This window comes from Larus michahellis, chromosome 12 (genome assembly GCF_964199755.1).
Source record: "Larus michahellis chromosome 12, bLarMic1.1, whole genome shotgun sequence".
Classification (NCBI taxonomy): domain Eukaryota; kingdom Metazoa; phylum Chordata; class Aves; order Charadriiformes; family Laridae; genus Larus; species Larus michahellis.
Window position 1 is genome coordinate 4,518,493 of NC_133907.1, and position 138,824 is coordinate 4,657,316.

At 54.8% G+C, this 138,824-nt stretch overlaps 4 protein-coding genes across 14 annotated transcripts in view; 3 read left to right on the forward strand and 1 right to left on the reverse strand.

Annotated features, from left to right (window-relative positions):
* Nucleotides 1–7,322: 7,322 nt before the first annotated feature.
* On the forward strand, nt 7,323–21,016 carry SAMD10 (sterile alpha motif domain containing 10). Of its 7 annotated transcripts, none has more exons than XM_074604963.1 (5): nt 7,323–7,439; nt 12,766–12,950; nt 16,526–16,694; nt 17,853–17,993; nt 19,654–21,016. In XM_074604963.1, exons 1-5 carry the CDS (start codon nt 7,409–7,411, stop codon nt 19,674–19,676), a joined length of 549 nt encoding a protein of 182 aa, XP_074461064.1. In that variant the 5' UTR covers nt 7,323–7,408; the 3' UTR covers nt 19,677–21,016. The 7 variants fall into 7 exon arrangements, with proteins under 7 accessions (XP_074461064.1, XP_074461061.1, XP_074461066.1 ...); XM_074604960.1 differs by having other exon boundaries at nt 19,697–21,016; XM_074604965.1 differs by having other exon boundaries at nt 17,853–17,953.
* A 9,212-nt stretch (nt 21,017–30,228) lies between these two features.
* Nucleotides 30,229–61,254, forward strand: ZNF512B (zinc finger protein 512B). Of its 2 annotated transcripts, XM_074604819.1 has the most exons (17): nt 30,229–30,349; nt 34,339–34,461; nt 38,085–38,164; nt 38,941–39,069; nt 39,400–39,572; nt 39,741–39,994; nt 40,775–40,846; nt 43,066–43,200; nt 44,595–44,719; nt 47,228–47,320; nt 48,159–48,257; nt 48,982–49,269; nt 49,930–50,121; nt 56,926–57,027; nt 58,055–58,117; nt 60,421–60,519; nt 60,861–61,254. In XM_074604819.1, the coding sequence occupies exons 2-17, from the start codon at nt 34,341–34,343 to the stop codon at nt 61,152–61,154; spliced, it is 2,319 nt and encodes a 772-aa protein (XP_074460920.1). In that variant the 5' UTR covers nt 30,229–30,349; nt 34,339–34,340; the 3' UTR covers nt 61,155–61,254. The 2 variants fall into 2 exon arrangements, with proteins under 2 accessions (XP_074460920.1, XP_074460921.1); XM_074604820.1 differs by lacking the exons at nt 30,229–30,349; nt 34,339–34,461 and having other exon boundaries at nt 38,084–38,164; nt 39,784–39,994.
* A 6,045-nt stretch (nt 61,255–67,299) lies between these two features.
* UCKL1 (uridine-cytidine kinase 1 like 1) lies at nt 67,300–90,259 on the forward strand. Of its 3 annotated transcripts, none has more exons than XM_074604999.1 (15): nt 67,300–67,380; nt 75,867–76,060; nt 76,696–76,802; nt 77,019–77,189; nt 77,434–77,505; nt 78,733–78,922; nt 79,402–79,463; nt 84,416–84,435; nt 86,825–86,923; nt 87,298–87,391; nt 87,699–87,761; nt 88,127–88,249; nt 88,610–88,717; nt 89,141–89,297; nt 89,884–90,259. In XM_074604999.1, the coding sequence occupies exons 1-15, from the start codon at nt 67,331–67,333 to the stop codon at nt 89,958–89,960; spliced, it is 1,587 nt and encodes a 528-aa protein (XP_074461100.1). In that variant the 5' UTR covers nt 67,300–67,330; the 3' UTR covers nt 89,961–90,259. The 3 variants fall into 3 exon arrangements, with proteins under 3 accessions (XP_074461100.1, XP_074461097.1, XP_074461099.1); XM_074604996.1 differs by lacking the exon at nt 67,300–67,380 and adding an exon at nt 71,665–72,092; XM_074604998.1 differs by lacking the exons at nt 67,300–67,380; nt 84,416–84,435 and adding exons at nt 71,882–72,092; nt 80,888–80,904.
* A 25,778-nt stretch (nt 90,260–116,037) lies between these two features.
* DNAJC5 (DnaJ heat shock protein family (Hsp40) member C5) overlaps nt 116,038–138,824 on the reverse strand; it is a 28,159-nt gene continuing 5,372 nt past the window's right edge. Inside the window, exons 1-6 of one of the 2 annotated variants that reach the window (XM_074604817.1) lie at nt 133,534–133,704; nt 126,574–126,641; nt 121,371–121,507; nt 118,799–119,012; nt 116,971–117,142; nt 116,038–116,231 (exon numbers count right to left, since the gene is read on the reverse strand). In XM_074604817.1, coding sequence (XP_074460918.1) covers nt 116,128–116,231; nt 116,971–117,142; nt 118,799–119,012; nt 121,371–121,477 — 597 coding nt within the window. In that variant the 5' untranslated portion in view covers nt 121,478–121,507; nt 126,574–126,641; nt 133,534–133,704 and the 3' untranslated portion in view covers nt 116,038–116,127. Of the gene's footprint in view, nt 116,232–116,970; nt 117,143–118,798; nt 119,013–121,370; nt 121,508–126,573; nt 126,642–133,533; nt 133,705–138,824 lie in introns of those variants that run through there. The other variant, XM_074604816.1, reaches the window with a different exon arrangement.

Here is a 138,824-nt window from a genome sequence, read left to right on the forward strand (position 1 = left end):
GGGGTTATTAATCAGCGGTTATTCTGATGAATGCAGCTGGGGGGTGGCGGGGTGGGAATCCAGGGAGAGGAGAAAGCCCTGAGCTCCTCCTCGGGTCGCAGCAAAGTGGCCGTGGGCATCAAGCGAGAGGTGGCCGGTCCCCGCGGTGCCATGGTGGGAAGGAGCCGGGTGTCTGCGGTGCGTGTGCTGCCAACGTCGCTCTGCCCCGCAAAACCACCTTGAAACGGGGCGAGAAGCCGGGAGGAGACACTTTCTCCCCGGTGTGACAAAATCTGAAGGGTCAAAGGGGTAAACGTGCAAATATGACACACCACAGGCATGGACGTGCTGCGGGTCTGTGTGTTGGCACAGCACATTGTATCTCCTCGATGGCATTTCTGTGGATGGGGAATGAAAGCCCAGAGGAACAGAGACATCATCGGCAGCCGCCATCGGCCACTCTTCTCTCCTGGATGCGCAGTGTCACCCAGCTTCTGATTTGGGACTTTCCGAGCTCAGTTTCTGCACGCTTCGCTAAGAAAAGCGAGGGTGGGCAGGGGATGCTGGGCACGTCGGCCCAGACACGCGCGTAATCGCTCACAAAGGCTTGAAAGTGAGAAATAATCACTCAGACGGGAGCGCGAGGCTGAGCTCATTTACTGCGGATCCCGCTGGGGGCCGGCCAGTTCGGGATCTGGCCCGAAGCCGAGCGAGGAGCTGCCCAGCCCGCGGCCGGGGCTGCTGCAGAGGGGTCACTCGCACAAAGCCACCTCTGTGTCCCCGGGGAGAGCGGGGGCGGCGGCGGCTTCTCCCGGGACAACGGGAAAACAAACCCCAGGGCTCTCCCCAGGCTGGAAATTCATGTTTTTAAATATCACGTAGCGCAGCAAAACGCGGCGGCGGGACCGGGTCCGTGGGTGCTCGTTCCCAAGCACCGGTTTCCCGGCGCCTGCCTGGAAAAATCCCTGCCTGCAAAAAACTCCAGCCTGCAAATCTCCTGCCTGCAAGCCCGGAGCAGAAACCCAGCCCCATGCCAGCATCGCCTCCCCGTCTGCCGGTGCCATGAGTGGGGACGGGGCATCCCGGGATAGCCGGTGGTATCGGGGGTACCTGGAGCTGTGCAAGCTCCTTGGCTGAGCCCTGGAAGGCAAAAGAGACCAAATTCAGCCACCACAGCCCCGGGCACATTTGCGCCTGCAGTCGGTGCGGTGCTTGCTGGGCGGAGATGCCTCTGCTTTGTGCTCACGAATGGGATGATTACTTGGATTTCAGATGTGGAAGTGTGAGAAAAGACTAAAACAGGGGCTTGTTTTTAATCCCTGTCGGCTCAGCTACTAAATTAACACTTTTGGAGCCTGTTCTCACTTGATTATCACCCCGTGCCGTGAAATCCTCTGAAGGCAGGATGTCCTACTTAGCGAAATCAACCCTGCATTAGGTAAATATACTTCCTGAAATTTTAATTAGTCCCATGCAATGATGCGCAGGGGCCCCAAGGATGCGTCTGCAGCATCTGCTCCTCTCCGCGTGCCGAGCCGAGCACCGATGCACGATGGGGAGCTTCGCCGGAGCCGGCAGCAGGCAGGTGCCGAGCTCCCACTGCAGATGGGAGGGAGCCAGGTGCCTTTCAATGTCTGCCCCGAAGCCGTCTTAGATCTCAGAGACAATTAGCGGAGGCCACTAAAGGGTCTTCAACACGGAGCTCGCACCCTTGGCAATCGAGAGAGCGGAGCTGGCGTCAGCCGGAGGTTTGCCGGGAATAATCCCCACGTGGGAGAAAGCTCAAGGGCGCGGGTTGCTTGCCAGCAGCATGCTAATGATGCTACCCCAACGGCATTCGTTAAAATCGCCTTTTAATGCAGGGATATCTAAAGTCAAGAGCTCTTGGAGATGGACCAACATTTTTCCAAAGTGCCTGGTGATTTGGGTGGGTGGATGAGGCGGGTGCAGAGGGTCCCCGTGCCGAGAGCAGCCCGTGCTTACTGGTTCACCGTGCTGGAGGCCGGTCCTGGCCCATCTCCAAGGGCTCAGCCATCGGTAAGCCCACCCAAGCCACTGCTGCCTCTGGGCTCCACCACCCCGGAGCAACGGGCTCAGGTTTGTGGGGTTTTCACTCGTTCCTGCCACCCAAGGTATTGCATGCTCTGAGCATGGGCAGGGTAAGGAGTGAAGGTGAAGGTGGAGGCAAAGATGAAGGTGAAGATGATGGTGAAGGGGAAGGTGATGGGGAAGGGGAAGGTGATGGGGAAGGGGTAGGGGAAGGTGAAGATGATGGTGAAGGTGATGGGGAAGGAGAAGATGAATGTGAAGGTGAAGGTGATGGTGAAAGTGAAGGTGAAGGTGATGGGGAAGGGGTAGGTGAAGGTGAAGATGATGGTGAAGGTGATGGGGAAGGAGAAGATGAATGTGAAGGTGATGGTGAAGGTGAAGGTGATGGTGAAAGTGAAGGTGATGGGGAAGGTGAAGGGCTGCTAAGCATCCCCTGAAACACCAGGGCTCCCAGTGTTTTCCCAGTTCTGTTATTTCCCATCCCTTCTTCTCTCCCCGGCTGCTCTGCACTCCCATCCACGTCTCCTTTAAAAAAAAAAACAATGTCACTTTGCCCCCTCCCATTCCCCAGACCTGGGCTGCTTAAACAAGGAGTGACACATTGCGACCGCTTGATCTCCCCCACAGCAATGGGGTGACGGCCGTTGGGGGGACACCAGCTAATCCATCCCTCTGCCCCGCCAGGGTCAGCTCTCCCTGCACCCCAAGGGATGTGACCGAAGGTGGAGCACCGGGATGCAGGGGCATTTTTAAGCCTGGAGTTCCCTAACTGTTGAATCCCTGATTTTGCAGCTTGACTGCCTGAGCAGCCAGTTTCCAGATCCCACACCAGCAGGCAGCAGCAATCAGAGCACGGCAAATCAATTCAAGCCCGGCTTTACCTTGCAACGTAAATAATAAATCGGATTCTGTAAGCAATTGAATACGGGTAGCGAGCCCTGAAATTGGGCTCGAAGACAACTCAGAACTTCAGGCTGTTAAGATGTAAGGAGGCCGTGGTACGGTCGTTAACTTGTTCACGCTGGTTAGCAGCTAGATGCTGGAAAACCTTTCCCAGGTGATGGTTTTCATTTGTGCCTGTTCTGGGCACGGAAATAACAACTGCAGCGTTGGGGTGATGGCGATGCCCAGCCTGGGGCGGGGGGGTATCACCGGTGAGGTCAGTGGGATGCGACCTGCTCAGGTTTCAGTTACCTAGTGGAGAGCAGATGGAGCTGGATGAAATTATTTTGGCCAAACAAAAAATTGCAACACGTTAAAAAAAAAAACAAACAAACAACAAACAAACAACCCAAAAACTAATGGTAATTTCATCAAGTTGGGAGAGAAAAAACCTGAGAACAGCATCCGACCGCTCTCCTCTGGCACGGCCCTGGGTTTGCTGGGAGATTCGTCCGTGCCAAGACGATGCCCAGGCTGCCCCGATGCCGGGTGCATCTCCCGGTGCTCAGCATCAATGCCCAGGGCAGGCGGAGACACGACAGGACCAGCAAAACCTCCCCAGATCATAAAATATCCATGAGCAGCTTCTTAGAATATACGTACTTTTTTTTTTTCCCCCGTACTGGAAAGAATTAAAATATTGCTTTGCCTTATTTATTCTAGCTGTGAATTGATTACGAGGCGGGGAAACATGAATCAGGCTGCCTCGCTGTGCCCTTGCGGATGATGGCATCGCGTGTGGCCTCTCATTGGATTAAGTTGCAAATTCACAATTTCATTTTGGGAAACAATATTTAAAAAAAAAAAAAAAACACAACCAAAAAGACCTCTGTGCAGAGAGAAAGGAAGCGATCTGGGCTACGCTCTCAAATAATTACAGGCTGCTTTGAAAATAGCCGTGGCATGCCAAAATCCAATCAGAAATATGTCTATATAAACCTCCAAATGAAAAATCTTCCATAGTCTCAAGCTCCCACTCGTGTCCCAGGGAGCAGAAAACAGGGAGCGATGCTTCGTCCATCCTCTGCCAGGAAATCACCATCCTCGGGAAGGTGCGGATCTCGCGCTGCGGGCAGCGAGGGGGTGTCCTGCACGGCCAGGGATGGACGGAGACCGTGGGCACCACTCGGAGCTCCGATGCCACCTGCAGCACCCCCCACCCTGCAGCAATGACGCTGGGTGCTTTATTATCAGCGCGAAAATAAATTATCTTCAGGGAGAGTTTTTCATAACACTAAATATTCCCACGCCCGGCCGAGCCGAGCGCCATCCATCACCCTGCGCCAGGCAGGAGGCTTCAGGCACGAAGCTGTTTTCTATTCTGTCTCCCTGCAAGCGCCTTCACAAACTCCTTTTAAACTCTTTGCGCAAAAATTCACCGGGGGAATTGGGAAAAACCCCTCTGTGGCGTTTGGCTTGCGAGCGCTGGTCCGCAGCCCGTGGGGCTGCGGTGAGGGGGGGGGCGCTCCCCGACACCCACCTGCATCCGCAGCCCCCAGCTCAGCGTCCGCGGGGGGCTCTGCGAAGGCGGAGGTGACATCCCAATGGGGAAGGGACATCCTGAGGCCACCGACGGCCACCTGCCCACCCACCGGAGGAACCGATGGATGGTGCGGTTCCTCCCCCCTCGCTGGGTGCTCCCTTTTCCTGCTGACGAGCGGTTTTCATTAACGAGCAGACAAGCGAAGCAACAGAGAAATTAGCCACTTTTCTCCTTAGACAAATAACTTCCGTCTGAAGGCTTTTTATCTCCTCCCTCTCATCCTCGCAGGGCTGCGGCGGGAGGAAAGCTGCTGTTTAATTACTTCCTTTATTCTCAGATAAACGAACGTGCTGAATCATCCCACCCTTGCATCCTCTCCGGAGGCTGGCGGAGGAGAGGGACGGGGCCCGTGGTGACATTGGTGCTCTCCCTACCCAAACCCATATGCAAGTGGAGGAGAAACCTGTAGGTCCAGGGCTCTTCGGACCCAGTGTCCCTGGCTTGTCCCCTTCCCATCCCACCAACGTGCTGCGGAAAGAGGCCCCTGACCAGTGCTTTGAGTTTCCAGAGCTATATTCTGGGTTTGAGTTCAACACACAGGCTTTCGCTTACTGTTATTTAACTTCTGTTTGACTGCAGAAGCCCCTCAATCGGACATTAAAAGACCCAAAGGCAGACCAAAACCCAAGACAGAGCAGCTGGCACTGGTTAAGAGATGCTCCAGCTTGGGAGGGATTGTGTTGATAACCCAAGAATGATGCTGGATGCTGTAACAGCCGAGGACAGATGGAGTGTGGAGAAGGTGCAGGGACGCGTGGGACTGTGTCACCTCCCCAGTCCTCCCCAGACGGCCCCAAGGCTTGAGGTTTTTCCAAAAATCCCTTGGAATTCCAGATGGTTGAGCAGTCTGGTCTTCCTTGTGCACCCAGAACCCACCGCAGCATCACTGGGCATCGTCAGGATGTTACGTTGGCACTGGACCTCTTTGCAGAGGATGATGAGGAAACAAATTCCTTCCCCGGACACATTAAACATTTCCTGGAGAAGTGCAATTACTACCAGAAAAATCAGGGAAAACAGAGGCTGGGAACAGTGCAGCACTTATTTTTAATAACAGCTTGGCATAATCTGCACACATTTTTCTAGCGACGTTAGCCTTTTCCTGCCAAGGCCCGTCTTTAACCATATTTCTCTTGGAAGATTTCTGCCATGGCTTGAAAGCTGCGTGTGTAGACAGAGACTGGGGGAGAACTGGGAATTCCAGAGTAATGGAAAATAGGTTCTTTCTTTATTTGACGGAGTTGGATGCCTGCAATGAGCAATATTGCCCTGACCACTACCTTGCTGCAGTAGGGGGAGGAATGCTAACCCCAGGGCTGGGTGTATTTTAGTAGTAGCCTGTTTGAGGGCTCCACGCACGGGTCATGTCCCCATGTCCCCGCATGGCAGCATGGTTGGCTCACCCAGCGTGACAGCCCCAGGCATGGCATGGAGCTGAGTCTGGTCAGGGGATTCCGCCCCATCCAAAGCAGCTCCTGAATGAGCACCCTAAATTTTGGAAAGCTCGTATTGATTTGGGGAGCGGAATTTAATTTTTACGTGTGCTGCACACACACAGAGAAGGCTGCGTAGCCCAGATGCGAGTGGGTTTTATGCTATAGCTATAGTAGCATGGTGAACAGCCACACAACGCCTGGCACAAGGCCACGTGCGAGGTCACTACCACCCAGTGCACCTTCACAGCTCCAGCCCAGATCAGCTCCAGGGCGGCTGAACACCATGGGAGCCACCCGCTAAGAAGGGAGTGTGGTTTTGGAAGCAGCATCACGCAAGCCTGAGTTTTCCTCATCTTAAAACAAGGGTGCGGGTGCTGCTCGGTGCTGCAGTAGGTCTGTGATGGAAAGCACCTTGCAAAGGTGAAGCATCATGGTGCAGGCATCCCCTTGTCCTCATCCTGGGCGCCCAGCAGTGTCCCTGTCCCATCCCAGCACGGGATAACCACAGCCAGACCCCCAGCCCCTCTGCGGCTCCCCAGGCTGACAGTGACAGTCGCTGGCTGCGAGTCAGGTGCGATAGCTGAAGGCAGGCACCTCCAAAAATATTCATGGGGTTGCCATCCCTGGGGAGTGATGGGTGCTGGTGATGCTGTTCTGCTCCATACCAGCACGCCGTGCTCCAGCAAGGTTCGCCACGTGCCCACTGTGCTGCAGCCACCCACCAGAGCCCATGTTGCCGACAGGGGGATGAGCACCCTCCTTCACCCGCCCTTCTGGCACCCATCCGGGGAGCGGCAGCTCTGGGGGAGAAGGGATATTTGGGGAGGAGGGACCAACCAGGTGTTGTTCTCTGCTCTGTGCCCACCACAAAGATGAGCAAAAACCTGTGCACGGTGCTCACTGCACCCTGGCGTCCCCAGAACCTGTTCCTCTAGCTGGGGAAGGATCTGGGGCTTATGCCTGGTGGCATGGGCAGGGATCCAGGGGGATGCTGTTTGGTGCCTCTGAGGGAATGATTTCCAGCAGCTCCGAAAGGAATGATGCCCAATGGCCTTGGCAGGGATCCAGGGGGATGATACTCAGTGGCCCCCAGGCAGCAATGCAGGGGAGATGATGCCCAGCTTCCTCTGGGCAGGGATCCTGGGGAATGATGCCCGGTGGCCCCCAGGCAGGGATGCAGGGGAGACGATGTTCGGTGGCCCCCGGGGGAATGATGCCCGGTGATCCCCGGGCAGGGACCCGGGGGGATGATGCCCAGGGCATCCTCGGGGAAGGGAGAAGGCGGCAGCACGGGGCGGGCTGGCGGCGCGGCGGGCGGAGCGCCCGGGGATGGCGGAGCGCGGCACCGCCCCCGGCGCGGGTACCGGGGCGGGGCGGGCCGGGAGCGCCCGGTGCCGGCGGCGGCGCTGGGGGGCGCGGGGCTCCGTCCCCGCCTAAGCGCGGCCCCGCTGCGCGGAGGATGAGCTGCGGCCAGCCCAAGGACATGGAAGGTACCGGGCGCGGGCGGGGGTGGGCTCAGGTGCACGGCGGGACGCGCCTCCCCCAGCCCCAAACGCGGCGGTCACGTCTCTGGGGGGCTGCCCCTCCATCCCGGGGGTCTGCCCCCCATCCCCTCCCCGGTGCTGTCCCCTCCATCCCGGGGGTCTGCCCCCCATCCCCTCCCCGGTGCTGTCCCCTCCATCCCGGGGGTCTGCCCTTCATTCCCCCCGCGGTCCTGCTCCCTCCATCCCGGGGATGTGCCCCTCCACATCCCCCTTTGCTACCCTCAACATCCCGTGAAGGGTCTGTCCCCATTCCCGACCCCCAGTATCATGGGGCACCAGTGAAACGGACTGGGAAATGTGGCTGGAGCGAGGGGGTGCAGGTGTGAGGGCAGGGCAAGGGGTGCTGGAGCAGGACAGGACCCCGGGAAGAGCATGTCGACGTGGAAGGGGGCTCGCTGCAGGCAGGGATGTCCCCTCCTGCCAGGAGACCCTGCCCTGCCCAGAGACGTCCTGCCTGCTGCCCTCACCCCATGCTCTCTTGGGTGCCCAACCCTGCAGAGATCCCCTGTCCTGGGATGCACAGGGACCTCCTGGCAGCACCCACAGGGGCCTCAGGAGAACAGACACCCCCAAAAACATACATAGTCCCCCCCAGGGCCCTCTGTTGCAGGGCTGCCTGTGTGCAGGCAGGCAGGCAGCACCCATGCCTGCTCCCCCAGTGGGCACCCCGGGCACCGTGCTGCACCGGGAGGATGGAAAGGGCATCTGCCTTTTGTTCCCTTCCTCCTCCTTCCTTGGGAGGCACCAGTGATGAGCAGCTGCCAGCCTGAGCTCCATCCCTGCACAGGGCTCCCATCTCACCTCTGCGAGCGGAGAATTCAGAGGGGAACGTTGTGGCGATGCTCATCACGGCCAAGTATGTGCCAGGGGAACCTGGAGGCACTTAAGGGGGTGTCGGTCCTCTCTGAATGTGGTCTCATCCTCCTCGGGACCAGCAGGTCTGAGGGAATGGGTCAGGGATGTCCATAAGGACATCCTATGGGTACGGCTTCAAAGATTACATCCTTCAAAGATTACATGGGGGGTCCCAGAGAGCATCACTGTCTCCGCAGGTGCTCCACCAGTGCCAGCAGCAGCTCTGCCCTGCACCGGGGTGAAGCTGCGTGAAAGGGACAGAGGGGACCCGGGCAATGGCAGTGCCAGCTGGGCTCATGGCTCATGCAGATGCTGCTGAAAGCGAAATGAGTCTCTCGCAAAGCTGCTCCGTGAGCAGAGTGGATTCCCCATCCTAGGAGTCCCTGGAGAGCTCTGGTCTCATCCACCCTTCACCTGCCTGGAGGAACACAAGAGGGACGACCGGCTTCCCGCAGATCCCTCTCCGCCTGTCGGCAAATCCCTCACCCCTTTTGGTGCTAAACCTTGCGTTCCCTCCCAGACACCGGGAGCCAGGCAAACCGACAAAGGGATTTTGTTCCTTGCGGAGCTTGTTCCAAGCTTCTCCCAGGGCCCGCTGTTAATCCCGGAAAGCCTGACTGACCCCGGGGAAGCCTGGCTGCCCTCCACGGCAGCTGCCTGCAGACATGTCCCCAGCGGGAGGGCAGGTCTGTGGGACACCCACGTGTGCAATGGCATCAAAGACACAGGGAGGTGTCCAAGGCCATGCTGGGAAGCGGTGGCAGAGGAGGGAGACGGATGCAGTCAGTGTCCAGGCGCTGGGTTCGCCTCTCCGTACCCCTGGCAGCTCCTCCTGCAGCTCGGCTGCCTGCCGCCGCCTCTCCCGGGGCAGGTCCCGGACACCTGTGAGCCTGTGGAAAGTCAGCTGGAAGCTGGTTTGCTGGTAGCAGTCGGCCAGTGCCCACCTCAGGATGGACCTGGGGATGCTTTCGCTGGTGCCTGCTGCCACGTTCTGCCCCAAGGTCTCCGTCCCCGGGGAGGTTTCCCGTCCCTCTCCCCAGCAGTGACTGCTGCTGCTCTGAGCCTCCCCCGTGCTCACGTTTCACCAGCCATAAAAGTGTCTGGAGAAGGAAAGGAGTGGCGGCGTGCCGGGTGAGGGGAGGGAGTGGTGTCTGTCCCTGCTGCCGCCGCAGACCCTGTCCCACCACCCGGGCCAGGCGGCTGCTGGTCCCCCTGCGGTGACCTGGCCCCTGGCCACCCCCTTCGCCTGTCCTGTGTGGCTGGAGAGGTGCCCAAAATGGACAAAAGAGCCACCGAGAGAAAATGAGCCAGCAGCAATTCCCCAGCCAGGGAGCGGGCGGTGGGGTGTCCATCACACGGGGCTGCCAGGCAAGGCACAGGGACCGTGGACCAGCTCATGGGGGACATGGAAAGTTGGGGTCACAGCAGTCATTTGGGGACCAGAGCCGAGCTCTCCCCTCTCTGCTCCAGCTCAGGCTCAGACAGCCTGAAGGCTCCTGCAGCCCCATTTCAAGGTTCAGCGCAGCGTTTGCTCACCAACCCACGCCGCAGGCACCCACCTTCTGCCCGGACCCCAGACATGGCCATAACTGTGACAGCTTTGGCCGGGTGCAGGATCAGACCACACTCAGCCCTGCAGCCCCTGCCTGGGAAGGATGCTCGTCACTGTGCTCCCTCTTTTCTTTTCCTCCTGCATCCCAAATACCTCGAGCCACCAGTGACCCCGGTGCTGCCATACATGAGCTCGCCACAGGCTTTGGCGCCCGGCGGGTCTGGTGTCCCCCGCGGCAGTCCCCCAGGGCTTCCCGTCCATCCTGGTGCCAGCTGGCCCTGCCGCGGGATTAGGTGGGAGCACGCAGGGCAAGCACCAAGCATCTCTCCGGATCAAACGCCCACAGGGCAGCAGGGAGGGGGTGTAATTCACCCCCCCTCACCGTGTGAGGCCAGCTGGGCGCTGCCCGGCACCGGAGCCGGGGTGAGCGTGCGGCCACCATTTATTGGCAGCGGGAGGAAGGCAATCGGGGGAGTCAGTCAGGTGTGGACGAGGTATGAGGGGAGGCAGGGATGGAGCTGCACTCGTGACAGCCGGTGCTGCCGAGCGCTCGCACGCATCCCTCCTCCCGCCGAGATGCAGCAGGGCCGGCCATCCCTCTGCTGCGTCTCCACCATCCGCAGCTCGCAGGGTGCACCCGAGCCAGGTGAGGGGGGCTGCAGGGCATGGCCAGGGGGCTGCAGGGCACAGCTCGGGGGTGGGGGGAGGGGGGCTATGGGGCCAGCAGGGTCGGGGGGAGATGCTGCATGTGCATCCCCAGCTGGAGGGCACAGCCTCCGGCTCGGCAGAAAGAGGAGCAGAGGGGATGAAGGGCGGCTGGGTGCTTGCGGCGTTGCTCCGGTGCAGGGCTCGGGAAGGAGAGGAGAACCCGCGTCCCTGCTTGGACCCAGCTCAGGGGCTGATACTGTCCTTCCCTTGCTCCAAAACGTGTGCCCTGGCTCAGCACCCCTTACCCTCACGCACGCCAAGTGCTGCCGGGCGATGGGAAAGTTGAGACCCAGGGGCTGGGGGAGCAGGCGGCTGCCGGGGAGCTGCCGGGGGAGCTGCCAGGGGCTCCGGGCTCTGGGGAGGCAGCTGTCTGTCCCCAGCAGGAGCGGTGCCGCCAGTGTTCCCAGCCCTGCCTTTCTTCTTGGATTGTTTTTCCCTTCGTCTTTCCCCCCTCTTTCCCATCTGCTCTCTGTCCTCTTGCCGCCAGCCATGTTTGCTGAGGGACTGTGGATCCCCACGTCCTGCTGCTGGTGGCAGATGCTCTATAGTCCCCTATGGATATAGGTCCTGATGTTGGCCAGACCCCTGCTCCCTTCCTCTCCTTCACTGAGCCTTTCTGCAGCAAGTCCTGGGGAAGCCCCGGCACAGCCGAAGGACGCAACTCCGTCACCTCCAGACCTGCCAGGTCCATATCTACCCCCAACATCTGGCGGGACGGGCGTTTTTCCGCTCGGAGGTAGCCCAGCATGGCCACGGCAGGGCTGTGCTCGGGGTGCTGGGAGCAGGATAGCTGGGAGCATCTCAGGCATCCTTGGCTGGAGGGAGCCCAGCCCTCACCTGCCGGGTCCGGGGTGTCGGAGGCTGTAGAAAGCCATCAGAGATATCTCCATCACCCAAGACAGGCGCAGAGAACACCCTGCCCCTGCTCAAAGCCTCTCCATGGATCTCCCTTCAGCTTGTTTTCCGTAAATCCCCTCGCATCCCCAGCCGTCGGTCAGGTGCCCTGCCTCAGTTTCCCCGTGGCAATGCTTGTCACTGGGTGTGTTTAAGGAGCAAGGTGGTGTGACATGGTCTGGGTAACCTGGGACATGCGGACACATCAACAAATGTTTCCTGCTCCATTTTAACATCTTTTGGCTGGTTTGTCTCCTCTTGCACAAAGGCGTGCTTGAGAGATCTCTTTGAAACCTCTTCCCCTCTTAAAACCCACTAATTATGGAAATGAGCTGCAGCGGGTTTTCTCCAGCCCTTCTGCTCTCCCAGAGTGGGTTATCCCCGGAGGTGGATCTTCTTCGGTTGCTGCTCTGATTTCGGTGGTTCCTTGATTTTCCCAGCTTGCTGTGGTGGGAGCAGGTAAGCTGGGGGGGATGCTCCGGTCTTTGCTTCTGCGGATCAGCGCTGCTTATGTCAAGCCAGCTGGCTTTTATCCAGAGCAGATGAGCACATGAGCCCCTAATACCCATGTCTCCTCCTCCCACCACAGCTGGGTCCCTTCAGCCCCCTCCAAAGGAGAGCTTTGCGTCCTCATTGCATCCCGAATACCCCCAGCTTATTAAAACACAAGGGGTGAGGGACAACAACCACTTGTCGTGGGTAAATGGCTCTTCGTGGGCCATCGTAGATGGCTGGCACATGTTTGGCCATCACTTGGGTGTTTGTGTGCCTGTGGGGCATCAGCCATTCCCAAGCAACCATGGTCTGTGTTGGGGGTGGACCAACCTACATCCCCTTCTCCATCGGGTGGGGTTTATCTGCTCCCCATCCCTCGGTGGTGGCAGTTTAGTGTCAGCCTGGTCCATGGGAAAAGGCTCTTCCCCTTTGCCCCCTCCCGGCGTCTCACCCAGCAGACGGTGATAACCGAGCGATGCAGAGCAGTGGCGGGTCCCCACGTCTGCTTGGCAGGCGGGTGTCAAAACAAGCATCGCTCGCGAGGGGTTTGTGTGGGCAAACATCTCCCCGGCGCCTGCCGGCTCCCGGCGCCAGCCGGCGTGTTCGTGGGCTGCTGGGTTTTCTCCCTGGCAATGGGAAGGGAAGGCAGGAGGGGGGAGATTTCAGCTGAGCTTGGTGGGTCCCTTGGGGTAGAAGAGGCATTTTTGGGTGCCCAAGCGTAGGGTGGAGGGGCACCATGGCCGTCTCTCACCCCGCTTCCCTCCGCAGCCACCGCCGCTCACTTCAGCTTCTGCCGCAGCCTCCTGGAGCACACGGTCTCGGCCGAGAACCTCAGCTACCGCCTGCAGAGGAACCCGGGCAGCAGCCTCACCTGGCACGACGGCCGGAGCCAGCGGACCGACGGCAGCCGGACAGTCAAGCTCCTGCGGCAGCCGGGCACCGAGGGCTCTCAGGTACCCGTCGGGCTCCTCCGCACCCCCCCGGGGCTGCCCAGGGGAATGCAGCTCCTCGTGTGTCCCCCCCAGCCCATCCATTCCTCGCGGGACCACCCCTCCTTTCTCTGCAGCACCAGGCCTTCAGATCCCCTTTTGCGGAAAGCCCTCGTCATTATGGGGCGTTTAATGATAGTGATATACATAAATATAATAATGCAATTATTACCATCAGGTTGGGGGCTGTGCTGAGGTGAGCTCCGTGCGTCACCTCCTCTCCACACCTGGAGCACAGACTTAACACAATTTTGCAGTAAATGTGCCAGAACCAAATTCCTTGTAATGCCTTAAAATCCCTGAGCGCTTGGATATGTCTCTTAGCCAGGTCTGAGCCATTGACCTCCTAAAATTCTGAACTTTATTGCATTAACGAGGCTGTGAGTTGAAGGTTTCCAGCCATTTGCCTGCTGCCCTGCCTCTGCACGGCCATGGGAAGGAGCATCTTCCCAAGTGAGCGGCTCCTGGTGCTTCCTAACCCCTTCGTACTGCCCTGGGAGCTGCGATCGGAGGCAGCACATCCAACCTGCTGGAAAGAAAACAGGGAAAATTGAACTGCCCAGCTTCCAGACTCCAATGTGGAGATGCTTTTGCATCCCGAGGGCCTGGCTGGTCCCCGCAGCAGTGGGTACAGTCCCACCATCACGCTGTGATGCGCACAGGAGCGGCAGCCCCTCGGGTCCCCCTGTCCTGGCAGCGCTGTGCCTTTTCTCCCCATCACCCCTCCAGGCACCCCCGATGGCTCCTTCCCTCTCACACCTCTGCAAAAAGCACGGGGACATGGGGACAGTGCTGCCTGCACAGCGCTGCTCGGGGACACGCCAGTCATTCTCCGTGTGCCAGTGGCGTTCATCATGGCTCTCCCTCATCTGCCTCTACGTGCCTCCCAGAGGGATTTGGGGAAGGGAGAAAGGCTTTAATTTTGCTGTAAGCAAGGGAAAACACACGAGAGAAGGGAAGGGACATGAGCTGCTCCTTGCAGCTCCCAGGCGGCGGCTCCCACCACCTGGGTCCCCCCGGCCACCTCCTGCCTCCCCGCCGGAGCAGCCTCCGAGCCCTCCCACCTGCTCTCCTCCACACCGGCCCTCGATATTCACTGCTGAGAGTTTATCAGAGAGACAGCGCAGCTCAACCGGCTGGAAAACGAGCTCGCGATTCATTACACCTCCCCTTCCCACCCAGCGAGCGCAGGAGCTCGCTCGGGGACCCATCTGGGGGGGGCTTCACCAGCCATGGGGGGTGATGCACCCTGAGCCGGCAGCGCAGGGTTTCGGGATGCTGAGATGGGCTGCGTGCGACGGGCGAAGCGCTCGCAGACGTGAGCGTGCCCAGGGAAACTGCCGGTTGTTTGTCGCCTCTTCCCCTGTGCCTCGGAAGGTTAGTCGGATAATAGCTGCGGGAAGCTCGCGGGAAGCTCACCATGATTTCCCCCAGCCCCTCCGCTTCTCATCATCGCTCGTTAGTGAATCCAGAGCGAATCGCCGCCTCCTCCCCACAGCACGCTCTCCGGCGCGCTCAGCCGAGTGTGAAGGAGGCAAGCGGCCGGCGCTGGGGATGCTCCCGCTGGCAGGCGGCTCCCGGGATGGGACTGGGCGGGGGGGGCCAGGCTGCTGCTGGGGGATCCCCCAAAGGTGGGGGATGGATTGAGAAACCAAATCGTGCGCATTATCAATCACGTTTTCCATCTGCTTTGGAGATGGACTCCTTGGTTATTAATTTACAGCCTCCCAACTTTGCTGCCTTCTCTCTCACTGGAATGTCCCCAGTCGGGGGGAATGTCCTTCCAGGAGAGGAATGTCCCCTCCTTGAGGCAAGGTCCCTTTCCAAGCCCAAATGCTCCCCTGGGCGCAGCAGCAGCCCCTTCCAGGCTCTCCAGGCTCCAGGGGGTAAGCGATGCCCGGCACGGGGCCAGGGAACACGTCCTGGACCCCACCGCCCTCCACTGCCTCCTCTCTGGCATCTCTCAGGGACGTGTCATTAGTTTCAGTAACTGCAGGATGTCTGGAGTCCCTGTTACACTAATTATCACTGCTCCTCTATTAGGCATGCTTAATTATGCAATGTTCTTACATGGAGGTCGACATTGGCGTACCACGGTCCAAGCGCTGCCGACCTTTCCCATGCCAGCATGTTCCCATATCGGATGCTGCCTCTGCCATGTCCCTGCCGTGTCCCGTACATGGGTGAGGACCATGCCGGCAGGGACCCTGGCAATCCGATCCCCACATGTTACAGGCAGCAGGGACCCCTTTTCCATCCCCACCTGCCCAAGGTCCATCCCAGGACAGCCCCAGCAGCTCTGGCGCAAGGGAGATGCTTTGGAGTGCTGGTGCTGCTCGAGGATGAAGAATTGGCATCACCAGCAGCGGAGACCTCACTAGTCTCCCCTGAGTGCTAAAAACCAGGAAACGGTGGATTTCTGCATCCCCCAGCCCCATTTCCCAGCCAGCCTTGAGGATTTCCCCCGGGGAGAAGCAGGCTCATCCCCCTGCGCTGTTACGGCTCAAAGCATTTGATTTGCTCCGTACTGAGATAAATCCAGGCTGCAACGACCTCGCAAGGCCGGAGTCGCTGTGACGTGGATGAGGAAATGGAGCTACCGGGTGGCTTGGGGCGAGACCAGCTACACCAGCAGGCAGCTGGAGGGAGGGATGGAGGAAGGGAGGGATGCTGTCGGACAAGCCCCATCTCCCCATGGGCACTGTTCCTCCCTGGGGCCAGGGCAGTCCAGGCAAGGGGGCGAGGGTGGGTGGCAGGGGTCTCCAGGAGGTGGAGGGGGGCCAGGGCATGCCAGGGCACTGAGGACTGTGACCTCAGTTCATCCCAGGTGTCTCCGGGCATGGCAGCACCCTAAGAAAGAGCTGTGGGGTTCGGAGGTGGCTTTAGATGCCTGCGAGGCTGCAGGACCCCGTCGTGGCTGCTCAGCTCAGGGTTGATGGAGGCTGAGGTGGAGAGAAAGGGAGAGTCCCTCCTGCTCCAGGGCACCAGCTGGCTGCTGGCTGCTTCCCTGGGGACTTCTGGTGGGGATGGCTTTGTACCAGTACCGACTTATGGTGGGGATGGCTTTGCACCAGTTTCCGCTGCCCCCCAGGGCTCCACTAACTCCATCCCCACTGATTGCTGCCAGTAAGCACCCTTGTCTGCCTGGTGAGGGGGGACCCTGGGGACCCCAGGACATCTCCCAAGCCCGTGCGATGCTCTGCTGGGCTGGGAGATGTGTAGGGGAAGGGGGCTGGGGCTCCTGGCAGCAGCAGGAGGGCTGGGGAGCTCCCAAATGTGGGGTCTATGTAGGGCAGGACCCCCACCTTGGCCTCCCAGCCCCATTGTCCCAGCCTCCATCACCGCTTCCTCTGATGCTTCTATTTCGTGGTGACCCCAGAGATGCCAGAAGGTGCAAAGCCAAAGTCTGCCACTATCACCGCAGTCCCGTGCCACCAGCCAGCATCTCTCCCGTCCCCGTGGGCTGGCTTTCCAGCCAAGGCATTTTCCTCCTCCCAGGGCCGAATCCTGCTAACCCCTTCCCCTCCCGCTCCCTGCAGGGCCGTGCCTGCGACCACTATGGCATCTACCACACCAGCCCCACGCTGGGCAGCCTGGCCAAGCCGGTGGTGCTCTGGACCCAGCAGGATGTGTGCAAATGGCTGAAGAAGCACTGCCCGCACAACTATCTCATCTACGTCGAGGCGTTCTCCCACCACGCCATCACAGGTACGGTAGACACCCCCCACTTAATCACCATTACTAATTGCCACTGGCATGTGCTCCTGAGAAATAGCTGTTTGGAAGTTCGTGGTTCGGAAGACAGACGTACCCCGCATTTCTGCCCCCTCTCCCCACCGAGATGCATCTGGGGTGAGAGTCACCCCACGGCACTGGGCATGGGGACACCCAACTGGGCTGGGCAGGAGTCATCCGCCACCGGGGTGAGCTGCAGGACAGGCTGGAGGTTGTATAAAATGAGCATAAATTGCCCAGGGGAGGCTGTGGTTTATAAGTCAGGGAACAGTCCTCTCCACGCCTAGATTAGTATAATAAGAATATTTTCATCGTTTTTTAAATCCTGAAAATTTTTGCAGAAGAGGAAAGATCTCTGCCCAGCTGGAGTCCGAGTTGCAAATGTCTTCCTCCAGGTCCTCCAGCCAAGTCCTCAGAGGAGAATAACCTCTAGGACCTGCTCCCTTCCCCCTTGGGGACTCTGGCTTTGACCCCTACGTAGGAGCATCATCCCGGTCCAACCGTGACGTGCGTGTGACCGGGCAGAGCTCTGCCAGGGCCAGAAGAAAGCAGCGGGGAAGGGAGCGCTGGAGCTGCCCGGGAGGGATGCAAACCCTAATGCAGGAGCTCAGCCGGCCCTTGCACAGGAAACAAAGGCAGCATTAGCAAATGTACGCTGGGAAACAAGGACAAAAGCTGGTTGCAAATCCCTCGTTTAATAGCCCCCGGACTGGAGGAGAGTGGCTGGCCGGGGACGGTGGCGGCAATGCTAATGCGTTTTGATGGGTACCCCCATTCCCCCGGGACGGCCGGCCCACGCAGAGACCACGCGCTCGGAAAAACATCTCCTGATGCGAGAGGTGGAGCGGAGAAGTGGAATGCTCCTGCCTGCGGGGATGGGTTACGTGACAGCCAGTACCTGTCCCGAGGCTGGGGACATCGAGCTGCCACCCCGGCGCCCTCCAAAAGCGGGGCCACCTGCGGGGCTCCTTCATCCCTGTGGGTCAAGGTGGTGAAAGAGCGTTTTAGGATTTCTCCCCGTTCCCCCTCCTTGTTCCCACGTGAAGACGGGCTGCCATTTGAGTTGCACTTTCAGGATGTCCCCGCCACACGGTGACCCCCGCCGGGCGCTGAGCGATACCGTGTTTGCAGGTCGGGCGTTGCTGCGGCTGAACGGGGAGAAGCTGCAGCGCATGGGCATCGCTCACGAGGCGCAGCGGCAGGAGGTCCTGCAGCAGGTCCTGCAGCTCCAGGTGCGCGAGGAGGTCCGAAACCTGCAGCTGCTCAGCCAAGGTAGGGCCAGCGGGAGGCCGAGCAGGGAGAAGAGGCCACGAAGCCCAACCCCGGGGAGGTTGTGCCCCTCCTGCAGCCGTCCGGACAAGGAGAGCAGTGGCTGGGTGGCTGCCAAAGTTGGAGGCACCCACCTGCATGTCACTGGTGAAAACACAGCCCCCGCTGCGGCTGGGCTGGGGTGCAAGGAGAGGGGTTGTGGTGCACGGGTTGGGGTGGATGAGGACAGGCTGTGGTGCACGGGTTGGGGTGCACTGGGATGGGTTGGGGTGCACTGGGATGGGTTGGAGTGCACTGGGATGGGTTGTGGTGCACTGGGATGGGCTGTGATGCACTGGTGGTGGTGCATGGGTTGAGGTGGTTGAGGACAGGCTGTGGTGCACAGGGATGGGTTGTGGTGTGCAGGTTGTGGTGCACAGGGCTGGGGTGGATGAGGACAGGCTGTGGTGCACGGGTTGGAGTGCACTGGGATGGGTTGGGGTGCACTGGTGTGGGCTGTGATGTGCTGGTTGTGGTACATGGGGATGAGTTGGGGTGCACTCATGGTGCATGGGTTGGGGTGGATGAGGACAGGCTGTGGTCCACAGGTTGGGGTGCACTGGGATGGGTTGGGGTGCACTGGGATGGGCTGTGATGCACTGGTGGTGTTGCACAGGTTGAGGTGGATGAGGACAGGCTGTGGTGCACAGGGACGGGTTGTGGTGCACAGGTTATGGTGCACAGGGCTGTGGTGCATGAAGACAGGCTGTGGTGCACTGGGATGGGTTGGGGTGCACTGGTTGTGGTGCATGGGTTGGGGTGGATGAGGACAGGCTGTGGTGCATGGGTTGGGGTGCACTGGGGTGGGCTGTGATGCACTGGTTGTGGTGCACGGGGGTGAGTTGTGATGCACCGGTTGTGGTACACTGGGCTGGGATGGATGAGGACAGGCTGTGGCGCACAGGTTATAGTGCACTGGGATGGGCTGTGGTGCACAGGGATGAGCTGTGGTGCACGGGCCTGGGCCGTGGTGCACAGGTTTTGGTGCACAGGGCTGTGGTGCACGAGGACAGGCTGTGGTGCACAGGTTGTGGTGCCCTGGGATGGGCCATGGTGCACAAGGAAGAGTTGTGATGCACTGGTTGTGGCACACAGGGACAGGCTGTGGTGCAGTGGTTATAGTGCACGGGGATGGGTTACGGTGCACAGGGATGGGTTATGGTGCACAGGGATGGGTTACGGTGCACGGGGATGGGTTATGGTGCACAGGGATGGGTTATAGTGCACAGGGATGGGTTATGGTGCACAGGGGTGGGTTATGGTGCACAGGGGTGGGTTATGGTGCACAGGGATGGGTTATAGTGCACAGGGGTGGGTTATGGTGCACAGGGGTGGGTTACGGTGCACGGGGATGGGTTATGGTGCACAGGGATGGGTTATGGTGCACGGGGATGGGTTATGGTGCACAGGGGTGGGTTATGGTGCACAGGGGTGGGTTATAGTGCACGGGGATGGGTTATGGTACTCAGGTTATAGTGCACGAAGCCAGGCTGCAATGCACAACCCAAAATCCATTAGTGGCATTTTGCATGGACAGGATGGGATTCTCCGGGGCTGGCAGTGGGTGAGCTGGAAGGTGCCACCCTGCAGGCTGTTTATTCCTTCCTCTCCCACCTTGTTCCAGCTTCTTTTGGAAATGTCTCCTAGCTGATCCATCTGTTTGGCAGATTGTACCAACACTGTGAACCGAGCACCTCTGGGATGGGCTGTGCACCGCCGGTACGAGACCTGAACCGCACGCTCGGAATACGAAGAGACAGCTTCCCAGCCACTCCGGGGCTTCTCTCCTTCTTCTTCTTTCTCTTTCTTTTTGATGAACGCGTTTCTGTGCAGAGATGGGAGGTTTCCTCCAGCAGATGTGGCTCTTGGCTGGAGGAAAATTAGCAAAACAGCCGCTGGGACAGATGAACTTTTGCCCGCCTGAGCCTGAGGGTTCAGAGGGAAAGAGATGGGAAAAAGGAGATGGCGACAGGCAGCGCCCAGCATCACGGACAAACGGAGCGCCGTTATTCCCGGGACAGCTCAGAGCCACACGCAGGACGGTGAAGCCTTATGCACATGGGCGACATCCCAGCACTCAGCGGCTCATGTCCGTACCTCGGGGCGTATTTAGGGAGTTTTAGTTTTCTCTTCAGACTGGGCTGTATTCCAGCATCCTAGGACGTAATGTTATTGGTAGCAAATAACATGACCTGACCAGCCAAAAAAAAAAAAAACAAACTTAAAAGCAGGGCCAAGTCAGCAGCACCCAGCTCCACTTGGGGAGTTAAAAAGGGAGCTGAGTCATCGGAGCTGGAAAATCTGGGAGCAAAGGGAGGGTGGATGTGCCGCCAGGGTGCTGTGGCCTGGAGGAAGCCGTGCCAGGAGCTCGTCCTTCATTGGTCCTCGTTTGCAGGCAGACGGGGGAGCTGGCGCAGGGGCTGGGTGGGAGAAGCCAGGGATGCCGCCGGGCAGTGCCGGGGGATGCCTGGGGTGAGGATGGAGATTCCTGGGTGCCAGGTCCCCACCAGCCCCGGTGCTCTGTCATACACCCGCCCGCACCATCTGCATCCTACCAGCTCTTTGCAGAGCTCTGCTCCTCCGGGAATTTGCAAATGCTCATCCCGACCTCCTGCCCAGGGGCTGGTGACGGTGCCACCAAACCCAGGCACCATCCCGATGACCCAGCTCGTCGTTAAGATGAAGCAACTGTTACACCCCCCACTCAACGCCCCCTGTCCAGAGCCACAGACCGCTCATGTGGGCAGGTAAGGAACAACCGAGGGTTTAAGGGCAGGGTGGATGCTGTCACCTCCCCACATTCCCCCTCCGGTGACAAGGGCAGGGCTGCAGGGCAGGGGGGCTCCCGAAACAGCAGCACCCCAAAGCCCCCGAGGCATCGGAGCTGGCAGGGATGCGGATGCAGGTCGTGGTGGCCCCCCCAGCCGGGTGCCCACCCACCACCCACCTGCTCCTCTGCTGGTAATAAAATAAGAGACTGTTATTTTAACTTGCTGCTCTTCTGACTCTTCCCACTCCTGAACCTGCACCGTGGCTTTAGTCCCTCCAGCCCTTCCCGGGGACGCTCAGGAGATGCCTACAGCCCTAAATCCCCCCGGGACAAGCACCTCCACGGGGGACAGGGATCCCAATGGACGTCTCTGTGGGAAGAAGCCTCAGCCTGGGGGTTTTGCCAGTATTTAAATCCCTCCCCAGCTCCACGGAACCACTAAAAATTAAGAAGCTGCTAATCTTTGCCAGCGGGTGGCTGGACGGGGGTAGCGGGGCGGGCGGGGATTTAGGGGGATTTGGGGGCCTGGTTACCACTCTGGCACAGATAATGGCTTGTGGCAAAGCAAAGGTCTCCAAAGCTCGTCTGTGAGCGGTGTTACCCTGGCTAACGAGCCATGCTAAGCGGGATGGAGAGTGTGGGATGGAGGGTGCAGGGATGTGGGCAGGGTTAAGGGATCCATCAGTGGAGCCTGGGGCTGGTGCAGGGCAGCGCCAGCCCGGTGCCATCCCTGTTGTATCGCGGTGACACTGCTCCTCAAGGGGTGGGATCAAAGACGAGCTGAAAACGAGCTGTTTGCCCACAGCTAGCAAAAATTGTGATTGCGCCCAAAGATTTTTAGTCTCCCCCCTGAAATCGCCAAGGAAAGCTGTCCCCAGAGCCCTCCAGGTGGTTTTGAGGTGTCAGCGGGGCGGGAGGAGATGTAACGCCCAGGGATTTGCCTCCAGGATTTGGAGGGCAGGAATAGCCCAGCGCTCAGACCCCCTGAGCACCAACTGAGGCTGGATGGGGGGTGTCAATTGGCTCGGGGCTTGGAGAAGGATGCAGTGGGGCCCAGGCGGGATGCGGGATGCACGGAGCATCCTCGGGCTCCAGCTGCGGTGGCCATGCTGGGTCGCCGGGGGAGTTTGTATGAGGCCAGGGTGATGGAAAGGTCTCAAAAACAAAATCTGGTTCTCAAGACATTTTGGTTTGGATAACAGATTCACCAAACGGTACTCGGGTCCAAGCGGGTGAATTCTCTCTCCAGCACCAGGGTCATTTCCACAACACCAGCATTGCCAAAGGAGTTTGTAACTCCTGTCTGTCACCCTCAGAGCAGAGGTTTGGTGCTGGGCAGAAGGCAAAGCCTCCACATTTCCCAAATCCAAGTTTTCTCCACATTTCCCAAATTCAAATTTCTTCCGTATTTCCAAAAATCCAAATTTCCTCCAACTCAGAGAAAGACATCGCCTGGTTGCTCGAAGCCTGCAACGGAGTGACCCAGACCACAGCGGCTGGTCCCTCTCCTCTCCTCCTGTGGGTCGGCTCGGCCGGACTTCACCAGCAGGTAATTCCCATTGGAGCTTTGCTGTGGCAGGGGCAGAGGGTGGGGAACCGGCTCTGGGGCTTTGCCGTGTGCAGCCCCCGCCGCCCCCCAGGACAGAGAAATCGGAATTTCCTCCTCTGCCCACACTGACCTTTTCAAAAATGCAGCAAAATTGGCTCTTCTCACCTCGCTAGAACCTCACAAGCAACAAAGCTGGGGGAATTTATTGAATTTAAAAAAAAAGGAAAGAAAACAATCAGGAAAAAAAAAAAAATCTCTTCTGCAGCACCAGCGTCCTCAGTCATGGGCTCTGCACCGACGGCCGCGATGGAGCCACGCACCTGTCCCGGCCGGAGCAGGATCCGGGTTTGCTCCTTGTTACCCCTTTATGGGGCGAGCAGAGCCCCATGCAGGATGCGGCCCCGTCCCCTCCTGATGCAGCCGTGTAGGACACTATCAAACCTTCAGCCCTGGCTGGATCACAGCTGAATAAAGCCCAAGCGAGACAACACGTGGCCAAGAGCCAGCCTGACACCACCACCCTGGGTTTAGTTTCTGCCCAGCGGTGGGTGCTGGCAAAGGGGTGGTGTGGATGATGCTGGGGGCGGCAGGAGCAGTGGTGGGGGCACAGGGGGCTGCGGGGTGCCCGGGGAGCAGGGAGCATCCCCGAGAGCAGGCGGCGGGTGCTGGGTGTCTGGCTGCGGGTGAGGAGCATCGTTAGAGGGAGATGCTGAGCTTCTCTCCAGAGCTTCGGAGCTGTGCCGGGGGAGAAATGGCTTCTCTAGGCTCCGGGCTGTGCTTACGCAGTAAGTTGGTGGTGGCTTTGCTTAAAATGCAGCTGAGATGCAGGGAGCAAAGGCAGGGTCCCCCCCCAGGTCCTGCCCCAAAGCCTGGCTGCCCCTTGCTGTGCTCCCAAGGGTGTGGGTGGCCATGGGACAACCCCCATCGTGTGCTGTGTCCACCCGTGCCAGGCTCTGCTCCAGCTGTCTCCAGCTCCTCATCCTCACAGAAGCAAGGAGAGACAGAAGAAAGCAGAGACCCCACCAGTACGCTCGGCCGGAGCCCGAAGCACAGCCCTGTGGGGGTGTCCCTCTGAGACCCACCTGGGCTTGTCGAGACCTGGCAGGACAGGGCTGGAGGAGCCAGGTGTAACTGTGCTCATGGGGCAGGCAGGAGGATGCCATCCTCTCCCCCCGGCCCCCTGCCCCAGTGTGGTCTGCACCAGCTGCGCCTTCATCCCAGCGAGGATGGTGATGGTGAGAGCGGAGCATCCTTCCAGGCTGGCTCTGGAGCAGTGTCTGGTGTCATCATCCGAGGGGCACCCGGGCCAGACTCTGCCCAGGGCAGCAGGAACGCCTCTGGAGCAGCCCTGAGGATGGCTTTGCCTTCCATGGCTCTGGGCACGCAGCAAAATCCACCTGCACGTTGTCCCTGAGGAAGCACCATCCCCCCCACGGGCTCCTGAGTGAGTGCCTGGGCTGGTGGGTGCTGCACCAGGACCCCTGGGTGCTGCAGAGAGATGGGTGCTCAAGCTCCTCTCCGGACTGAGGGACAGCTCGGTCACTCCTCAGCTTCTGCCGAGCAAGAAAAATACCTTATATTTAAATACCATTTATCTGCCAGTGGTATTTCAGGTATTGCCCTGGAACAAACAGCACCGGGCAATGAAACACAGCTGAATCGGGTGCAAACCCATGCAATATTGAAACCAGACAACAATGAAAGCAAACAGAAAACACCAGCGGACATAAATCAGTCCCATGCAGCAGGCAGGAGGATGCAGGCAGCGGCACCAGGGCGAAGGGGCAGGCAACGGCAGCTACCGGAGAGCACACGACTTTGCCTCCTCTGATTATCTTTTTCTGCTTATGGTGATTTCTCGCAATGAGCAGGACGATGTGCTTCTGGCATCAGAAATAATGGCCAGCGTCCTCTTGTCTTATAAAGGAAAAATCCAGCAATCCCTTCCCAGTGGTAGAGGCAGTTTGCAGACTCCAGCAAGGTTTTCAAGCAGGGGAAAAAAAAAAAGCCAACACGGCTGCACATAGAAAATGCATGCCTAATTTGTCCGAGTAATTACTGAGCCCAGCTTGATGATGGAGATACCTCCAGCTCTGAAACACCGCTGATTGCGTCTCTCATTCAGGAAACCGTCCCTGTTCCCCGAGCATTGAAATTCGTGCTCGGCTGCGAGCACAGCCTGTGATTTCCCCGGCTGCGTGGGGTTCGAGGACACGATTTGCTGAGCAGAGAGGGATGGCAGCACCTGCCCCGGGCTCTGCTGAACTGAGACCGGTTTGAATCTGAACACCAGTCCGCAGTAGATTACATGCCTGGTCTAATTAGGAGCTGTCCTCCCATCAGGTGTCCGGGGGGGATCACAAACCACCTGGAATCATTGCTTTTTTGGTGCTGTCAGGCAGCTCCCTATGAAGTTTCTTGCACTGGAGACCTGCGGGCACCTGAATGCTTCACAGCAGGCAAGAAAAAAGGAGGAATCCCGGTCGCTGGTGGCACGTGCCGTGTGTCGAGGTGTCCCAGGGAAGGAGAAGAGGGTGCGGGTGGAGGCGGGCACAGCAGCCTGGCAGGGCTGCAGGGCGCTGGCATAAATCGGAGCATCCCAGGGAGGCGTGAGCTGGGGGAGACACCGACACGTGGCGGGGGCACAGCGGAACGGCTCCTCCTGGGATGCTCCGGCAGCCACAGCCCGTCACTGGCAAACCTCCATCTGCTTTATCCCGGAGCCCTGGTCCCCATCCCAGCTGCCTGGTCAAGACAGGGCTTGGGGACACACAGGGTCTCGTGGTGACCCAGCAGAAACCTTCTGCCCCAGAGCGTCCTCACTGCACATCCAGGACTAATCAATCTTGACTCATTGCTAATGAACTTGAGAAGAGTGTTGGGATGGATCAGGTGCCGCTCAGGGTGAGATGGATAATATAATTAAGATTTCCTCAAAGGTCCCGTCTTTCTTACCTTGTTAATTAAGCTGATGTGGGGCCCTCCACGCAGAATGCATAATGAGAGGCTGCCAGAGACAGAGCTGGCTATTAGCGGGAGGTGATGCTGGGAGAAACATTGACCTTAACCACAGGGCTGGGGACATTTTGGCAACTCTTCAGGAGTTTGGTTGCCCCAGAGCAGCCAAGAGCTGATCTCTGCTGAGAAATCACCACATCCTCTGCACCACAAATGTGTTTGGACCGCACAGGGCAGAGAGCGCAGGCACAGGGATGCAGGTGGAGATGGAGGGGCTCATCCCTGCCTGGGACAGGCTGAGCTCCGTGGAAGAGCTTATGGCTTCCTAAAGCACCTAAAGGCACGGCGTGGGGAGAAGGCGGCTGAGAGCAGCCCCATGGCCTCGAGAAGCAGCTCTCGTTCAGTGGGGAGGAGGGGATGCTGCTCTGCTCCGATGGACCAGGCACATTTTTGGTACTTGCACCCTGGTGGTGCCTTCTGATAATGAATTAATGGCCTCTTAATAAGGGTGACAGTTCCCTTAATTAGAAAGTATCGGAATAGGGATAATTACTTCGTTTCATTTTTTTCCCTTATATTACATCCTTCACTTTTGGGTCCTCATCCTCAGCTCCTGGATGCCCGCCGGGAGCCCTGCCCCCTCCCCGAGCCAGAAACGCTCCCAGGGCCAGCAAGTGGGATGCAGAGCCAGGAAGGATGGAGAGAGATGGATGCAGGTATGGTTGCAGAGCTGCCGCTTTCACCGGGGCAGCGCCACGCTTGCGGCAACGCTGGGCATCCAGGCAGGGTTGGCACAGGTCCCCCGCCACTCATGCCAGGCTCAATGGCACGCAGAGCAGCCCGGCGCGGGGCCAGGGGTCTGGCAGGGCTGGAGGAAGGGGGAGATGGCATTCGCAGGCTGGGAATTCCCAAGGGATGACCCAAGGGAGCGCAGTCAGCTCAGCGCCGGCGCAGCGAGTGGCAGGAGCCAGGCAGCCCCGCAGGGCAGCAGCGGCTGCGTGAAGCTCAGCCCAGGGCAGGCAGAGGGGCTGGGATAAATAATTTGTCCTGAAATTAGTATTATTTGGGTTGTTCCCCAGCCTGGACGCAGGAGTGGCTTTGCTGCGAAAACAAGCCCTGCAGAAACATGTTGAAATACTCCCAGCGTTTCACTTGGGCCTTTTTTTTGGAAGGGAAAGTTTCAGACTTGGTTTTGACACAACGTTTCTAGGCCATGTGTCTGCACGGGGGGCTCCAGTAAAAACCTTCAAACCCCCAAACCGAGACGAGCCACTTCGCTTCCCATCGGAGGATGCTTTTTTTAAAACCAGGGAGGATTTGGGGGTTTGTGGGGTTGTTTTGCAGCTTCGTCACCAAGCCCGCGGTCCCTCTGTCCCGCCCCACGTCTCTGCGTCTCCCACTGCCCTCCATGGGGCTGCGGGTGCCCCGGTGACCCGGCCCCCCCAGCTCGGGGCTGGCTCCCTGTGGGAGATGCCGCCCACGCCGATACGGCTCTGTAAATAATAAATAGCAGCCTCAGGGCTGCTGGGAGCTTCGTTTCTCTCCGCAGGCAGGAGCATTTCCTCCGTTAACCTTCCCTCTTTGCACTGCAGCCATTTTGCTTTCTCGCCATATCTAAAATTAAATCTGTTAGGATTTTCTCCCGCTCTTTTTTTTTTTTTTTCCCCGTTTGCTTATATTTGCTGAGTGCATTCAAGCACGGGGAAGGGAAAAAAAAAATAATAAAAAAAAGCCATCAGCATAATTCATGGCTCGCACAGTCATCGCGGGCTCCGGTTTCCAATCAGAGGCCCGGGCTGCGGAGCCAGCGTGCCGGGGAGGAGGGCTGGGGCTGGCCCGGATTCTGCTTCACAAACCAGCAGCGATTCTCTCTTTGTTCTGGGATCGCTCTGCTTCAACCAAAACAGCCACCACACCACCCGGCCGGCGGATGCGTGAGCCGGTCTGAGCGGCTTTGTCCCTCCCAGCTCTCCAAGGATAATAGGGGATGCAGCAGGCACTGAGCTGGATCTGGACCCAGCTGCAATCCAGGGATAAAGACCTGGGAGAGGTGGAAGTGCTGGGTCGCCCAGCCTGGATCTGGGTATCACGGTCGTGTCCTTTCCCTCGCCTGTCCCTGCCCCCGGTGCGTAAGGCTCAGCAGATATGGGCTGAAATTTGGGTTCCCAGTCCCTCCCAGTCCCTTCCAGTCCTACGCACTGAGTGTCCCACCACCCCCCCGGTGGGGATGCTGGTGCTGGCCCCGCACAGCCCCACATGCACAGCAGTTAGCAGGAGTTTTTGAGATGCCTGCAGAGCCAGCGGTGTGTGGAAGAGGCTCTGCAAACCCAGCATCCCTTTCATTTTAACAGAGTTAAGGGTCTGGAAGGTGCTGCTGCCGCCAGTCGGGTTAATGTGTGTTTTAAAGTTGCTCGCCATGTAAGTGCCCCATCAACCGACAGCTTCTCAGGCATTTACAGCTGTAGCATGTGCCGGGCTGCCTCTCCTCTGCCTCCTCCTGCCCTGCGAGGTGGGAATGGTGGGAACAGTGGGAACGCTGACCTGGGAACACCAGGCATGCTCAGTCCCCAATTTCCCGCAGCATCCTGCCAGTCTGCAGGGACAAGCTCTCGTCCACGACCCGCCTCTGCGATGAAGCCGCGATGTGAGAGGAAGTGCAATGGTTTCTTGCAAGCATGTGGAGAAAGGCAGCACCACTGCCCCCACCGCTCTTCCTCTTCTTCCTCCTCCTCCTCCTCCTCCTGCCCTTCCCAGCACAGCTCTTCCACACCGGTATAGCTCTGCACGTGAAACAAAGCACTCCTCAGCATCTGTTCTACATTTGCTGTTCTTTTCAAGTCCATTCCTTGGCCCCCTCCCCTCCACTCAGACGGGCCTGAAAATAGCAATTGTGGCTGACTTTATATTGCGTTATTTCAGAGTTTTGGTACCTCAACCAGCCCACTGCCAGCCACTCTCCAAGTCTCTTTATAACCCCACGGGTGGCTAAGCTCCCCGGCATGTCCCTCTCACCCTCACCCCGCTCCTTGAGATGCAAAACTGCGCTTTGCAGATGCAGAAAATGAAAGCGGTGGCACTTTTGCACACACGTGTGCATGCACGCACGCGTGGCCAGGGTGGCTGTCGGGATGTTGCAGGGATGAGCGAAGGTGTCTGGGCAGCTTTATAACGAGGAGGAGACTTTGAAGATGCTGCCTGGTCCCAGCGGGCACATGAAGCTGCCCGACAGCCCGAACAGGCAGTGCCTCCCTGCCCGCTGCAGGTTAGCGGCTCTCCCGGCAGGCAGCGCGTTGGCTGGGAAGCAAAGCCGCCTCGGATATGCCTCATTTTATACAAAGAAGGTGGGCTGTGCCTGTCCCTCCCACCCTGCTGATCACCCTCTGCTCCACCGATAATAATACCTAGCAATTACACAAAGCTTTCCAAGCTCTCTGCAGACGTTAATTAAGCTCTCTCCCCACAATGGAGACAAAGAGGGGAGCTGCTGGGAAATTCCCAACTTGGGTTGGGTTTTTTTTTTTTGCTTTGATTTTGCGCGGCCGCACCACGGGGCCTCCCAGTTCCCGGTGGCACCGCGTGAGCCACGTGCTGGTGATGGTGGTGTAGGGCAGTCCCGACAGCAACGGTCGACCTGGGTTTTGCTCTCACGTGGCAAATTTCATCTGTTTTTCCCTAATTTCTGGGCAGCCACCGCCACTCGGATGGTGGTGCTGGATTCCAGCGCAGCTCTGCCAGTAACCGAAGCTGGCTCTGCCCTGTGGCACATTCCTGGGTACCACCGGCTCTGTGGGGTTGACACCTCGAGGTCGGGAGCTGGAAAAACTGAATTGTCCCACGGGCACCGCACTGGCCTCGCACCCAGCCTTGTCCCTGGGAGCCAGGGTGGCTTTGCAAAGGAATATGGACCATCCTTCTGTCTGCCTGCAGCCCAGGGGCTACACAAGGGATGGATGGGCAGGGCATCCTGCAGGGAAGGATGACAGGCAGGACTCCCTGGAAGGGAGGATGACAGGTAGGACACTCTGCCTGCACCCTGGAAGGCAGGACGATGGTCATGGCACCCTGGAGGGCAGGACAACAGTCAGGACACCCTGGAGGGGAGGATGGCAGGCAGGGTCCCCTGCCTGCACCCTCCAGAGCAGGACAACAGGTGGGGTATCCTTCCTGTACCCTGGAGGACACGATAATGGCTAGGGCACCTTGCAGGGCAGGATGACAGGCAGGTCACCTGCCTATACCCTGGAGCGTAGGATAATGGGCAGGACACCCTGGAGGGCAGGATGACAGACAGGGCACCCTGCCTGCACCCTGGAGGGCAGGATGATGGGCATGGCACCCTGGAGGAGAGGGCAACAGGCAGGGCATCTTGGAGGGGAGGATGGCAGGCAGGACACCCTGCCTGCACTCTGGAGGGGGGGATGACAGGTAGGACTCCCTGGAGGGTGGGACGATGGCCACGGCATCCTGGAGGGGAGGATGACAGGCAGGACACCCCGGAGGGGCGGCTGACAGGTAGGACACCCTGCCCGCAGCCCGGACAGGCTGGGCAGCGCTGCCTGCCCGCCGGCGGGATGGGGGGGAGCGGACGGGAGGGCTGACCCGCCCTGCTCTGCCCTGCCCGTCCCTGCCCGCACCGGGGCCGTGCCGGGTCAGGCCGTGCCGTGCCGGGGGGCACTGCCCGGTCCCGCCCTCCCGGGGCGCCGCCCCCGCCCGGCGCTGCCGCCCGGCCCCGGCCCCGGCCCCGGCCCCGTTCGGCGGAGCCACGCGAGATCGGCGCGGGGCCGGCGCGGGCCGGCGGCGGCGGCGGCGGCGGCGGGGCGCGGGGCGGGCCGGGCCGGGCGGGGCGGGCCGGGCCGGGGAGCGCGCATGAGCCGCGGCGGCGGGCGGGAGCGCGGCAGCGGAGCGCGGCGCCGCCGCGGGTGTGGGCGCGCCGGGGAGCCCCGCACGGCGGCCCGCAGCCGGGGGCGGCGGGCGGCACCGCCTCGCCGGCCGGGGGGGGCGCCCGGCCCTGCGCGCCCCGCACCGCGGCCCGCCGCCGCCGAGGTAAGCACCGAGCTGCGGCCCGGCCCGGCACCTCTCCCCCCCGCTCCCACCGCCCGGCCCCGCCGCGGCGGGGAACCCCCCGCGCCCCGCTCCGCTCCGCCCGCCGCCGCGTCGCCATTTTGCCGCTCGCTTTTCCCCTCCCGGCGGCGCGGCCCGACCGGGCCCTCCCCGCCGGCCCTGGCTGGGCCCCGGCCGCCTCCCGGGGAAGGGGCTGCCGGGCCCGGGGAGGCGACAGGCCGCGGGGCGGCCCGGCCGTGCTGACAGGCGGCGGTGCGGCCCCCGCTGAGGCCCGGGGAGGTGACAGGCCCGGGGCGGCCCTGCCTGCACGGTGACGGGCGGGTGGCAGCAGGGGTGACAGCGAGGTGGGGCAGAGGAGGGGACGGTGCCATGCCCGGGGAGGTGACAGCGGGACCAGGCAGGGCAGAGGTGTCCATGGCCAGGGATGGCTGGGACAGGGGGACAGCCCAGTCCCCACCTCGGCACAGTGAGGTCTCCTTGTTGTGTGCTTCCTCGTCTGTATTCCCGGGAAGTTTCTCCCAGCGCATGGCCGCAGCTCCAGTTCGGCCTGGAGTTCCCGGGAGGGAGCGTGGCTCCTCCAGCAGCAGGGGGACGGCAGTGCCCTTTGGCGTCCATCATCCGCACCGGCCTCGTCCCATCTCTTCCCAGCACCCCCAGATCGAGGGGTGACCGGGCCGGTCAGCGCACGGTGCATCCATAGCAATGGGACCGGGGTGGGAGTCCCGGCAGGAGAATTTGTGTCCAGGACCCGCAGGTGACATTTCCTGCTTCTAGCCGTAATGACGTCGTGGGGCCGAGAGGGTTGCAGGCATCCCTGGCTGTGTGCGTGCTCCTGCGGACCCGCCAAGGTCACGGACGGGCATATAAAGATAGAATTCTTTCCCCTTCTCCAGTTTGTGCCCAGTTTCCAGGCTGTGCCCGGCCCGCAGAGCCTGACAGCTCTGCAGGAAGGGTCTGTCACGGAGGGAAAGAGCCTGTTGGGGCTGTGAGTGGCTGGGACGTTGCCGTCCCTTGTCAAACCTGGCAGAGGAACGAGTGGACAGGACGTTGCTGTCCCTCGTCAAACCTGGCAGAGGAGTGTGTGGCCGTGCCGGCCAGGCAGGGCTGCCGGTGGCTCAGGAGCACGTGGTGGGTTCCCAGGCTTTGCTCCCCCGTTCCCGCAGCCATAGGCTTCCTCCTGACACCGCTGGCTCGGCCTCCGCTCATCCTGCGATAGACGGGCATCACAGGATCCTGGCTCCTGTGTCGATACAGGTTTTTTTTTTCCTGGAGCTGGAGTGGGATGCTTTGAAAATGCTGCCATGAACTTCTAAAACGGTACCTAGAGCTGAGCTGGAGGCTTCATCAGCGACGATGCTGCCAGCCCTGACCTTCCTGCGCCACGTCCTAACCCTGCTCACAGGCAGGACCTGCCGATATCTTCTCCTCCTGTGGCCGGTTGCAAAACGGTTTTTCACCAAAACATAACGAAAGTGTGGAAGGGCGCAGCCTGTTGCCCAGTTGCAGCATGTGTTACTCAAAAACGAGTGACAAGTTTGGACATTACAAAAAAATATACAATGGGCTGATTTCTGCTCTCTGGCTCCGGGGCAATTCCTCTGGGATCCCTGGGGTTGTATCAGTGGCCAGGGAGCAGAGTTTGGCTCTCGCTAAGTGGTTTATGGGATTTTTAAGTTTTTATTTAGCTGAAAAATAAGAAGAGGAAAAAAATTCAAAGAAGTATTTGGTGTGGGAAAACAAAAGACATTCAAAACGTCCTAAGCTGGCCGGAAAGGATCCCTTTGAGGGGACAGATGTGTTAAGGGGAACAAGAAGCGTCCGGCTGCGGGAGCGGGGCTGAACCAGGCACCTGGAACACGGCGGTGGTTTCGGGAAGGGAGCACTGGGGGTGTTGCTGGGCACCACCCCAGCTCCCATGGTTTGGTGTGCGCTGCCGCGGCGTGTTCAGGAGGCAGGAGATGAGTACCTGGGCCATCGATGGGGTCTGCCCTGCGTGTTACCCTTTGTGAATCGTCCTCGAGCTGCCCAGCGAGGAGGACACAGAGGTTTTGTGGCCTGTCACCCATGTGGCCCTGCCTGCCTGCACCGGGGTGTCTTGCCATGCGGGGTGCGAGCATGCCGGTGGGCGCCGGTCGGTGTGGTGGGCCCCGGCACTGGCTCTCCCTCCCCTCTCCCACTGGGATGTGTGTGCGGCCCAAGGGGTGAAGCCACGGCACGGTTGCATTTCAGCACTAGCCCAGGTTGGGTAGACGCGTCGGCTGCCTGGGCTTCACCTTGGTTTTCGCCCTCTTGTAAGGCAGAGAGATCTCGTCGTCTTCAGCTTTCAGTTCTCTGGTCATTCGTCAGTCTTTTTGGTTTTCCCTTTTTTCTTTGAGCAACTTGAGTGAGGATCGCTCGGAGGAGCAGAGGTGCCAGGAGGCAGTACAAGAAGGAAGGGGAAAATCACATTTTTGTACCCAGAGGATCAGAGACTGTAGCAGTGCCCAGGCGGGTGAGAGTGGAGCCATGATTTGGGAAGGGGCCACAGGGACCCCTCTCTCTGCCTGCTCCGGAGACCAGCCATCCCTGGGAAGGAGCCACCAGCACTCAGGCTGCAGGTCCTGCCCAGGTTTCCCACCAAAAGAGCCCAAATTAGATGAATAAATGATCGCTGTGTTCAGCACCAAGTGCCAGAGAACCTGTTGCCAAGGCTGGAATTTCTCACTTGATCCGATTAACCTTTGTGTCTGTGCAAACAACCACATATGTGTCACCAGCCGAACGCATGCCGGAAGCTTTTGCCACTTCTTCTTGGAGCATCTGGGCTGCACACGACGTGCAGTGCCTGATCCCACGCAGAAAGTCCCTGGGGGCATCTCAGAAAGGACTGTTGGACCCTCGTGTCTCACATGTTGATGGCATGGCTGACGATCACAGGAGATGCTCTCCCGACCTCTGCCATCCCTCTGGGCACAAGGACAGGCGGGATGAGTCTGGATGCATCAACTCTGTTGAGTTAAGCGATGCAAACATGATCTCCTGTGAGGAACTGGGGTTGACGAGTCAAATCCGTGTTTTACAAAACCCGTGTGTGGGGGAGAGAAGTGTCGAGCAAAGGTGAAGAAGGAAGGCACCAACAGGCGCTTCCCTTATCACGCTGCCGGTGCCTGGCTGAGCATCAGCATGGCATCCCGACCAAGGTCTTAAGGCCGTGGTGGTTCAGGGAATCACCTCCCAAGGGCCTAATGCTCTCGTTACGGAAGCTTGGAGGACTCCTTTCCCCCCGGGCCATCTCCCGACGCAGCCCCCGTCCTCAGACGTGTCTTTGCTTGTGCTGTCGGGAGGGGAGGAAGGTACTTGAAACCATCCGGGAGCAGAGCCAGCCACACTGTGGGCTTCATCCTGGCACCTCCGAGGTGGAGGGGTGTCCTGCTGCCCGCTTCCGTCAGGAGCGAGATTGGGCCTTCTGCGATAATTCCTGATGTTCATTATTTATAGAGAAGCCAAATTGAATTATTAATACGGAAAATTCAGATAACATTAGCAATTCTCAGTTTATAACAGTTTCCCATTAATAAGGAAAATTGGAAATTTATCACTACATCTGTTCATTAAAACTCACTATTTTTTTCTTTCTTTTGGTGTCTTAAATGAAAGCAGAGAAATAAACGAAGAGGAAAAGCCATTTATTCGCTAGTTCTCTGGGCAAAGTCAGCCCATAATTTTTAATAAAGTCTTTGCTGTTATATACGTGGAGGGGAAAGCAGCCTATAATGAAAGCAGCTTTTCAGCCATGTCTGTGGCGTTGCTCGATCGTAGAACAAATACTCGGAAACACATCCCATTTCTTCGCTTTGTGGGGAACCTTTAAGCTGCATGATAGTTTTCTCATTTCCCTCCCTCCCTCCCTCCCCAGCAGCTCTCCTTGCTTTCAGCATGTGTTGCTCCCAGCTCCGAGGAGTGAATTTTAACGCCTCCCCTGCTTCTTTCAGAGATGGCGGATTCCTATGCCTGTAAAGGTGGAAGGAAAACTGCAGGCTCTAACAAACCCGCTGCCAGCAAAGAAAGCAGGACGGAGACGAGGATAAACCCGCCGGCAGAGCTGCCCAAGCTTGGTAAGGAACTGGTTTTTGATTTCCGCAGAGGCGGATGGGGCAGAAGGGACGAGCCCAGCGGCAGGCGTTTTGGGGGGCGGCTGCCGAAAGGAGGGGCTGTGAGTGCATCGGGTTTCAGCGAGCCTCCACTCCTCACTTCGACCCACCGGCGAGGGCTGTGCTGGGCCAAAAAAGCCCCAGGACCCGGAGCTGCAGAGAGCCGGTCCCTGGGAACGGGAGGGGAGGGATGGAGACAGCCTCTCCCTTTCGCGGGGCGCGTGTCTGGCTTAACGAGATGGGTGTCTCGCCACCTATTTATCGTGTTGGTAGCTAAGTGTTACATCAAAGGACGGGAAGGCTTAAATGAGTTCAGACCATCTGCTGTCTCCTGTGTCGTGGCCCCCGGGATGGAGGCTTGCGAGCGTACGAGCCCCGGGGGACCCGCTTGCTTAGGGCTGTCACTCTGATGGATAGCTGATTTCTCTATCCAGGAACCTCCAGGCCCAAGGAGATTTTTTTTTTTTTTTTCTCCTGTCTGCTTATGCTGGGCAGATCCCCTCTGCGGGCACGGAGAGGCTCTCCCTGCCTTTACCTTGCTAATGGCAGCTCTGGTCACTGAGGGTGCCTGCGCCCAGGGTGAGGGTCGGAACCCAGAGAGGTAACTCAGACCAGGCACCCAAAATCAGTGGCCTCGCAGGGAAACGCGTGTGCCCTAAATGTTTCCCAAATGCCACTCTTTCCTTGAGGCGGTTGAAGCCGTAATTGCTAGCAGAGGCGTGTAACTTATTGCTAAGGGGAATGAACTCCAACTGTCAGCAGCGTGAACATACCTGTATTTGGGAGAGTGTTTTTCCCTGTGCCACATTTTATCAGCACCTTCAAAAGCAGAAAAGCTTTTTTATTATTTTTTTTTTTTTAGCCATTCCTTCTGGTTTAGGTGGACAGAAAGTGATGAAGTGGAGTGAAGGACACTCCGTGATGAGGATGTTTCATTGCTCTCCCTGGGAAAGTGCTGGAGGTGGAAATGTCTGCCAGGGTTCACTTCATCGGGGTGAACTGGGCTTGATGTGGACTGGGGAGACCGGGGCCTCTCCTGTGGTTGCTTTGCTGGCCCCCCTTCAGATGGAGCTGACTGGTTGGGGCAGGGAGCATCCTTTCCAAGCCAGGTCTTGGTCCGGAGAAGCCTCAAGGCCATCCTGGTGCCTGTTTCTAAAGAGCGTGATGTTTCCACCTGTCTGACTCAGCCCAAAACTGCAGTGGCACGCAGCCATGGTGCCAGCCACAACACTGAGCACCACTGGGTTCTTGTCCCCTGCGAGCGCCTGTAAGGGTCGGCGTTTAGCACAGACAGTGGTTGGTAGCCAGGAGTGGGATGTTGGAAGAGGAGACGTGTTTTCTGCTCCTCCCATCCCTGTCCTTGCTGTCCCCAGCTGGCAGCTGAGCAGTGAGGGCGTTGAGGGCTGGCTAGACTGGGGAGCTCTTGTGTTTGGCACGAAACGCCCCCAAAAGTTTTGAAAGTTGGTGTAAGTTGTGAAAACAAGAGGAGAGCTTTCACGCAAGCCGGGACCCCAGACGTGCCAGCTGCTCTGGAGGGGCAGGGATAAGCTGTTGTGGGACATACCGAATTTGGAATATTTGGAAGTGTTTAGGAGAGAAAGGGAAAACAGAGAGAACAATAAGTAGGTAACTGCAGTGTTGTGAGCTTTTGCTGCAAATCCTGTATAATTCGGTGTTTTTTCATAAAATCCCAGCTCGTGGAGTCCTTTGATGTGCAAGAAACGTAGCTCCGTTTCATGTGTAGGGTGAGGCCCTCGCTTACACGAGTGTGGGGGAAAAGCCTGGTCTAAGTGTGCATTTAGGAGCGGTGGAGAAAATACAAAATGCAGGGGGCAGCTGCGGTGCACAGACATCCTTCTCGGGCACTCACTCAGAATTTTGAAATGAAGCCTGCACTGTTGCTCCAGAGCTAGCACGGTTTCGGGCCGTGCTTGGAAAACCCTCCCCTCTCCTTAGGGCCACGTGCTGCTTTGGAGCAGGAGCCAGGCAGGTAGGAGTCCAAACCCAGCGGGGTGTTTTCAGGACACCTTAGAGGCTGCCTTGCAGGGGGGAGCGGGTAAGTGACGGTTTAAGGACTTTTTTTTATCATCCATAGAGATCACCACGTCCTGTAGACGGGGCCTTCTGGGCTCGAGGGATTCCCAAAGGATGCTACATCACCGAGGGATGCTTTCACAGGTGTCAAAGTGGAGCAAACCAGCTGGCGTGACTTCAGGGGACTCAAAATAAATGAGCTGACTGTCTTGTTTGCTATTTTACCCCTGGCTGCTGGGGCAGAAGGCATGAAAAGGTGGTTTTGGCAGTGCCTTGTAGGTAACTGGTTGGCTTTCTGTTTGATCTCTCTCCCTTGTTCCAAAAAAAATTCTGGATTGGCTTTTGAGTACAGCTAGTGCCAGGCTTGGAGCTGAGCTCCGGTTTCTCAGGAGCTGGAGGGATTGCCGGCTCAGCGTCCAATCTCTTCTTCTTACCTGATTTTCTCCAGAGAAGAGTGTTTTACAGGTTGAGTTTAGTTTTTTCAGTCTCGTTTATCTTTTCCTAGCTGTTCGGGGGTTTCCTTCTCAGGGATCCTTTTTGGCTTGTTTCTATTCTTGTAGCAAATGGCTTTTATTCCCAGTTTATTGATTGAGGACTCCCAGATCTCAGCCTGAGTTTTCTGTACATGGTATTTCCCACTGGCCACTCGCGTCCGTCCAGCTCGTCTTTGGGTTACACTGACTCCCAGCATCACTTAATATTACAGGTTAGTCCTCAAAATTCAGCTTAAGGCCTGCCAGGAGCTCAGAGCCGAGGGGAGATGGTGTGGGCGAAGGAAGTGGGGTCTCGCAAGGTCCCCAGACCTGTGGGGTGATCAGGGTGCTCGGTTTCTTCTTGGAGAGATTGAAGGTTGGATGTGAAAGTGGATTGAATTGGTTGATTTGGATCCTCAGCCCATGCACGCAAACCCATGTGAAAGTTGTGATTTTTGTACTGCTTTGCTCAATCCGCTTTGGGTATGAAATCAAGGAGTTGGGGGCCGTTGTGAGCCGAAGTGTCTGGTCTGGGGCCATCTCCATCCCTGCTGCTCTCCATGTGCTTGTCACATCCCCTGGGCCAGTGTCCTCCTGCAGCCCCGGGGCTGCTCAACCGCAGTGGCCGAGCAAAGGGAATGGGGCATTTCTGTCCTCGACACCCTGCCCGGGGTCCAGCTTGCTGACCTAGGACGCAGATTTCTTTTGCTTAGTAGCATAGTTGTTGAAGGATCTCTTCCAACCCAAATGAAAGGATGGTTCTCCAAAGCAAGGCCCAGCTGTGCTGAAACCACTCTGTGTAAATGAAAGGAGAGGGGTCATCAGCAAACACCAGAGAAGCAGCCATCTCCCGTGCAGGTACCTGCAGGTGTAGGGGCTGTGCACTGACTTGCAGGGGAGCTGGCATTGCCTTCCAAAGGAGAATCTCAGACTTTGTCAGGGCTGGGGCACAGTAGCCCAGGGCGGAGGTGGACCCCATCCAGAGCAAGGGAGCCGGCTGGACAGCAGGATTGCCGGGACAGTGGCTCCTCTGGCACGGCTGGCCGGACAGCGGGAGACATGTGCTGCATCTCTTTGCAGGAAATGCAACCAGTGACAAAACCGAAGGCAGGAAGAAAGGACGACCCAAGGCTGAGAACCAGGCGCTGAAAGACATCCCTGTAAGACCGTGCGCGCTCTGATCCCCGATACCCTCCTTGCCTTGCTCCCTTTGACTTGCCCTTTGCATCTTGCTGCACCACACGCTCCAGCCAGCCCCACTGTGGGGTTAAACCTGCCTTCCTGGTGGCTTAACCTTCAGAGCAGCCTTGTCTTGGGATCGGCAAGATCTTGGCCCCTGAATCCCCTCCATGCCAGCACCCAGCATCTTCCAAAACCCTGGTGGGCAACAGTACCCCCCTTCAGCCTCTCCTTTCCGGGCCCGTTCCCAGATGAGCTGTATTCTCTCGCAGCCATGTCAGGTTTCGCTATTGATCCGGCAGCACTGGCGAGGGAGTGATTTATTCCCTGCAGAGTTGTGCAGTTTAATTCCTGCGTGGACAACACACAGAGCAGTTTGTCATGAGAGCATGGGCATGGGGTGATTTACTGACTAGATGAAATGTGGGGTGGTTAAATCACCTGGGTGAATTCTGGCCTGATTTATTACCCAGGCTGGCTGGGAGCGTGCGTGTGCTCTGGGAGGCACGGCAAGGTAAATTCTCAGGAGGAATCATTAGCCTGTAGAGCCTACAGCATCTGTCCCAGCACCTCTTACAGAGCACCGCTGCACTGAAACACAGCCCTGGGGTCCACTTTGCTGCTGCGCGGTGGGAAGGGGTGGACAGGAATGATCGGAGGTCCCATGTGTCCCCCCGGCCCCCTCGGGATGCACCAGCACGCACCCAGACACGCGATGCTTTCGCTCAGCTGTGCCTCTTGTCTCTCCTGCTCCCAGCTCCCGTTGATGAACCAGTGGAAGGATGAATTCAAAGCCCACTCCAGGGTGAAATGTCCCAATTCAGGCTGCTGGCTGGAGTTCCCCAGCATCTATGGCTTGAAGTACCACTATCAGCGTTGCCAAGGGGTAAGGAGACTGGAAGGCTGTCTGCCCTTTCCGGTGGCCAGCTCTACCATCTACAGGGTAAAACCCCTCTTGAGCCTTAAACCCCACAAGAAATGTGAGATGAAAATGGAGAGGGCACAGATGGGCCAGGGGCAGTTTGTGAGGTGTGTACGAGAGGGACTGGGATCTCGCCAGCTCAGTGTGAGGTCTGGCCTGGGGGATTATGGACCATTGGTAACTGTTTGGAGGGGTGGAAGGGTGTTACACATGATTTGTGTTTGTGCCTGCATCAAAAAAAAACTCTCCCTTTTATGATCTAATGTCCGTCTTCACCTGTCTCTCCCCACACAGGGTGCAATCTCCGAGAAGCTGACGTATTCATGCTCGTACTGCGAAGCTGCCTTCACCTCCAAAACCCAGCTAGAAAAGCATCGGCTCTGGAATCACTTGGACCGTCCAGTGCCAACCAGCAAAGCAGAAAACAAAGTGCCGAAGGCCATTGGGAAGAGCAGTGGCAAGAAAAGGTATCAGGCTGTGGCTGGTCTGCGTGGTTGTGGCGGCGTAGGGATGGCTGGGAGAAGGGGAACGTGCCTGCCTCCATTCCCATGATCTGGGCTGGCGAGGGGGGGAGAGGTGTCAGGACATTTGTCTAACAAGCCCTCTTTAAACAAGCCCTCTGTGCTTTGCCCTAGAGCTGCTGAGAGTTCAGCTTGCCCCACCATCCATCCCAAACAGGCAAAGACGGAAAAAGCCGTGGCCCAGGACCATGCCGAGAATGGCGAGTGCCTGGCAGAGAGCCGGGAGAGCAAGGAGTTTCAGATCGCAGCAGCCGAGGCAATGGCAGCCGCCACCCCCACGGCAAAGTCCTCGAGCGGCAAGGATGCCGTGCAGCAGGGGGGCAGCCAGGCCTCGCTGCAGGAGGAAGACCCCGAGAGGATGAAGCACAGTAAGATTAGAGCCCGGGGCTACACTGGTTCAGGAGCCCAGAGAGGGGTATCCCGCAGGAAGGGGCTCTGCTCCAACCAGCGCTGCTGCAAGTGTGTCTATGAGCGTGTCCAAGTCTTGTTTCAACATGCTGATAATTTATCCCCCCAAGTTTCTTGCAGCAGTGAGTTCCACTGGGAGTTAAAAAACGGTTGCAGCTGTGGTAGGGGTGTTTCTGTAGGACCTGTAGGATTGGAAATGGATTGAATTCCCGGCAGCACAGCGAGCTGCTTTGTCAGCCTGTCTGCCCTCACTGAGTGTAGCAGTTTAAACCAGGGTGGTTCTGGCAAACCCGTTTTTCTAAATATTGGGACGGGGTAAGGAGGCTCACTCTGCCCATTACCACTGCAGGGCTGGCAGGGACGGTTGTCCCCATCATGGCATGGCATTACACTGCTTGCAGCACCGAAGTGAACCACCACCAGCCACCTTAGCTGCCGCGGCTGTGGAAACCACGTGGCTTTTGGCACTAGACAGAGCCACCACTTCCACTAGTTGAATTAGCCCTGGATACCATTATTTCTCCTGGTTTTGTGGGGTGGGAAGCAGAATCCCGTGACTGTTTGGTGGGTGGGTGCTTGCTTCAACAGCCCCTATATTTCACAGTGGTAAAGGCCTCCTCAAGGTGATCCACTCCTGACACGGAGCGTGTGCCCACCCCGTGCCCTGGGACTGCTGAAGCCCCCCTGGCAGTACAGTTATTTGACCAAATCTCTCCCTCTGTTTCTCTCTTTTGAGTCAGGAAGGAAACAGAAAACTCCTAAGAAATTTACGGGGGAGCAGCCATCCATCTCGGGGACGTTTGGACTGAAAGGTAATACAGGGACGACTCTGGTCAGCTGTAGGGTTGTAGCTTCCCCCTGGGGCATTTTGGGGAAGCCACTTCCCCAGGAGCCTTACCTGTGGTGGAGATAACGAGATGGCCACCTGGAGCCTGGGGATATCGTGCTGGAGGAGGTGGTGTCTTACCATAAGAGTGTCATGAAGGGGATGAAAAGGCAGCAGCAGAGCTGGCACTGGTAACAACCCTGTCTGCTCTGCTCAGGAGCCTGTTGTTGGGAAATGAGGGAAGAGAGGAAAGGACCTGGGTATGTCCAGCTCTAACACAAGAGTAACAAGCTGCTGACACAAGTGAGACATGCGAAACATCATGTCATCATCATCCCACAGTCCTGGGACATCACAGTGTTTCCAATGGCATCGAGAAGGATTTCTGCTGCGTAGAAGGGCTGGGTGATGCATCCGTCCCTCAGACATTGGCTCCAATGCTGGTCACCCACTTTCAAGAAAATGAATTCAAGGGGGAAGGGACGTGTTCCTGGGACGTTTTCTGAGAGGAGGCTTAGGAGTTGTCTGCTTCAGTGTGACAAAGCAAGAGCGAGTGGGACTGTGGTCATGCTCCATAAATACAGCTGGCTGGGCTGGACAGGAGGGAGGAAACCTGGAGCATCCCTGGCACAAGAGCGGCTGGATTCAGACTGGCTATGAAATTCATTCAACCAGGGAAATAAAAAGTGGATTTCCAGGCACTGCAGGAGGCAGCACCTTCCAGTACAAGAGGCACTCGGGGGAAAGACACTAATGGCTTTGAAGGAATTAAACACTTAGCGAAGAGCAGGCTGGATGTCGTCTCTGCAATTTCCTGGCTCCTGGAAAGTCTGGGGTTGTTTCCCTTAACTTCCCCACAGAGGCACTGCCACAGACTGAAATGTCTGCTGTGGGTTCCTCGAGAATAAGCTCGTCTCTCCGGTGACCCGCTGCCTCAAATGGAGAGTGAAGATGGGGCAGGCATTTGCCTACATCCCCTGGGTTGAACACAGCGGTTTGCTCCCCAAAGACACGGGTGCCACCAGCCTGTCATGGGATGATGTCTCCATTCAGACCGTGGGTTTACAAGAGCCACGTCCCACAAATGCAGGGACATGTGGACCCTTGCAGGGCGGGTGTGGATCTGACCCTGGCACTCACTGTGTTGCCTCCAGCACCTTCTGTGGAAGCACAGGCACAGGGCTGAACAGCACGTGAATTTGGGGGGGGTGGGGGGTGGACCCAGGGTAGAGCCTCCCTCCTCTTTTCGCTAGCCTTTCCAGAGCAACTTTGCAAGTTGTGTTTGAACTGCCGAGGGATTCTGCGCAGCAGAGGGGGATCGGGCAGTACTGCCACTGTCAGCATGTCCTCAGCGTGTGCTGAGCCTCCTCCTGCTCGCTTGGCCCTGCTGGTGCAGGGAGGGTGCTTCGGTGATTGGCACCCACGCCTTTAGGCTGAATGGGGAGCACACGCTTTGCCCGAGCAGCTGCGCGGGGATGAGGCACAGACAAGGTGGGAGGGTGGATGCACTCGGGAGATGCTGGCTGAGAGCCTTTGAGTTCCTCTCCGCTTTGCAGGCAGGCTTGATGACGGTCACCAGCAACCCAGGGGGGCCACGCCAGGTTTCCTTTTCCCCATGTGCCTGTCGCCTGGTCACCCCTCCTCTCCTTCTGTTTCCTCCTGACCTTTTGCAGCACCTGGCGGGACCAGGAGAGACCTATGTTTATTGTGACAATTGTGTACAGGTCCAGGGAGAAAAGGTCCTGTGGGATCTGCTGTGAGATCCCAGAATTAGCCAAGAGGGACCCCAGTTCCTTGGTCTATGCAGTTAGACAGCCTTTCCGGTGCAGATTCATCAGCAGGAGCATCAGTTTTATATCCTGAATTTGCTGTTCCGATTTCAGCTTTTAATTTCTTGCAAAATGTCCTTTTACCTCCTCCCCAGCCTGTCTTCCGCACAGTCTGCCTTGCTCGAAGCATCCCACCCCGATTTGCTGTGGTGTTTCCTTAGTTCATAAACTGTCTGGGTTGGGGGAAATGATTCTGTTTACAAAATACCACAAGCTGTTATGATATTGCTTGTAGTTATGGACTTGATCCTACATATACAGCCTCGGCAGACCTACAGCCAGCTCAGGTCAGAGGTTGAGACTTTTTACCTGCTAAATGCAAGTTGGTCTGAGGGTATTACAGCAAGTACTGAATAAAAATCCCCTCCCTCTACAGGTCTTGTCAAAGCGGAGGACAAGGCGAAAGCCCATCGAGCTAAGAAGCTGGAGGGGAGCACCAACATGGAGGACCTGAAAAAGAAATCCCCAGGAGCTGGTGTGAAGAAGGAAGCGGCTGTGCATCTACCGGCAGGTGAGGCTGCTGGAGACAAAGCACAGGCAGCAGCTCTGCATGCAGCTTAGCTGTGCACCGGCTCAGTCCCGTGCTCTGCTCCGAGCCTGCATGGTCCCCACCTTCACACCATGGGCCCCACCTTCACCCACAGGCAGTGGTCCCCTCACCCCTCCTGGCCCAGCGGGCTGTTTGCTGGGTGAGTTTTCTAGCAGGTTTGTGAGCAAAAGCAGCCCAAAATCAAAAGTAGGAGCACACAGCTCCTGCCCTTTCAGAGTTTGTCACAGACATGGGGACAGCCGCTGCTCATAAAATACTGGTGCAGCCATAATTGACATCCTGAAAGGGATACCCTACCTTTGCTTCACTGGCAGGACAGACTGCTGCAAGTGTGGGGAGATGGTAGCCAAATCCTGCTTCCACTTGGCTTCAGTGTGACCGCAATTTGGGTCAGCGTCTGGGATGATGGCATTTTTCTAAGATCATCTCCATGAATGACACCAGTGCATAACTCTGGGCATAGTTGTGTCTTCTCCGAGGTGCAGCCTACACCCTAGCACAGGTTGCTGACTTTTCTTGGGAGCTCTGGCAGCGGGAGGAATGCAGGATGTGCAAGATAAACACAGCTGCAATTCCTTACACTGCTTTCAAATTCAAATAAACGACTCTCTGATCTCACAGCCGTGCAAAAGCATCCAAATAAACAGACTTGGCGGATTTTATTCAGACTGGGCTTCCCTTGCTGGAAGCCCAGCACCGTTCTGCTGAGAACACGACGTGAACTCTGGACCTGGGAGCAGGTTTTGGCCCCACGTATCTCTTATTTTGGGTGTTTTTTAAGCCAGTCACAGCCATTCAAATAAACAGATGCCTGGAAGCTAGCACTCCCCTAGCTGCCTGTGTGTCTGCCGGGAAGAGGAGTGCCAGGGAAGCTTTCCAGGCACACGTCCGGATGGAGCCTAGACACTCACCTTTGTTTCACTCCCGCTAATTGTTTTGTTTGGCAGGGGGTAGTTATTCTACACAAGGGCAAGATGAGATGGCTGAGGGCATCATCATGTTTTAACTCTTAGCATGCAGGATGCCAGCAGGGTTGGAAAGGTGAACCTCCTTGTCCCCATAAAATGCCGGCAGGTAATGAAATGCCACGTAAATTGCCCCAGTGACCCAGTTTGCTCAGGCAGCTGCAGGAGGCGTGGGGCAGGCAGAGCTGTAAGTGCCTGCATGGTTTGCGCCCAGCTTGGCCTGTGCACGGGAGAATATTTTTCTTGTTTTACCATCAGGAACTTTTCCCGGTTGCGTGCTTTTTAACATAGCAAAGCAAAGCTTACGACAGGCCTGTCCTCTGCCGAGCAGCCCAGGCAGGTTGCTGTCTCTGCGGCTGGGTGTAACACCTCTCCCCTCTCCCTCGCCAGCAAACCCCGAGGACCAGTGGCAGCGAGAGATCAGCGAGAAGGGAGAAGTCGCCTGTCCAACCTGCAGCGTTATAACCAGGAAAACTATTGTGGGGCTCAAAAAGCACATGGATGTCTGCCAGAAAGTAAGGACTTGCTTTATTCAATCAGGCATATATGGATTTTGGAGGGGAATGGACGTGTACACGTGCCACTCATAAATGCATATTGGTGCTCCTAAAACCAGTTCTGGGCTGTGTTTGATAGAGTGCCTGCTAGTCATCTTCAGAGAGCTGGCAGCCTCACATCAATTCAGAGGGATTTGGACACCTAATTCCCAGCGATTCTGAAGCCCTTTGTGGTCTGGGCCCATTGCCCTAATGTCTCCAGCAGAGCTGGGTATTTCTAGTAGCTAAACGAATAGTTTTAAGGCTGGAGAGATTGTTGGGGTTGTTTCTAATCTGGCCTCCTCCAGAGTTCTGGCTGCGGGATTTCGCTGTGTGCCATGCCTTGCATCAGGCCAGATAAATTGTGGTTGAATGAGAGCACGTCTCGGGGAGACACCGAGCTTGGATGTGCTCAGGCGGGCTGTCAAGACGCAGGAGTTCACTAATGGTGCAGTGAAAAATTGTCTCTCTGCCACACTGCCATCCATCAGAGCACAAGATTACGTCTTCATCCGTCACCTGGCGTGGTGCAGAGCCATCCCCACAGAAAGCCGACATGGGATCGATGCCTTCCGCTTTGAAAATATGTGGCTCGGCTTTGATTCCACATTCATTTTCTGTAAATGCCTCCTCAGCCTTTGCCGCGCTATTTATACAGCAGTGGGAGGCTGCTCTCCCTTTCAGACCCTGTACTACATCGATGCCGGGCAGAATCCTGCCTCCTCTGACGTCCTCCTGGCTTCAGTGGAGTGGGGATCTTGGCCACCACTGCTCCTATCTCCTGTGCTTTGGAGCGTGTCCCAAGCCAGGCAGGCTCCGCGCGGGCTGCATGGCCGGCCGGCCTGCTGAGCAGGACTCTGCCAGAGCAATCAGGCCTGTCTTCTCCACTATAAATAGGCCAGTGGGTGTTCAGCCGAGGAATCGGGGCTGCAGCACGAAGAGAGGGTGTTTTGTCACCCTTCCCCGGGAGGCACGGTCCTTGCCAGGCCTGGCTGTGCCGCACTGGGACCTGGGCTGCTTTGCACCATCCCTACCAGAGCAGCCTGTGGCCCAGGGAGGACAATCCCCAAATTCTGGGTGCATGAACCACAGGTCTCAGCATTTCATCTCAGAGATGAAGCTATGGCACGTCCTTAGCGAAGCCCCGCTGCTACAGGCACGGCGTTCCCCCATCAGAAGTGACCCTGTAGTGCAGGCACCCTCTCAGCTTGCTCTCTGCTTTAACGACTGAAGTATTTCTTAGCTGGACAATGGGAAAAGGATATGCAGGCTCCCAAAACTCCTATAAAACAACGGAAATTGTTTTTCTTCATTCCTTACTTGTCACTGAGCGGTCTGCTGTGTTTCCTTTGGTTTTGGAAAGGAAGTAATGGATGGGAATGGTTGCAATATGCTTGGGCCTGAAGGAGATGAGGGCAGGTATATCCCACTGGTGTCCCAGGTGGGAGGACTTGTTAGAATATGGACGTGGCTTGTTCTTCAGCGTTGACCAGAGGAGTAAACCCCAAATTGGCTGGCATTGGCATCTGATGAGTCACGGAGCTTTTAGCATCCACCTTGTTAGGATCAGCGCTTGGGTCTGGAATAAGATTAGCCCATGGGAGCACAGGTACAAGTGAGACATTCCCAACTGGTGCAGTGAGTTTATTCTTCATCTCCCCAGAGCTCCAGGATGAGGAGGAATTTGCAGCTCCATCTTCGTTCCCTCTCCGGCTTCTAGCCCAGGCTTGATTGAAGGGGAAGTGGTGAAGGTGGAGCATCAGCCAGGCAGAAGGAGCAGGAATGGCCACAGCCGTCCAGGCACCGGCTCCCTGCCGAGACATCCTGTCTTTTGGTGCTCAGACCATTCAACTCCTGAGTCAATAAATTCTGGTACCTGCCCCAGCAAAAGTCACGATTTGCTTACTCGCTTTGCAAGTTCCCCTTGTACATCGGTGTGTGCATTTAATGCGTCCCCCCAGTCACTCAGGAGGCCAAGTCGGGTCAAACGGCAGAGCAGTATGAGGCAGGAAGTCTTCTGCTGTGATCGTGTCCAGCAGCGTCTTAATTCCAAACAGCCCAGGCGCCCAGAAAGCGTATCGTACGCCAGCATCTGTCATAGTTAATAGGGCTGCAGAGCACAGTCCACTAACATATTGGTAGATCAAAGCTTCTTCTCTTTCCTAACCCTTTAACAGGAAGACTAAGACACCAGGTCCAGATGTTTCCAGCCAATGGGGCTTTAAATCTACATCCAAAATGGAATGTTTTCCAAAAATTGGGCATGTGGGTTTGATAACAGTATCCAGGACAACAGAGAGAAAACTCTTGAGCTGCAGGCTGGGATTGGGATGGGGGACAGGGACGCTGTGTTGCCTGCTGGATCCCACCGCTGGGTACTGCTGCAGCAACAGCTACCCACGGGGCTTACTGATGAGCAGCAACAGCCATTGGAAAAATGAACGGTGAACCGTGGCCTCCGTGGTGACTTGCCTCTAATTCCTTCAGCTGCAGGATGCCTTGAAGTGTCAGCACTGCAAAAAACAGTTCAAGTCCAAAGCTGGGCTGAATTACCACACCATGGCTGAACACGTCAGCAAGGTAAGAGAGCTGGGCTGCTTCCGGCCTGCGCCTCGTTTCTTGATGCAGATGCAGATGACAAAGAAATCGGCAGTCCGCTTTCCTTTGTCTTTGCAAAGGAGGGATTCACAACACCATCTTTGCGGCATTTCACGTGCTGCTCAATGCAGATGGTAGCCATCACCCTTCCCTGCCAAGCAAAGCCATTCCTTCCCAGGCAGCTGGTTAGGCTCATGTTCAACCCCCGATTTCAAATCTCAGAATGGGGGAAGATTTGGTGAGTACGGTGAGGCAGATTTTGAATGCCAAAGCTCTGCCTCCAAAACTGTGCCCACAAATCTGGGACTGATGGGTTCTGCCTTGCACGAATCTCAAAATCCAGTCTCTAACTCTCCACCATGCATGTGAGCAGGAGCCGCAAAATTTATCATGAATAAAATCCAGCAGGCGCCAGTTTAGGTGCTCGTCTTAAAAATCCAGTTGCATACGTCTCTGAGATACCGGAGCAAGGCATAACTGCATTTCTCCATGTCCTGTGCTTACCAGTTGTGACTTGTCTTTTATCCGTGCATTAACCTCCTGCTCCTCAGTTTGGCTGGTGAATCCTCCATGCAGGAACTGCTCCGGGGTCTCTCAGCTGGCCCTTTGGGTGCAAACACAGGAAAGGCATGAGCAGATCTGGCACATACCAGCAAAAGCGTTGGTACGCGGTAAAGCAGTGGGAGATCCAGCTCTTCTAACGAGAGGTTCCCCCAGCCAAGGGCAGCTCCTGCGAGGCAGAGGTTTACCATCCACTCCTGGCACAGAGGACATGAGTAAATGGCTGACTCTGTCGCTTCTGTTACTTCCTTGTTTCCAGCCTGTTCCTGTGGAAACCGCTGGACTTGGTGAACAGGAAGAGCGGGAAAGGCTGAGGAAAGTGCTAAAGCAGATGGGAAAACTGAAATGCCCCAATGAGGTACGAGAACGATTCCTGTTTCTCGTTCTGTGAAAAGGTGAAAGGAGCGAGTCCCGATGCAGAGGGGGACCTGCGCTCTCCAGGCATCTCTTGGCACGCTCTTGACTTTTCCGCCTTAGCTCAGCCATCCTGGTCCCCGTCCCTGGCTCCGTGTGCTCCGGCGACAGGCCGTCCCAGCAGGAGGGTGGGCGTAGGGCAGGTTGAGGAGCGCTGAAGGGCGGGTTCTGCCTCCTGAACTCAGAAAGGGGCACCGCTGGCGCTGGCCCGGGCACAGTGTAAAACTGAACCAAACCACACCAAAAAACGGTCATGAGCTGGTTGCAGACAAGTCACGAACAGGTAACGGGGGCGTGTGGCAGAGGTTTGTCCCCCTGGATGCTTTACCCTCTGCGCTGGCAGCGCCTCTCCCAACGCCTTCCCCTCCTGCTGCCCGCTGTGCATCTGTCCGGGGAGCTCTGTCGGTGTGTTGGGGCAGGTAGGGATGGGCACTGCTCCCCCTGTCCCTCTGCAGCGCTGTTTTGCCTGTGTGTGGCTTTTGGGGCAGAGGGGCTGGCCAATGACCCCCCCGCATCGCTTAGAGGGGACGGGTTGGCAGAGCTGCTCTGCAGAGGGGGAGCTCCTTGGGATGTGTTTCTCCCTAGAGCGATGGCACCTGGAACATTTTTGATAAGGGCAGATGAAGTCCCAGCCTTCCTTAACCCTCCCCTTCTCCCCATCTCCGTAGGGCTGCGTGGCCAACTTCTCCAGCCTGATGGGCTACCAGTACCACCAGAAGCGGTGTGGGAAGCAGCTCGCCGAGGCTGACAAGCCTGTCTTCAGCTGTCCACACTGCAGCAAGAAGTACAAATCCAAGGCCGGTCACGACTACCATGTGCGGTCAGAACACACGGCCTCGGTGAGCCCCCCGGACGCCTCCGCAGCCCGAGGAGCGGGGCCATCCCCCCCCGGGGGTGACTGCAGAGCTGCAGAGCCGGTGGGCAGGACAGAGCCGGGCAGGGCCGGGCCGGGCAAGGCAGGTGCAGACATCGGACCGATGTTCTTTTTCTTCCCCTCATCACCACGCGCATGTGTTGTACCCTGCAGTGTTTGGGGGCAAAGGGCTACAGCCCCCTCCACCCCTCTGGAAAAGCAGGATGCTGCGTTTATGGGAGCGGAGCGGTCAGCAGCGTTCCCCTTCCCTGATGTCTGCGGGGCTGTGCTCCAGCCCACCCTGCATCCATGCTCTGCAGGGAATAAAAACAGAGCTCAGGCCGCTCCCTCGGCAGCAAGCGCACGTCGGCTGCTTGCCAGCGCTGGGGTGGCAGGATCTGTCCCTAGGGAGCATCCTTTTCTGTTCTGTTGATCCCTACTGACAGCGCATCCAACGCTAATAATTCCCTAACTCTTAATAAATGGAGACGTTTATACACGTGGGAGCGTGAAAGGACGCAATCAGTCTAACGCCTGGCTGTCTGCTGGGCTGAGGGAGGCGGGGGTGCTCCCCTTGTTCCCATGCTCGGGGGCAGAGGCACACTGGTGTCACTGCAGCCCCTGCCTGCACAAAGCAGGTCTGCAAACGCGCATCCCAAGCCCCAGCATCCCCGTCCCGGGGCGGGAGAGCTCACCTCTTCTCCCCTCAGAGCTCACCTCTTCTCCCCTCCTCATGCCCCTCCTGACTCTGTCTCTCTTGCAGCTGCCAGAGGAGCCAGAGGTGAAACCAGAGCCTGGCCCCATAGAAGATTTCGAAAGGACCCCGAGCGGCCGCATCCGTCGGACATCGGCCCAAGTAGCCGTCTTCCACCTTCAGGAGATAGCGGAGGATGAGCTCGCCAGGGATTGGACCAAGCGGAGGATGAAGGATGACCTGGTGCCTGAAACAAAGCGGGTGAGAAGCCTTAATTTCTCCTTTTTTTTTCTTTTTTATACACTCGCTGTACACAGTGATCCTGAGATGCCAGCGTGGCCCCAGCTGGCTGAGGGCTCATGTGTCTCGTTTGCTGTGCCTTAAATCAATTAGCTGTGATGGCAAATTTATTGCTGAAGAGCCCACCCAGCACAGGCTGAGCCCCAGTGGTCTGGAGGCTCCGTACAAGCCCGGCAGCAGGCAGCTTTGCCCTTGCCACTGCCAGGACGCAAATCTAAATGAAGCAAAAGGTGGTGCTTTGTGGGCAGTGGAGAGATCAGAGTCCAGGCAGGAGGATGTTGTGGAGGGAGGTCAGTTCTGGTCCGTGCTCAGCAGTGAAGCTGGGGCTGGCAGCCAAGAGGAGCACGTGAGGAGAGCAGAGATCGGATCTGGAACTATCTCCTTTGCACTGTCAGAGAGCAAAGATGCCCCAGGCAGAATTTCCTCCCTTCCACATCTCTTTTTTTCTGGGCTTCCCTAGAGGGGAAGGGCCTGCAGCATCGCTGGAGCACCGCTCCTGCGAGTGGAGGAAGGCAGAGCGTGGCGGCAGGGCTGAGCCCTGCGGTCCCCAGCGGCGATGCACGCGTGGCCTGGTGCTGTGGGATCTGTGCAGCGAAAGTCGGTGCCCTGGCGGTCTGGAGCTTCGGGGAGGCATTGGAGCAATGTGTTAAATCAAACGTCCCTCCCGGCTGTAGGAGGGGGCGATTCCTAGGAATGTGCCAAAGCTGAAATTCCCTCCAGGAACGCTCCTTCTGGACCATAAAAGGAAGGAAGCAGCAGTAAATCATAAACCTTTTCAGTGTAAAAGGAAAAAAAGAGAGGGATTCGGAGTTTTTTTTAATCCTGTGGTCAATACTTTTTGGCCAGCACTGCGACTCAATGCAGAGCCGTCCTGCGAGTCTCGGCACAGGCTGCAGCCTGTTTCTGGAGCAAATAATGCTGCAGTTGGGTACCAGGTCTTTGCCTTGCTCTGAATGGTTGAGCGTTTCTTGCCCAGTGCTCCAAAATTCACCCTGGGCAGGATATCGGGCACATTGCAAAGGCGGGAGTGAGGAGCAGAGGAAGCTTTGCTGCAGCAGGGATGTGGCGGTGCCTCTGCCATGAGCGTGCAGAGAGCGCGGGACAGCCCCAGCCCAAAGGACCTTCCTCAAGCCAGGAAAACAGCCCAAGTCCCAGAGCCAGCCTCGAGAAGCGACACAGCTTGCCCCAGGAAAGTGGGTGGCACAACAGCAGAGCTTTAGCCGAAATGCCATCCCGCTGACACAGCCTGCCCCGCGCTGTCCTGGCACCTGTGTGTTCTCAGCAGAAGTGCCACCGTCATCCTGCAGAGACCTGGAGGAACTCAGCCTGGCTCAGCTCCCAGTCTGCACGCGGTGGGCAGGTGAAAAACCAGCACACAAACAAACCAGCATCTTCTTTACCCACCCTGGCATCCCGGTGACGTGACTGGCGCAGAAGGGGGTCTGGCCACAGTGCTGCCGTCCACCTTGGAGCAGAGCTGGGGGGTTTTGGGCCAGAACTGGTTGCGAACTTTTTATTTCCCCAATGCTTGGTGGTGGTGTTGGTTTCCAGATGACTTCAGCTGCAATGCATTTATAATGTAAAAAAAATCAAGCCCAAAGTAGCTGTTTCATTTCAAATACTGTGGGAGGAGAAGTGTGGTGCTCTCTTCTCCCCTCTCCAGCCTCAGCACTTGCATTCCTCTGTTTTACTTTTGAATTACTCCCCGTACTCTTGACTTTGGGTATTTTCTGTTTGAACTGAGGGAGCAGCCCAGAATCCCAGGCCTGGACAAGGGGCCCATGTGGAAGCTGACATACAGAGGCATCATAAAGGTCTCAGCCGCTGGCATAAATGCTCCGTGAAATGCTATTTGTGGTGGTGCGTTTTTGGGTTTTTTTATGAGACATTTCTTGTGCTCAGAGTCTAATTGTTTAAGTTTAATTGAGCCCCATCTCTGCGCTAAGGAAGAAAAAGAATTGCTGTGAGGTTGGCAGAAACAGGTTTGCCTTGAAGATGAGTGAGGGGGGAGTTGGACCAGCTCCCAGGTGCCAAAACAAGGCTCTTGGGCTGGAGGATCGGACCTCAGGCCCTGCAAGGGCTGCTCTCTCTGGCTGTGCTGGCTGTGTGTCGCACAGATGGATTTCGGAGGAGGTCAGCGCAGTGGGCGAATACGTATGTAGCTGTGAGTGGGCCCGCGGGTGCGTCTTGCAGTGACTGTCACGTTCCCTTGACAACACTCTAAAATATAATCTGTTCAGTCTATGACATTTTTTTCTCGATGTGTGATGCTGGAAGGAGGTGGGAGGCAGGTTCTGCCTGGGGAGGCTGGTGGGAGCTTGCTGACTTCCGCACGCTCTGTGCCACTCCGCTGAGCAGCGTCTTGCATCGCTCAGGACTGCTCTACGTTTACAAGTTGCTTCAGTTCAGGATGTGGAAAAAAAAAACCCTCCCAACTGCAAGCGACTCAAACACGCCTGCCAGCGCCCAGTTTGACCCTGTTACAGCCCCCAAAATAGCCCTTCCCTCAGAACTGGCTTGGGCTGTGCTGGCAGGACGGCTCTGTGGCGGGTCCAGCCCCAGGCAGCACGGGAGGCTCGGAAGAGCGGGCAGCATCCCCATGTCCCCGTGCCACCGCCCCGTCGAGCGCATGTGGTGGCCGTCCCTCCGAGGGAGCTGACAACCCGGAGCCACCAGAGCAGCAGAAAGACAAACACCAGTTAACCGGGACCAGGGTGGTAGGGCTGATGGCTCCCAGAAGAGCAGCTGCGCCACCGCCTCTTCTTCCCACGGTCCGTATCCAGCTTTTAGGAGTGCGCTGCCAGGCCCGCAGGACCCCTCGCTGGCTTGAACTTGGAGAGAGGTGGGATGTCAGGGATCGGTGGCAGATTTCAACTGCTCCTGCATCATCTCAGCAAGACCTGGGGATTTCCGAGGTCCCAGAGGGACGGATGCTTCCCAGCTCTGGTCTGTAACTGGTGATGGCTGGATGCACCCGGACTTGCTGCTTTGCAGGACCCGCTCCATCCCCAAGCTCTCCAGTTACCTGCCACAGTGCCAGCAGTCAACGTGGATTTCAAGGGAGCAGAAGAAGAAAGCCACCCCTCCTCTCCATCCCTTCTCCAGGCAGCAAAGCTTTTCCCCAGGGGAAGGCAAGCAGCTCCTCAGCAAGCCGAAGGGATATGGGAATTTGCAGCCATGGCCCCGCTGCAGCCATGGCTTGCCCTCGCGGCCACGTGGCAGCTGGTCCCAGCTGGGGAGAGGGGCTTTGGGTTTGGATCCCGTTGGTGGCCCATGGTGGGATGCATTTGCCTTTCCCGGGAGGATGGATTCCTTCGCACCAAAGCAATGGCATTAGAATAAACGATTGCTGCTCGATCCCAGGCCCTGTGCTGCCTTCATTCTGCGCTAACCAAATCCAGCATTTCTAAATATACACTGGAGTCTTATTTTCTCGCTCCGATCTTTATTTGCCTCTGGATAAGCTGAAACAGATGGGTGTTTCACAACGGCCGCTTGCTGGGGATGTCAGATGGGGAAGGGCAAACCCCTGCTGCTTTTCTGGGAAAAAATCCCCTTTCCAGAAGCTCCATGAAGATGATGCCGATCTTCCGACCCTCCTCCGGCCTTTGCTGGGGCCATCACCTGCCCGTGCGCGGTCTCTGGGCTGCTGCAGAAGGAGTGAGATGCCAGCAGGTTCCCAGCTCGATGGTGTGGGCTCCGGGATCTGGCGGGGGGTGATGCCTTTACGCATTTTGGAGGCTGGACTGAGAGAAACAGCCTCGTCAAGCAGAAGGAAGAGGTATCTAAGAGGCAAGAGGGAAGAAAACACCATGGAACTCCCACAGTTTCATGGTGTGATGCTTTCCCTGTGGAGCTTGAGGTGGGGTGGCATCTTTCAAAGTGCCACCAGCTCTGTGCCGGGGGTGGTGGTGGGTTCCTGCAGCCCAGGCAGCCCCTGGGCTGTGCAGAGGGGGTAATGCAGAGCTTGTCTGGGTCAGTGGGGTGCAAGGGCACCCCGTTTGCGTCCCCACGGCTCAGGGCCTGGGTGTCGCTGCAGGGCTGGGGACAGTCACGGAGGCTGCACATCCCTGTGGAGCCTGGGTGCTGTGTGGCAGGGTGATGGAGGTCTGGAGCAAAGGGCTGCCAGGGGCCAGTCATAAAGCTAAAGGGGAAGAGTCGTCTCCAAGCTTGAGTTTTTAAGAAAGCCCTGTCCTGGAACAAGGGTGAATTCCAGAGCAGAAGAGCCTGGCTTGGGTTTGTCCCCCAAAACAATGGCCCTGCGATGCGGGCGGGAGCCAGGCTGAGCCCTGCCGATTCATGTCACTGGTGGGCCAAACCGGATCCCAGCTCCGGCTGTGGACCCAGAGGTTGGCAGGGCTGAGTCCGTCTTTCCTCCCCTTGCTCGGCAGCGCCAACATGGTGTCACCCAGCCGCCCGGAGCCACGTATGGGACCCAGCTGCCCGCCAGCGCCCCTGGGTGTGTTTTGGCTTCGCCTCACGGACGGCATCAGCCGTGGTTTCCGCGGGGCGATGGGAGAGCCGTGCCTCGCGCTGGGGACCTCGGTAAAGCTTCCAGGGGAGTTTGTTGGCCAGGGCTGAGGCAGCCTGCATGGTTCTCATTTACTGCGATATATTTTGGGGAAGGGGAGAGCTGTCTAGGGAGCGGAGAGGATTGAAATATGAAAGTTTAATTAAATAAAACTGTCAGTCAAAGAAAACAAGCCTTCCCACCCCAGCATCCTTCGACTGTTCAGAAGAGATGGGCTGCGGCCAAAACCAGTTGTAGTCATTTAATGATTTGGCCATGAAGATTTTCACTTACAGGCTGTTTGAGGAAAATAAATGGAAAAAAAAAATAAAATATTCCATGCCTGGGGCTCCCTCTTAATAGAGACATAAAGATGACTTTGACATTCCCCGAACCGCAGCGCCCCGGGAAGACATGGGATTTGCATGTTATTGTGCAGGGCTGTTGGAGGAGAGCGGGGAGGGATTTTTCTCTGGAATGGGAAGCTGGAGCAGCGGAGTCCACATCTCTGAACATCCCCCCTCGTCTCTTCCCCGGGGACGCGCGGAGGGAGAGGTTGTTGCTGGGGCTGTGTGCGGTTACCGTTAATGTTTGCTCATTCATGGGATTGATTGGTTTTTAATTAAGGAGGCCGTTTGGCATCCCAGCTCTCAGTATCAATGACAAAAAGGGACTCCTGTGTTCTCCCCCGGAGGTGGCATTGCCTTCCCCGGGCGGGGGACCAAGCGGTTGGTAGATGCACCATCCCAGTGCTTCAAAGGGCTCTGCTGGCATCTCCCCCGGCTGCGAAGCACGACAGAATAGCAGCACACTGGGGCTCAGGGGATTTTTCCGCATCCGTCCTTAGGAGCATTCGTAGCGCCGTTTCGCAAGGCCCTTTGCCCCTGCCCCTCGCGCGGAGCCCAGCTCTCCTTGGGCTGCCTTCTCCTCCGGCTGTGCCCCGCCACGTGCCGAGGTGGGCGCTGCGGGGGCTTGCGGATCACTTAAATTTGTGTGGAAACAAGTGGTTGGTGTCTGAGCTCTCAGTGGGAGCTCCCTTTGCAGGGAGGTTTGGGAGCAGCCTGTTCAGGGGAGCCGGACAAAGGCAAATTTGCAGCTTTATCAGCACGTTGAGGAAAAATCACAGCTGGAAAAGAAATACAGCCAGCCACTTCCCTGCCACATCGGAACCGCGAGCTCCTAGGGGTCCTAAGGGCACGTTTCAAAAACAGAGCCTGGGTTTGCACCTCTTGTCCGTGCATCCTCCCTGGTCAGCATGGATGCACAGATGCAGCTGTGTCCCATGCTCGGAGGTGCCCACGGAGAGCAGCACTTGCTGGGGTACCCCCACCTGTACTGTCCCCCTGTGAGCTCACCCAGCCCTGCTTCGACTCGGGGCGAGTTTGAGGCTTGGCACCCAAGTAACGTCCATCCGTCCTAGGTTGGGCTTGGAGTCGTGCTGGTGTGGTCGCACAGTGGGCGGGCAGGCAGCTCAGGTGGCCGGTGCAGCAGCCCCGTGTCCCCTGCGGACCTTGCCGCGGTGGCAAGCAGAGACCAGCCCTGCAGGTAGGGCCAAGGGCGGCGTCTGCGAGGCACAGAGATGCCGCAGCCGTGTTTGCTTGTGCTGAACATGCAGAAATGGAGTTGAGAAGGCCGGTCCGCTATGCTAAACCTCAAAGTCGCTAATAAAGTGGTAATTAAAAGCACTTGGGAAGAGCAGCCCTGCCAGAAGGAGAGGCAGAGACACAAGAGCCTTTCATTGTTTAACGGGTTGTGCCCATTCATCGGTGGAAGGCAGCCACGGAGGCTCTTGGCGTCCGTCCCCTCTGCCCAGCGTGCAGGGTTGTTTATTCTCTGGGTTATGAAACGCGGCAGAAGGGCCACGCCAACACGATGCACCAAAAACCCCGGGTTCGGGCCTGGCCCCGCGATGGGGAATGGACCCGGGATTGGGAACAGGAGCCTCCCTTCTCCCATGTGCCAGGGCCACATGGAGGTGGCTGCAGCACCGGGGGCTCCAGCCATGCTCCTCGCCCACAGCCACCCCCCAGCCCGGCTGCCGCCTTGCCGGTGGCACAGCAGCGGGCAGAGCCACCCCCCTGCTATGTGGTGCCCAGGGGGGAGAGATGACATCTCCGGGGAAAGTCTCCCAACTAGTTTTCAGCTCCGATTCACTTTTCCTGGGGGGGGGAACGAGCCCCATGTGAAGAGCGGGGACTCCACCAAGGACCGGACTGGTGTGTGCCGCTCTGCTAATCGTCTTCTATTGTTTGCAGCTCAATTACACTCGACCGGGGCTTCCAAAGCTCAATCCGAGGCTGCTGGAAAACTGGAAGAACGAAGTGAAGGAGAAGGGCCGCATCAACTGTCCCAACAACGTAAGGACCGTATCTATTCTTTTCCGGGCCGGCCGGTCTCAGTCTGCAGGAGGAAGGGGGGGTTTTGGGGGCAGAAACCCACCAAAGCCAGGTTCTTGTTGGGCCCCAGATGAAGCTGGCAGCGATGCTCGGACCCTTGTTTCATCTCCTCTCCCTTGGGTTGCTGCCGCGCCTGGTTGAAGCGTGTCCCACCTTTGGAACCCTCCTGGTGTGCTGGAGCTACCAGGCTTGGGGACCGGGCCACCTTCTCCCCAGGTGCCCTTGGGCTGATGGTTCAGCATTGTCCTGTTTGGACTCTGGAGCTGCCTTTGGGAAGCTCCCGAGGTGCGGACGGGACGAAGGCTGCACGGTCTGTGCTTGAGAGCCTTTTTATGCTGAGAACCTGCTTTTCCCAGAGTAAAGCCGGGGCTGGTTTTGAGCCATTCTTTTTAAAGCCCTGGGACAGGCAAAGACCTCAGCGACATGGTGCGTGCGCTTCATCTTGCTGTGAAACGCAGCCTTGGCCTGAGCTCACAGGGAGGTGAACTCCACCCTCGTGCTGGGGCCGTTGATTTATCATCTGAAACAAAGCCTTGCTAATGGGAGTTTTGAACGGGGCTGTTACCGCAAGGCCGGGGGAGACGCGCTGGCTAATTAATGTCATACACAGGCACTTTGAAAAGACATTGCTCAGAAACTGGTCATGCTGCTGCCTGGGTGATTTCTCTTCTCCGTTAAGCGTCTGCTGTGGCTCCAAGAACTCCTGTAGCCCAGCAGGACCTCCCGACTCCTCACAAATGTACGTTTTCCACAGAGACATTTAGGGGAGACATTTTTCAGCCTGTTGCAGAGGGATGTGGCCACATGACTCCCATCAGCACTAATAGGAAACGTGTGACCAGAGCCCTCCGCGTCTCGCAGAGCATTAACCTCACGCTGCTTAGCCTGGACCGGTGGCCTTGACACAGCAGGCTGCTGGCCCCGGCACGGAGGAAGGCAGGGAGACGGGAGGGAGTCATGGCAAACCCTGCTTTGTTTCTTCCCACAGTGCTGTGAAGCCATTTACTCCAGCGTCTCGGGGCTGAAAGCTCACCTGGCCAACTGCAACAAGGTAGGTCCCTGCTTTTACAGTCTTGGCTTGAAGGTGGAGTTGAGTTTTGGTTTTCTCTCCCCTCTGGCTCGTTCGGAAGCAACAGACCAAGGGACAACAGCACGGGTTAAAGAATCATGACCGCTGGGAGGGCTGGCGAAGCAATGCCACTGCCCATCGAGTTGTCACAGCTCAGCCCACCCATTGTCACACTGTCCCGGTCCAGCCACTCGCCCTCAGCACCGTCCTCCTGGGCAGGATCAAACCCGTAGCCAAAGGTGGAGAGGCTGGAGCTGAGCAGACGTGATGGAGGCGCTTTAGCCACGGCCCCAGCCTTGGAGGAGAGGTCCTGCAACACAAATGTCTCACCCAAGGGCCCAGACCTCCGAGATACCGAGTGCCTCGGAGATGGGGCAGTGGGAGCGAGCCCGCCAGCCTCGCATCCTCCCGCCTCGGTGTCCCCGTCCCCCAGCTTGGTTCTTGCAGCCCCCCGAGTCGTTCATGAGCCCTCGGCTACCCAGTGCGGCCAGCACCTCGCAGGCAGCCACACATCGGCCGCAGCAGCTCAGAGCCAGGGAGCAGGGCGTCGGAAGCTGAAGGTTTCCCAAGGCAGGTGGGAATCGGGGAGTCTTTCTCCGTTGATCTGGGCAGCCCTGCAGCCCCTCTGGAAGGCCAGCAGCTTCCCCAGCTGGAGGGAGGCTGGTGCGGTGCCTGTCGGGGATGGAGCTGAGGCTGGGGGAGCCGGATGCTCCGTGCAGAGACCAGTGCCCGCTCGCTCGACAGAGCAGCAACGCTGCCGGCTGCAGTGAGCTCCGGTGGCCTGCAGCCGCCACGGGGGAGGGGTCGGGAGCTCAGCGTAGGTCCCTCAAATTGGAACTGAGTAAGAGCTGGTAAAGCTTTATACCCTGAAACGTTTCCAGCTGCAGCTTCCATTGAATGGAGCTTCCAGGAGGCAGCTCCAATACCCCGTGGTTATTAAAAACACAAATTCCCGCGCTCCTCCAACACTAGCTGGAACATCAACCCCTAATGAGATCATTTAGAAAATGGGCTGCAGAGATCCGGCAGAAGAAGCGCTATTTAGGCAGGATAAAAGTGCAAACACAGGAGACCAGGGCAGTTCCTTTGCTAGCCTGCAGCACGGTCTCTGAGAGAAAATGGAGCCGTTTTCTGTCTGGTACCATGCACAGAAAGCAGCCAGGTATTTGCAGGAGCGTTTTCTTTAACAGCAGAGCTGCACCCTCAAGGTCCAGCGAGTCCGGCATAGCCGAGGCCAAGTGCTTGGGGTTGAGTTTGCTGCTTCGTGTCCCCCAGGCACTGCTGTCAGCAGGACTCTTGCCCTCCCAGGGGATTTAGTTTTGCCATGGATACGTGTGCCACCAAATCTGGTGTAACTTGCGCAGCCCCTCCTGAGCTGGCCTGCGATCTCCACTGTAAAATCCTGCAGAACTGCTTGAAACGCATCCAGCCTCATCGAGAGCGGAGGGTGCTGCCAGGCAGCGCCCCGGCCTCGGCGGGGATTGATGCGCTGAGGGGAATTTTTGCGTGAGTATTTCTGAAACCAGCCAGCAGCGGGGCTGGGCCTGCCCGCGTCCTGCCTGTCCCTGCAATGAAAGACCTGTCTAACTCCAGATTTACAGCACGGAGCCAGCTACGGAGAAATTCCCAGGGAGCATATACATTGCCTGGAGGGGCCCATCCATAAACCCCTCGTCAATAGAGAGCACATTATCTCCCCTGTGCCTTGAACTGCGCCAGAGCCAGGAGATCAGTCATCCCCACAAGGGCTCTAATGACAGAAATCCAGCAGTCGCTGTGTCTCTTTGACAGCGTAAAAGGAAAATTAGGTGAGTCTGTTGGACATAAATTAGGTGGCGGTTCAGCCCCAGGAGATCACAAATCTGCTGACAGCGAGGAAATGGGGCGATCAGCCCCGTCAGCCTCCCACGCGCCCGGGGACACACACGGTGTCGGTAGCAACGTAACAACCGGTGGTGGGGATGCACAGGCAGCAAAACCTGCCGCTCGCTGCCCTCTGAGCTCACAGGACCTGGCGCTTTGATGCCTGGCACCGGTGCCACGACAGCCGGCTGCACGACCAGCACGGGCCGAAAATCAGAGCAGAAGATGCGGTTGTGAGCTCCTGGCCTGGGACCGAGGGCCGGCGGAGATCTGGTGGTTTAGAAATCAGTATTTATTTTCTGTTGCTTCGAAGTTCAAGCATCGACCTCCCTTCACTGTGGGGGGAGCAGGGCAGGGGGAGCCACCCCCCCAGGGCATTTTCGGCTCTGCCTGGGGCTGCAGGAGGATGCTTTGTCTTGCAGGGGGACCACTCAGTGGGCAAGTACCGCTGCCTCCTGTGCCAGAAGGAGTTCAGCTCCGAAAGCGGGGTCAAGTACCACATCATCAAGGCTCACTCGGAGGTAAGGAAACGGCTGGGAATGGTCCAGGCTGGTCCCCGCTCCAACACGCCCGTTCTCACACTGTCCCGCTCCATCCATCCCTGTCTGCCAAGAGCAGAGCACAGCAGCTCCCAGCAGCATCAGCAACGCTGTGACAGTCTAGGGGACACCTCCCTGTCCCCCTTCTGGTCCCTGACACCCTTGGGCTGGTTGAAGCTGCTCAGTGCCGGCCAGCTTATCCTTGGGGAGGCGATGCCGGTGGGACGTGGGGTGGTCCAGGCTTGGGCAGACGAGGCATGGGCTGTGCGTGCCGGTGGCCAGCCCCAGGATGGTCACTAACCCCTGTGTCACCCCATGGACAGAACTGGTTCCGAACCTCCGCAGAGGCCAGCCGGAAAAAGAAAAGCAGGGAACAGCTTTCTTCTAGCAAAGAGGAGAAAAAGAAAAGCACAAGTGGGAAGAAAAGGGGGAGGAAACCCAAGGAGAGGCCTCCAGAACCGTCCCCGAAGGGCAGAGAGAGCGTGGCAGCAAAGACTAATCACAAGAAAACGCTCGAGCACTGGGAAAGCTCCCGAGGCAGCCCCGACAGGGACGAGCGCGTCCCCAAGCCCCCGAGCCAGCGGAAGGGGGGAGCCAGCAAGATGCCCGAGAAATGAGCAGCTCAGAGACTCGTCTCCGAGGATTCGTTTACAGCCCAGGGTAACAGGGTGGGGGTCTCTCCCAGTTTTCTGTGCCCCCCGTCCCACCTCCCCTCCCCCCCACCCTCCACTCACCCCCTTTTTACAAAAAAGAAAAGAAAAAAAAAAGAAAAAAAAAAAAGAGACAGAAAATACCAATTAACCACTTTAAACAAGTCACGGACCTTGTTTCACACTGGAAAACAAACAGGATCAAGCAAGCTGGACCGTTCTGCGCCCCCTGCCCATGTACATACCCCCCTGCCCGGGACCCTGCCGCCGTCCCCCCTGCCCTGCCCGGGACTTCCCTTCTTACTCCCTGCGCCAAACTGGTGACGCTTGAGCGAAAGAAAAGTGCAATAGCAGCGGGGCCCCCTCGGACGGGGTCTCTCTGCGGCTGCCTGCTGGGGTGGGGGGACTGCCTGCCGCCGTGCTGCCTGCTCCCTGCCTGTCCGGCAGCCCCCGGCGGGCTCCAGCCTCCCGCTGCGGGCAGCGCCCGCATCCCTGCACCCAGGGTGATGTTTCCAAAGATGTTTGACCCGTGCAAGCAGCCGGGGACAGTAGGGTCTGGCAGTGGACGCCGTGGGGGTCCTGGTCGCGCTTTCCCTGCAGCCTCGGGGCGAGAGGGAACGTCCTTCGGCAGGGACGGGCTCCGTGGTGCTTGTGGCCGGCGCGGTGCCGGGGTTTGTCTGGGCAGCGCAAGGTGGGCAGAGGAAGGAGCAGGGAGCGTGGCACGGAGCTGGCAGAGCATCATCCTGAGGTGGCAGGGGTGGCTGCAGCTGCCGGAGGGGGTGCAGGAGCTGTCAGCACCCCTGGAAGTCAATGGGAGAGGAGGAGGATGCTGTAGGACGGGTCAGGTTGGAAGGTTGAACCGAAAGTTGCGGGAATGCTGTGAGCGCCGTGGAGCATTGTGGTGAGAGCGTGGTGGGGGGGTGCAACGGGGGAAGCTGCGCCCCGGTGCTCGAGGTGTCTGCAAATGTAGCTGGACACGGAGCCCTACAGCGGCGATGGCAGCCAGCCAGCACGAGGGGGTCCAGCTGGTGGAAAGGGCGATTCAAGGGTCCCCATCGCGTCCCATCCCAACGGTGCTGATTGCCCAGGAAGGAGGAGTGGGGTTTTCAGTCTCCCAGCTGTGCCTGCGGGAGGTGTGTAATGGTGACAGGGGGGGCAGCATCAAGTGACAATCATGGATCCTGCTTTCGGGCACATTGCACTCGCCTCGTCCCTCCGGACTGGGACCCGCCGCGGGGTGAGTCTCGGCTCCCCCCAGATGCATCCAAGCCCCCAGCCATCTTCCTCGGGGACAGGAGTCCCTGCACGGCGGGCTGTCCCTCGCTTCTTCTCTTTCCCCGGGCTTTTCTTTGCGTCTGTACTAATACCGTCGTAACACCTCGCTCCGGCCTGGGGGGAGCCATCCCCGGACCGGGATGTGTCTGTCTCCAGACAAAAACCAGGCTACCTCGGTCCTTGGGAAACGGGCACGTTTTCTCTCGGTAACAGAACAGAAAACCTTAATTTGATTTTTTTTTCCCCCCTGTGCAGAGCCGGGCAGGTGGTGTCGGGAGGAGGAGAGCTTCTGCTTTTACTTTAATCAATTAAAACCTCAACCCTCGGTTTCCTTCACTGCTCTTCACCACCCGCTGGAGGCTCAGTATCATTTCCCTGCTCCGAGGAGCTGCTTAGTAATAATTAACGTCTTTCTCCACTGGCAGGTCATTAGGGCCACGGAGGCAGGGAGGAGATGGCGGTGTCTGAAGCCGGGGCGGCTTCTCGGAGGAGCCAGTGCTCCTGCTCCGTCCATGGCTGCCGGCAGCTGGATGCCACCATCCCCATCAGCCGGTGGCTCAGCCCGGGGCTGGGCACCTGCCCGCGGGCGAGGGAACCCACCTGAGCGCTGCTGGTTGCGCCAGGCTTCGAAGCAATTAGTGAGAAAGCTTAATTAGCCTGTTTGCCACTTGCGTTTCATCCAGTCTTTGTTTTGATGGTGTCGCTGGTACAAATCCTGCCTCCCCGGGGAAGGGAGGAGAACTTTGGGAACTGTAGGACCTGCGCCCTCGGAGCTGTCTCGGTGTTTGTCATGACGGGGACGTGGGGACACCGTCCTGGGCCGTGGCGTTTTGCCGTGCTGGACCCGAGGGACGGCGCCGGCTGCTGCAGAGCCCCGTAGCGGCTCACCAAAGCAATAACCACTGGAGGGGTGGTGGGGAGGGACCCTGCACCCGGGGAGGGTGCTCGGGCCATGCTCAGCAGGTGTCGGCAGCGGCAGGGAGGGAAGAATGGGCAGAGCTGGGGACACGGTGCAGAGTTCGGCACCGAAATCTCTGCCAAGGGGTGGAGGGAGCCGCTGGATCCTGAAATCCCGTCCCACCGCAGGGGAATGCCCCTGGCAGAGCTCCGTGCCCTGGCCCGGGGAGCGGGGACCCGCGTCACCCCGGCCGCTGGTTTGGACCTTCACCTTCTGATCCCCACCGCCTCCCGTTGGGGATAGCACAGGGCTCGAGTCTCATTAACATGCAATTAATTGGCTTCTCATTAATGAAATTAACAGGCAGCACTGTGCTCCCATGCGACTGGGAGCTGCTCGAGGTGGGGGAGCCCTGGGGAAGGGCCAGCTTGGGGGTGTCGTTGTGGGGTCCGGCTGGAAACCCGTCCCCCTGCTTCATTAACGGAGTGTCTCCAAACGAGCGGACTGGGAGCGAGGGGCTGGAGCGGGGACAGCCGTGGTGGCCTCGCGGGGGTGGCACCATCCCAGAGGGGACCCCGGGGACGGTCTGGGGTCTCGGGGCAGGCGATGGGCTCAGGGCGGTGGGGACAGCGGTCCCGGTGCTGGGGCTGTCCCCGTCACCCTCGGAGCTGGGAGGCGCTCCTGTGACGGCAGCACCACGCTCAAATGGAAATTTTTATGAGAAAGTGAAATCTTCAGGGTTTTCATTTTTTCCCCTTAAGAGGTGTTTTTCCCCCAGTAGTCATCACTCAAGAGGAATATGTTCTCCCACCGTCGCCTTCTCCATGAGACTTCCTTTACTCTCCGGCTTGTCCAGGGAAGGCTCTGGAGCGATACCAGGAATGTGGGCAGCTGCCAGCCCTGCGGCACACAACGGCGGTGCCAGCGCGGGTTGTCCCCGTTGGGTTGTGCCCATCCAGGTGCTCCTGGCGAGGCAGCGGCCGACGGGAGAAACCCCCCTGAGCCCAGAGGGGCGGCCGAGAGGGGCTGCGGGGTGAGGTGGGGACGAGCGCGTCCTCTCCCCTTCCATCCCATCACGCGCGGGGGTTCGGGGACCCTCAGGTGTGACAGCGCGGGACCCCCCCGGGCCTGGCGCTGGCACCAGGGACTGAGCCATAGGGTCGTCCCCTCCGGCAGCGGGGAGTAACCTACAGTTAATGTAAAGCCCCACGAAGGGGGTGCTGGGGAGCAGCGTTACCCCCCCAGTCCCCACCTGCTGCCCGGGGGGTCACTCGTGGTAAGTCATTGGGGGTGTGGGGGGGCTCAGAGCATGGGGGGCTGCGTGGCAGCTCTACAGCTGCAGCCCCGTGTGTCCCCGGGTGGCACCTGCCTCTGCAGCACCCTGGGGACCGTGACGCCAAGGTCCCACACCCCCCCACACCTCCACCGCTGCGGAGACCCACCGTCCCCCCCACACCCCCCCAGGAAAGGGCTAAACCTCGGGACGGGGAGCACTGCGACCCCACGGGAAACCTCGCAGAGCCATCCCCGAAAGCTTCGATGGCAGAAACCCTCCCTGCCACCCCCATGCTCTGGCGAGGGAGGGCTGTGGCACCGTCACCCCCCGGGACGCGGGGAGGCCGCGGTGGAGCTGCCCCGGCCCGCGGCATCGCTCGCACCCAGGAACGTTGGGAGCGTTTTGTTCTTTTCTTTCTCTCCTGGTGACACCCATCCCACGGCATATCCGAATGTTTCTCGTCGATGCCAGTTATTAGTGCATAAGTGTATTTTGGGGAAAAAAAGAAAATGGAAAAAAAAAAAAAAATTTAAAAAAAAAAAAGAATTTTCAATTTATCACTTGTAACCATATATATAAATATATAAATATATATATTAAAAAGTGTTTATTTGCAAAAAATAAAATTGTTTTAACAGTAAACTATCTTATAATAAACTCCCGATTTGTGACGATCTGTTCCTTTTGTTAATCATTGCAAAATCCTCAGTTGGAGAGTACTGTAACAGCAGCTCTTAACAGCCGCGCCGCCGAGCACCGCGGAGGGTAACTCGATGTACTGTATGTATTAAAAACAGCTGTATCGAATAAATGTTTATTGATTTTTTATTATTACTATTATCCTCGTTATTTCGCAGTTCGGTGGGAGGGTTTGACGCGGGATCGGCCGGGTTTGTCCTTTGTGGGTCGGTGGGGGCCGAGGGAACCCTCCCCCTCCCCGGGATGGTGGGGATGGAGCACGCGGTCTTCATCCCGGTGGTGCCCCCAAAATTGGGATGGGGAGTTTGGGGGGCAGGGGGGCGAGGATCGGTGATGCTCCCCACACCGACACTCGGCACAGCCAGGAATCCCCAGTGCCAGGAGAATCCCGGTGCCCACAGCCCAATGCCCGGCCGCCCCCGCTCCCACAGCACAAATCCCTCCAAATCTGCCCCAATCTGCCCTCCCGCTCCCAGCACCCAGTGTCTCCCAGCATCTCCCAGTGTCCCCCAACGTCTCCCAGTGTCTTCCAGCGTCTCCCAGCATCTCCCGGCATCCCCCAGTGTCTCCCAGTGTCTCCCAGCATCTCCCAGCATCTCCCGGCATCTCCCAGTGTCTCCCAGCATCTTCCAGCATCCCACAGCGTCTCCCAGTGTCTCCCAGCATCTTCCAGTGTCTCCCAGTGTCTCCCAGCATCTTCCAGCGTCCCCCAGCGTCCCCCAGTGTCTTCCAGCATCTCCCAGCGTCTCCCAGCATCCCCCAGTGTCTCCCAGCATCTCCAGCATCTCCCGGTGTCTCCCAGTGTCTTCCAGCATCTCCTGGCATCTCCCAGTGTCTCCCAGCATCTCCCAGCATCCCACAGCGTCTCCCAGTGTCTCCGAGCATCTTCCAGTGTCTCCCAGCGTCTCCCAGTGTCTTCCAGCATCTCCCAGCGTCTCCGAGCATCTTCCAGCATCTCCCAGCGTCTCCCAGCATCTTCCAGCGTCCCCCAGCGTCCCCCAATGTCTTCCAGCATCTCCCAGTGTTTCCCAGCATCTCCCAGCATCTCGCAGCATCTTCCAGCATCTCCCAGCGTCTCCAGCATCTCCCAGCGTCTCCCAGTGTCTCCCAGCATCTCCCAGCATCTCCAGCATCTCCCAGTGTCTCCCAGTGTCTTGCAGCATCTCCCAGCGTCTCGCAGCCCCGGGGGCCACATGCAGCGCGGGGCCTCTCCTCCCCAGGGAGCTCAGCAGGACCCGGGGCACCCCCCCCCGGCCACCCCAGCGTGGGAATAAATCCTCTTCCGCTTCCTAATGTCTTTTTTGGCACCGAACCCAAATAAGCGCCAGATTTAGGCCAATCTCCCCGTTGCTGACCGTTAACCCCGCGTTTCCCGATGGACGGGCCCCAAGGGTGGGATGGGGACGACGGGGAGGGGCGCTGGCCCCGGCCCCCCCCCCCCCAGACTTCCAGCACCACAAACCCCGGCCTGGGGGACCCCGGGTGCGAGAAGGGAGCGTGATGCCGAGCAAAACCGCATGCCCCCCACAAGGGCCCGGCATCCTGGGACCCCCGCAGGGCCGGGCCCCCCCCCCAGCACCCAGTGACCATTCCAGAGCCCGGGGCCACCCAGACCCCCGCTGCCCCCCAGCTCTGCTGGCAGCTGTGGGGGGGGTGTGGGGGCTGCTGTATGTTGCACCCCTCAGCTGCTTGGGCATGGGTGCTCCTGCGAAGCTGCCCCAGAGCACCCACCAGTGCCCCCAGCACCCCCCTGCCCCCCATGGCACCCACCTACACCCCCACCACCCATCTTTCCCCCCCCCTTCCAGCACCCACCCTCACCCCCAGCACCCACCTACACCCCAAACCACCACCACCACCACCCCCCCGCCGGACACCTCCCCCCTCCTTTCCCGTCCCTATCCCCGCACTACAAGTCCCGGGGAGCCCCGCGGCGGCGGCACCGCCTCCTCCCGGCTCCCCGCCCGCCCGATCCTCCCTCTCCCCTCCACCACCATGGCCGCGGCCCCGGTGGCCGAGGGGGCTCCGGCGGAGCCGCACGACAGGTAAGGACCCCCCCCACCTCCTCCATCCCCTTAAAACCCCTCCCGGGACGGGACCGGTACCGCAACGCCCCGGAGCCGCCGGTTCCCGGCGGCTCCGGGGCGTTGCGGTGCCGGTCCCGTCCCACGATGCCACTTCCGCGAGTGGGGCCTCCCCGATCCCATCGTTCTTCCCATTTTTTTCCCCCTAAAAACCCCCTTTGCCCATCCCAGCAAGCGGCGCCACCCACGCTTCCCATCACGCAGGCAACGGTTTATCCCATCTTTTTGCCAAACCGGGCTTATTCCTTCTCTATTTGTTGCTTTGGGATTTTGTTTTTGTTTTTTCCCCTTCCCCCCCCCCCATTTTTTTTTCTTCTCTTTTTTCCCCTTACCCCCCCCCCCCCCCCACTTTTTTTTTCGATGGGGTTTTTTGTTTTTGTTTTTTTATTATTTTATTTTTTTCAGCCTTAATTTCGCAGCGGGTGAACGGCAGCGCCCGGTCGCGGGCGAGACGGCACGTGCGTCGGCTCCAGCGGGCGCGAGGCGCCGGCGGAGCAGGGAAAACCCACAAATTTCCTCCCCAAAAAAACCCCAAAATTTCGTACCAAAAAAAAAAAACAACTTCCTACCAAAAAAACCAAAATTTCCTACCAAAAAAACACGCAGAATGAGGTTCTTTTCCCCTCCCTACTCAGGTTTTCCCTATGTTTTCCACTCCACAGTCCTCAGGCACAGGGGAGCTTGACCGCTCCCAAACACCGAATACCTCGGAATTGGCTCCGGAGCATCCCCGGAATGCTGCTAAGCCAGGTTACAGGGATGCGAGCATCCCTGGTTGTTGGGTACCGGTGTCCCCGTGGCACCGACCGACCCCTGAGTCCATGCCAGCGTGTTTCGGCAACTAAACACGGAGCCGGCTGTGCCGGCGTTGCCTTTGCCCTTCCTGTGAGTCAGCGGTGGGTCGCCGGGAGGCTGAGGATGAGCCAGGGGAGGAAGGAGCCGCCCCAGGGAACGCCGGCCGGGCGGGAGATGAGTAACGGGGTTGTATAACCGAGCCCTTTCCACCGCCGGCTGGGCTGACCGCCCTGTTCCCGCGGCCCTCGCTCCGTATAAATAGCAGCGAGATAATTGGGTTTGAAGAGGGAAATGTTGTCCTTTTGTCGTTAGGAATCGGAGTCCTTAATAGAGCTGGAAGAGAGTGTGTGTGTGTCTACGCGCGCATCTGGAGCTGCCCGGGGATGCTCCGTCCTGCTCCAGGGTGGCTGGGGCCAGGGTGATGGCAGAGCTTGGGGTGAGGCTGGGGAAAAACGGGCACGGTGTTCGATGGGTTTGCAGGAGAGGCACGGCACGGCGGGGCCGCTGGGCAGCATCTTGGCACCCCTGGAGCTTTTGGCAGTGGGGTGGCAGGTGGGTCCCTCCATCCCTTGGACGAGTTCCTCCATCCCTTGGGTAGGGTCCTCCATCCCTTGGACATGTTCCTTCATCCCTTGAGTAGGTCCCTCCATCCCTTGGGCAGGTTCCTTCATCCCTTGGACAAGTTACTCCATCACTTGGATGAGTTCATCCCTTGGGTAGGTTCCTCCATCCCTTGGATAGGTTCTTCTATCCCTTGAATGGGTCCCTTCATCCCTTGGATGAGTTTCACCATCTCTTGGGCAGGTTTCTCTATCCCTTGGGCAGATTCCTTCATCCATGGGGCTGGTTCCTCCATTCCTTGGGCAGGTCCATCCCTTGGCTGGATTCCTCCATTCCTTGGGTAGGTCCATCCCTTGGGCAGGTTCCTCCATCCCTTGGATGGGTTCCTCTGTCCCAATGCTTAGGGCTTCCTGAAGCCTTTCATTGTGTGCTTCCTGCACAAAACTCATCTTCTGGCCTGGCTTGCTCTCAGGGTGGTGTGATCCAGCTGTGTGTCACTCTGGTCGCTGGACAAGGGGGTTCCTGGTGTGGGGCTGCCCCACATGGCCCCGGGTTTTTACGCCAGGCTGTTGCAGGGCAACTGCTTTCAGCTTAAGTTAAAGATGCCGTAGGACACGAAAGGTCCAGCTCAGGGCTGGCCTGGGCATGTCAGGACGAAGAAAGACCACGCTGGGAGATGGAGGGAAGCAGGTTTGGCCTCCACGCACCCATGGGTGCTACTCGCAGGGGTGGGAGTTGGGAGAGGGACCACCTTCCATGGTGGATTTGGTGTGTCCTGAGCTTTTACTTGGATCCGGTGACAATATTCGGGTTACAGCAACCAAACCAGGGAAAGCCACATGCAATTCAGCTTCCATCCTTAAATCCCAAGGAAAACCCGCCGAGCAGCTTTCCATCCCTGGAAGGAAAAGGGGACCCCAGCCTTCATGGGATCTGCTCTTTCTCCCAGTTTTAAGTCCAGCTCCTGGAGGTTGTGATTAGAGGAGGGATTCGCGCTTAAAAGTCATCTAGAAGGAAAACAGTCCAAAACTCAGGAGTTTCGCCCTGTGCAAGAGCTCAGAAACTGGGAAGAGAATCGGGATGTGGAGGAGGTTTGCGGAGCAGTGTGTGCCAGGAGGAAGGTTTGGCCGCTGCCGGGGTTCAGAGCCGGGGCAGGCGATCCCCATCCCACCTGGGAGCCTGGCTGGGATGTTGGGTGAGCCGCTGGGAGAGCTGCTCCCATCGCTTGGACGTTCCAAACAAAGGCAGGAAAAAAGGCAGCGGGGAGCATGCGATAAGGAACAATGTTGCCTTGGCGAGGGCGAGGGCTCCTCACCGCCAAGTTCCTGGTCCCTTTGCTTTCTTTTCTTTTTTGCTTCTTTAATGAGAGAGAATAGAAATCACGGCGGAAGAGAATTTTATTTTTAAACTTCTGAAACAGCTTTTGCAGAGACAGGGGAGCCCGTGCTGAAATCGCAGGATGGAAAAGGTTCCTTTGATCATCCCTCGCTTCCCTGGCGTTGGGGCAGCAGCCGCAGCTCAAGATGGGGACAGGTCACCTCTGAAACCCTCCCGTCCCCGTCCCGCTCCTCCTGCAGCCCCTGTTTGGGGACCAGCCCCTTGTCCCTGGTTTCCACGTCGTGGTCACTCAAGACATGTTTTGGGGTGATGCTCTCCTCTGTGGGTCCCATGGCTGGACAGGAGCAGGAGGGGGCTGGTGTGGCTGTACCCAGTGCCCCCCATGTTCAGCAGGGGTTTGCTGAGGACATTGGGATATGTGTCCCTCTGGAATAGCCGTGGTGCTTTGGAGAGGAGGAGGAAGGGTTGGGGAGGAGGAGAAAGGGGTTGGGGAGGAGGAGGAAGGGGTCTTCTCCCCATCTCTGACCCCACCTCCGGAGGTTCAGCCCCGCTTCATGCTGAGCGTGGGGGGAGCATCCTCCCCGTACCCCCTCGGGGGTGGGTGTGCTGAAGCCGAGCCCTCGTCTCACCATGCCGGGGTGGGCTGGGGGGTCACTCAGTGACAGCAGGACCTCGTGGCGACAAGCCGCGTCCCCGGCAGAGCCTGCCCGCTGCTGCCTGCCTGGCCTTCTGGTGTCACCTCCGCTGCCTCCTCCCTGTCTCAGTGCTGCGCAGTGGGCACTGCTCTGACCCCATCCCTGTGCTCCAGGACCCCCCCTGCCCATCTCCCACCCCTTGCTGGCTGTCCTGCCCCGCATCCTGCCCCGTGTTTCCCCAGGGCTGCCGGGTGCTGGGTGCCCGGGCTCCCTGCCCTCCCCGGCGAGGCTGGCGCCGGCGGCCGGCGGAGGAACCGAAATGGCAGCTGGCAGGGGGAAGGCTGAGAGAGCAGATTGCAGGGCCCGAACGTTATTCTTAGCCACCCGCAGCCCCGGGGTGTTGAGTTTCACCCACTTGTTTACTCCAGGGCCGAGGGGACGGTGAGGGGCAGCTTGTCCCCGGGGAGCTGAGCACCCAGGGGGGCTCGCAGCCGGACCTCCCAGGGCTGGGAGCTGTGGGAGGGGGACGAATCCTGCACCGACAGCCCCGGCAAGGCCGGCAGCGCCCCGGCCCCGAGCCCCAGCCGGCTCCATCGGCGGCAAGCGGGGTGTTGGCTGGGTACCCCCTCCATGCCTGTTCCCTCCCGTCCCCCTGCAGCCCCCTCCCCGAGCTCCCGGCCGCGCACTTACCGGGTGGGCGGCAGAGCTGTCCCCCCCACTGCCCCGCCGAGCCCCCGGCGTCCACGGCACCGAGCGAGCCCCGGTCCCAGGGAGCAGAGGCGCAGCGGGGGGGCCAGTGTTTATTGCCTGTGCCGGGGGCGGTGAGGGGAGGTGTCACTTCACCCCCCCCCCAGCCCCCCTGCTTTTTCTTTAATCAAGCCAGTGCTATTAATATCAGGTAATGAACGTAATCTCTAGGTTAAGCTATCCTCTTATGCCTGCTGACCACTCCACAGCTCCCAGCAAAAGACACTCCCCCAGCACCGCTCCTCTCCTGACTCCATCTTCCCGTCCCGAGCCCCCCAGGGCTGCTGGGGGGTGGGGTGGGGGGGGGCGGCTTGCCCCAGCCCCTGGGGACCCCGTTGTCCCTGTGCCAGGGGGGACGCTCCCGTGCATGGCTCCTTGCACCGGCGTTCGCCCGGGCAGCCCCGCTGGCACGGCCGCCCTCTCGCCGCGGTAGTGCCGTCAGGTTGGGGGACAGGAGCCAAAGCGCGGGCAGGGACAGTGGGTGACACCCTCTGCCCGGCATCGCCTCCCGCTCTGCGGCCGGGTGGAGATGAGCAGCCCCCCGGCCTTCTCCAGCGTCCGCATATCGGGCTGCTGGGCCCTCGGGCCGGACGGCGGGTGAGTTCCTCCTTTGCTTCTGTTTTGGGTGGGTTTTTACTTTTTTTCACCTCTTTGCTTTCAGTCCCTGCCTGCTGGGACGAACCCTCGGGTTCCAGTCCCCCAGCTGAGGGCTGTGGAAGCGCAGGCAGCAGCCAGGGGAAGGATCAGCTTCCCACGGGATGCGGGATGAAGCCAGCCCCGCGCTGTCACGGCAGCCTGTGGGGACGCGGCGGGTGGGTTCGGAGGCTGGGAGCTTGCTCGGCGCGTTGTTTACAGGGCGCGGGGCTGAGGTCGAGCTCTCCTGTTTGCTCGCTGGCTCAGGTTTGGGGCTTTGCCAGTTTTCCTTGCTGGCTGCGGCAACTGTTTGGGACCTGCTGCCTTTCCCCTCCTGGCACAGCGTGGATCCGGGATAGCCGGGGATCCCGGAGGGCAGCAGGATGCAGAGAGCATGGAGGGCCCAGGGATGGGAGCGGCGGTGGAGAAGGGACAGGGCTGCCCCTCTCACCCCAGTAAATCCATTCTTGGGATATGCGGGAGCAAAACGCTTCCTTCGTTTGTGCCAGCACATCTGCGGGGCTGGAGAGCCCTTTCGGGGAGCAGAGCCCCCCCCAGGGAAGGCAGAGCGGTCGGGCTCCCTCCTGGCAAATGGTCCCAGGCAGACCCCAGCACCGACTACAGGGAAGGCAAAGGGTCCCCGACAGCTGGGGACAGTCTGGTGACACCTGAGTCCTCCAGGTCGGCTTTGCAGGAGGGAGGTTACCAAGCCCAGGGTGACGTTTCCCTTCATGTTTGCCTTGTTGTGGCGTCAAGTCACTGAAACCCAAGGGATACACGCTGCTCAGGAAGGCTGGGGACGGTCTGGGTGGGACAAGGACCGTCCTTTGGTTAGAGTGATGGCATTAACTTCAGCTATAAATAGAGAGTCCTTTTCCTCCGGCTGCTTTACCTTGCGGGAAGAGACATTGCATGGGCTTTGCGGCTGCTGCAGGGAGCTTTTAAAAAGTGATAGGAAGAAACGGCAAAAGGAGAGAGCTGCGAGATGGCTGGGATCAGCCATTCCTTCGGAGGGGAGGAGAGTCCCCTCCTGGCAGAGGCAGCCACGGAAAACATCTACAAAACTTGAAGTGTAACATAAGGAGAAGATGCATGACCTTTGCAGAACTCCTGGGCAGTCCCAGAGCCCTCCCCACGGCCATGCTTCGCTCAGATAAATCATGGGAAATGTTGATTTAAGAGCTGTAGAGTATCTACCTCTTCTGTAGACACAGCCAGTGTAGACAGATATCTATAGAAACAGAATTTAGGTGAAAGTCCAGAAGTATTTGGATGAGAAAAGACAAAGCCGGCCAACTCTTGGAACAGGATTAAAATGCTGCATCCAAGAGTGGCCCCGGGCGTGCGGGGGGAGGACGGCTCCGCTTCTCACCAAGGGCCATCCCTGCACCGTCCTATCTCCATGCATGTCCCTGCGTCCCATGGCAATGTTCCATCAGGGAGCTACTGGGCAGGTGCCCTCTGTGCCAGCACCCTGCTGGAGCGGAGAGATGGGAATGCGGGATGTCAGCAGTGGCCACAGCCTGTAACCCTGGGCACAGCCGGAGCCGTCAGGGTCCAAACCTCCTCGTCCCCACCAGGAGCTGGGTTCTGTCGGTACGAATCAAAGACGCTGGTAGCAGGCCTTGCAGAGGTCGGCCTTTCACTCAGGCTCTGCTCCAGCTTGGAAAACTGGAGTTTTGCCCACCTCGGAGTTGTTTTGGGAATGGCGGCCTCGGTCAGCATCGCAGCGTGGGGATCTGCGGGCTGAGGTTGGCGCAGGAGGGCTTGGTGCTGCGTTGCACCAAAGAGCAGAGCATCCCGAAACGCTCGCCTGTCGCATGGAGACCGGCGTGTATCCCGGGAGGAAAACCGTTGGAGCAGCCCTCAGCGGCAGCGCCGGCAGCGCGGCTCTGGAGTAACCGCAGTCCCGGGAGAGGGGCTGGGATACAGATGAAAGGAACCGTTTTATTTTCTGGTAAACAACTGTGGTTTTGTCATCTCTGCTTTTATCAAGCCAAAATGACTTTGTTTATGCACCGGCATCGTCGGATGATGTCAGCCCCGCTCAGGGAATAGCGCGAGGTGGCTAATTGCTGCTGCGGCGTCGCCGGTGGGAGAGGAGACCGAAATACCCCGTCTGGGTTTGCTTCTCCCGCCTCGCTGGTGGAGGGAGCCATCCTTGTACAGAAAGAAACCCCAGAAAGCTTTCCCGCGGGTCTCACCTCCTGAGGTTGCTTTTTAAAAGTGACGGTTGGGGTCTTTATGGCTCCTGGGTGCTCGACGCTGGCTGCGCGTGCCGATGGGCTCGCGCAAGGGACGGGGTGTTGGTGGCTTGAGGCTCTTGCGGGGGGACTCTGTGGGTGCACACTGGTAGGGTTGGCGTCGGCGTGGGATGTCCTGGCGCCGGGGCAGGAGCTGCAACCTTCCTTCTGCTAGCAGGGGTTTGGCAGATCGCCGTCTCCTTGCCCGCTCCGCAGGGATGTGCCGGTGCAGGAGGTAGGGATGGCATACTGGGGGCATCCCGCCGTGCTCGGGGGGTGTTGCAGATGGCCGGTCTCAAATTTTGATCTTTATCTAAAATTGTTCTAAAAAAGGGTGGGGGAGGGAAGGGAATTAATCTTCATACCAAAAGAGCTTAAAATCAACCCAAAATCTGTAAAGCCCTGCAGTTTAAGCCCTATCAAGAGCAAAAAATAACAGAGAGGCAGCAAAGCCCCGCCAGCTTGGCTGGGCTGTACCAAACTGTGCCGGGTTTGGAGCATTTGGTGCCCGGGGCTCTTTGAGCTTGCGGAGGTTTCATTTCCAGCTTGAAATTTCCTCATTTCCAAAGAGGAACAAGCGCGAGCAGGGAGAGCCCTTTGCACCTTCTCACAGGGAGGAGACATCTCTCCCGAGGCGGCAAAACAGCGAGCGGGGAGGAGCGGGAGCTGGTATAAATAATCCTCCCCATCCTCGTGCTGGCCGGGCAGCGCGGCTGCAGCTTATCTCCTGGCCAGAGGCCACTTATCACCTCCCAGCCGCTGCTCTCCCGCTGCCAAGCCCGAAAGGGCTCCGGAGGGTGGTTTGTTCCTCTCCTTCCCCAGGGCTGCGGCGGGAGGGGAGATAAGAGAGAGGCATTTAGCAGCTCCAGGGCTCCGACAGAGCTCGGTGCTCACTCAGCCCACACGGCAAAGCAGACGCGAACGGCTTGGCAGCCCCGCTGCCCGGTTCTGGCCCCTTGCCGGTTTGTCCCCAGGGGTTTCAGGCCTAAAGGGTTGCGGAACTAGAGGTTTGGGTGGGAGTGAAGTGCTCAAAGTGCTCAAAGTGGGGAGAGGAAAGGGATTGCGCATGGGGGGATGAGGACAGTTGAGCTGTAGCCCATGTGCCTGGCTTCCATCCCCCAGAAAGTTCCCTCAGCATATCTGGACAGGTTATTGCCCTCTGTCATAACAGCCCTTGGTGCTTTTGAGAGCTCACCGGATTGTTTATTTAACGTAGGCATTCCCCAAGCAGTAGGGCTGTAGGAAGCGATGCTTGCGTTGCAGCTTTTCCAGGTTAAAATGTGGTCCTGCGTGAGAATGTCTTGATGTTGGCCATGGCCTGGGCTTGCAGCAGTGTGGGTGCTGGTAGCACTGCAGCAGGGCTGGGGTCGCCTCTCTTCCTCTTCCACTGCATCCATACAGCGTGGGATCCCCCGGAGACCCCACTCCCACTCATGGGGAACACAGGTCCCTCCCCACCACCGATAACTGAGCTCCTTCCTCTCCCCATCCCCAGCAACAGCAGTGCCGAATCCTTAGACCGGCTGTACCCTGCGGTGGGCTCCACCAAGCCACCCCGAAAGCGGACCACTAGCCAGTGCAAGTCTGAGCCACCCCTGCTGCGGACCAGCAAGAGGACCATCTACACAGCTGGCCGTCCACCGTGGTACAACGAGCATGGGACGCAGTCCAAAGAGGCCTTCGTGATAGGTAGGCAGAGGCAGCGCATGGCCGGGCTGTCCCGCCTATGTCTTCAGCTGGTGAAGGCTAGCACGGGCAGTGTCGGCGCTGTCTGCCCAGTGGCTCTCCAGGAGATCTTGGGGACATTCCTGCCCCACCGCCTCCTTGGAAACTTGAGGTTGACTCCAGACTCCAGGTTCTGAGCTGCTCAGCCCGGACAGGAGCAGGGAGCGTCCCCATGGTTAATCCAGCGTTGACTGGGTGAGCCGTAGGATTGGGCAGAAGCTGAGAGCTTGCAGATGGGGGTGATGGATTAGAGCAGGCAACTGAGCAGTCCACAATCTTTGCTGGTTGTTCCCTTAACTCCTGTTGCCTGGGTTGTCACGAGTTCCCAGGGATTTAGTCTAGGCTGGTTCTCACGCCAGCTCTCCCCTTGTTACACAACCATCTAACGAAGGGTTTCCCAGCTTTTGCTGTGCACATTGCTGGCAGTTACAGTATGTTCCACTTGACATTTTCAAGGATAATCTCTCTCTTGTAGTGCCTATCAAGCCCCCTCTTTGGAGGTTCCTCCAACTTAGTGCGACAGGGCAGGACCGGGTTCTAGCCTGTGGTTGGAAAGGCAGACTGTGGGGTTGGTGGCTTCATCCCTTTTTCCCTGGCAGGCCTGGGAGGAGGCAGTGCCTCTGGGAAGACCACGGTGGCCACCATGATCATTGAGGCGCTTGATGTCCCTTGGGTGGTTCTGCTGTCCATGGACTCCTTCTACAAGGTGAGTCTGTGCATCGTCCTGGCCAGGTTCCTTGGGCCGCTGGAACCCTTGGCATAACCCCGTCATGGGGAAACGCAATTTGGGTTTAGCCACAGCCTCGTGGTTTCCCTTTCACGTGGTTCTTGGGGCAGGGGGAGAGGTTGCTGGGCACAGTGGTGGGGAGGGAAGGCCACCGGTGGGGATGGCCACATGGACTAACCCCTTCTCTGGGGGCAGGTGTTGACCAAGCAGCAGCAGGAGCAGGCAGCCAGCAATGACTTCAACTTTGACCACCCCGATGCCTTCGACTTTGACCTCATCATCGCCACCCTGAAGAAGCTGAAGCAAGGCAAGAGCGTGAAGATCCCCATTTATGACTTCACCACCCACAGCCGGAAAAAGGAATGGGTATGGGACACTGAGAGGGGTGGGACGAGATGGGGGGACTACCAAGGCAGGAGAGGGGGGTGTCATTTGGACCCCTCCAGCCCCTGCTTTTTGCAGTCAGAGTTGTGCAGTTGCCCTCTGCTCTGTGCCTGGCTCAGGGCACATTTTCTGGGTCAGCCGACGCAGTCACTAACAAACCAGAGAGATTTCCCGGGATGGGGCATCTCATGTTCTGTGTCTAACCACAGCCATTTTGACTCCACAGAAAACCCTATATGGCGCCAATGTGATTATCTTTGAAGGCATCATGGCTTTTGCAGACAAGGAGCTTCTGAAGGTGAGGAAGGGTTTAGAACCGGTTTTGGGGAAGCCTTACAGGCGCAAGCCCCTTCTTCTGCAGCCTTATATCACAGCGCAAAGAGAGTCCCAGGCGCCCCGGGGCTCCTGTGCATCGCTGGACGGGACCCTGTCCTCCCACAGTGCTTCAGCGTCACCCCTACAGACCAGCCCTCCACCCCGTAGCCAGCTGGGGGAAGATGGTGGGAACATGCTTTCTGCTGAGGTTCAGCAGCAGGGAGACGACCTCTTCCAGCTTACACCGGCTGCTGCAGCACTTCACTGTGCAGGGGAAATAGGTCTCGACTCTTGCAGGGGAAGAGCTCCCGGCCAGAGGTCAAGCGTTTCAGCAAAGACTTTGATCTCAGCCTTTCGTTCCCAGGAGCTTGGAGCCGGGTGGCAGCCTGGTCCCTGGCAATGGTGGTGTGTAAATATGACTAGAAATAGCCCACCCTCCTGCACTGCATGCCGCAGCTTGCACAGCCAGAAGCAAAGTCTGCTGTATTTCTGCTGCGTAAAACCTGGTCTTTTCTCGGGTGGACTCATCCAGCACTTCAGGCTTTGCTGGGAATTTGTTGGATAGATGATAAATGCTCTAGGAGGGAGTGAGCCATGCAGAAACTTAGCCAAACGCAGGCTAGAAAGTTTTCTTCCCTGCCAAGCGAGCGTTTGGGTTGCACATTCCTGGAGCAACGATGACCTCCAGTGGACAGCTGGGTAAATCCCCCAGGAGTTTCCTCTGAGCATTCCTGCTCTTGTCTCTGACAGTTAAGGGCGGTGGCATGAGCTGACCTGCTGCGCTTGGGCCCCCGCCAGCATTTATGAGCCAGCGCTCCTGGGTTAAGCCTGTTGGTCTGTGTCGTGGCCATTAACTTCTCTTGTCTCCTCCTCGCTCTTAAATAGCATCCAGCCAAAGTGCTGGGGCTGCTTAGGAGTGGAGACAGGGTTCGGAGCAGGAGTGGAGACAGGGTTTGGAGCAGGACAGGTCTCTGGGGGCATGAGAGCAAGGGGGAGGTGGCAGCAAGGGACTCACCGCCGCGTCTGCACTGCCAGCCAGGTTCAAGTTCAGGGGCTGCAGCGGCAAAGCTCCCTCCAGGCTGGAGCAGAGCTGAGCCGAGCTCTGTTAAACCAGCGCTGTGCTGCGCAGAGAGCTCAGCCTGCTGGTTGTGGCTGGTGGAGAAGGTCGGTTCTAACCTGGTGGGGTTTGTTCCCTCCCCTCTCATTCCAGCTCCTTGATCTGAAGATATTTGTGGACACGGACTCGGACATCCGCTTGGTGCGTCGCCTGCGCAGGGACATCAGCGAGCGTGGCCGTGACATCGAGGGGGTCATCAAGCAGTACAATAAGTTTGTCAAGCCCGCCTTCGACCAGTACATCCAGCCCACCATGAGGCTGGCCGACATCGTCGTGCCCCGAGGTACCTGCCCAGGGCTGCCCCGAGCTGCCACAAGGCTCAGTCCTGGATGGGACATGAGAGACCCCGTCCCTCTGCCCTCAGCTCTGCTGGCCAGTGCCACCACCCTCCGGCTGGCACGGACAGAATAGTGGCTGTCCCATGCCAAAACAAAGGTCCCTCCAGCCGAGTGTCTCCAAACACTGGCCGAAAGCAGATTCCTAGGGAAAGTCTGCACTTTTCCCTCAACCAGTCTCCTGCCCTATCAGCTCCTGCAGCTTAGTGGTTTAAAAGCTAGAGGTGACTTCTGGATATTCAATAATAGGTTACTAAATAAGAATTTAATAATAGCAGCAGCGTCTCCTGCTGGATGATGCTTTGCTAGGGAAGGGGAAGCAGGGATACGGTGTTTTTGAACATTGCAGGGAGCTTAGGGAAGAAATGGGCACTGCTGGCACCGTGGTTCTGAGCAGGCTCTCGCTTTTGCTTCTGGTTCACTCCAGGGAGTGGAAACACAGTGGCTATCGACCTGATCGTTCAGCACGTCCACAGTCAGCTGGAAGAGGTAAGAGCTGCCCGGTCCCCCGGGTGTTAATGGTGGGGTCAGCCTTGCCTGTGCAACGGTGGCATTGCGGGAAGCAGGGCTCTGGGTGCCAAGGTGGGAATGGCCTGGCTTCCCTCCGTGCTCCGGGCATGTGAGCCGCGGGGCTGTCCCTGGGACCTCCTCCCAGCCCCGCTCCCTCCGTTTCAGCGAAGGAGACTGCCTTGTCCCTCTGCTCTGGTTAGCGCAAGGCTCCTCTGCAGGCTGTGGTCCAGCAGCAGCTTCTGTCCCTCCCTGGGAGACCAAGTCATCTGGGGACAAACCAACTGTCCTCCAGTGATCTGAGTGATGTGGCCACCCCGTCTGCAGCCCTCCTGGGGCTGGCATCACCTCAAACCCTGCAATACTTCAACTCTCTGGCTCTGGCTTCTCCTCTTCACCCCCTTGCAGCCACTGCTGCACAGTCTTTCCAGTCAAGAGCCCACTTTTCCACTTTCATGTTGGCTGCAACCCATGGGTTTCAAAACCCAAAGTCTTGTCACGTTTGAGGCCCAGCCTGAGCCCCCATCCAGGCACATACTCCATCACTTCCCCATCATTGGGTTTAACAAGTCCTCTGTGTGTGCTGGGCCAGTCCTGACCAGTGGTTTGAGCCTGGAACCCTTCGATCTATTGCCCCTGTTGTGTGTTGCTGCTCCCTGAGCAGCGCAACCTCCTCCCGCCCCACGGCTGTAGCTTTGATGTTTTAAGTTGTGGAGATGCTCAGAGCGATGTCCTGGAAGGTGGAAGGAGCATGACCTGGAGATGGCTGTTCTTGAAAGCAAAAGGCTCAATTCCTGCGGGCCTTGCAGAGCTCCCAGAGGGCAGGAGCCGCTTGGCCCCTGGCTGTGAGCTGGCACACGATGGCGTTGTGCCTCCTGTGGCCGCTCGGGAGCGAGTGCTCTGGTGCAAAGGCGTGTTGGCAGGTTCCCCTTCCCGGAGCACCCCGTTCTCCGCAGGGCAGCAGTCGGGGCTTTCTGACTGCCTGGATTTACAGCACTAAGCTCTGGCAGGTCGGGAAGTTAGTTTCTAAACCAACAGGAGCAAGGATCAGAGCCCTGGCACCGTCAGCGCCGGGCTGAGGAGGGCACACAGCTGTGGGCGCAGGCCAGGAGCAGGGAAATGGCTGTTTCTCCCAGCCCCTGGGATGTGGCCAGGGAAGCTCGTGGCTGGACGCTGAGGCGAGCAAACACAGCAGCTCCTCCCCAGGGCACTGCTGTGAGCTCGGAGAGGGGTTGGCTTGGGCGGGGGCTTTCATTTATTTACCTGGGGAGGGGAAGAAAGGGGGAAAGGCTACATGTGAATGCAGGAAAATATTTCCTATTTTTCCTTTTCTTTTGTCTTGAAACGACCCTGGTGTTGACAATGCTTAATACCGGTTGCATTGTGTCTTTGTGTTGCTGCCGCAGCGTGAACTCAGTGTCAGGTAAGAGCCCCTAACTCTGTCCTGTCTGTGCAGCCCGAGGCATTTCCAATGCCAGGCACTGCTTGGCCCTAACCCTGACCTGCAGTCGAGACCAACAGCTCGCGTAACGGACAGCCTCGTCACGCTCGAAGCTGACGAAAGGCCACCTTGTCCTTGGCTTTGGGACAGGGCTGTTCCCCAAGGATGGACTAGCCCAGCTTGAGCGCAGAAGCTGGGGCAGGGCCAGGTTTGTTAGCTGGGGACACCCCCCCCCCATCTCTGCAAAAGGCTTTGTGTCCTGGGACTCGCTTTTATTTCACTTCATCCTTAAGATTGTTCAGAGCCGCTCTCCATCCCTGATGATTAAACATCATTAAACATCAATTATTAAATGAAACAAAGCGGCTCAAGGGTGGTGGGAGCCCTGGGTCCCTCGCTGCCGCAGAGGCTCTCAGCCGCGAGCCTGATGGCACCCGGGAGGAGCGCAGCAGCTTCGGCATGGCAAGAGGTACCCGCTTCCCTGCAGTACCTAAAGGCTACGCAGCAACTACTTGGGGACCAAGAAAATACTTATGCCCTAATCCAGCAGGATTCCTGATTTCTCAGTATCTGCAGGTGGATGCTCTAAAGTAGACATTGACTTATTTAACCTCTTCAGCGTGTGGATCCAGGTGGGACTTCAGCTCTCTTGCTTCCATTAAGCAGCCAGCTAAGTTTCCAGGTATTTTTGTAGGAAGCAGAGGGGATGCATTACTATAAATGGGTTTCCATTTAGGTTTCCATCACTGCATGGAGACACTTAGCTCAAGTAACCCTAAAATTTACATTTGGCATACAACAAGCTTTTAAAATACCTAAGATAAACAGGAAAAAGACTCTGCTTTACTTATTTCTGTTTAAGCCATTCATTTCCTAGACTTGGCAGCTAGATGTTTTGTTTTATTTCTGTTTGCTTGTTTAACACCATGGGGCCTGACATTTCCATACAGACAGCGTAAGCTTCCCTGTGTGTCTGGAGGTCAGGTGGGAAGGTGCTCTTTAGCGTGGAGAGAAGTCTGTTGCTTTAAAAAATTGCAGGAATAACATTAGAGAGTAATGCATGTGTGTGTATATGCGTATATATGCCCGTGTGTATGTGTTTATATACATATATGCACACATATAAAATTTCCTTTCTCTCCAGCGATTCTCCTCTTTAATCAAAGTGGCACTCAGTACAGGTGATCTTTTTGTGCACCTTAAAAATCAGGTATTTAATAATATGTCAAGAAAGTATTAGTACAAGTTTGGAAAGGTAACTCTGACCTCCAGAAGTAACTCTGTGATAACCCCAGCCACAGACATTTACATGTTCGGTTTAAGGCTCGCGGTTTCCATTTATGCCTTCGCCAGAAAGTCTGGAAAAAATTTCCTGCCAAAAAAAAATCTGTTTACACTCCTGGAGTCCCAGTGCTTTTACTGCTGCTGCGGTTTCCCGTCAGCTCCTCCGCAGCTCTGCGCTCACAAGAGGAGCGAGGTGGATGGAGAGACGCCTGTTGCGTGAGATGCGCTCGGCAAATGTGGGGCTTTTCATCTAAAACAATTCCCTGTCCTCCCGTCTTGAATGGCTTCATCTAAATGTCACGGTTGTTGTTCTGATGTCACCGCCTGCCTTTTGGTGGCCGTGGGGACGCAGCGAGGCCTTTGTAGCTGGTAGAATAAAACCTGGATGCTTAGATCTGGCCCCAGTCCGAGGTGCTTCTCGGGTCCTTGTGCTCCGGGCTGGCCCTGGGCTGCCTCTCCTGACCCAGAGAGTGGGTGGCACAGGCAGGGAGTGCCTCTCCCCGACTCTCAGCTGATCGAATGGGTGAATTCTGAGGAGTTTAAAGAAAGCGGTGCCATTCCCTGGACCTCCAAGCCTTTTTTTCCCCTCTTGTAACTGCCGGCTGCTGAGTAGCATCGTTGCCTTCCTCTGTGTTCCCTCAGAGCGCAGGTCAGACCTTAGTGTCCTTGCAGTTGGGGTATTTCTTGTCCAGCTTCCCACATGTTTAATTGTGCACGTGTTGGAGATGTAATTATGTACAGGTGCTTCCTTTCCATCCATGCCCAGGTGAGTAATTCTTCCTGGAGCCCAGCAGCAGGAGCCGGACGCAGCGCTCTCAGCCGAGCCTGGTTTCCGTCCCTTCTGTCAGGCTATTTCAGCAACCAGCCCCGCTCTCGGAGCCGGTGCTCTTTTCAGCTGATTCCCCTCGCCAATCAATATTCCCCACCCCCAAGGTCTCGATCAGCTTGGCATGCCCTTTGCCAATTGTGTCTTTAAATATCAACCCATAGCGCAGTTTAATAGCCCTTGTTTGAAATGTCAGCCATGAAAGCCAGCCGCTGTACGTGTTTGAAATGCCTTGACTGCATTAGCTCCTTTGTAGCTGGATGCCTCTTGTCTGCTTCCTGCTTGATAGCATGCTCAACAAAGAGCCGAGGATGTTCCCTGAAGCCTTCCTGAGAGATGGTCACCCCTTTCTCTCTCTTTTTCTTTCTTTCTTTCTTCTTCTTCTTTCTTTTTTTTTTTTTTTTTTTTAATTCTTTCAAAGCTTTTGTTCTGGGGGGAAAAAAATAAGTTTGCAAAGTGAGACGTTTTCTTGACGTGCTGCCCGTCTGAATTTTCCGTCGCGGTCCTGCCTGGCAGGGGGAGGGACAGGAAGCAGTGCTCTCGCCGGCAGCCTGCCTGCGGGTCCTGGCGGCAGAGACCCGCTCCCTCCATCCTTCCCGGCAGGGCTGGGCAAGGGCTGTCACCACCAGTGACACGGCTGTAGCGGGGCAGCTGATGGAGAGACTGAGCTTTTCCCATTGCCACAACCTGCAGCCCCTCTCCAAGGGATGGCGATCCCAGGGCAGGTCCCGATCAGCTCGGGGGAAGGAAGGTCTTCCCAGCGGACGGTGATGTTAAGTGCAGAGATGGGTTTCTCCACGTGTTCCCAGTACTCTCAGCTTTCCAGGGTCTCCAAGGCTTGAGCAGATCCTCTCTCCAGTGTGGCAGGAGATGGGCACGCCTGTGAGCCCACAGCAGTTTGCCTGGGTGCGGTGTAGGTTGGATGAAGGTTTTGAAAGCTTGGCCTTGAGCGCCTGCACCTGCTCTGGGATTGTAGCAGAGCCCCAGGCGAGGGCTGGGCATTTCCCTCCGGGCTTCGAGAGCTGTTGCTGGTGTTGCAGTGTGGTACCACTTGGGACGGAGATGTTACGGTGTCCCTGCTGTGACTTCAGGGCAGTGAGAGCGAATGGAACATTCCTCCCATGGAGCCAGGAGTGGAGCTGGTGCCATGAAGAGCAGCTGTGACGTGACTTGGTCACCAAGGGAGGAGCACCGGGGTCTTTATGGCGGTGGCCCGGGCACTGGGCAGGTCCAAAAGCCATAGATCAATTAGGGCTTTTTTTTCCCCCTTTGACTAATGACAGCGCTTTTTCCTTTGTTTCATGTCTTGTTTGTCCCTCCGCCCTTAAACTCTCGTGTTTCCTGTCTTGTCTCCCCTGAACATCCCTCCCACCTGGTGACCAGAGGAAGCTGCGCTGGGATATGTGAGGAGACAAACGCTAACGGCAGTGTTTGGGTTGTGACACTAACGCCGGGGAATGGGGACGAGGGCTGTGCAGTGTGAGCCGCGTTACTAACCCAGACAGCTCACGGGGTCCTGCTTTGCTGGGGCTGTGCAGGGCAAACCGGGGTGGGGGGACTGGAGAGACCATCTTTATCCCAATCCCAAAAATGGGACCTGCCGCTGTCTCCCCAGAAAGCACCGTGGGGACCCCCACAGCATTGAGCAGCTTCCCTGGGCTGTCAGGGACATGAGCCCGAGCAGGGTTGCATCCAGACTTCTCTGTTCCCGCACTGAGCACCAGACCCTGCGCAGGAAAGTGCGGAAAGCTCAGTGACAAAACGCTGACGGCATTTCCCGGGGGGCTGTTGACAGCTCGGGGTGCAGGGGAGGTGTTCCCAGGCACATGGGGCTGCTCTTGGGGGTAGGAGAGCTCGCTGGCGTCTGTGGCAGGGGGCAGGAGCTGGGTCACACTGCATCTCACCTGCAGCACCGCAGAGACCAGGGCGGGAGAGGGTCTGCCCATCCCGCTGGCGTGGCGGGATGCTGTGGCATGGGGCTGGCAGTGATGGAGGGGAGAGGTGCCCATGGCAAGCTCAGACCTGTGCCCCTGGCTGGGCCGTGGTGGGTAGGAGACTGCTCTGTGGGCTACGACCCTGATGGCTCCTCTCGTTTGGGGGACAGCAGTTTGTCACCTTAGCAAACCCAGCTGGGGCCAAGAGTTGGGGTGTGGCTCTGCGTTGGGGGGCTGGTCTTTGCCCCCCTAGAAGCAGGCAAGCAGGCAGCCCCTCTGCAGGCACCAGTGTCACCAAAGGCAGGGCTCAGGTCCTCACCCGCCATGTGGGTCTGCATCCCCGCGGCCAGGAGGGGTTCAGACAGGGCTGGATGGCAACTGTGCCCCCAGAATCTGTCCCCAGGCCAGGTCTGGCAGGAGGAAGGAGCGGGGGCTGTAGGGGCAGAGCTGCTGGGTGCTGCCCAGTAGCACAACCCTGGCATGGGAGCATCTCCGAAGGCAGCTAACCTGCGTTGCCGTGACTAACAAGAGTGAGCTCGCTTCACTGATGGCAGGTCCGGGGCCTTGAGGGCTGCTTGTCCCAAACCGACAGTGGGGTCTGTGGGCAGGAGGAGCATGCTGGGCTTGGCCACAACCCAGCCAGGCTCTGCCGGCACCGGGCAAGTCTGTGAATGGACCACAACCCATCCCACGTACTCTGCACAGCCATGAACTGTCTCGGCTCTCGGGAGCATTCCCTGCCTAGGGGGTCTTTGCTGCTACACAGGACCGGAGCTGGCAAAAGCAAGAAGGAGCCCTTAAGTACCCACAGGCCTTGGGAATGTCTCGTTTGGTGTTGGTTGGCCAAGACCAGGAGATGGCTATGTGGATGGAGGCCTCAAGTCATCTAGCTCTGCCCTCCTCCATTCCTACCCAGTCATCTTCTCTGTCTTCTTCTCCGCTTGCGTGCCTCTGTGTGTGTGCGTGCATTTAATCCAGGTTTCTGCTTGATTTGAAATCTTAATCACCTGGTGCTTTTGTTTGTTTGCTCTCTTTTCCTCCTGCCCAACATCCCTCTGACCGACATGCAGCTGCTGGCACGTGTGTGATCTGACGCGTGGCTTTCGGACCCCAGCCCTCCTCCCAGACAAAGTCGCTTGTCCATCCTGCCCAGCCTTGTGGAAGCCAAATAGATGTGACCTTCATCTCATTACTGCCGCTCTCAAAGAGAGAGGTGACTAATGGGGCTCCATTGTGTGCTTCCCCATGAATGGTGTTCCCTTGATCCAAGAATAGCTCCCAACCCTATTAGTTATGTGGAGATGAGTCACACAAAGCCAGTCATGTCCAGCCGTAAAGTCTTGAAGCTGTTCCCAATTTGGTGTCGATCTGACTATCCTTGAATGGGCCAGGTGCTCTCTGAAACGGTCTCGTTGCAGCCTGGCTCCGCATTGAGCCGTGTGCCAGTGCCGCAGGCCTGGCTGCCTGTCCTGTTCCTGGTGACATCTGGCACTTATAGGACAGAGACAACTACAACCCCATGAGTTCAGGATCCACCATCAGATAAGACTCCCGAGTAGGAGAAGGGTTTGAATTTATTTTCCACTTGCTTCCCAACCAACGGAAACCAAGATGGGCCAACCACGGGTCAGCGGCCCAGCAGGAAGGGCAGGTCCTTGGGCTGCGAGGTCCCCCTGCCCCGTTCATGGGAGCAGGTCCCTTTGCCATCGCAGGGGCCCGGGCAGGGCTCAGCTGGATGGCCTCAGTGTGCATTTGCAGGGTGAAATGACATCTGGGAGGATGGCTCCGGCCGTGTGCTGTGCACCAGCCCTCGGGCAGCCTTGCCCAGAGACCTTCTGACCGTGTGTTTGGTTTTCAGGGCCGCCCTGGCCTCTGCCCACCAGTGCCACCCGCTTCCGCAGACCCTCAGTGTGCTGAAGAGCACCCCTCAGGTGAGGGGCATGCACACCATCATCAGGTAAAGCCCACCACCACTGTCGTCTCCTGGGGTGGGATGGGGCTTGGCTGCCGGCTGGGGTGGACTCGGTTTGCTTTGGCCTCCCAAATCCCACTTGTGCCCTGTCCTTGTGATCTGGGGACGTGGGACAGGATAGATGGTGGTGGGCCTTGGGTACAGGAGCTGTGAGTGCTCCATGGTCTTGCCAACAATTTTTCTGCCTTTTACCTTAAAACTCCCTCTGCAATTCCAGGCTCAGCAGGTGGAACCCATGCAAAAAAAAACACTGGCAGCCAGACAGGGGCCTGGGCTGCCCTCCTCCACACAGCCTCTGACCCCTGTCAGCATCTCCCGGGGCACATTTTGGTCTTACATTGCATTTGCCTCCCCTCTAGAAACAAGGAGACCAGCAGAGATGAGTTCATTTTCTACTCCAAGAGGCTGATGCGGTTGCTGATTGAGCACGCGCTCTCCTTGCTCCCGTTCCAGGTGGGTTTGGGGGGTGTAGCTGGGAGGGTGGGCAGCAGGCGCTGTGTTTCCTCTCCGATTCCTAACCCGTAACTGCCAGGGAGCCGGGACAGTCCTGGTGATGCTCCTCCAGCCTTTCCTGTGTATCAGCCCCTTCCTTCTAGGTTAAAAAGGAGCAAGACTCCCCTAGACCATGGGGCAATGGTGTGGCCCTGGGGGACAACTCTTTGTTTCCAAGGGGCCAGTTTGTTTCCCGCAGCTGGGTACCAGGGCTCCTCTGAGAGCCACATCAGAGCCCCTGGTAACGCTTCTCACATGGTTTTTGTAGAGTTGCACAGTCCAGACCCCTCAGGGACAGGACTACGAAGGGAGGACATACAGCGGAAAGCAAGTAAGTGGACGCAAAAGGTACTATTTAACCCTGCCCCGTGGGGCTCCATCCCTGTGGATGCAGGGGAAGGACACCCCTGGCTTCTCAGGGCTTCCACCAGGCCTGGGTTTGGCACCTGCTATCATGAGTACGATACCCTGTATCATCAGGACAGGCGGCAGCTCGGTGGGTGGCCAGGGCTGCCCTCAGCAATGTCACCGTGCTGCTGTTGCCCTCCCATTGAGGGAGGCAGCCTGAACTGGGAGCAGCACAACCCTCTCCTGGAAGGGATGTGCTTTGGGGTTGCCCATTAGAGTCCCCAGTTGTTGAGGCCCAGTGCCTCTCCTGCACCGCGCCTCCCCGTTCACCCTCGCTGTGTGCTGCAGATCACCGGGGTGTCCATCCTGCGGGCGGGCGAGACCATGGAGCCAGCGCTGCGAGCGGTATGCAAGGACGTCCGCATCGGGACCATCCTCATCCAAACCAACTGCAACACGGGCGAGCCGGAGGTAAAACCCAGGGCCCTGGGCTGCCGAGGGCACATCTTGGCATTAGCCTGCGCGCGGGGGGTGACTCGGGTATTTCCTGAGAGCTCTTCAGCGATCCGAGAGTTGGTCTTGGCAGGGGGCGAGTGCTCAGAAAGCGAGTGTTTGAAAGCTTCTGAAGTGGGCTTTGCCAGCATGTTTGTGCACGCAGGGGCTGGTTTGCTGTCCAAGTGTTTGCACCGGTGCCTGGCTCCAAGCTGACAGCTGGGGTCCCAGAGCTAGAGAGGCATGAAAGATGCTTCACCTCTCTAAGAGAAGGGCTTGGGTTGCTCTGTTCGCCTTGAGCCTGCAGCCTCTAAGCTGATCTCTCTTCCCCCTGCCCAGCTCCACTATCTGCGGCTGCCGAAGGACATCAGCGAAGACCACGTCATCCTGATGGACTGCACGGTCTCCACGGGCGCAGCAGCCATGATGGCCGTGCGGGTGCTGCTGGTACGGAGGATGTCGGGCACGCTGCAGAGGGCGGGTGGTTCTGTGTGTTCTGGGTGTTCACCCCAAACAACGTGCAAAACACCAACCGCAGCCATGCTGAGGGGCTTTGCACTGAAATTGTCTCTTCCTTGTGAAGAAGGGTGTCGTGGGAGCCAGCCCAAGATGGGGTGACTCTGTGATCAGGCGTTGACAAAGTCACTCCTTCCTTGGGTAGTAACAGCCTGGATTTAGCTGGTTTCTTGATGCTGTGCCCAGTAACTCCAGCTGGTCGCAAAGAGGGGAGGAGAGAAAGTGGCCCCAAGAAGGCCCTTGAGTGCTTAGAGTGCTGCTGCCTGGAGGCATGGGCTGTAACGTACTTTAGATACCCTTTCTCCTGCTCCTCAGCCCATGCATCTCCAAGCTGTCTCTGTGCCTTTCCTATAGGATCATGATGTCCCAGAAGACAAGATTTTCCTCCTCTCCCTGCTTATGGCAGAGATGGGTGTCCACTCAGTCGCCTATGCTTTCCCCCGGGTGAAGATCATCACCACAGCTGTGGACAAGAAGGTGAATGACCTTTTCCGGATAATCCCCGGCATCGGTGAGTATCTGGGTAGAGATGAGCTGTTGCAGGGGAATTTTCGGTGCTTCTGTCCCACTCACCAGAGGAGGTGAAGCCCTGGTTGTCAACAGCAGCTTAGGTCTAGCCTTATTTCACCCGGGGACCCACTGCCTCTCCTGAGTCCTGCTGCCACGCGGGTGTTGGGATCAACATGCACACTCTGCGAGCTGTCAGGCAGCCATAACCTTGTTGGCAGAAGGAGCCATTCCACCTGCTATGAGCCTCCTCCGGCCCCAGATGGAGAAGCTGGGCTGGGACATCTGGAGCAGACCTGTGCCCACCTCATTGCCTAAGCTGTCACCTTAAACAAGCTCATCCAAAACAAGCTCGCTCCGTTCTTCTGTCCTCACCTCTGCTGTGCCAAGAAACACCCCTGCCACCGGGTCCTAAAACAGCCTCCAGCCTGCTCCAGTTTTGCTGCTACACGAGTTTTAGAGCGGTTCAAGCTGTTGGATCAACCTGCTTTCCTTTCCTTGCGGGCTGGGACGAGGGCAGGCTGGAGGATGGGTCCCAGGGCTCCCTGCAGAGCTGCACCAGGACTGCATCTCTCTCTCTCCCCCCGCAGGGAACTTTGGCGATCGGTACTTCGGGACGGATGCTCCTCCCGACTGGAGTGATGATGAAGATGCTCTTAGCACTTAGCTGGATGTGGAGATGCCACTGGCGCCAGGCAGCTTCAGCACCGCACCTTAACCCCTTCTGTCCATTGCAGAGATTTCTCCTTCCTCCTCACCAAGCATAGATATTTTTTTCAAATCTTACATTGGAGATCTAGGGCATATTTTTTCAAAGAAACATAAATCCTAGTTTGACTTTGTGGACAGTCGCGTGTCCCAGCATAGAGCGGAGTTAATTTATTTTAATTTAAATATTTGCCTATATAACTTATTGGAGATATTTTATAAAGAAAAATAATAAATTTTTTCTCTGGTTTTCTTGAATGGAGTCATTCTTTGTTACACCCCAGGGGTGCCCAGAAGGATTTGCAACCCTTTGGGACTGTTGCCGTGGGGGAGGACATGCCGTGAGCGGTGGCAGGAGGTCGAGACCCTGCTGTTGAGGAGCAGGATGACCCTGCTCCGTGGAGCAGTTCTTATGTCTCTCGCTGTGTGTTGGTTGTTGTTTCTCTTTGGTGAATGCTGAAGCTCCTACACCCCAGGGAGAGCCTGCCCTACGGGATGCACTCTGTCTGTCCAGTGCTATGGAGCTGTCACCTCACGGGAGCTGGGGGGGACAGAGAGCACCCTGTGGCCTCTCTGCAAGGACTGGGTAACCCCCATCCACACCCAGGTCTCCTGCCTGCAGCAGGGCTGTGAGCAGAAGAAAAACCCACCACTCCAATTCCCCAGCTCCCTCCTCTGCCTGCCTTGCACCTGGGAGGAACTACCATGCTCTAGACCCAAGTGAAGGGTTGGTACCAGAGGAGAGGCAGGTCTTCATGTCTGCGCAGAAGCTGAAGTTCATCTCAGATCACATCACGCTTCAGCTTAAGAAGCACCAAGTCCCTGTTTCAGTTCAGCAGCCGAAGTGAAACACAGCTCGCCCGAACACCAGCGTGCTCTTGCTGAATCAGAGCTGCTCAAGACGTGGCAAGGAGCAGGTCTCATAACGGTCTCCAGGAAGCTGTTAGCAGGCCAGAGTAACCTCAGCGGAAGAGGGGCCGGCCAGCCCCATGAGGTGGATTTAGTCAGAGGAGGCTGTAACCCCTGTGGCTGAACACAGTATTTTCCTTTCCTGTGTGATTCAAAGTATCGATGCAACATCCTTGTGCTGGAGATAAACGGGCCAAGAGGAGCAAACCCACCCCTTGGCTGGGCGTCCCTGGCCCGGAGCCGGCTCCTGAGGGGTTAGGACAGGCAGGCACTGCCGGCAGCGAGGAGAGCGGGGCTGGGAGGGGAATGTTCTGCCAGGCTCTTGTCAAAATGGAGAGTCGCCTGGTGATAACTCAGTGTGGGCTCAGGTGTGATGAGCCCAAAATAACTGCCACCACTTTGCGGCATGTTGTATAAATTCTCAACTAAATTTAAAAGAAAACACACGCCCGAGTTCCTGCAAGCACTCGGCGAAAGCATGAGCCCTCAGCTTGAAAGCCACGCTCAGAGCCAGCACTGACACTTGATTAGTGTCTGCTAAAAATAGCTCCTTGCGTAGGTGGAAGGAGAGCTCATAAGAACAAACACAGGAGGATAGGCAGACACAGGGGTTTTTGGCTGGGGCACCAGGTGAGCAGTGGTGGGACAAGGGACAGCGGCATCACCAGGTCCATGCAGGAGCATGTCTGCACGCGGAGTCCTTCCTTTGGGCTGCAACCACCAGTGCAGGAGCTCAGTGCTAGAGAAGCCCATTGTCTTCTTTCTAGACCATGCTAGATGCCACCATCATCCTTCATGTATAAAGCTTCCAACAGACCTTGTTTGAACAGTGCCCTTGGCCTCCTCAAGGGAGACAGAACCATGTGTGAAGCTCAAGCAGGGTTTGCCCCCAGGGTCCACCATGGGGGTGAAGATCCCACAACCCTTCCTTGGGTGGGACGAGGGGGTAAATCACCTCTCCCAGCATCCTTCTTCCTAATCCACACACCCGGACTCCTTCAAAGATGAAGGATGCAGCCTCTCTGTGCTCCTGATAACAGCCCTTGATGGGTAACATGTAGGAAGTGGCCCCGGGAGGCATGTGGGTGGAGAAGACCTGGGCACAATGGGGCTGTGACCCACCATGTAGAGAGCATCAGAGGGTGTCCTGCACCCATGGACCATCCCGTGGCCCCGATGAGCCTGTGAGGGGCATAGACAGCAGCTGTGGGATACTCAGCCATGGCGGGGGAAGACAAAAATTGGGGTGTGAACCATGTGGGGAAGAAGAGGCATCACCAAAGCCTCAGACGGCCACGTCTTGTTTTGCAGCACTTCCAGGCTGCCGAATGCCACCCACGCACCCAGGCAGTCCCCGGCACCCATGGCCGGTGGCTGGCACACCCATGATGGCACAGTAGTGTGGTGTGGCCCCCCCTTGCCACCACATTAAGGTCCAGGTGACTCATACCCTGTCCCATGGGCATGGCCACAGAGATCACACAAACCAAAGATCTCCAGGACCTTCTTCCACACCAGAGCACCTTAGATTCCCCCAGTGTGGAGGAAGATCCTGGAGACATTTGCATCCAGGATGATTCTTGTTTTTAACCCAGTATTTCCATCATTTTCCTCAGAACATCTGCATTTTTCCTTAGCAGGTCCACATTTTTCCTCAGCTCCACATTTTTCCTCAGCAGATCTGCATATTCCCCGGTAGATCCCTGTTTTGCCTCAAAAGGTTTGCACTTTCCCTCAGCAGATCTACATTTTTCCTCAGATCTGCACTTTACCTCAGTAGATCCACATTTTCCCTCGGTAGATGCGCATTTTTCCCCCAGCACATCCACATTCCACCCCAGCAAACCCAGATTTTGCCACCGCACAGCCATATTTTGCCTCAGCAAACCAGCCATGCACCCACAACCAACGCTTCCCCCAGGGCGGGCTGCTCCCGCCACTTGAAAACATGGCGCCTTCCCCTCCCCTCCTTCTCTGCGCCTTGCTTGAGGTGGCGATGGTGAGTTTAGCAGCAAATGCTGTGTCTGGTGGCCCCGAGCCCGGGTGGCCTCGTCACTGCCACCATTGCCCTCACCCCCAGGCCATGGCGCCATCTTGGATCCCCTCAGCATTGGTCTGGAGGATCCGCCAGGCCCCTCTCCCCGACCCCGCCATTATCAGTGCTACAAGATTGAATTTCTTTTATTTGCGACAAGCTGCCGGCAGCAAACACGCCAGGTCGGAAACAGTGCGTGGGAGGCGGGCGGCTCCCCTCCCTGCCTCTGCCTCTCTGCCCTCCCGGCCGGGAGGCAGGCGTGCTCCCCAGCGCCGGCCATGCTGGCCGCTCGCAGGCTGGGGTGGTGAGAGCGAGAACAAAAAAAAAAAAAACCACTCTTTTTTTTGCTATGATATCAATCTAAGGCTCTCTTAGACAGCCCCGGCCATGAGGGTGCATCACAGCGGGGTGACCGCTGCTGCAGCACCGCTCTCCTCCCCAGCCTAAAAATGGCGGTCACGCCATTTTCTCGTAAGTGGAAAAAAGAGCGAACGTGGTGGTTTGTTGAGCCGTGGCATGGTGCCGGGCTGCCGCGGCCGAGCGCTGTGCTCCCCGGACCCTCCAGCTCCATCTTGTCACCTCTGTTGACCAGCCTGGCCAGGACCATGCAGGACACGGGGACATCTTGCAGGACAGCCACCCTTGGGGCAGCCGCAGCGTCCCCCAGAAACATGGGGGTGCTGGAGAAAGGGGGGAGAAAAACAAAAATAATCCCTTTTTTCTCATTACACACGCTGACAATGCCGCACTTCCCGCTCTCCCGTGGAAGTAGCCAAAAATACTCCCAAAGGCATTTGATTTATGGCTATCGTGACATGCCGCGGGCTCAGCCTCGCCATAGTCGGGGTCCCACCCCACCGCCCCTGGACCCCCGGTCTCGGCAGCACCTTCAGACCCAGCACCAGGATGGGCTTTGCCTGACTTGCCTGGCATCCGGAGCGACCCAAACCGCAGCTGATCTGACCAGCAGCAGAGGCTCTCGAACACCATCCTCTCGTCACTAAAAATAGACCAGAGCGGTTAAAAAAGAAAAAAAAAAAAAAAGACAAAAAACCAACCCTGAGAACAATATCTGTTTGACCATCAAAGAGAAAAAACACTCATTTCAAGGCAGGAGCACCTGAGAGGAGAACTTTCGGGTTGTATTTTCTCTTTCTGCAGCAGATGGGCTTGGTTTTTCTTTGAAATAGGTGAAATATCTCATTGCCACCAGCCCAAGGTAACTGCCTGAGGCATCTCCAGGGCTGGTGGCCACCCCATCCGTGGGCTTGGTGGGGCTGGAAAGCGACCCAGTGATCAATCAGGTCAGAACAAACGACTCATTTTCCTTTCGAGCTTGCGACCTGCTTGTTTCCCATTTGTACCGAAAGAGGCAGAAACTGTGGGCTGAAACTTGCGTGCTCGCCCCACCGCTCATCTGAGAACTTGGCAATTCATCGCGGGAGTGGGCTGCGCTGATGAGCACGAGCAGCAACCTGGCTGCTACCTCGCCGGACTTGGCAGCTCCATCCCACAGCTCTGCAGGGTACAATCTTGGCCAATTGTTAAAAAAAAAAAAAAAAAATAATAAAAATGCTTAATTTTTGTGTGTTATAAATGAGGAAATTTGCCGCAAAAAAACCCCGCTGGTGGGGTTTGCATTCAAAACACAACTCTGCTAACAGAGGCGGTTTTTCAGAAGCGGGTATCAAAACATCAATGGAAAATGGGGTATTTTTAAGCTGCTGTATGAGGAGGATTAGAGGCAGCGATCAGACAATACATCCGACACGCTATGCACTAAGGTGTTTACCTGGTGCCACTGGAAACTTTTTCACCAACACCTTAAGTTACATTCACGCCGCCTCTTGCTGAAAGCAAGGCTTGGTCAAGCTCACTCGCCACAGAGACCTTTATAAAAAATCAAAGACGTTTAAAAGACTTTATTCAACCTCAACCAATGTACGCTGAAGATTCCTTTGACCCCGCTAGCCCACAGACTGAATAACGGCAACAAGAAGGGAAAGGGTTGTGAAAGTGTTCAATCAAAAGATTCAAAGCACCTGGGGTCCAGCACAGCGTCCGTGGCTCAAGCTTCCAGAATTTGGGATTTTAAGGGTGCGGCACTTTGGGAAGTTCCTCCCTGTTTCAGGAATCCTTCTCAAGCCCCGTGGATACAGATGTCTCGGTGGGGTTCAGAGCAGCGTGCGATTGCGCTGCTGCTCTCGCTGGCCTCGTGCAGGAGGAGAGTGATACCTGAAGTGCTCGGTGACAAATTTCTGCCGCGGCCAAGCAAGCCGCCACGGTGGTACCGTACCGACCACCAGCGGGGGGCTGCTCCCCACATCGCACATCTCGGGGGGGGTCTGCCCACGGCGGGCTGGGGATGCAGCGGTTTGGTAAACAGCATTCACAGCGCTTCGCACACACACATTTGGTAGCTTTTAGCAGCCAGTCCAAGCTCATCTGGCTTTCTTTCCTAAGCTCTATCCCTAGTGTTTTATACGGTTCGTTAGCCAGTAAAATTACAACACGCCTTGAAACTCTGTGCAACGTCCATGAATGGCGGCACCAAGGACTTCAGGAGTTTTTCAGATGCTGCTTCATTTCCCAGCGCCCAGCAAATACATTTGCAAAATTGTGCTGTTTCCTCTACCTTCCCTGTTGCCACACCTGTTTTAACATTAATTAATGGGAAATAATATTTTTGTATTACTGATAAATTGCAGAGTCTTAGGTGCAAAAGCAGCAGCATGCTTGAACACTATAGCTGGGTGATCGCTATTGAGAGAGTCACGTTATTTAACTGACCATCATTTTTTCTCTGTAGTGCCCCAAGCTGTGCTGGGATGGGGAGGTTTTGCGTGGAGCGCCCCCGGGTGCAGGCTGCAGACGTGGGGGTCCCGTAGCAGGTCGGCTCATGCCAAGGGCACAGGTCTCTGCCATGCCGCGATCTGCCATGCATCCCACCGCTGCCGAGTTTGGCAGGGACATAGCTGTGCTCTGGGAAAAGCACCGGCGTTCAAACACAGGCGGCCAGAGCAGAGGAAGAAATCTTGGATCCCGAGTATTCCTCCCTTGCTTTTAATAAACTGAAAGAAAAAAGCAAAGAACATGCAAGTGTCCCCCTCCCTTCCTTTCTCATGCAAACAATAGCTGTGATAAGAGAAAAGGGGGGTTTGAGCAGCACAGCCTTTCCAAGCAGCTCACTGAGCCACGCTAACGAGTTCGTTACAGGTACACTTAGCCCCTGAGCAGCCCGGGCTGGAGTAACCCCCTCTGACACGAACGGGAAGGAAAACAAAAACCCCAAAATGAAATCATGGAGGGAAGGAGATGGGCTCAGAGCTTCCCTGTGGGTGTCCATCCCATGGGGACTGCAGGCGAGCCCAGGCGGGGGCGAGATGGAGACCTCCGCTCACTATGGCAGGACCCTGAGCTGCTGCACCCAGGACCTCTGCTCTGAGCCATGTTTGAGGGATGTCACTCAGCTGGCTGAATATACCCCCCAAACGGCCGGCACCGACCACTGGTGCTGGTCCTGTGGCATTTCCCACACTCACCACTGCCTTTGCTGGTGCAGAGGGACACGCACGCCGCGTGCTGCAGCTGAGGAGGTTTTGTAGCTGGTTCCCACCACAGGGATCCGCTGCAGATGCGTATGCCAGGGCCACAGCGAACTCCCGGTGTTGCAGCTTTGCCCTGGGATAACACGGTGTTTACACACAGAGCTTGGGAAGAGCTGGGCTGCAGCTCCCCAACCCCTCTGCCGCCGCGCAGGGTCTCCTGGAAAGGGACGCTGAGGAAGGGATGTCCCATCCAAGGCAGCAAACCAAACACAGGTCCTTCAGCCTCCCTCCACCGTTACCACCACTCACCAGCTCAGCCCCATTTCATCTCGGAAAGCAGCACACGCGGTGTTTTACAGCCTCTGAAGCAGGGCCCAGCACAGAGCTGGGGTAAGACAGGGGCAGCACTGGTGGGGCTGAGGGAGAAATACAGACCAGGAGCTGTCGGAGACTCTGCAACAGCAGATGGAAATCACCATTTGCAGAGGTGGCGAGGAGCAAGCACAGCTTGCCCTGCGGCTGTGTGTCCTGCCGTGTACACACGCTGCTCCAGCCCCGCAGAAATGTGCTGTGCCCCTCCGGACCAAGGGACGCGGCTTCAGATGTGCCTGGATCCTTTGGTAGGATCCATATTGTCATGGCAGCCTGTTTTCCACCTTCTCTTTTGTTTTGCCCTGTCCTACAGCCAAAACGGTTTTTCTGGGCATGCCAAGGTCTGACAAAAGATCAAAATAAATCACTCCCCTCCAGATTTGCTCTCTTAGAGCCTTGAGACTGCTCTCCACCCCGGGTTTGGCCTCGGTGGAGGCTCTGCCGGCTGAGCTGGGGTGGCTTTATGGCTGAGGGGGCTGCAGCCACCTGCCGCAGCCCTCGGGCAGAGCAGGCCAGAGCTTTGCCTTGTGCTCCGGCTCCATTCAGAGAGGCAGCATTTAGGAAACACGGTTTTTTTTGGGTGAGTGGAGTGGAAATTAGGGTCTTCTACTTGTTGAACTGAGGAACAGGACCTCCCCATCCCCTCAGGGACCAGGGAGGGGGGAATGCAGAGCAGTTTCATGCCCAGGCTGGACCCGGGCACTGGAGGATGCTCTGCAGCTCCCGCAGCCAGGGCATCCCTCCTCACCTCCCCCTCCCCCTAACAGCACCCAGGCACTTTCTCATTTTCAAATGAATCGAGAGAAACACTATAACACAGAGTTGGGTTTCTTTTATCGTTTTTTTTCTTTTGGTTTGTTTTTTTTTTTTTTTTTTGCTTCACTTCTTTTTGCCGCCCTGTCTGTCCAGCGTGTAATGGAAATTTTACCACAGGCGCTGACGATGAACAAACAGGAAGCCAGCAGAAAGTGTGGCAATTCGCTGTAGCCCGGCTCAACTCAGCCGAGTGACAAGAAAGGCCATAAAAGCTGGTGTGGGGGTGGCAGGGTGGAGGAGAGCAGGCGAGAGGGGCCGGGGCCGGGCTCTGCCTGGCCTCCCTGGGGACGGCGCGGGTTGGCAGGTAAGGCAGGCGCTGCCCTGCACCTTCTTTTTCTCTCCCTTCTCCAGAAGCGATTTCTAATCATTCTTGGAAGTCCTCACCGCCTTTCTGCTCGGCTCCTTCTCGCCACGGGAAAGGTCGGGAGGAGCCTGCCGCTACTTCATTGCTCTGTCCTAAACTCACTAAAACTTAACCTTGCTCAGGGAAACTAATTCTATTTGCCTTTTTGCCTTTTTCTTTTTTTTTTTTTTTTGGTCTTTGCAAGGCCATAACGCAAAGCTTAAAAACCCCCCAAAAGCAAATCACAGATTTCCCACGGAGGTATTCAAGAAGCTAAAGCTGTGCTGTGGCTCTGCAATCCCCTTAGCTCCTGCCCAAAAGATTTTTTTCCTTTGCTCCCGGGCAAATCCAGAGTCGCTCCGTTCACATAGATTGTCTCGGCTGCATGTGGGGTACCTAGAGGTGCATCTGGCTCAGCCCGTACTGTACACGTGGGAATGTGTTAGCACCCAAACGAAGCAAGAAATCCAGAAAGGGGCTGAAAATGGATCACAGATTCCTCTGTGCCTTTTTCTGACAGTTTTCTAGGCCCTCTGACATCTTGCATGGAGCTTGTCACTGCCAAACTTGAAAAATCCTTCCCTTTGATTTTGTAGTTAGTTCGCTCGTTTTAATTGATGAGCTTTTAACATTCATTTTTCGCACTTACGGCAAATCACTCTGCCACGAGGCTGCCAGAAACGGCAGCCAGAGATGCCCTTCCCCAGAGAAGCAATTTTCAGCATCCCATAGCGTTAGGAAGCCGAACTGGGAAACCCCACCGTTCCCTGCAGAGATGGGCAGAAGCTTTTTGTGTTACCGAATTTCAAAATCCAGGGCAGCCCCCGCAGAGACACGCTCTGCCATTCGCATGGGAGCGGCTGCTGCGGCGGGGAAGGAGATCTGCTCTGCCCTGCCTCGGACGATGCTGGTGGCCCGAGGAATCGCGGGGAGGGAAACGCATTAGAGGCGAAGACGGTTTGAAGGTAATGAGGTGCTAGAGGGTTTCCTGGGGTGCAGGCAGACTCCCCGTTAGTGGTGTTTCCAGGAACAGGCAGCTCTCAAAAATGGTTAAAGCAGAGTTAACCCCACAGCCCTTGCCAAGCCCAGACCCCTCCTGAGCCCAGCCCTCTCCATCCCCTGCGGGCCCATACGTGGTTCTGCACGCTTCCAGCCCAGGGCACTGCAGCCCTGAGCTCCGGCATCCCCGTTTAACGCCGGCACTGGGTGATTTCAGCCCCTCCAGGCTCATGGAGCCCGGTGCCCTGCCCCACACAGCCGGATCCAGCCCTCTGCACCAGGGGAGCCGGCACGCTCCACGTGGTCCCTCTCCAAGGCTGCCCCCAACTCATTACACGTGTTGAAATGCAGCCGATGCCTGTTGGAGCAGGCACGCAGCCTTCCCGCTCCATACGGCCCCTGCCGTGTGCTCACCGAGAGGTTGTAGCACGCCCAGGCGTGCACCCCCTTTCTTTTAAAAGCAAAATAAATCCCCGCAGGAGAGAAGTAGGGCTGGGATTTTGAAGGGCCTGCGCTCACATGGTTACCCTCCTCCCTGCTCCCGTCAAGGTAAAGGGTGAAGTTTTCCTCCACCACCAAACCCAGGACCATGCGCAGCCCGAGCTGCTCCGGAGCATGGCGCATGGTGGGCACAGTCCAGCTGATGGTCACGGTGGCCATCACCATCCCTGCTTCTCCTTCCCCACCTTGTTAAGCCCATGCATGTGGCTTGACTGGAGACCATAGAATCATGGAATGGTTTGGGTTGGAAGGGACCTTAAAGATCATCCAGTTCCAACCCCCTGCCCTGGGCAGGGACACCTCCCACCAGCCCAGGCTGCTCCAAGCCCCGTCCAACCTGGCCTTGAACCCCTCCAGGGATGGGGCAGCCACAGCTTCTCTGGGCAACCTGGGCCAGGGGCTCACCACCTCCACAGTAAAGAATTTCTCCCTAATATCTCATCTCAATCTCCCCTCTTCCAGTTTAAAACCTTTACCCCTCATCCTATCGCTACGCTCCCTCATAAAGAGTCCCTCCCCAGAAGGTTCGCACCGACCGCTCTCTCTGAAGCCGGGTACCTCCTGCCCTCCACCTCAGTGGCTGGGGACGGAGAAGTCTTGTGTGCGCGGCACGAGCCCTCCTCCTGCCTGCACTCTGCAGTTGCAAAACCTGCAGGGCCTTGACCAACTCCCTACAGGAGCAAAGCCCTTTGGCTGGTCCAGTTTGAATGGGAAGGAGATGCCCGTGTGCTGCAGCAGTTTGGCTCCAGCGGGAATTTCAATCATGTGACTCCAAGGCTACATGGGAGCATGCAGGGATGGGCGGCCAGGGATGTTAGGAGGATCAGGTGGGCCCCACCATAAAACCAGAGTCCCAGTGCCACCAGATCACACAGACAAAAAACCCACCACCGTCTGTTAAAGCCAAGGGTACGGCCATTCAGCTGACCCACGGCTGCACGCCCAGGGACATGTCCCTCCTCCTGCCCCTCTCAACACCCGCTTCAGGATGCTGAGCCCAGAAACGTTCTTGGATGCTGCCGTGAGCCATCCCGGCAATGTGCAATGGTGGGAGCAAGGGGAAAAGCATGGAGGTGAGCTGCCAGCCCAGTGCTGCCGCCGCACTGTCCCCCGGTGCAGGGGTTCATCCCTGCCAGACACCCCTTTCCCTCTGCCGCAGCCTTGGCCCCAGCCATCGAGGCATCCCCAGGGGAAAACAGCCTCCCTCCGGCACCTCTTTGGGAAGGGGCTGTTCCACAGAGAGCCCAGGGGTCGAGCCGGGACAGAGAGAGGAGCTGAAGAGCCACAGTGGGAAGACAGAGCCAAGGGGCTGCTTCTCTCCTTTCTCTTCAAAATTCCTCAAAGGCTGGGGGGTTCGGGTGAGCGCATGGCGTGGGGCATGGGACGTGGGGAACAGGGCATGGGGTGCGGCGCCTGCCCAAGTGAGGGGCACCTCAAGGACTGTCTAACCTGAGAATGGTGAAACATAAGGGTCAATCTCAGGTTCGTCAGCCCATGAGACGCCTTCTCCAGAGCGGGACGGGCAGCGCCGGCCCCCACCAGCACCATGGCCGCTCCCTCCACCGGGCAGGTGGGGATGCACGGCAGGGAGCAGAGGGACACTGGAGCTTTGCAGCATTTCACCGAGTACACGTGTGAACCCCAGTATGGCTATTGGTGACATCGGGAAGGGCTGGGGCAGGTGCCAGCCCCCAAGGAGCAAAGCGGCCGGCAAATCCCACGCGTTCCTTAGGAGAAGTTGCTGGAAGCTTGGCCACACTTTAGCGCCGAAGCTGTCACGGTTGGTGAAGCAGCGGCTGCCATGTGCGACTCGCTGTTACCGAAACAGAAGGCTCCGAGCGCTAAAAGCGCCTAATTAGGAGCCTCTCTGACTCCCACCAGCTGCGAGGCCGCCGGATCCATGCCTCTGCGAATTTGGCATCCCTGAAAGCATCATTAACACGTCGCTCCTCACACTCCTGAGTAAAGGAAGAGACAGTGACATCCCTAAAAGTGACGATAATGAATCCCCAGGCAGCACGCGGGGCCCTTTAGCGCTGAATGTGTCAGTAGTTTATGAAGGGAGCAGAAAAAAAAAAACTTTTTTTTTTTTTTTTTTAGTTTTTCAAGTTGAGGTTCCTAAATAAAACACGAGTAGAAGACGCACTTGTCGGATTCACTGTCTTTCCTACAATTAAATGACTAATCCTAAAGCACACGGACCGAAAGTAAAACGGTCTGAAGTGTTACCAGCCCCAGCGCTGGCCGTGGGGGTGGCAAATGAACTGAGCTCTGTCTCCCCGCGTCGGCTCCTGGCCATGAAGGTGTCAGTGCAGGCACCGCTCTCCCTGCCCAGAGCTGCTGGCTCGCTCCTCCCAAGCCGAGGTGGCCCCCAAAACCCCACAGGGGGTGCTCCGGGCATCAGCCCCTCCCGCGGCAGCTCTCCCCCCGCAGCCCCACGCCCTCCCGAATGCTGCTTCCGCAGAGCAGCCCCAGGAGACGGGGCAAGGAGAGTTTTGCAGAGAGAGCCCAGCCCCACGTGCAGGGGAGCAGCCAAAATCGCTGCCGCTGGGACACCTGGGCACAGCCGTTGCAGCCGGCGGGCAGAGCAGCCCCGAAATGCAGGCCAACCCTGCAGCGAGGGCTCCCTGGCTGTCGGTGCCTCGGCTCCTGACACCTGGGGTCACCTGTCCCCGTGCTTGGCCTATGGAAAAATAAGCCCCAGATTTACTTGCACGCGTTGCACCAGCTCTGCCCTGCGGCAGAGAGCGGCCAGGCAGGCAGGCGAGCAGCTGAGTAGGCAGCGCCCACCAGCGCCCACCGAGTCTGACCGGACTTCGAGGAGGCTCAGAACCATGCTGGGAGCCCCCACGAGCAGCCAGGCAGCACGGGGGAACCAGCTCCATTCCCCTCTGCTGGGACTCTGGGGATGGGGCTTCAGTCGTTGGTGGAGCCGCTTAGAATCATAGAAGCATAGAATGGTTTGGGTTGGAAGGGACCTTTAAAGGCCCCTGCAGCGACCAGGGACATCTTCAACTAGACCAGGCTGCTCCAAGCCCTGTCCAACCTGGCCTTGAATGTTTCCAGGGATCGGGCAGCCACCACCTCCCTGGGCAACCTGGGCCAGGGGCTCACCACCCTCACAGCAAAGAATTTCTCCCTAATGTCTCATCTAAATCTCCCCTCTTCCAGCTTAAAGCTATTACCCCTCATCCCATGGCTCCCCTCCCTGATCCAGAGTCCCTCCCCAGCTTTCCTGGAGCCCCTTTAGGGACTGGAAGGGGCTCTAAGGTCTCCCCGGAGCCTTCTCTTCTCCAGGCTGAACCCCCCCAGCTCTCTCAGCCTGTCCTCACAGCAGAGGGGCTCCAGCCCTCCCAGCATCTCCGGGGCCTCCTCTGGACCCACTCCAACAGCTCCGTGTCCTTCTGCTGTTGGTGCCCCAGAGCTGGAGGCAGCACTGCAGGGGGGTCTCCCCAGGGCGGAGCAGAGGGGCAGAATCCCCCCCCTCACCTTGCTGCCCACGCTGCTGGGGATGCAGCCCAGGGTGCAGTTGGCTTTCTGAGCTGTGAGCACACATTGCCGGCTCATGGCCAGCTTTTCATCCACCATCTTCCTTCTCCTCTTCGGATCTGGGGGGGCCACATTTGCCATCAGCGCCCACCAGGTCTGGGAGGTGCCCTGGGAGCTGCGGGCAGGGCAGCGGCAGCCCCCGGCCGCGGGCTCCTGCCAGCGCTGCAGGGACAGGCTCAGCGCCCGGCATGGCCACGGCTCGGGGTGAGGCTCCGGGAGACAGAGGGAAAAGCAGGCTCAGGTGGAGCACTGGAAATTACAGCGGTTCTCGATGATTCAGTAAAGAAAAGGACTTACACAATGCACCGCGCGCAGCAAGTGGGAGGCGGATGCTCCCCCCACCCGCCCAACGGCCACTTTGCTTCTGCTGAGAGCTATTTTGCCGTTGAGGGGGCGGGGGGGAGCCCCCAGCTCGCCGCCCCCACAAATCCCCTTAGCCCTTCCCGGTGACCCTCCAGACAGCAGCAGAGCCCTTGTTTTTCAGGAGTTTCCTGACCTGGAGGAGGATGGGGGGGTGGAGGGGTGCCATTCATTCAAGTTCTGTTTAATGTGGGTTGGGTCGTTTTTTTCCCCTTCTCTTGAAATGTTTATTCCTCATGAGGGAATTTTAATTTTAGAGACAGCAGCACTTTGGCGAGATGAAGTGATTGCTGAGCTCCAAGTGCCGAATGATGGAAGCTCCAGCAGGGAGGGACGAAAAGGCAAATGAGTCACGTGGCTGAATCCCTCAGACCCCGATCCGCATCCAGAGGTGTGTGTCTGTGCCGGGCGATCAGGCCGGGGGAAGAACGTGCCCTTTGTACTCCACCAAAGAGGGGAAATTGCGCTCCAGAAGCACATTTATGCTTCTGAAGTGAAGTTTTCATCTGCACGATACCAGGAGATGAATCACTCGGGGGAACCGGGCACTCTCTGCCTTCACCGGGCAACTTCTGAAGGAGCCGTCGTCACCGGTGGGGAAAAACTTTCCCTGTGAAATGAAGCGCTGCAGAGCTCCGGGCAGACCCCGCACACGCGCGTGCGCCCCGGCGTGTCCCCTGACATGGGCACACACGGCCCCACAGGGACCACGGTGCTCCGTGGGGGTTTCCAGTCTGGATTCGCGTCCCAGTGCCTGAAAAAATGTCCCTGTGTGATGCTGGAGTGGGGGGGGCTTGGCCGGCTGGTCCTGCTGCACCCCCGATGGCCCTGTCCCACACGGAGGGTCTGTCACACACACACGTACAGACACCCACACACTCACCCCCCCGGGGTCACCCTCATCTCCCCAGCACCCCCACCCCTCTGACACATGGAAACACCCCTCAAACCATTTGTGCCCGCTTGCACACACACCCCTGCACACCCCCCACACCCCTGCATGCACCCCACACCCCCGTGGGTCCCCCCATACGGCCCCCAAAACACTCCCCTCCCTCACCCCCACTATTCCCCATGGCCCCCAAGGCTCTCAGTCCTGTCACCCCATGTATGCCCTTGTGCCCCCCCCCATACTCTCAACCTCTCATCCCCACGTACCCCTATGTCCCCCCAGACTCGTACCCCCATGTCCCCCCCCAGCCTCTCACCCTCGCACCCCCACATACCCTGTGCCCCTCCAGATTCTCACTACCCCCGACCCTCACGTACACCCGCGTACTCCCATGCCCCCCCAGACTTGCACCCCCACAATACCGCGTGTCCCCCCCCAGGCCCTCACTCCCTCCCCCCACTTACCCCCGTGTACCCCCTTGTGCCCCCCCAAACTCACCCGCACGTACTCTTGTGTCCCTCCAGACTTGCAACCCCATGTACCCCGTGTCCCCCCCCAGACCCTCAATCCCTCATTCCCCCGTACCCCCGTGTCCCCCCGCACTCGCACCCCCGCCCGCCGCGCCTGTTCAGCACCGCGGACAGCTCCGGCCGCCCCGGCCCCGCTCCGGGTCACGTGGCGGGGGTGCGGGGCCGGGGTCGGGGAGGGGGGGAGCCTCCCCGCGCCGCCCGGCTATAGCGCGGTCACGTGGGTCCCCCGCCGCCCCTATATAGCGCGGTGCCGGGCGGGCAGCGCGGTGCGGTGCGTCCTGTCGGGCGGAGCGGCAGTGAGCGGTGAGCGCGGCCGGGGGACCGGGACAGCCACTCATCCCCCCCCCTCCGGGGCCCCCAGCATGGGGAGGGAGGTCCCAAGCCCGGGGAGGGGTGTCCGGTCCCGGGGGAGTGGGGGTCCCATGCCCGGGGTCGGGGGTATCCCATCCCCGGGGGCGTCCCGTCCGGGGGTACGAGTGTCCCACGTCCCAGAGGGTCCCAGATCCCGCGGGGTCCCGTCCTGGGAGGGGGGAGGGATGTCCCATCCCGGGACCGGAGGGGGGGCGGGGGATGTGTGTCCCTTCCTGGGAGTAGGGGTGTCCCGTCCCTGGGTGGGAGCGTGTCCAGCCCCCGGGGGGGGTCCTGTCCCCAGGAGGGGGGTCCTGTCCTAGGGACAGGGGAGGATGGAGGGTCCCATGCCCGGGGGTCCCGTGCCGGGGGGGGGGGGTGTGTGTCTATCTATCCCCGGGGGGGTCTCATCCCTGGGATGGGGATCCTCCCCATGGTGTGAAGCCCCCTGACCGCAGCGGGGGGGATGTGGGGGTCTGGGGTTGGGGTGGGGGTGGGGGCTTTTGCAGGCGTCTGGCCCTGGAGCGGCTGCGATGCGGATCAGGATGATTTCGGCTGCCTCCGTCCTCGTCCTGCTCTTCCTGCCCTCGGAGACCTGCTCACCCCTGCAGTGGCCCCGGGGCCTGTCCCGCAGGCTGACCCTGGCCCCCCAGCCCACCTGGGAGCCTTGGCCGGGAGCCCCGCGACCCCCGGTCCCCGCCGCTGGCCCCCTGCCCCAAAGACTGTGCCAACCCCATGGGGCAGAGCCCACCCCGGCCCCCCGCAACCCGCGGGCGCTGCAAACCGGCAAGAGGCGAGACGGCAAACCCAACTCGCTGGATCTCACCTTCCACCTCCTGCGCGAGTTCCTGGAGATGTCCCGGGAGGAGAGACTGGCCCAGAAGGCGCTCAGCAATAAGCTCTTGCTGCAGAGTATAGGAAAATGAGGAAGGATCATTTTGGGGGGGAGGGGAAGGGGGGAAATGAAAAAGACCGACCCCATAGCGAGCGGCCATGGCAGAGTGGAGAAAAGAGCCGGGGGGGGGGGAGGGGGGGGGCGGGCGGGATGCTGGAGCTGTGCCCAGGGACCCCCCCAGCCTTGCCCGGCGGGGTCCCCATCGCTGCATCCCGTGTGTTTGCTCTCGCTGTTGTGCATTAAAGTCGCCCTCGCACCTGCCCCGCTGCCGTGCTCTTGCGCTTTTCCCCCTCCCTACAACCCTCCATGGGGCTGGTAAAGGTGACCCTTTCCTCTGCTCCCCCCACCCCGCCAGTTATGGAGCATCCCTGATTTTGAGCACTCTGGATCCATCCCCTTTACCGACACAGGGTTTGGGAGCGCTTTGACGTACAGATGTTGCGGCAACTGTGGGTACCCAGCAGCTTTTCCCCTCCCAGAGCTTCTCGGGCCCTACCACCACCCATGGATCCAAACCAGGTCTCCCCAAAAACACCGGAGCAATCCCAGATGGATCCCTGGGTGAACGGCACTGGCATAAAGTGCTCTGAGTGGTGTGGTTCACGCCTCTCCCGCACGAGGAACTTCGTTCCTCATGCGGGAGAGGCGTGAGCCACACCACTCAGCAGCCACGGGAACATGGAGGACACACGTGTGTGCACGTGAAAAACCACCATCAGCTGCACGATGAGGGAAGAGGTTGCACGACCAGCCCCTGGGATGGGGCAGCACGTGCTGCAGAAGGACTGGCCGTCAGTCCTGCAAGAGGGTCTTGAGTTGGTCGGGATGTTGGTGTTGGTGGTTGCGTCCCACCACAGCCTGGGAGGGATCAGCATCAGCCATGAGGGATGGCCGTGAGCCCAGCAACATCACCTGTGAGTCCATCACCATCAACCCATCACCATCACCCACAAGTGATCAGCATCACCCATGGCTCCATCGCCATCACCCGAGCATATCACAACCACCCACGAGCCCATTGCCATCACCTGTGAACCCATCACTATCACCCATGAGCCCATTGCCGCCACCCACGAGCGATCAGTGTCACCCACGACCCCATTGCCATCGCCCAAGCACATCACCATCACCCACGAGTGATCACCATCACCCAAACACATCACCACCATGCACAAACCCATCACCTGAGAATGATCACATCACCCATGAGGCCATCACCATCCCCCAAGAGCCCATTGCCATCAGCCACAAATGATCAGTGTTGCCCATGACTCCATCACCATCACCTGAGCACATCACCACCACACACAAACCCATCGCCATCACCTGTGAATGAGCACCATCACCCGTGAGCCCATTGCCATCACCTGTGAGTGATCAGGGTCACCCATGTCCCCCTCACCATCACCTGAGCCCATCACAACCACCCACGAGCCCATCGCCCATGAAGCCGGACACCAGCATCCCATCGGGACCCGAAGGTCCTTGATCCTCCTCATCCTCCACATGGCTGTGCTAGCAGCAGCTCCAGTGCAGACAGCTAAAAATATCCTGGAGAGCCACGTTCAGTCTCTCAAACCGAGTTTGATCTTCCTTGAAGCTGGTGGTTACACAGGACGGTCGCTCTGGGGGCTGGGTGGTTTTGTTTTTTTTTTTCTCTAGAGGTACATTTTTCTCCCATTATGAAAAAAGGGAAGGAATAACAGCTGTAATCACTGCAAGGAAAGGGAGGAACAGCCTGTTAAAGGAGAGGCGATTACACACAGCCTGAGGCAGCCGGAGCGGCTCGGAAGCACTTTTAACCCTCTCTGGAAAAGCGGGGCTGTGCTGAGGCAGGAGCGGGGGGGGGCTGGGACCGGCTGAGCTGAGGCCCCCAGAGCTGGTGAGAGGAGGAGGAGGAGGATTTCTGCCGCCTGCAGGGTGCCAGCAGCAGCCTAGGGCAGGCCAAGCGCTCAGGGAGCAGCCTGGGACGCGCCGGGGGCACAGCGGGGTGTGCGGGTCCATCCCGGGGGGTGCGGGGGACGTGTCGCTCCGGGACGCTGCACGGGGGACGGTGGTTTGGCAGGTGCTGGTGGTCCCCGCAGTCCCGTGGGTGCCGGCGAGCCCCGGCTGGAGCAGCCCCGTGCCCTCAGCCCTCCCGGGGCAGCCCCGGCTTTGACAGTCGGGGTTTGCTGGGAGCCCCGGGCCGGGAGCTGCGCCCCGACACCCGGCCGGGGCTTTTCCTCCTCCGGTCTCGCTGCAAACGGCTCCGAAAGCCGCCGCTTCCCGGCCTCGAGCTTTTTAGTGTCACAACTGGAGTTCGGGACAAAATTTAATGAAACCTGAGTTTGGTGGCTCTCTGAGGAAGACGAGCATCCGTGTAAGAGCTTTCCCGACTGCGCAGCAGCAGCAAGAGCATCACAGCACCCCCCCTCCCCAGGGGTCCTGGCCCCCTCCATCTTCACCCTGGGTCCTGTGCCAGGGCTTGGAACCCCCCATCTCAACACACCCCCCCCCCCCCCCCCCCCAAACGCAGCCCCGCACTCGGAGCAGCCGTTCCCACAGTGGGCTGTGCGGGGGCCGCTGCCGGCAAGGGGCAACGGAGCCAAGGTGGGTTTGGGGAAGGGTCCCGGGCACTGGGCACCGCGGCGGGAGGGTTTGCTCTGCTGCAGCCCCCGGGGGAGGGAGGAAAAGTGTCCCGGGGGTCACACCCGGAGCCTCTGCAAACCGCAGGGTCCTCGGTGTCCCGTCCCCACGCCCGGCTCAGCCATCCCAGCCCTGGGTGACAGACACACAGTGCCAGTCTGGGGGACAGGAGGGGACAGGAGACCTCTCCCAGCTTCCACCCGACTCCGCACAGGGCCGTGCTGCAGCAGGGCCCTCGGCCCCTTCTCACGACGAGTTCCAGGGTGGGGAGAAGAATGAAAAAGCCAACGCGCATTTCTGCATTGAAAACATTTATTTTACAACAGTGGTTTCAGATAACTTAGCAATCTTTATTTTAGTTTATATTCAGACATACAGTACACAAATTACCATGCTAAAACATAAAATAATTCCTTCTGCCGTAACTGCGTGTATGTACAGGAGCTCAGTAGTATCGAGTGTTACAATCCACAAAGTTCAGACAGCCACGTCTACTTACATACAATTCAAAGTATGGTCCTTTAGTAACATAACAAAATATATATATGTCTATATTATAATTGCTTTTCAGATGCATTTATACTTCCACTGTGGTTGGGTTTGTGGTTTTTTGGTTTGCTTTTTTTTTTTTTTCCCCCCACAATTTTAAAAAAATTTTTTTTAAAGATGGGCTCCCTCCACCCCACCCCGCCCGAGGCGAATCCAGTGCAAAGGCAGAGCGCGTTCTCTGCCGGCGTCTCCTCCGCTCCCCCGGGCTCCGTAAAGAGGCCAACGCGACCAAACCCCGCCGTGAATTACTTAGTTCAGGGCCTTTGCTCACATGCAAAATGAATATAAGCATCGCCTCGGATGCCTGCGATAACACAAACCAAACCACCCGCCCCCAGCCCCAGAATAAGCGGGTGAAGGTGGGGACGGGGGAAGGAAGGGATGCGGGAAGGAGGGAAGGAAGGGAGGAAGGGACGGCAACGCTGGGATCGTGCGGCAGCAGCCCGGCCTTTGGAACCTGGCAAACCTCAGAGCTCATCTACCGCGACCGACACAAACAGAACCTCAAACGTGTAAGCGATAAAGTAATCCCCCCCAGTATCCCCCCATTTCTGCAGAACCCCCCAGGTGTTTCATCTGGCAGGAAAAGCCCCTGGAAGGGCAGGACCGGGAAGGGCCGGCTGCGGGCTCCACCCAGTACCACCAGAAGCAGTTCGGTGGAACTCACACGTGCATTGGCCACGGTCGCTGTGCCTTTACACTGACCACTGCCTAAATCCAGCTTTACGACTTGCAATAACTTCAAGTCCTTCGGAATCCAACCCGCAAGGGCTGTGAAGTGAGTCCCTCCACCAGGGGAAACTCACCGGAGCAAGGAGGGACGGCCTCGGGAGCAAAGGATTGCTTCTCCTTCCCACCGCATGGCTGGTGCCACCCGTGTCTGCGGTCAACAGGATCCCTCCAGCACTTCCTTCACCGGTCATTTCACCCTACAACATCTCGTGTGGTTTTTCCCCGCAGCCGAAAGGAAAAAGCACAATTCTGGCCACACAGAACTGCCCCCTTCCACTTGTCTGGCTGAGGGTTCGCAGCAGTGCTTTTGAGCCAAATTTCACGTTTTTACCACCAAAGAAAAAACAGCAGCAAGTACTATGCGTACACCCGTTGTATAAATATATACATATGTGCATATATACATAGATACACACACATGATGTTGCAATCCAAAGCCTACAGCGCGGGTTTGGACCTTGCTCTGCGAGTCCCACTTTGGAGAGTACAACGTGGTGAAAACTAGTATAAGGAAAAAAAAAAAAAAAAAACAAGACCACACAACCCCAAACCGATGTGCTCTATCACACCTCTAGCGCTGAGCGCATCGCCCACATTTAAAAACACCCCACGTACCAGCCGGCACAAATCCATGTAATTCCAGAGACGGTCCCTGCTCTCCTGGTCACCGCTGGGTTTCCCTGCCTCCCTCCGGAGGATCGCCGGAGCCGGGGAAGCCCAGCTCCGGCCGGAGGTGCCGGGGCCGAGGGGCAGCCGACAGAATTCAAGTAGATCGGGAAATTTTTGGAAGGGTACGACAAGCGACCGCTCACAGGCTGTGCAAGAGTACACCCACGCGGCCGGCTGCGGGGGAGAGGGAGCAGAGAGGACAACGGCACTCAGGAATGAATGGCCATTTTATATAAGAGCTTCCTCTATACATATACATATATATATATAACCACCAGAAATTCCCAGCATCTAGCCTTTTGACAACAAAATTAACTGTGCATGTAACGTTGGCATTTGATTCCCACACGAAGGTTTGTCTTCCAGATTTATGTATGGCATTTGGCTTGTGCAAACGTCAAAGACAGACAGCTTCCCTCACACAGTTTCTTCTTGTAAAGAAAGCATCTTCTTGGAAGGAAACGGGAATTTCAGACTTGCCGGGTCCCGATAGCACGGCAGCCTCCCAGCGCAGGACGCGGAGCAGCCCACGGGTCTTGCAGGACTTGAACACCGACAAACTTTTCTGCCACCTTGTTAGCTATTAATCAGCTCCGTTTCTTTCAAGGTATTTTAAGCAGCCGTTGGTGCAATGACACACGAGGAACTAGATGATTTCCACTATGATACAGAGAAGCGGCATCGAATGATTAAGCGTGTTAAGTTTATACCGACCTTACACTATAAGCACTTGTACTGGGGGGGTTACGTTGCAGTGCTCTAAGATTAACGCGTATTTAAACAGCATCCAGAATTATTAACACGAGGCGGGGGCTGCAAAAGCCCCCCCCGACCGCCTGGCAACAACCTCCCGTTAAACATGACGCCGATATCCAGGTGGGAAAACCTGCAGCACAAACACGTTCCCTAAATGATCTGGAAATGTCGAGACCACCGAAGGGCACAGACGAGTTGAGAAAAGCGGATGCCTCTCCCACGGAGTGCGTAGGGTACAAATGCTCCGATATCACCCCCCCAAAAGCACACCGGCGTCCCTCCACACCACACAACCGCTTTATAGATGGGACAGGAATGTCTCTTCTGTCGGGCTCCTGCCCTGGTTACACCTGTCGTGTTTTTAGGCTGACACGAAGGGATCTGAAAACCGTACGCCGCTGCAGGACTCGGTGTTTCTCTGTGCCGTGCCCAAGCCTTCCCCCCCAGCGCGTGTCCCCGCAGGCCGCGCTCACCCGGACCTCGACCAGCATCACGTTTTAAGAACACTATGAGCACTAATATCTAAAGCAGTTTAAAAACATTACAAATCTAAAAATAAGACTAAAAAGGTTAACGTGGCTCTAAAACATCACTGCATGGAATCCGCAGAAATCTACACCCTCGTCAGACGCCACTGAGGTTTTACATAAACAAATTTATATACAGATAAATATTTAAGAATTTCCTACAAACATCACTAACAAAATGAAACTGGCATTTTAACGGGTGCAATGCCCCCTTTCATTCACTTCAAGTTGAAGCGCGGTACAGTCGGGTTGTACTACAGCGCGTTGGGGATTTGCCCGAATCCCCCGGGGAGGACGGGGCAGCGCAGGTCCCCCACCACCGCCTTCTCCCGGAGGGACGGGGCCCGAGCTCTCGGCAGCGGCTTTCCCTGCTCACCCAGAGCTACGAACGGCTCTCCACGCCACACAGCTCGGGAATAAAGTCAGTGGTCCTTTACACCAGCCAGCGGAAAGCTCTCCGGATCAGATTCTCCCCGATACTCCTCATCAGGAGGAGCTGCAAGCGCTAAGAAAATCGGTGCTGAAGAGGTTCGACGAGCTAGATGGAGGTGGCCGAACTACTGAAAAAGAGGTCTCAGGCAACATGTAAAAAAAAAAAAAAAAAGTAAAATAAAAAGAAAGATACAACTATTAAAAAAAAAAAACCACAACTAGAAAATAATCAAAGCTCAAGTTTTAATCCTGGCAACGCACTGAACAGAGATCATCAGCACTCGGGTTTAATTCTGGAAGGAAACGTTCTGCATTAAGCCAGGTAAGGGGGCAGCAGCGCCTGGGGACGCTGCAGCTCCAACTGCTCCAGCTCCGAGCTGCCGAGCGACCTTCTGCGCCAGATTTTTAACCGTTATTTCCAACACGCCTTTGCATTCACACGGACCCCACTTGGCCATTTTGAAGTGCAACTCATTAGAGCCCGGGATGCTCCTGTACCTTACCTACAAGAGCGGTGGGCATTAACCTACGTATCTTCCGATTACACAGGTTTTGTTTTAAAGAAGCAATGTTTAAATAGCTTTCTTGTATAGTTCAAGAAGAACTACATTAATACACAATAATCTTGAATTCAGAGATTATAGAGCAACATGGGTAAACTTAAAACAGTTTCAAAACCCATGAATATTCATCTAAAAATGCATTTTCCCATCGTTCCCTGTAAGTGGGATCTCAGAGTAGTTTCCCTCGGAGCATCTGACACATCATTCTGGCGTATAACGGCATACAGACTAATTTACTATTCGCACGCCACCCACGGACACAGCCCAGAGGAAAGCAGTCTCTCCCAAACTCGTGCCTTGCTGAGCCAAGATCTAAACCACCAAATTTATCCTGGATGTCATCTTTTCCCAAGCAGCGCGAAACACGGACAACAGTATCGCCTCTAATCCTCGTTTGCCGCCCACGTTTCAGTTCCGATGTCAGGAGCCTGCGGAGCGACTCCAGGTGCGTTTACACACCTCCCCGGAGCCACAACCCCCCGCCAGCCCTTCCAGCGCAGTGGAAGTAGCCCAGAGGGGTTAAGAAATGGGGTATTATTCCAAATTAACACTCAGAACCAGCCCCCAGCATCAGGGGTCACAGCTGCTCCCCAGGGGGGCAACAACCGAAACAACCGGCTTTGTGGTACCCATCTCGATGGACATGGGGACACGGAGCGTGACAAACCACAGCATGAGGGGAACAGCCTTTTTCTTACTCTACCGAGTCACTCCCACCAACTGCGCTCATTTACAAAGCCAAAAAACACCCTAACAATTTTGTTTGTTTGTTTGTTTTTAAGCAAGAACATAATTTGCACCGATAAGGGCAATTTTAACCAGTGAGTGTTTAGGGGACAAAGCCTGCAGATATTCAAGCATATTCCAGAGTGCAATTCAACATCAAGATCAGGCAAAATCTACAAGGACAGTCAACGTGACGTTATTTTTTTAAGCCTAAAAATTGCTTATATTCCAAGGGGCCAAAAAAATGACTTTAATTAAACAAGGACCTCAAGCCAAAACACACACAACTGTCCTCAGGGTCACCCGAGAGAGCTTTCCAGACAGAAAATGTTAAAAGTATCTTCCAGTAAACCACCAACTTGCAAGGTCTAAAAGGCCTATCGATGAGGAAGAAATGACTTAAACAAGTGTGCTACTGAAATCTAGCCAGTTAATTAAAAATAACGTTTCTTTCGGAATTTTTGGGACCTGACGCGGTATCACAAGCATGCTTATTTGCAACAAGCTCACATGCAGGCAACAAGCGTGTGCTTGCGCCAACAGCTCCAGGGAAGATGGATTTTGCGAACATCCCTCACGTAGCGTTGAGACCGTGTTAAGAACATTTTCTTCTACCCAGCGTGTCTAACATGGTCTCAACGTCGGGTTTTTATGGGCTCCATCACTTTCAGCTCATGCAAAGACAGCGCGAAAACATTTTCAGAACGATTCTCGGGCAGGAGAGTCCCTCTTCATTTTCCGATGATTTTCTTACAGACCGAGGGCGCTTTACCCCCGTCAAAAGTAACACCGGGATCTTGCAAGAGAGCAGCGTGACAGGGCTTCAGAGCGAACGCCGGGTGGAAGGCTGGAAATAGCCTCTCGCCAGAAACAGGTGAAAAATGAAAAGGGGAGGTGGGGGATACAACGGAGAGCAGAGGCATGGTGATATAAACCCATAAAGATCAAAGTTAAAGAGGCCGTAATTAACCGCTGAAAGTGCCGAGTGTAGGTTTCTCTGGTAGCTGTTCTAGATCCTGACTCCCTATCATCTAAAGCAAGATTATTAACAACAAAAACATACCAGCAATTCCGCAGCTGCCTAAAATGCCTTTTTAACAGTTAAATCGCAATAAACCCACGGTTTCTAGAGCAGTATTCAAACATGATTTGGTTTCAAAACAGTACGGGAAACCGTTCAATGGTTTCCCCATAGTTGTTCTGAGGAAAAGAAAAACACTGGTGTAAACAAGTCTAAATGCAAGACAATGTGCAAATTATACAATATAAACACAAAGAAAGGTATTTTGATCTTAAAAATCCATTTACGTACTCCACAAAGATGTTCATGAGAAAATTAAAGAGCTACTGTATTATAAAAGCTTTAAAAAAAAAGACACATAATACCCCATTTGTCTATTAAAATCTCAAATTATTAGAACAAATTTTTAAAAACCAGGTTTTTTTTAATTTTTTTTTTTTTTTTTTTTTTTTTTAAGATTATGCTGTTGCCTCCCGTCTGCATTTTACTCATTTGCTCAGTGAAAACCAATTAACCAGTTTCACTTTAAGATTCTCATGCATTCGAAAAGCTGCGCTATTTGGTCTTTAGCATTTCAGGAAAATGAGTGAACTCAAACCAAAACAGAATTGTGCTTGAAGTAAAAATCCCACCGCCACCCCCAAACACCCCCATTCACAGTTGGTTTTGTGACAAACTACAGTTTGCGGTTACATTGTCACTGAGGATCGCCTTACACGTAAAGAGCCGTTCACCAATTCACCGGTTCAAAGATTGGAAACTCTCCCTTCTTATTTTTCAAGGTAGATTTATTTAAGCTGAAAACCAGCGTTATAGAGAATTCCAGCTCTGCAGGACTGGCATTTTTTGGCTCTTGGCTTTGTAAACTTGCTTAGATAACAACGCAGGAATGGAAGGAGGAATAGAAGAATTGGTTTGTTGCACTCGAATGAAAATCGTGAACTTTTAAAGGTCTCCAACAGCTCAGCTGTATGGAAGAATAGTGGCTTCTGTGATTCTTTTTCTTTTTAAATCTCATTTTTAGGCCAGTACCACTGCTTAAAATGCAGAATGTCTCCATCACACTTATATTGTGACAACTCAATACATTACACCACAGACATTAACATAACTCCATACATGCTATAAAAAAACCAAAAAAAAACCAAAGAAAAAAAATAAGAAAGGAAACAAATAAGACCGTAGCTAAACTGCTTTAAATACTGCATGCTACAGCACTTCACGTATCATCAAGATACGACACTGAAAGGTGACAAAAGGCTGAAGGGATTACAAAATACTTTCGGCAGGTTGGAAAGCTGCCTTCTTACTGTAGCAGAATTATTCCCCCTCCCCATTCTCTACTTCTAATGTTCATGATTCTAGTGTTGAGTTGGCCATGTAATTTTTTTTTTTTTTTTATCCATTCTAATTATAGTGTTTCCTTAACTTAATTAAATCCATCAGTGTGGTAGCTGGGGTGCGAGTCAGCTGTGAGCTGGGTCGTCTCTGTGGCTGATGCTGGCTGTATCACAATAGGTGCGTCTGAGGCCTCTGGAAAGCGAAGACAAAAGGCTCAGCATACTAAGTCAAAGCATAAGTTACATCTCCCTACAACACTTTGATAACACAATTTTACACCTCTCCAAGAGCGTGACGTTAATTTACTGTTTTTCAGTCTGCACGCAACACCATTCAACACAAGTCTACGTGTTCAACATTTATTATATTTCTTTCTCCGTGTAAGAGCAGCTGATCCTCGCCCACCATTCAGCAATGCCCATTAAAAACACGATCAGAGCGTACGCAAGGCTCTACAATTTTTTAAACGAGGGGTTTAATTCTACAGAAGTAGCAGTATATCTTCATAAACAGTATTAGATACAGCTACTAGGGTTGCGGTCCCGTGTCCTTTATGCCTGACGCAGTTAACAAAACTGCCTTGATACACCCCATCTTTTGGGGTAAAAGAGCCCCTTTGTAGGATCGCCCATGCCTGGCTGGTGTGTTACTCCAGCGCCATGGGAAGGAAGCTAGATGATGGTCACCTGCTGCTCTGAAGCTGACACCACTAAGTTCAATGAAGACCCTCTGTGAGTTTTCAGCAACTACGTCCCCGGCATTAGCGTCACCCACATGACTCTTGTGCCACAAGTATTCCCTCACCATCATCATCTACAGTCACGGACCTGTGCTGATCTCTCCAAAGCAATCGCTGCTCCTTGCCCGGCACACCAACCGCTCGCTGCGAGGCTGACGCTCGTCCTAGAAACCTCAGAGCGTTTTTACTTACCCCTTTCATCTGACTGCAACTGTGCCTCCAAGTCCTCTGGAGAGACGTAGTATTCCTGCTCGTCACCTTCAGGAGGTTTGGGTTTACACTTCCCACAGCAGCAATTACAGCAGCAGCACAGACAGCAACAGCAATAGCAGCCTGTGATGAGCCCGCAGAACACAAACAAGGCCTGCAGAGGACAGAAGACAAAGAAATATTCATTACCCGTGCCTACCAGCCGCGACCACTGAGTTTGACAGACTCAGATATAGAAACCAGAGACCATAAATACAGCCGCGTAGAGACAGAACTTACTAGCTACAGTTTTCTACCTCATCACCGAGAAATATTTACAAATATGTGCAAAACTGGCTATGGCTATCAACATTTTACACCAAGGCGAATACTGCCAACCCAGTTTACTTGAAGAATTCCTACAATTTAGGTTTAAGTGGACAATTCTGCTACATCTGGAAAAAGATAGAGGTCTAAGAAGCGTGTCTGTATTAAACTCCAGAGGTACAACAGTTTAGGACAGGTTGCAGCTTGCATAAATAACCCTGGAAAAGACTTTCACTAGCTAGAAGGCGTAGAGGTTGCGATGCACCCGCAGCAGGGACTTCCCCCCGCCCCAAGGCTGTCGGCAGGGCTGCAGCGCTCACCACCACACTGCAGTTTGGGTGCTGAGGATGGATGCTACCAATAGGCGAGGAAAGCAACCCAAAGCTAGCCAAGTCTGCCGGGTGCTTACCGCAGTGAAAACAAGCAAAATTAAAATTTTCCCATAGGTCACCGTGTAAATGTTTGAAAAAAATTCTTTTAAAAACAACAAACCAGCACGGTGGTATTCCTGTTCTCTTACTGCAGGGGAATCAAGAGATGGAAGCGATGCTGGCAAAAGGTAGAAAAATTAACCCATGAAACAAAATGCCAAGACTAGGAAGGTTTTAATCAGCCATAAAGCACTGTGAACAACGTCATGTCGCTAAATCAGTAAGCTGCTGCAGTTATGATTTCGTACTTCAGTTTCGTAGTCATGCTGCCCTTTACTTACTACTTTCCGCACAAGCAGACTGCAAACACACGAACTCCAAAATGCAAAAGCCTGGACAATTTCAGTACGAGAAATGCATAATATGCAACATATAGGCTTTTTTTACACTTTTGAGTAAATGTGGTGATTTTAAAATGTATTACTTAAAATGACAGAAGCAAATTATGCTTAAAAATTATTTGAGTCCAGTAAAATACAGTAACTCCTTGGTATTGGCAGAAGACTCCCAGAAGAAGTCTGTACAATGACCGTTACATCTACTGCATGCAAAAAGCTGGTGGGAAGTATTTGTGAGGAAACACGAGCTCGTGGTGTAATTTTGCTATACCGGTGATACTCTTTCTGCTGCCCAAAAAAATCAAGGATGGGCAAGGGAATAAATAACCTGGAGTCTCTCAAATCAGAGAAGAGCTGAAGAAGTGACATTCGCTCATCAAGTTTGTAAGCATACTTCTAAACAGGATCTCCTCTGTGAGTTCAAGTTCGCAGTCAGAACTCCCTTTGTAAAATCATTTAGCAGATATTACCAAAGGGAACACACCCCAAATCCTCATCGCTGCTAGAAGGGTCCAAGCTTCTCTTAGTAATGTCTTTCTTATTAGGCCTGTATCACCGAGATAATAGAAAAATACTTCTGAACTAGAGACCGCAAAACAGTAAGAGAAGGTTAAACTACCAGTTGTCAGAGATTCAGCAATTTCCAAAAGTAAACCCAAGCACAATTATCAAGTGGAGCTTTTCAAGAGTTTTAAACGCTAATCCAGAACAAATTCTCTCTGCGCTTTTACTTACCTTTGCCCACCAGCTGGATAGCACGAAGTACGTGTTCACATTTTCTTCACCAAACTGTTCCGCTACATACAGACCCAGAGAACCATACTTATCATAAATGTTTCGCTTTGTGGCATCGGTCAATATTGCGTGTGCATTATTGATCTCTTTAAATTTTTCTGCTGCCTCTGGATTATCAGGGTTTTTATCAGGATGATATTTCAATGCAAGTTTCCTGCAGAAAGAAAAAAAAGAGATCGTTATAGATTAAAAATGGAGATTTGGGTTCCTGTTTTTTGATTATTTTTTTTTTTTAATGCTGTAGCCTGTCATCCAAGGGAGACTTTCAAGTTCCAGGTGGTTTCCTTCATCTGTGATTCAACTTGCCTGATGATTCTTCCTTAGATGATAACAAAAGGCTACAGCCCTGTCACAGGACTACAGCTTATTTCACACGACTGACTTCAAACTGATGGATTTGGCCCTCAAAAATCCAATGGAAAAAAAAGAGAGAGACATTGAAGAAAAGTAGCACTCTCTTTTCACCCCTCGGCTCCAGCCATTTCCACCGGTAAGTTTTGCTCCTGCTAAAGCAAAGACCAAGCTAACAGAAAAAAGACACACCACAAGCCTAAGATGTAGTACCAAAGAATAAATAAATGCAAGCTGCCACAGCTGATCTGCAGCGTTTCTGAACACAAAAATAGAACAGGCAATCACTTGTGGTTAATTCACCAATTCCTGTGCAGGAACAAAGCTCTTTTCAGTTCAAGGCTTTCTAGAACAGAAAAAGCTTCAGAGTTTCGAGATATCAGAAAAATCACAACGTCCCTCCCTCCCCTAAGCACGCTACATCTCTTACCATCAAATGATGATAGTTTACAGTCCCCGGAGGTCTCTGAACATAGCACAAAAAAAATCAGATTGAGCACTGATAAATTTGCTAATTCTGACATGGCCCAGGCGATTTACAGTAATCAGTAGAAATAACAGGCCAAACACCTCCTTATAAACAGAAAAAAATGCTGGTTTGCCATTTGTGCTCCCAAGTAGAAATATGATAGAGAATTGTACGCTAACTGTTCTCTTCCACCAAGAAAAAGGTACTTGTCCTGCAGAAAATTGCCGCAAAGTCCCATATTTGAGAAATACCCTAGAAGCCTGCAGACGTTTACATGACAACTTTGCAGCAAGGAAATATTTAGACAAACAAAATAAAGTCCTGTGCAAGCACACGTTTGGTCACAATTGGAAATATATGGCAGCACTCAAACAATAAATTGAGCGTGCATTTGAAACACTCAGACCGTAAATGACACTGCTCGGGTAAATAACGCCCACGGCTGCCACTGATACCAGAGCCTCAGTGAGGACTGAAACAATCACAAGTTTTTATAATTAGGAGGAAGATATACAAACCTGGAAAGGGCTTAGCTGCTATCAGCCTGCAACAAATATATTTTTCCTTTCCCATTTCCCACACGTACACAAACCCCACAGCCCACAGGCCGGCAAAGGGAACGAAAACAAGAAGTGGGCAGTCCTCTTTTTGCAAAGGAGCAGCAGAGGAAAGAAGATTAGATGAAAGTAAGTATGAAGCAGCTACATTTCACCCTAGGATCTAGTTGGGTCCTTCCTCCAAAGGAAAAACTGTTGCAGTTTTTCCCCCAAGAAGGTAAAATTATTTTCTAGTTGCCAAGGCTGGAAGATTACGGATTCCAACCTCCACTTAAAAGTTTTCAGGAAGACACAGTTAATTTTTGAGAATCTGTGGACCCACTTTATTCATAGCCTTCACCGTGTAGTTGTCATCAGTCTTAAAATGTAACTTTGAAAGGGAAAAAGTTAAAGACTAAAAGAAAACAACTTCCAAAGCGAGTATCCTCAAGTAAAGATTTCTACTGACCCCTAGTGTAACGCTGAACACATTGCCACTTGTCAAACAGACACGAGACTGTACGTCGTGCTTAACGCAAAGAAGCAACTCCATACAAGCAAATTTTGGGGGAAGGGAGGATGTTACAGGACTTGTTTGGTTGGTTGGTTTTATTTGGTCAATGTGAAGTCATTTCACACATCTAATTCTAAGAAATGAAATGAAGTAAAAAATCCTCTTTTAAAAAATAGTAACTCCGCATACATGAAGAAATTTCAAATGGATTTTTCGAAAAAAAGTCATTGTTGATACTCAGTTCTCATCCTTATTTGCATCTTTAATTTATACCTCACTGTGCCAGAATGGAAGTGAGGGACAATGATGGGCAATACTGCGCATCCGCGGTCTCCGTAAGCCAGACACAAGGCTACATAACGTGAAGAATTTAATTCTGCTCACACTGTCTTAAAACGCTGCCCTACTAGAGATAAGATGTAAAAATTTAACAGCACCCGGCACTTACATACAAAGCCTAGACATGTTTTCACACCAATTTTTGCAAGAATTAACCATGTTTTCACCTGGTTTTCTTACATTTTTTTCTTGCAAAAGGCTAGATAAAACAGCTGGAGCCTGTACGTAAATATGCCACCTGTTGCACACTTAATCAATGTTATTAATGCTAAAGGACAACAGCTATAAAACTTGACCCTTTACCTGTATGACTTTTTGATATCATCCGAAGTGGCATTCTTGTCCAACCCTAACACATGGTATAAAGATTCTCCAGAGGTAGAGAGCGAACGTTGCCTCTGGTCTGCCATCTCGAACTAACCTGAGGAGAGAACCAGCCCCTGCCAAAAAAAAAAAGAGATTAAGAAATACTTAAACAAAGAAGAACGTAGACCTTATTCATAAAATCAGCCTTGAAACCAGAGTTCCCACATGAAAATTCATCTTTTATAAGGTTTAAATGTGCTTTGAAAAGAAAAAGTCCTTAACGTATGTGGAAGTTAAAAAGTTACACAACTCAATGAATTATCAGTGAAAACAACTATTGCATTTTCAGCACGCCCTCAGGCACCCCAGAACACCCTAAAATCACTACTGTATATACGCAATTCTTTTTCCAAAAACCCCAAATCAACAGCTGAAGTAGAGCTACAGATATGTACTATGTACACATCCCCAAAGCTACTTCATCTTCTTTCTCGGTCTTAATATTGAGATAATTTATTTGTGGTAACACCTATGAAAACAACTTGACAACAGATCGGTTGCTGTTACCCTGAGGCTGCCTTTTTGCACCACACTTGCAAACGGATAAGTTATTTCACTTGCATTTTCAATTGCAGACATTCTATTATATTTAAAACAAACAAACAAACAAAACACAACCAAACCTCGGTGCAGCTCCCAAACCTTCACCCTCCCACCTTATCACTGCCCCCAGGTCCAGTAGAATCCTTTAGACAAATCCAGTGTGACTACGCCCGTGCATCCCAGGACAGAAGAGGGGATGCCTGCCCACTTGAGAGAGGAGGAGCTCTCCCCTCTCATCATTTAAAGACGTGGCTCAAACATTTAACACGTAGCCTAGTTAAAATCATGCCACTTGAACGTGAATGAACCTCCCGCTCCAAATTCGAACGGGAAAGACCCTGGAGGTCTCCGCTGTGCCACGCCACGGACAGATACAGTTATGCCCTCTAACATCCTGAGCAGATTAGCGTTTGCCATTCTTGAGCTGCAGAACTGCAGCAAGGATGAGCATCGGAGAGAAGACTATTGGCTATTTTTGGATTATGTCGTTACAGCTAGCCTACACCAGATTATGTAGCCTTCGAAAAAGATATTTAAAGCACCAGACTTTCTAATTTAACGCTTTATCTTATGTAATAAAGTTAATAACGTCAGCTTTTAAAGAGCTACCTGAAAGAAATACTCTCAGGCGCTGCATCTTGCGCTGCCCGGTCCTTGGCATGACCTCATAGCGTTGATACGCTTCACAAAAACCACAGTTCTGTTTCTGCCAACACACGGGTATCGTCACGCCTGAACGCGTGTGACTGCATGGAAGGACGTGGATAGAGACATTACAGCTTTCTTGTCCATCTCGGAGCCTACCGTTAACTACGCTTCCACGTTTGGCCTCTCCAGCTTTAGATTCGTTTGACACTGGGCACTATGACCGGTTTCTTTGACTGGAATACACCAGCTAAATTAGCAAACCCTCATCTAATTTCCCTCTTTGGCAGCTCGGGTAAGTTTAATTAAAGGCTACCCAATAAGGAAGCTATAAATTATTACTACTACTATTACTACTAAATGATATAACCCCTAATGCTTTGGCTAAGAATCCAAAACGCACCCCAAATCTGGAAGGTGAATGTGTGGGTAGGGAGAGAAAAATCTTTTATTTTCTTTTAAAGGACACTGTTCAGCTACCAAAAGGTTTCTGTATGAGAGGAAAAGTATTGTGTCTTGCAACACGCAATAAAATTGATTCATTTACTTGGCCACAATGTGATTCCGCGAAAGGAAAAAAAAATATTTCAGGACAGAAATCCCATATCCAGGGATAGATGAGGCACAACCCTCTGCGATGGCCTTTTCCCACCCGCAGCCTCCCAGCCCCCTCCACCCAAGCGTTCCTGGCGCTGAGGTCAAAGACTGATGATCCTGACGTCGATCTGGTAATCTAGCTAATCGCACAGTCCCGCTCCGACCGCTGCCCTGGCTCCCGGCGCAGCTTCTCCTGCTCTCTCTGACCACCGCCGCGTCCTCGCAGCCCCCCGAGGAAAGAAACTCCCTCCCGCAGCTCCATCGCGCCGGCGACCACTTAGCAGCATCCAGCCAAGGGGAGCGTCTCCATCACTATCGCTCTTTGCCAGGGACCTGCAGGATTAATCTGAAGTTGGGGGGGGGGCATAAAAAAAAGCATCCTGGTTGAGATCGTACACATTAATTTAGCTCTTCCAAAGGTATTGCTTCAAACTGGAGCTGCGAGGGCATTATGAACGTTTGTGGTGTTTAAAGTCTGTAGCTCTATTTAAGCATTAACAAGCTTCCTTTAAAATCAATCCAACGTGCCCTGGGTGCACAGATGCTGCAGATCACAGGTATACACCATGTTCTGCTTAGATTAGGGACAATCTGTTTAATAAAAATGAATTCAATTTGATCCAGGAGATGTTTATCAGTCTGCAGGCTGCCTGTCAAGAACAGAGACAGGCATAAGAATAAAATCCCACACTGCCGCAACCTTCAATTGCTTCGACCTGAACAGTTCAGGGGCTCTGCAGCTCGGTGTAATGGGGTGTCCGCATTTATTTTTCAAAACTGGTATGAAATGGAGACGCTGGCCCTGGCGGTAATGGGAATTCATCTGGGAAGTTTGTTATTTAAGGGAACAGAAGAGTCCTATTACTAGGAACGCAACCTTTGGCTTTTCAAATACAGAACAGACAATAAAGGTGCAAGTTATTTAAGTTCAGAGTACTGCATAAACCAGGATATTATCTATCCTACTGTTTTTACAAGTGACTCCAATTCACAATGCTGAAAGCTGCTCTGTATTTTTCAAGCGTCGTATTCAGCGGCAACAAGCCATCTGCTCTGTATTCTAACTGAGCAGGATGCCCTGAAGAGGTTTCTCTCAGAAGGCTCTGAAGAAAGGTAATCCCCTGGATTAAACAGCACAGTTTTTAACCATCTGTGTGCCAGAATGTCCCACGTTACTCAGCTTTACCAGAAAATACAACCGTTTTCAGCATGACCAGGTAAGTATAATTGGTACCACCTTGCTGAAAAGACTTAGATTAAACCTGATAGGTGATATGGAAGCCAGCCTTAGTATTTTAAATACATCAACGGTAAATTGAACCTTAGAAAGACTAATTTTCTTTCTAGCTTCCCAAAAGAATCCTATCAAGTTTCATGAAACTGGTGATATCTTAAGTTTCTGCCACGGCTGCTGACCCGTTTATAAGTTGTATTTAACTCATTAAAATGGCAAATCATTATTATAGCCAAGAAAAAAATGAATAGTTCTCTGCCAGTTTTGGCAATTAAATACTCACAGGACATCCCAACAAATGCCAGCACCAGAAAGGATGACAGCAGAAGCAGAGAGGGAGGACTAAAACTTCATCTGACCCCGCCGCAAGATGCTGCAAAGAATTTAACTGGAAGGGGGCAGTCGGGGGGGATCAGCTTTTCCAAGAAAAATGCTCAGCTGGGTGGCAGGACGGAGGTTACTGACACCGCAGGGAGCAGAGGATTGTAACAACACTGGATTGCAGGAGTCGGATCCCTGCTAGAAAGAACAGCCTCGCACCAGTGAGGTGATGGAGGGCGAATTCAACAGACAGCAGCAACAACATTTCAGCGTCGTCAGCAGCCGAACGCCGGCTAACAGCGGTACTTTTCATTTCACTTCAAGGCCGAAGCATTAAATATTTATTCATTAACAAACCTGTGGAAACTGTCAAGTACCAAGTGGCCTAAAATATCACTTGTCCCATATCCAATTAATTTTGTGTACTTTTCCACGTAAGTCACGAAGGCACAGCAGCTCGGGCGATTTTCCCCACTGGAGGAAAGAGGCTTTTAAAGGAGTTGTGGCTGCTCAGCTCCACTGATAAAAATCAGAAGGGGCAGAGGAAAGCAAACAGCATTAACTTTAAAAATACTACTACTGCAGGACAGGGTACAATATTCACCAGAATTTTAATTTTCTTAATACCTGTATATTCCTAAGTTTAAGTTAACTAAGAAAGAAAAAATGAAACTACACTATGAACGCACGCGCCAATGCACACACCTTTAAACACGTGCCATTCACAGCAATTTTAGTGAAGTCTCTATCTTCAATGTAGGGAATCTGGCTGTCAACAGTCATTCCAAAAAGTGAAATCTTGCTGTAAGGGACAAAATCCACCGCCTCCCAACACGGTAAATGCTACTTACCCACTAGACATAGGGCAATGGAGGGTCATTAACCTTAAGGGATACTCTCTATCCAAATTGCAACGAGTTCGGTTGAAACCAGAAGAACAAAACCGGTTTCTGAGTCTTTCCATACATTGGCAGTAACAAGAGAAGAGAGAAATCCCCGTGAGGGGCAGGTAACAAAGAGGACCGGGAAAGCCCAGCTGACAGCCAGAGAGGAGGAGGAGGTGGGCTGCTGCCCCAGCACAGCCCGGCGCCACCGAGGCACCAACCCTGCAAAGGTCCTCAATCCAAACTACCCGTGACACTGTCAAACCCTCTGCAACGACAGTTTTAAGAGCATTTTAGCAGAAGACTAAAGAGCCTAGCTTGGAAATGACATTTTGCCAGCTCTTTCAAAAATTACGTCTAGTTGATGCTTTATTATCCACCTTCAGGAAGTATTTTAGGAAAGATTTGTATTCTGAAAATCATTTCTAGATACTGACGATGTGGTAAAATAAAACATCAGTTAAATTTAAGATCACTAGTTTTTCAAAGAATTCCAGTGCAGACTGGCTACAGGTGTTAATCTTAAACTAAATTAAGTATTTACTAGTAGAAGTCTAAATAAAAACAGCAAGCCAGAGAACACTTCAGTAAATATTGATTTATCACAAAAGCGAAATAGCACCACTGGCCTCCACATCCTGTCCATCTGTCTCACATTCATTTAGAGTCATTCTCACAATCTGGTATGTTTCTAGGGTGAAAAAAAATCATTTTTAAAGGGGAGAGGAGATAAATATATACAAGACCCTGTTATCAAGAAATATATGAGGTGTTTTAATTTTTGGCTTTGTGAGGTGTTAGAGGTTTCTGTAAAAAACTTTGAACTTTGCTTCCTCAGCATTATTTTGCATTTATTGCATATTCTGCATGAGTAGAATTTTTTTAGCTACAAGAAACCAAAAAATACAGTACTTACCTGGTATTTAGTTCGGGTATTCTAAGGTAAGCGGTAACAGCCTCCACACTCTTCTAAAACTGAATCTCCTAAAGACAAAACAAAAGCAAACCAATTGTTCACTAACTCGTACGTTGAGGGCTCATTGCAAAGTTACCATCACATTATTGTATTATAGCAATCCTTCATAGTATGCTAAAGGCAAGATGTAAGCGAAATAACAGAAATGTGACTTCTATGCTTATATAGAATTTTCCTTTCAAGCAGGTAAGTACTGAAGGGAGCAGGAACGTGGAGGCGTGCTGCAGCCGGGATGCATTTCATGGGCACACACCTTCCCATGACACAGTCAGGTGGCATCAGAGAACACGTTTTAAAGCCTGCATTTACATATTTTCATTATGCTTTCACTCAAACGCCACCTTGATGTGAAAGTCCACAGTAAAGCAGATTTTTGGTGTCCAAAATATTTTATACTACAGTAAGTCTCCACAATGTAAATACTTAACTTTAGAATTGATTAGCTGTCAAAGTAAGTTACAAATATTTTAAAGTTTAGATTCAAGGGCTCTGTGCTTTTTTCTGTAGCTCCAGCCTCTGTTCCCAAACCTCTTCCCATGTGAAAGACACACACTTATCTAAAGATACCAGTTGCACCGAAACTCTAATAACCATTATCTGTTTAAGACTTTGGACTTTTCCAACTTAAGCATTTGTGAAATATCCGTACTTAGAAAAAGAGAAGCGTGTTTTTCGAGTCTTGGTAATCTGTAGTGTTGTCAGAGAGAGACTGCTAAAGCAGCTTAGCTGGGGGAGCTGGGGGCCAGCTCCGTCAGAGGAGCAGCGGGCACGCAGCCCGTTCTGCCAGCGAGCCACCGTGCTCCGGCACCGGGCAAGGACAACCACCACAGAGAGACTCCGCAACAGCCCAGGGAGGCATTCTGACACCAGATGCCTTCAGGACAAATAAACTTTTTTTTTTTTTATTTCAATAGAAAAAACAGTATTGTGTGCACGGCACCTTTCTTCGCAAGTTACTAACAGCGCTGCCACCAAGATGCAGGAGATGTGCAAGCGCACGGAGCAGCTGGATGCCGCTGTGCCGCTTCTAAGGCCACTCTACCCGGCATCAAAATTGGTTCACGCACTTAAACTGTAGAGCAACACCAGCTCGTTTTGCCAGGACAAATTTCCACCAAGAAAACCACGGTTTTATCCTATTCACGTTCCCTCGTCCTGAAGCAGATTGCCCGAAGAAGAAACAAGTCTCATTTCGGCATACAAGGGGAGAAGAGAATGTGACGTGACCCAGCAACACAACCCCCTTCTTTCAGCGGTCAAGGCAAAATCAGACAGGTTGCCGCAGATCACACAAAAATACGAGAACAAATGGACAAGAGGGGCCTAGGAAATGCTAAATGATGCTATGGAAAAGTTTGGGGTGGGGGTGGGAGGGAAATCACTGCAACAGATTAAAATATCTTTCCGATTAAGCAGGTACAGGATACATCCAGTCCATGCCATTAATCACCAAGTCCCTTATGCATTAGATTACTGAACAATAAACTTCATGAGTGGGACTTCAGAGCAGCTTTCACCCGGCAAGTCATCGCTTAGTCATCATCTAAAACCTTTCAACAGCTTCCAAAGAACAAGCCCTGAATGCGCTGGAGAAATAAACTCCCCATTCAATTAAAAAACACGCCTTTGACGAACGTGAAGGTTTTGGTGTGGCAAACAGAGATGTTGGGAATACACCCAGCAAGCCGTTGGCATTGCGGACCACAGGATTTGTTTTATGCAATCTGTAGGAAGCTGCTTGATCTGAGCAGCACATCCATAAATGAGTAAGAATGAAGCAACCGACCAGTAAATAATCAGCTTACTGTGGATGGATCTGTTTAGTTCATTTGATGGATATTGCAAAGGACTTTTCCTGAAAAATGAAAGGCAGAGAGTGCACAAGCTACAGGCAGAATTTAAACTTTCCCACTCAGAGTGTGTGCTATATTAAAGGGTGGTCCACCTCTCAGATGCAAAATGTCCTGTTTTGTCGATCTATAAAAGGTTCTCTGCCCACCGCTTCCTTCATTACGAAGTAATCAACAACAGAACATTTTTAAAGCGATCTTTAGAAAGCTGCAGATGGTAATGGGGCCAGCAGGCATAATCATGGCCCGGGCTCTTCAGACACTGGGGACAAGGATGGACTTACCCAGATGGACAAGTCCACTAGTTTCACCCGTGTCACTGTAAATCTTCTCCTTCAATCTCTGGCTAGCAGATGCACAGTAACTTTTTTTCCCTAAATAAGCTCTGCCTCCATACCTAGATGAAGTTAAAGGTTTCTTTATCTTTAAATTTACCGCTAATTCTGTTTCAGACAGCAACCCTAAGCTTCAGAAATGTTGACAGTCAAACTGAAAACCAGCTACAGTACAGTCAACTTATGGATGTTCACAGCTGGAAATCTGTGAATGAAACAGGAAAAGAAAGCAAAGTCCAAATGTACTTTGGAGATTTGAACATACCTGCCAAGTGAGCTCTCCTGCTCAAGTCAGCACTTAGAATCATAGAATTGTCAGGGTTGGAAGGGACCTTAAAGATCATCTAGTTCCAACCCCCCTGCCATGGGCAGGGACACCTCCCACTAGATCAGGTTGCTCAGAGCCCCGTCCAGCCTGGCCTTAAAAACTCCCAGGGATGGGGCTTCCACCACCCCTCTGGGCATAGAGTGGCTGTACTTGGCATACAGTGAAGTAAATGAAAATACAATGTGTGGAACAGAAGCTTCAAATAGTTCAAATACAAGATTCCAGCACAGGTCTTGTCAAAACTCCATCAGAAGAAAAGTCTTTATTTTTTATAGTACATATACACAATACCTAGCCATACAGAACTAAGAATATATAGAAAACTATTTTTATCTTAATATGGATTCAAGTAGCAATATTTCCTTCAGTCTCTCAGCTATGCCAATACAGAGTTTCATTAAGAGCAGAAAGCCTGATTTACAGCTGGAAATAACTGCACACGACCAAAATAAATTCCAAAGGGAACTACTACTAATAAAAAAATCGAAGTACATGAGAAACCCGTGCCAGCATCACCCCTTCCTCACCGCATCCTCCCTGCCAGCGCGGCCGCCAGCCGCCGCTCGCCTTTCTGCAGCAACCGGCAATTCTAATTTAGTGACTCAGGAACGTTTTGATCTACCCATCCAATCTCATTATTCAGCAGGCCAGATCCACTGACCCACAGCTCCACATAATACCCTGCTTGTAATTACTTGTAAATATCTCCCCTCCTTATTAAGTGATATTCACAATACAAACAAAAGGAGAGAAAATGAAAGGACAGATGCCGGAAAAGGAACGGGAGCGTTTAAAAATCAAGACGAATGGATGTTACCCAGTTTCCAAAAAAACCACAAAAATTCAAAGAAAAAAGGTCTGGGGAAGGGAATAAGTAATTGTTTAAGAGGCAGAGTACACACACACACACATATATATATATGAGTATGAAAATCAGAAGAAAACATTAAAGAATGATGACGATAACAAACGCAAGCAAAGCTACACGAATGCAAAGTAAATTCAGCAACACACTGAAACTGTGATAAGTTTTATAACACAAACGAAGAGAGATGCTTAGGAAGTTTGCCTCCTGTTCTTTCAACCATTTCGCTCGCACCAAAACCAGCTCTTCTAGCCTCATTTGTCCTGCAACATCAAATCCTATTTACCTAATATTATATTTTCCCCATCTACTGTGACGATAAATAGTGCTCAACACCTTCTCTTCCTCTAACCAAGAGATATAAACTACCTTTTCGTTATAGAAATCAGACACATTCTCAGATCTATTACTTCTGACGAAAAGCGTATCTGTTTCTTCTGTCTACCCTAACCTCCTCTGACAGATGCAGGAAAATAATTTTTATTTAACAGTTCTATTAACAGCATTGTCACCATCCTGCTCTGTATGTTGTTAAAAAAAAAAAAAAAAAAAAAAAAGAGAAAAGTATCTTTGGGATGCCTTGCCTCATAGTCCATCTCCATCACGGATGTGAGCTACATCATAGTTATCAAGTATTTAAAAAATTAATGCTGCAATTAAGGCAAATTAAAAATAAATAAATAAAATCGACAGACAAAATAGAAACTCCCAAGTCTTTATTTTCACATGCTTTCTTGCTCACATCACTTGCAAAATGAGTGAGTACTGGAAAAATGATGTGAAAAGGCCGAAGGTAAAGCAAACTGGCTAATAAATGTACTCAGAAGACTACTACTATTTTAAACTCCTCTTCATGAACTTTCCTCTAGCTGTCTTTAAATAGTAATTTTTAACCTATTAATTGAAGCATTAATATTTACTATTTCATTAAAGCATCCAAGAATGAGCGTTATGGTGATTTTTAAAGGCATAATAGCCTTTTAACTAAATTTTGCGCTTCAGTTTGTAGCGTTTCACTAAAGGTCCTGTCAAAAATCTTCTATCCATAAAAACATTCTGTTTTAACATGTAAATCCCAATGTAAAGCTAACCTAGTACCCAGGGAATTAGTTTCAAACGTATGCACCTTGCTTCCACAAAAAAGAATTTTACCATGGCCAAATTCATTTGCCTTTGGAACAGAAGATAGGCCTCCAACAGTGAAAGACAGTGACACTAAAATCTTCATTAAATTCTCTTAAATATGAGTTTAAAAAAACCAAACAAACAAACAAACCAACCAAAACCAAAAAAAAACACAACCAAGCCAGAAAAACCCAACCTAAAAACAAAATGCAGAAACAGAGCTTTTAAATAACTGAAATCTAGGACAAGACAACTTCTCTGCTAAATTCAAATCTAAATTCCTGTAACATCCATCATCACGGACTGAAGAGATGTTACACTGAAACCTGTGACAAACTTAACGACAGTGATACAAGTGTTGTTTCTCTAATGAGCTTAGCAGATTAAAATTTAGCCATTTAAGTCTGATTGACCAAGCTGTTATAAAGACTTGTGACCTTGTACCCTATAGAAGAGTAAGATTCGAACCTACTATAGAAGGTTTTCCATATTAGGGAGAAAAAATGTAAAGTATTAGATTCTCATTTTTTATCCTCTCTCCTCAACTAGAAGAATTATTCTTTAAAACCCTGGGTTTTTAGTGGATTCCCTACTTAGGATTTCATTGCTCCTATTTAATCCTCCAGCAAAATTACATTATTGTTTATGGCATTACAGTAGTTTATACAGCAGAGTGCAAGTGTCACAAACTGTACATAGCTATAAAAAAGCCCTCTACATCTGCTTACTCAGCTATTTGAAAACGTATGAAAAACCAGTAGTTCTGCTTGCTTGCCTCATTATTACTCTTAATTCTTTCTCTATGTAAATCTATGCAGTGCTTGAATGGCTGTCACTACTCACAGCATGCAAATTCACTGGAACAAATCGGAAAACCCACTAGTGTGGGTGGGGTGAGACCCATGCCACTTATTTCTTCTCTAGAAGAAATACCTTAAACTTCTTCAAAAGCATCGATGCAGAGGTACAGCTCCATTTGTGCTAGGTGGGTTGAATAAATGATATCAATTTAAAAAAAAAAAAAAAAACAAACATCTTGCTAATGACTATACCAATATAGTGAAAGCTTCAAACCTTTAAAATATAGAAAAAGTCTTGGAACAAACAGATGGGTTTACTCACAAAAAAATGGGATTTATACTATTATGTCACACCTGTAGGTGAGACAACTAAAAGCTTTTAAACAGCAATACGAGAAAAAAAGGTCTGTTGTCTCGTGTGACAAAAGGTTCAACAAATCGGGTCAATTGTCAAAATGTGACGCCGACCTCCGGCCAGCCTGCTCCAAAGGCTTCCCTGCTTTCGGTAGGTTGGGATGAGATTTCTACTGCCTAAAGCTGTAACTCTACAATAAATGTACAGGAATCAAACCAACTTTGGCAACAGGTTAAGGTGACAACGCTGGTCTAAGCAGAACCTTTTTTACAGCATGGGCAGTTTTCACCTAGTCAAAAAGGAGGAACAAAGTGAGGTTACAGAGTACATCCGAAAATGCCACATAAGCAGCCTGAGAGGCCAAAGAAACGAGGCGGTGATCTTCCCAGCCATCAACACATCTTTCAAACGACAAGTTGGTCGGCAGAGGGAGAGAAAAAGGGATTTATGAGAAATTAACCTGGAAGGGCCGGGCAGGGGAAGGTTGCCCTCTGTGCTCATCTGCAGTAGCAGGAGATGGAAAAAGTCCCCATCTTCTTTCGCTATCAGTTGTGGAAAGACACGAAAAGGTAAATAAGGGTTTCCCCCCCTCAACATTTAAATAATGTAAAAGTATGGTTTTACAAATTGCAAAATGTAGATCAAAGTTATTTCACAACTAATTTATTACTGGAATTGCTTTGTCGTCAAATACACACTCTTGGCAGTTTCAATCATGAACAGTTTTTGTTAATGACTTGGAAAAGAATAGTTTATTTTAATGGGTAAAAAAGCAAAAATTAAGACCAGGTTGCACCAGCAGCAGAAGGTGATTCACTTATCTTCAACCTGATCTAAAATGATCAAGTCCCTTTGAGAAACTTCACCTCTGTTTTTGGGTTATTAATCCCTGCCATTCTGCTCTTTAATAGTTATCTCTTCCCCCACCAAGCACACAAATCTTCCTCTCAAAAAGTTAGGAATAAAAAAGCAAAACAAGCAGAACTGAACAGCAGAATTTGTAAAATCAAGTTTCCTGAAAGAACCACCCACCAAGGCACCCAGCTCAGGAAAAGAAAAGCTAAAATGCCTTTATACGACCCCCAGGAATTCATTGTAATTGTCTCTGTAACGTCAGAGCCTTTCTTTGTTTCACAGGGTAATTAGTCTTCAGTTATCTACAAGACTACTGTAAAAATTAAGCTTATTTCTTTAATAATACAGGCAGAAAATAAACTTTTTTCCCCCCCGATTTACTTTTACCTCATGTATCTGATCAGGTCCTCCCAGCCTAAGAAGATGCGTAAATATTCAAGGAACACACAGTTAAGTTGTGAAGACTTTAGTTCCAAAGATTTTACCCTTTGGCAAAGTTTAAAAATCAAGCATATCTAAAATTTCCTTCTTCTCCTAATTGCTCAACTGTATTTCCCCCGTTTTTGTGGGGACCGGGGAGGAGACTTCACTACTTCGTTATTTCACTTCCTCACAGAAACTGCCAGAGAAAAGCACATTTTCATTTTCTCCTGTAAAAAACAGAACACCGGCTTCTAACATACATTCAAAGACTTGTTTATGAAACCATAGAGAAACAAAGGCAAAAACCGCACAACAGACTTGCCTTCTTTTCAGATGAGACTGAATACGAATCAGAAACGTTAAAAATTTAAAAAAAAAAAAAAAAAAAAAGCCCCAAAACCAAACCACCACTCACTTTCCTTTCTAAATTGCATGGCTGCTGCATCCAGCACCGCAAGCTTCGGCCAGAAAAGCAAGGAGGAGACGTTCTGGTGGTGACCAAGTGCTGTCCCAGTGGGCGAGCCTACTAAGAACACCCAGACACCAATAAAGACGATTTTTAGTAACAACCTGGTTTATTCGGGCTGGCACAGCTTTCTGATGGGGACCTGGCGACAGGGCGATGTGCCGGTACAGCCTCAGGTTGAGCAGCTCGGGGATCCAGGTCAGCGGAGCTGCAGCCCCGGCGGGTGACAGGTCCGTGTGGCAGAAAGGCACCGACTGTCACCATTCCCTGGTGGCCAGGCACCACAAACACCACAGGAACTCGCTCCTGCAGCTGGGAAAAACGTGGCAGGACAGAGCAATCGGTGTTGTAAAAGATGTTTAAGGTTCAAAAATAAAATTTTGATGACTTTCATTAAGACCCTAAAAACCACAGCTTTCCAGAAACTGCAGATTAAAATTATAACCACATCAATAACTTTTTTTAAATTGCATGCTCTTTTCTGCCCTAGGATCACCAGACTCTGCATGAACAAGCTGTAATACTGCCATGAACTGCACCAATCCTGTTGAGCCTCAAAAAAAACCAAAAAAAGACATCCCCAGAAATAAACGGTCCCCTGATTCCAAACAGGGCACAAGCTGTAGGATAAAAACCCTTCACACTCAAACACTGTGCCGGGGTGAGCACAAACCCAAGCCGGGTAAATCCAAACCATCTCCAAGTCCCCAGGGAAACTTTTGCCCCAAACACAACTCGCCAACCGGCGGAGAAACCACAAATCGCTTTTTCCACAGCCAGGCTCATCCAAACTAAGGACGATGCTCCCTCAGCCATCGCAAGAACTCACAGCGCACCCCGCAATTCCACAGATCAGAAGCATCCCTGCGCAAACACAGAGCGGCGGAACAGAACTGGGAAAACTGCAGGTGAAATGGCAAGTCATAAATACGGATCTACTAAACTAATCGATACAAACAAACGAAGCATTTTGGACATGGAAGACATTCTTCAGCCATCTTCATACCAGATTCCTCCTCCCTGGGTAGTGTCAGATGTTACAGAAAACGGTTTAAAAGGCATGAGGAGATGAGTTTCATACCTGCCCCCCTCAACTCCCCAGCACAGGGACATTTAGAAGCACAAAAATCGTTCAGACTTAAGATTTTCGCGATAAAAATCTGAACTGATCAGCACAGCTTATATCACTCAAACTTGTTGTTCTGGCAGGAAAATACAACAAAATTCCTTTTCTGTTGAAGGCTGGGCGATGCTGGAGGGGCATGCCTTTGTTGCAAATATTTTTATTTTTTCTTACGTCAACTAAAACAGAGCCCACGTCCAGAGGTAAACCCACGGTAAGACACAGCAGAAAGCAGCTTGGGATAGATGGCACATTTATTACCTAGAGATCAAAATCAGTTTTCATAGCACTGAAAAAAGTCACTACTTTTGCTAATGTAACTATATTCTTATAAAACACCAAGAATATATTAACCAGCATACAATCCATATGTTTGAATCGGCCTGGCTCGTGCTCAGGACCTCAGAGCTTCTACATTGTCTCCACCCAGCTCATTTGGCTAGAAATACCCAAACAAATCACAGGGCTGGATTAAAAGTGGTTTTAATTTAAACAGACGTTTTCTTACAGGAGATAAACTCTTTGTTGTTTTCTAACTATACAGTGTGGTTTCTCCAACAAAAAGATTTATTTTATACGACTCCTACAGAAAACGTACTGGTATTTATTTCCACTGCTCGCTCGCTCTCTGCATACATTTAGTCTGCAAACTGCGCCATGAAGTACGTCCTCAGTTCCACCACCCAGTCTGACAACAGTATTTCATAGCTGCTTAAAAAAAAAATAAAAAAGCAAGCCCATAATTTAGAAATAATAAGGCAACTGAGAGCGATATTCGTCCTACTGATTTTCCCACTAACTCCCTAGTGATTAGCAAGAAAAGACACAGCTTGAATCTCAGACCCTAGACTTCGTTTGCAAACCTGGCACTTAAGGAAAAGCCATGTTCTAGACTTTAACTGTAACGGAGTTGTCTGACATTATAATTGGGCTAGCAAACAGACCATCTAAGCGCATGTAGATTTCAGAAACTAAGTTTTCAGACCAGAATCCCACTTCAGAGGACTTAGAACAAAAGCACCACTATTATACTGATGCATAATTTAATCACTGCCATTTCCAATGCACATGCCTTTTACTTCCAGTGTAAAGAATTACCACATTCAGTCTTTTTTCCTCCTAAAGTAATAGCTGAGAAGAAAGACAGAAAACCCTACAGTTTTGGTGACTGTGATGCTTTTATTCCTCCCTCTGACCTTAACGAACACCGGAGTATGACACATGTCTCTTCAGTCAGCCTGGATACACGCCGTGGTGCTGTCAGTGCAATGTTAGACCAGTGTTATTCTTAAAAACATTCTCCAGAACAAGAGTCTGTCTTCCTGAAGATCCTGAAGAGGAATAGAATTTGTTGCAAAATAGAACCTTTCCTCATTTAGGGTTATTTTTACATCATATTTTATACAACTACACATTTAAACAGCCTCAAAACAGTGAGGAAGAAGGAGTGAAAGTCATCATAGAAAGATAATTTTTAACATGCAAGAGGGACTAACGGGGCTTTATACAGAAGACGTCAACAGAACAAGACACCGGAAGAAACATGGTTTTAAGATAAGAAGCAGGAAACTGGGGTAAGGAACTGCACGTTATAGGACAACTACGGAAGGTGCTGGGTTTTCCTCATCCAAGATATTTCATCCAACATATATCCCATTTCGGGACCGGTCATAAAAAATAAAGTCATGTTGATTATTGTCCGTGTTATCCAAACCACTCAGTGAAATACAGAGCTGTGCTTGGGAAATTATAACTATGCACCTTCCAAACACCTTTTGATTAACTCCACTTGCCTGGTTTTCCTAAGTTAACTGTCAGTAGCAAATGTAGCAAAGCAATCTTTAAAAGTGCAACAAGATTGAAGCGAGCAAGTGTGGAAATTGGGAACTTTGTAGGATAAAAGAGAGAGAGTGAGACAGTCATTAAGGAAGATTAATATTTTCACTAATTACCATCCAGGCAAAATAATTCTGCATTAATTTATTTTGCTATGTGAAAAAAAATGGTCTACTCAAAACAAGAATGTTATTTCCCAGCATTAACATTGGGGCCGTCAAAAGAACGACTGGCTGACTAGTGATACAGCAAACCAACGCCCAACGATGAGAAAAGAAACTTTCTGAAGGGAAGACACAGCTCATCGCCTATTTTTTTCACCACTCAGACCAGAATAACTCCTCGAGATGCACATCAGAATCGTACGCGTGCAGAGAAGCAGCATCCCTGCGCGACAGAGCTCTTTAGTTAGTTATCAGACAGAAAATACTCCTGAAGTTCACAAAGAACAGCAACTCGGAATGAACCCGAAACTAAAATCAATTCACTGCTCCGAACAGTAACTGAATCTGGTTCTTTAACTCAATTTAGAGCGGGAAATACGTCTGGTTATTGCTTCCAAGAAACAGGTCACCTCAGATTTCAATGGAGGCACCGAACTTTGGTGGTCCCTTCCCTCTTCCCCGAGGAGTAGCAGGCGAGGAGATGCCAAGGGGCAGCTGGGAAGAGCAGAGGATCGAGGAGTGGCAAAAGCCAAACCGTGCAGGCAAGAAGGAAAAGGAAGAGGCACCAGCTCCCACCAAGGTCCCACCATCCACATGGAACCATCTCACCCTCTTCCAGAGCCCGCAGTACCGCGAGGTCCCCTGCCCGAAACCTCAGGTAGATCAAGCCAGTTGAGGTGTATGGGATCGGTCCGACTGTTTCGCATCAAAGCGGTTATCAGTCTGACCTGGAAGTGCGTCAGGGTAACTCCAGTCCCTGATGGACCTGAATTAGAGCGGGACTTAAAAAAGAAAGCACTGCTTCAGTTCCCTGTCCAGACACCAGGCAATTTCACCAGGGTCCTGCACGCCCTTTGTCAAAGCACATCAACACTCATTAATTTTATTCCCCTTGTACCTGCTGTTATCACAGCGTCCCGTGTCCCCCAAAGACACACTGCCGTGCTCCAGCATCTGAGCAAGACCTTAACACGTCCCATTTTGCCCACTGATCCCCCTTCTCGTACTTCTAAACATCAGAAGCAGGAACACCAACTTTCACACTGACGTCATGGCTGCAGAGAAGAAAAATTAAGACATTTCTTAACATATTTAAAACAAAACAAAAAAATCCCTTCATTGCATACCATCAAGCACCACTAGATGCAACCTGATAAATATTTCACTTGATGCAACCTAGACTTGGTAGAATGAATTTCCTGCACCCGGCACATTCCAGGTTATTGCAGACGCTGCCGCTAGTAACTGCCCAGGAAAACATCTGGAGTTCGGCTCCCGAGTCCCAGATTCTCTACAAGCACCTTTAAACCTAATTATGTTTTTCCAGTAAGTGTCCCTAAATCCTCCTGCCATGAGAAGCAGGTTCATAGGGAAAACTCTTTAATGACCGACCCAATCTAGGCAAAGGCCCGCACTACACACCACGCACTGCTACTGTGACACGAAATTACAAACTATCTCTGAGCATAAATAAAATTGCTAAGATATTACCATCGCCGTAACAGAAAATCCTGTTAAGATATAAAAATATGTCATGACAGATGGGAGGGAAAAGAATATTTTCCTTCAAAATACAGCCAAAAATTTAAAGACATAAGAGAGGAAAGGCAAAGAGAAAACCTGTGCGAGTTTCTACTTTTTGTAAGTGCGTAATTGGCTACCGCAA

Bases quoted from the DNA above. Each gene is read 5' to 3' on its own strand.
- UCKL1 (XM_074604996.1), top strand. From the start codon at position 72,025: ATGAGCAGCCCCCCGGCCTTCTCCAGCGTCCGCATATCGGGCTGCTGG. The intron at 78,923-79,401 runs GTACCTGCCCAG...GGTTCACTCCAG, and splicing joins CGACATCGTCGTGCCCCGAG to GGAGTGGAAACACAGTGGCT. The intron at 86,924-87,297 runs GTAAAGCCCACC...CCTCCCCTCTAG, and splicing joins GGCATGCACACCATCATCAG to AAACAAGGAGACCAGCAGAG.
- SAMD10 (XM_074604959.1), top strand. From the start codon at position 10,477: ATGCAGCAGGGCCGGCCATCCCTCTGCTGCGTCTCCACCATCCGCAGC. The intron at 10,547-12,765 runs GTGAGGGGGGCT...TTCCCTCCGCAG, and splicing joins GCAGGGTGCACCCGAGCCAG to CCACCGCCGCTCACTTCAGC. The intron at 17,994-19,696 runs GTAGGGCCAGCG...TCTGTTTGGCAG, and splicing joins CCTGCAGCTGCTCAGCCAAG to ATTGTACCAACACTGTGAAC.
- ZNF512B (XM_074604819.1), top strand. From the start codon at position 34,341: ATGGCGGATTCCTATGCCTGTAAAGGTGGAAGGAAAACTGCAGGCTCT. The intron at 40,847-43,065 runs GTAATACAGGGA...CTCCCTCTACAG, and splicing joins GGGGACGTTTGGACTGAAAG to GTCTTGTCAAAGCGGAGGAC. The intron at 60,520-60,860 runs GTAAGGAAACGG...CCCCATGGACAG, and splicing joins TCATCAAGGCTCACTCGGAG to AACTGGTTCCGAACCTCCGC.